Raw genomic sequence first — 144,179 nt, forward strand, 5'->3', positions numbered from 1 at the left:
CCTCTCTCTCTCTCTCTCTCTCTCTGTCTCTCTCTCTCTCTCTCTCTCTCTCTCTCTCTCTCTCTCTCTCTCTCTCTCTCTCTTCTCTCTCTCTCTCTCTCCCTCTCTTTCGTTCTCTCGGACTCTCCCTCCTAATCGTCACATCTCTCGCGCATTCTCTCGCCGTCTCTCCTCTCTCACTGTCTTTCTCTTACATCTTCTCTCCCAATGAATCTTCACATCTCTCTCTCTCTCTCTCTCTCTCTCTCTCTCTCTCTCTCTCTCTCTCTCTCTTACTCTGTTTCCCTCCCTCTCTCCACACCTGCCTTTCACAGGCTTGATTTCCCCCCTCCCAGGGCGCAGCAGCCAAATTGCCATGTAAATGACGGCCGAGTGAAGCATGCACAGGTATTTTGCTTGGTAATCAACCACAGGTGTCGAATTCACCATCAGAACAGAGGAGTCAGTCAGTCACGTTGTGGCTAGATGGTGATTTCCAAGCAGGAGCGGGATTACAACGTTGGATGGTGTTTGGCAATACTTTAAGGGAGCTATTTTTCTCTGCTGAAGGTCTTTCTGGAGATCTTTCTTAAAGTTGGGATCCGAAAGTTCTCGCGGAATTCTTTGTCCTTGGATTTTCTGTTGATGCAGTTTTGAGTTTCTCTGTTCTTTGTCTGTTCAGCCATGGTGGCTATTGCTGCTCATGCTAACTACCCAGTTCTTCTTCTTCTTAGTCTAAACAAACTGCTGTTGCTTTATATGAAATTGTTGTGGATTATTACGTTAATCTTTTGGAGATGACAAACTCTCCACCATTGCGTGAAATGGTGTGAAATGAAACTTTACTTTCAGTACAATCCACACTTTATCCGTACTTTATTTCTATTAGGGATCATTGCAGACTACAGATATGCCCGACCCATCCAGGTACTTGTGGGGTACAACTAAACTGGCTGCTGTTGCTACCGGTCTCTCTATACGCCCGACAGCATTGCGCAATTATAAATTTTTACTGCTGTACATCTGTTGACAGCAGAGAGCCAAAAGCACGGCATTTGGCTTGGCAGCAATCTAAAAATAAATGTTTTGGACGGAAATCTGCTAAGAGGGAGCAATTGTGTACCCCACTGGCGTGTTTTTCCTGCTTAAACCCCACCTTCCCGTGTGTATACCTATCGGGGCTTTGCTAAATTCAAAGGCAGAGCTCTTCTCCCGATGTAGCTCTGGGTTTTCCTAATGTACCTCTCTGGAGGCAGGCTGTTCGGGAGCCTACAGCCGTAATGACTCAGCACAAAGCAGCCGCCCCAAAGCTCCCAGTCCTGACAAACGATGCCTTTTTCCATTTTGTTTGTTTTCAAAGTATCCCGGTAGGCCTACCTCTCTCGGGGCAGGCTGATGCGGGGCAGTTTGGGGCAGCGTTTGCTCAGGGTGAACAGCTTCCTGACAATCTTCTGGGCTTTCCCCTGGACCAGGGCGGTGCTGGACTCCAGCTGGGCGTAGCGCTTCTGGAGGGGCGGGTCGGCCGACCAGAACTTGGAGATCGTGGACACATTCAGGAACCGGTCGGTGGGCAAGCGCTTCAGGAAGGCTTTGAATTCATCTGGAGGGGAGATCGACAGAGAGAGAGAGAAAGAAAAGAGCAAATTAGAAGCAAAATTAGTCTTTCTCATGTAATTATATGTTAACAATACGTTTTTTTTAAGCACTGAAAACCTATTCGCCACACTGTCTAATACCCCTTGTGGCATGCGTAGATAATGACTGACTGAGGAGGTGGTTTCAAGTGTCATTTGAATACAAAAAAAAGCTGTTATATTCTAATGAATTGCCATTACAAAGTAAACACCTGCGCCTCAATGTGCCGTTATGCTCATTCACCCCACCATTAAAAGCTCACGGTATTCACAATTACGCCATTTGCGATATTGCCATTTAGAAACACGCTAGTTATCTGGAGAGTGATAGCATGCGTCACGTTCGGGTGGGCATTTTCATTTATCTCATGGCTCGACTGCAACTCCAAACAAGGTAGGTCAAAATCGGTAATCACAAGCCGATTAGACCAACAAAAGCATGCGCTAAAATGGCAAGAGGGCATTTTCTCTCCTCTCTCTTTTGTGCGCCCCCTCAAATGCACAAAAAATAGTGATAGGCCTATTCCATGTCAAATGCGCAAAAAGGCAATATCAATTATCGTAACCTATTATGGTTTTGTTGCTAATGCACATAAATAAAAGGATTTCAACTGCTACAGGGCTATAACATTTCACCAGCCTCTGTCAAAATGTCAATCCAAAGCATATTTTATTGATTCTTATCTCATTTGAGAGTGATCCTGGGAATGAGATAAATTTGATAGATATTCTATAAGAAAAACAATCTTTCAAATCAAATTTTGAGCTAATGGCCTTTTGAAAATTGATCTCATATACTGTATCATTTCCTAGAACTAGCCATAATCCTGGGACAACTGTATTTGAGTCAAGGATTGTGGAAAGTGGAAACCAGAGGTTGTCTACATGGGTAGTTCTCAGAAAAATGAATAATAGTCTGCTGTCATAGATCAGTATTACCAAATTAAAGACCCCATGAAGTGGCATAGAGAGCATGATTTGCCTCTGATCTAGCATCATTGCGGGTTTTGGGGGGGAATAATTCCAACGGTTATAAAAAATATCATTGGATGAAATTTTTGTATATGCCCCCCGAGTGCAGGATGAATCATCAACAGAAATGTGCTGTTTACCGGAAAGAGACAATCTCTTAATTTTGATTCAAAATTTCTTGAAATCAACTTTATTTTGCCTGTATTGGTGTATAGGTATACACTAAGTCCAGCAACAATGGCAAAAAGGTACAAGAAAGAAGAAGTTATTTTTCATTCCATGGGGTCAAGTTAGCACAATGTGAGCGTATGTTTGAATGTGAGAATGTGTTTCTCGCCTCTGTCCAACCAAAAGCTCGAATATTTTCAACCTGGGACCCAAATGAGATATTGGACCCATGGCTCCTGAGCCATAGTTTGAGCAACCACAGCCTGTGTAGTACTGGCATAGCCAAATCTTGAAATGGTTTTCCCAGATGGGGAACCTTGGCCAGAATAGATAACTACTTTGTTGTCCCAGCCAAATGGACATCTATTTCACTGTCCTGGCCAAAATGGACAGATCATTTCAAATGGTGCTATCCAGTCAAACGGTCATCATTTTGAGGGGGGTCTTTGACAGAGAAAGACTAAATTACACTGAGAATAATGTCTGCACAGAAGACACGGCTCCTACCCTTTGCTGGGTTTGCCAAAAGCATTTTTCGCATTAAGATCATTTTCGTTCCATTACGAACCGATGGGCAAAAGATTATGCCAGTACTAAGCCTTTGGGAAACTTGACCCTGTTATTTCTTTTTTTCTCCCACAGCCAACTAAGTGAGACCTTCTAGGATTGTTCTGGGTCTGCTGGAGAATCATATTCCCATGTGTTGTTGTTGGCAGGGAGACAGCGAGGGAACTCGCGGCCAAGCCGACCTGAGCTGAGCCGAACTGACGAGACTCAAGCCTATTACAGTGTTCAGTGATCCCCGCTGACACCGCGGTCTCTTCTCCCTATCCTCCCCTCTCTTCTGTGTAGCTCTGCCTCTTTCTCTCCGTATGATCTTCCTCTTCTGTACAGTCGCTCGCGCTCTCTCTCCGGAGATTTCCGTCTCTGCGTCTCACTGTGTGTCTTTCTCGCTCTCTTTCTTCCTTGCATCTCTTGCTCCTCTCGACTCTCTCATCTCTTTCTGTCTCTACCCCTCTCTCTCTCTCACTGCAGCCCGACTCCCTGCTGACATGAGGCTAAATTAGTAGGGTAACATTAACTTTGGCGTTTCACTGTTTGCTTGCTACATTCCTCGGCTGGTCTGCTTTCACTGCCTGTTTCACTATTTCACCCCTACTAATCTTCCCTAAGCTGTAATAGCTGCAATGAGCCGGCTAGGTATAAATTGATCGTTGGGAAGAGATGGAAGGCAGACATCGAACCATTTATGCGGGATACAAATGCTGCCTTTTTGGAGGTCAAACTTTCCGCTGCATGCACGGCATGAGGCAGTGAAGTTGCTAGACTTTAGCTCCACCGCTGCAGGGAAGCGTCTCTTTTCAGCTATTAGGAAGCACATGGATATAAATAGGTTCTACTTTTCTTTACATTTAAGAAAGAATATGCTGAAAATGCAGGAAATGAAAAATGGAGCGCTTTTATATTGGCTACACCTGTGGCTTCATTATTTGGAGGAATTGCAGTACAGTCACAGATTGCAAATTAGTCTTATTAGATAAAGGATTGCTTTTCTGATGTCAAAGTGCTGGTAAGCAAGGGAATTGTGCCCCAATATACAGTGTATATGTGTACATATTGTCATAGCATATGAGTTAATATTTGCTAAATGCTGTGAACCACAGTATAAAACCCCACCTGAAATGATTAGATACAATAGGCATGTGGAAGAAAGCAGAAGAAGAGACCTCAAAGTGAAATGCTGTGGCTAATGTTGGATGATACACAAGTTATTTTCAGCTTTTCCAATTCCTGGGTAAATTAAGACGGTTATTTGATGGCGTGATTTAACAAATTAGTCGCAGCAATTACATTTAAATGACTTATGAATGTGATTATGAATTGAACATCATTAGCCGGTAATACAGGCTATATTACCTAGCTGAAACTGAAGGAAAGTAAATATGCAAGTGATGTCCTGTAATTAGACATATAGATGCTGTAGCTTTTGTTGCTAGGAGACTGATGATGGTGCCGTGTCTGATCAGTGCTGTGTGTGAACTGAGGATTTTTATTTTTTTTCTGTGATGTTAAAACTTCTAGTTGTGCCTTCTGGATGTGTGACCTAATTCAAACCAACCTCAATATGCATTTCAACCACTTTCTAAGCGTCCACCCTAGACTATGGCATAAGGAATAGCTACTTAAATTCCTGTGTAATGGTGTTTTTTTTTACACAATCATAACATCAACTATGAAAAAACCTGTAAATGAATAAATTGTCCACATAAGTAAAGGATAATAGTTTGTCTAGTAAGATACAGAGGAGAGAGCACAGTTGAAAAGAGCAGCTGTTATTGAGTGAGCAACATTGTTGGCTTGATTTCATGGCTAAGTGACAGCAATTAAATATTAAACGATTTATGGACATAATCAAAAAACATAATATGATTGTGATATTATCAAGATGCAACTGGATAATTACGGCACTCGACTAATTATCACAGTAGCGCTAACACAGTTCAGGGACACACATGAAAAATGTATTTTTACCCCAGGATCCAGGCTCATGAAAACATATTTATACTGTTGTCATGTACAGTAGGATCCCACCAGAAAAGAAAAAAAACGCACCCAAGCCATAGTTTGAAAGAGGTGGCATTTAGTCACACCCGAAGAACTTCAGTGAGGAAGGACACTGACTCATCCTCTCATGGTAAAACACTCTTTATTTTAGCAAAATTGCAAATAACAAAAGTTGAGACAGCTGGTTCGGTTGCCAGCCAAGCCACAAACTCAGTCTGGTATCCAGTGTAAATGAAGCGGATCCATATTTTGTTTCATCCTGATATTGCAGACGCGAGCTGTGTTTGTCTGGTGTCTGTTCTGGCAGAGCTGTTGATTTCCACAGTTACAGGCTTTGCAGTTGCATCATGAATCTCCTAGCAACCAAATCCATCAGACCCATAAGATAATTGGCTGAGCACAAAATGTCTAAATATATAATAATAACCAGGCAAAGAAAAGAGGGATACTTGAAAAATACTTTTATAGTGTGGGTGCAGGCCAATTCATTAACGTTCTAAGTAAAACCGAATATTCTGATAAGTGACACAGTAAACTGTCTTGTCTTTAGCCCTAGTCTCTACTCCAAAACACTCTGAGTTGTAGCTTGAGCTCAACAGCTCAGTTAACCTGAGCAAACAGTTGGTTTTTGGGTTTGCCAGCTAGCTAACTAGCTAACAGACAAATTAAAGGTCCCATATCGTGTAAAACAGGATTCCCCTTGCCTCTTTGATTGTAAAGGAGTTGGAACATGGTGAAAGTATCAAAACGCACGGTCGCCAACTAACTCCACACAATCCATATTCGAAAAGCCTCTAAACGAGCCGTTTGGACTTCTGTAACTTTGTGGCGTCACAAAGGTTCGCTCATTATCATTTTTGTAAGAAATTATAAACAAAGTGTTTTTTTCAAAGCGGTTGAGCGGTTGTCATTGTTTATTAGCGGAAAGTTTTCCCTACCTGTAGCTGCCGGGCCACGGTGTCTCAGAGGGGTCGTTAATATTAATGAGCCTTAAAGGCACAGCGACAGAAACAGCCTGTTCTTGGTAAGGCTCAGAGAAATGCTAGAAAATGAACGTATAAAAATGGATTGAGAGTGTTTTTGGTACATGACACCACACACACAGCTTTGAGTGGACCTCAAGATAGAAAATAAAACACTGAAAAGTGGAGAATATGGGACCTCTAAGCAAAATCAACTGATGCTAATGTTAACCTGCAACTACTAGCCACTACTAATGCTAACTACTAGATGCGTTAGCTAGTGTTCATATCAAATGCTTTCAGAAAACAAGACGGTTGGCTGACCATATAGTTAGCTAGCTACCAAGCTGAAATTATTAATACAAACAAGATGTAATAGTGGCAAAATTATCAGTTCCCAGTCAAAAACGGCACAGAAATGAACCATGGCTAAAAGCTGAGGACCTCCAATATGGCCGCCCGAGGGTGCGTTACATCAGCTGAAAGCCCCGTATTGACATAATGAGCTCATTAGAATATCCTGTGTGAGTTGTTTTTCGGGGTGGATTTTGGTCTTGATAAAAGCCACGTCTTCCTGCTTCGCCACTGGAGAGCTGGGAGCCGGCCTCCGACTGCTGCTGCTAGCCCGTCCGCTCTGCCGTGCGCGGCTCCAGCAGAGATGGCCCACAGCGAGCCTCGGCCTGACCATTAGCCGGCGGAGATCAAATGCCTCCGTACAACAATGCCTCGACACACTCCCTATCCGTTTCCCTCTGCCCTTGCGTCTCTCTCTTCCTCTCCTCCTCTTTGTCTTCCTCCCTCTATCGCTGATTAACTCGCACGTACACATTCCCCCTTTACTCCTCATCCACCAACCCCCCCCCCCATCCTCTCTTCTTCTTTCGCTCTGTCCTCAAACATCTCCCTCTCTTGCTCATTCCAGCTCGCCTTCAACTCTCCCTTAGCATCGCTCCCTCCTCCGCTTTCTCTCTCTCTCTCTCTCCCTTTCTCTTTCTCTCTCTCTTCCCCCCACACGGTCTCAGTGATCATTAGCACTGCCATCACGCTGGAGGAATTTGTCTGTCTGTTTTCCTCCCTTTTTCTGACATTTATGACTCCATGTCCCAAATTTATGGACAATTTGGCTCACTCAAAATCTATCAGATAAAGAGGCCGGGGGGGTTATTTTCCATAATGGCCGACCGCGCGGCCCCAGAATCTCAGTCTCCGGGCTGAGTTAGTGATTCATGACATCATCAGGCGGAGACGACAGCTAAGTGACTGGCTGGCTGAGGCCTGTTCATTTAACTCCCTACAAGGACGTGGGGCACTACAAAAAGTCAGAGCCCAAAAACGCTATGTGCAGCGCGGTGGAGAGTGAACTCAACTAAACTCTGCTCACCCTTTTTTTTGGTTTTTCGAATAGAGTTCACCCACCTTTGTAAGGATAATATAAATCTTTCTAAGGTGTGTCCTTTGTTAAAAACTGCCTGATGTTCATTGATCTGTGACCCCGAAACTGTGACTTATCGCAATTCTCTTGTTTCAATTCCATATTGCTTGCTGTGCTGACAGAAAACATGTACACAAATATGCCGTTTCCCCTCGAATACACTCCAGTCGCTGTCACCGCTCAAATTAGAATTGATATGTTTACAGCTGCCTGTCATGAGTGGCACACGACATGGTGTCAGGAGAAACCCCTTTCTTATGATGCGTGTCACTTCGTTCCCTCCGTCGGCTCCATCCGAGCGCAGATCGTCTCATTAAATCCCGCACGTGTCCTCTCGACAGCCACTCCGATAATCCTCCTTATTATTCTGCCGCCTTTTAATTCGGTTAACAACATGACAGACGGTGCGATCGGGGGCGTTTTTTTTAGGCGGCCGCGCGGTGCCGTTCTCCCCGTTTTTGTTTTTTTTTTCATTCCGCGGGACGCACGCCGGCTGGGAGAGACGGAGCGGAAAACAGAGGGTCCGGAGCTGTCGAGTAAGCTGCTATCTCCATCACCACAAAGTGTCTGTAGCACATTAAAGGCGCCATCCATCACGCATCTCGCACTATAGTTAGCGAGGATGGGTTTTTCACACTTGGCAGTCTCTATAGCTCCTCTGTATTAAAAAACGAGGCTCGAGTTACATTTTGAAATAAGATCGGTTGCTGTTCATTAGATTGATTGATCCTGCCAGAGATCAAGGTCCCGATATTTCATTTTACATCCCTGGAAGACTAAAATTCTCAAAGTAAATGAGAGATTTTTTACTCATGTTTTTACTGCATATACCTCTATAAGAGTTTACACTGCAAAAAAACTCAATGTAACAAGTGATTTAGTGTATTATTGAGTCCTAAACTTTTAATTTTCTTAAAATAAGTGAAGAAATCTACCACTGGGGTTCCATTATTTCACTTGTTTCCAATGCAAATCAACTTGTTTCAAGAATTTTGTAGAATCAAGTGCCATTTTCTTCATAGCAGTGCAGTGATCTGCCTTATTCTGACTTGCTTCATGATATTGACACTCATTTCTAGAAAATTCCTGAAACAAGTGAAGCTGCATTGGAAACAAGTGGAGTTATCTCACCTCATTGGTAGAATTTTTCTCTTGGTTTAAGAAAAATAAGATTTGAAGGCTGAATATGAGACTAAATGACGCAGATTGGCCACTCTGGGGAGCTGTAAAAATCATCACTATCACTTTCATTGTTAAGTGTGAAGAGCGGGGTAAAGGTCTCCCTGCTGGTGGTGACAGCACCTCCCCGGGGCAGCTGATGCTAGAGGTTGACTACTCCTGAACTTCTATGGAGGTGGATGTGCTGAAAAGTGAAAATGTTAACACCAAAGTGAAATGTCACTTTAACAGCCCCGAGATCTGATGGCTTTTTCATTGCATAGCCAGCAATAAAAAAAAAAACCCTCCTATCTGGTACTGTAACACGTTTGTATCTGTGTAAATCCAGTGGTAAAGGGATCAGGTAAAAAACAAAACAAAAAAATGTGGGGGGGGTGTCTTTGTATTCAGTAGTTTGTGATCCATAACTGATACACTCTAATTACATTTGCTTTTTAATAAAGTAAGCTTTTTGTTTTCAGATTAGCCCATAATCCCCTCAAGACTGTCAGTTTTTCCCAACCACATCTTCCATAATTAGTTGGAAATCCTTCAAGAGACCAGGAGAGCTCCCTGTACTTGAGATGACTGTACATTCTTAAGCAATCATACACACACACACCATACACTGAACTGTATATGGATAGGTTCCAGGGGTCTTATCAAAACATGTTACGGTTATGTATAATCATACGGAAGCGTAATGCATTCACTTGAGAAAAAAAAAAATTGCCCGGTTTTTCTGAATTAAAGAGATAATTATCTCAGAATTCTGAGAAAAGTTTTCATGGAAAAAAAAAATTCTGCTCTGTTTTTCTGAATTAACGAGATACCTCAAAATCCTGCGAGAAGCTCTTCCCTGCATGGAGTAGCCATACGGTTGCTGCTGCTAATCAGCCTAACCCTCCAACAGTGCTATATGATTTCAAGTACGGGATCAATACACATTTGCTTCCATGAAATCGAGCTCTCAAGTAGGAATGAGAGCTTCTCTTGGGATTGCACTTCCGTAGTATTGACCTCGTAAGGAAAACTTTTCTCAGAATTCTGAGATGATTATCTCACTAATTCAGAAAAACAGGGCAATTTTTTTTCTCAAGTGAATGCATTACGCTTCCGTATAATCATATCTATAATGAAAATTATATGGTTATCTGTGAGACGCATACAAGTTGAGAAAAAGGACTTTGACGTATGATTAATTTAACCCAATATTGCCCTGATCATATGAAAGATACAGTAGATTATACAATACAGCAAGTGATTTGAATGAATGTGAGTCTTCTGGTCCTCACTGGCCCTGAATAGGGATTGTTTACCTGACCCTGGTATGGAAAAATACCTTACTTCCATGCAGCCAACAACTCAGCATTAATAATAAAAAAGTTGTTGTTATAATTGGAGCGCCTTCTGTAGGAATCAAACACAACTCACAACTCCTGTTGATCGGTATAGGGTGGAAATAACAAATTACAATTACTCTTGTTTGTGTACTTGTACTTTTTAAGCATTTTTTGAAGTTAGCGATTTTACTTTTACCATACTTTGTTACATTTTAAATCACATCTATTACAGCGTTCACATGTAGCCTCTCCATAAAAATTATGGAACATTAAATGCTCAAATTAATCCATGAATAGTAGCTTACTTAACATTAGTTAAATAGCCATCAATCCAGTATTTGACTATTGGCTTGTCTAGCTAGTAGCCTACAGTGGCCTTGCTAGCGACGTCAATGAAGTAACACTGTTGAATAATGGGGATGAGCACTTTTTTCTGAATTTCAGAATGGAGTTAGGATACTCAACATAGACTATAAAATGTGCAATATCCACTGTTCATTTGTAGCGAGAAAACAGTTATGGAAGTTGATAGGCAGTTGTTGGAGATATTCATGCTCTCTATATATATCCTTAAAAGGATGTGCTGATTCATACATTGCTTTATTTTGTAAAGGTTTTTTCAATGAACAGAACCTAGCTTGACCTCTGTCCCCCATCCTTTTTGCATTGCATTTACTCTGAGCACATTTTCAATTAGCTACTTTTCACCTACGACTTTTATCAGTTGATTCACTTCTTGAGTATAGCCTCATTTCAGCAGAACAGTACCGCTACTCTTACTTAGCTTAGGATATTCTGGTACTATTTCCATGGTCAGTCCCCCTGATGAGCGGATAGGAGACCGAGCACCAGCAGTTCACATTCAAATTCTTCACCAGTTCATCACTGAGAATTGCAAAGCTCTGGCTTCCAGTGGAATACAAATGGGGCCCGATGATAGATAAATTCCCCCATGTTAGGCCTTGCTGCCAGGGAGGTCTGCTTTACCAGGCTGAGGAATTGTAACTCCGTGTTGTGAAACACGAGCACACACACATACACATGACGGATTTACATTTAACCTCTCACACACGTCTCTCAGACTCACAGCCTAAGTGAGAAATTGGAGTCATTTCTCCATCAGCCGCGGTACAGTTCGGCTTCCCCTCCCCGGGGTTTGGGGAAGCAATGCTATCAGGCTCGTGTGCTTATTGGACTCTTGCGGCTGATCGTAACGTGAGGGAAAAAAAAAAAAAAAAAAAAAAAAAATGCTTCAACGACATACCTTCCGCCTCTACCGTCTCGTAAAGAGGATCAATCTCAACTAGAAGCGCCGTTTTCCTCCTCATCCGAGTTTGGCGGGGAGGCATAAACGCAGACACCTCCTCCGCCTCTTGATCTATGCGGCCGAGAGGTCGAGGAAGATAAAGCGAGTTAAAAGAACGGGAGGTGTGAAGCCCGGAGAGAGAGAGAGAGAGAGAGAGAGAAAGAGAGAGCGATGACACCAGCCAGCGCGGCACGTATAACACGGCTGATTATGGACGCACTTTGCGGAGGGATGACTGATTTGCAAACATACTCGCATAAGCACCGCCGTATCTTCTGTACACACCGTCGTGCAAACACACCATTCAATAAGTCACACACACACACACACACACATACATAGAGCGCATACATAATTATTCTGCTCCTTCTGAAATGTCACCAGGTTTGTATTGCCGACGCATTGAACAGCGTCCCACGTAGAGGAGAATAGAACAAATACAACACGACAGCTCATATATACATCAAATATGTACACTGACTCTGAGGCTTATTCCACAGGCTCAACTTGATCATGCAAATGCATCTAGTGTGCCCTATATAATTATTGTCAGTGTCAGTGATTGGTGTGTGTGTGTGTGTGTGTATTTACGTGTGTGTTGCGTAGGAACACACTCGCAGGTGTGTGGTTAATGTGCCACAGATCTGCAATGCACTGTTTCCTTTGATTTGCACAATGATTTCATGGATGATTCATACCTAATGCTGGTTGCCAATCAGCAGATTAGCATAATGCGGAGATGCATTCAGGTGTATTACTGTGATATGGTTAGACTTGTGCGGATATGTGTGGATTCAGACCAGAATATGTTTGTTTTTTACATCAAAACAGGTCTGCATACTGACTGGGGGTTGTGGACATTCTGGTATACCAAAAAGAAAACCAACTTTCACTCTCTTTGTTTGCCTATTTTACAGGTGCATCGTTGAAAAGTGTATTTCATATACCACGGAAGACCCAAACCGGGTTGTGTGCTTGTTTCCCGCGTCAAAAATAAAAAAAAGTCTCTTTTAAAGCGCCGGGGCTCCAGGGAGAGACTCCCGTTTTATTAAATTTCGGACTCCCCGCGTGGGAAAAAAAAAAAAAAGTTCGACAATCGCTTAGTTCCCGTCTGCTCGAGTGGAAACAACACACTTCCTCCTCAGCGCCGTGTTCGCTGTATCATTTTATTATCCGCCGGGTCAAATTCTGCTCGCCGTACCTCGGAAACAAACACCTTAGGAGGCCGCTGTGCCTTTAGCATAGCTATTTGAAGATGAACTACCTCTCCCGCTCCCGCCGAGAGATCAGAAACGGATAATGGATTTAGGCGAACGCGTGTGTGTGTGTGTGTGTGAGAGAGAGAGAGAGAGAGAGAGGAGAGGGGGGTTCAATCTCTCTCTTGTATCCAGCCTGCTATTTTCAAGCTACTTACACCTGAGGGGAGCAGCTCTCACCCATTTTTCCTCTCTTTTTTTTGGGCAAACATCCCCAACACATTTCGGGAGCGGTCCAGGCAAAAAACGCGCGGTCTTCTTCTTCTTCTTCTTCTTCTTCTTCTTCTTCTTCTTCTTCTGCTTCTTCGCTTTCTCCCGCCGAGCGAGCCGGAGGTCGCTCAAGGACGCTTTACGCGACGACACACGGCTTGAGGAAAGGGGAGAATGTTGCCGGTTCGTTTCCTCCTGCCAAATCCCCCCCCCCCACCCCCACCCACCCACCCTCCGATTGAGATAGTGTCTGAAGATCTGTCATTGCAGGGTATTACAAGTATCGCCTGCTGACTGTAGGGAATCGCTGCAGGGGAATAAATTGGTGGTTGTTTGGATGAAGGATGGAGGGAGGAATCGCCTCTCGATTGGCTCTCGGGACAGTTTCTGTGTGTGTGTGTGTGTGTGCAGGGGATGGGGGGGGGGGGGGTTGCAATAAAGGAGTGTTGCTGTATTGTGCTGTATGTGTGTTTTCATTCAGCTACCTAAATGTCAGTGCTTTACTGCAGAAGACACGGTGGCATTTGTAAAAAAAAAAAAAAAAAAAAAGTGTTTTGTGTGCGTGGGTGTTATCTTTAATATATTGTTGCTTGTATCTTTACAGGTATCTACAAAATACAATCAATCTTGTTTTCTGAGTTTACAACCCAGAGCGGGTTTAACGTTATTGCTATCCTTGTCCGTTAGAAGAAAAACAAAAAACAGGTATGATCTTCACAGTAGGCGATGTGCAACGCGTCTGTCTTTTTCTAAACGGTGAAAGAGAAAACGGAGGGATATATTTATGTCGTTGGTCTATTCCTGATGCCTGAGTGCTACACGGAGTCCTTGTTTACCTGAACGCAAGAAAAATGGAGAACATCTGAAAATAAAAAAGCCTGAAACGTGCAGTTGTTCAAACATGAGCGATTTCAATCTCCAGATTTCCATATGATTTGCTGTATAAAATGTCAGAGTGGTATTTTTAATCAGTCCTGTTCTATGGCATGATAATGTAATGTAATGACACTTGACCTGTGCATGAGGTGTGTGTGTGTGTGTGTGTGCATTGCTGTGTATGTGTGCGATACAGCATACTGAACGTTATGCACGAATCTCATCCAGCCTGTAGAAGCGAAGCACTGAGCTGTATAACATAATAAAATAATAAAAGAAATAATAAACGCATGGAAATAAATAAAGTAATTCCCAACCCGGGTGCGATATAAACAGAGGGAACCATATTCACGTAATTAGCCTTTTGACTCCGAAATATTCATGCAGTTCCTTTATTTCTGTGAGCCGGTGTCGCCTCTATTTCAGCGAGACAGATTGCACTGTCTGGCGTGAGAGCCTGGTCTGTGTTTTCATTAACACCGGCTCCTCCACTGAGCTCCTCTTTAGTTTACTGGCTCTCTCTCCTTCCTGCTTGCTCGTACGTGCTTTCTCCATGTCTTTCTTTCTTTCTTTCTTTCTGCCATCCTCAGCTTCACACATAGCCATCATTTAAAGGATAAGTTCAGCCATTTTGGAGCTATATATAATTAGTCTCTTCCATACCTGTAGTACTTGGACCCACAGAGAGTATTGGCTCCAGACTCAGCTGTCAAAATATCTCCAAAAAAGTCATTTGCAGGCTCCGCAGGGGAGTTGAGAGTCAACATGACACAGTTCCGCTATTACACACACTTTCACTAATCTGGAAATCACAGAACTGTTTTTCTCTGCTGCAGCACGGACTGCTGTGAGGTGAAAGTGTGTTATAGGCGGAGTGATCTATTTTTGCGGACAGTCAGGTCAGATTGTAAACAGTAGAGTTTGGTAGAAGACTGTCGGTTGGACGCCATATCGTTTTCACAGACTGGCTTTTTTGGAGATATTTTGACAAACCCCATTTGGACTCACTTTAGCAGCAAGTTGAACTCCTCGCCATTTGAGAAAGCCTGCAGCCGCCGCCGCCACCGCATTATTAATTCAGGATAAATGGAGGACAGATGCATGATGGCAAACCTCTACTTAACCAGTGTAAGTCATTCGTTAACATGCAGACCTCATACATTAGGGGGGAAGCCATTCCGGGGTCTGACGGCTGTGCCTAATAAGGGGGCATTAACCTTGAATATTCCCAAGGTCTCGGATAGCAAAAGGAACCCAGATGGGCCAGCGCTGCATTTGTCTGCAGACAGATGGGTTTTAACGGCGCTCCCGCTCAAGCTGCAAACGATCCCGAGTTATGGCGCCGCTCTGTTTATGTTTTTACACCCACTGCATTATCACTGCGTTCTCTTTATGTGTGAAGGTTATGAAGCCAAATGGTAAGTGGGTTATCTGTGAAGTGGAAAGCCAGCAGTTTACGGGGGGAACGGCGCTAACCCGACATTACTTACATTGGAGCTCACTCACGTTATATTTCGCATTTTAAACGGCAATTAGAACGTTTCATATTTGAGTAACACATGCCGCGTGTTTCAGCGAGACGGCGTCATCTGGCACTCGAAGAAGGATCGTCCAATTTCTTCAGGGGGATCGTTTCGGTTTCATCTTCTCATCTTCTCATCTTTAGGGAAAATGTTTCCTTAAGGCACCAAAAGTGTTTCCCTGTGATGTTGTCTAAAAACTGGGGCATTCAGGGGCAACAGTACTGTATGTACAAACTTTTGCTGCAGGACATTTGCCATTATACTTTTGCTCCTTATAACCAGTGGTGGAAAGAGTGCTAGAATGTGCTGCTCAAGTAGAAGTACTGTTACTTTGCAGATAATTTACTTAAAGGAATAGTTCTGTATTTGAACCCTGGGCCCAAATGACATGTTTTCGGTCATGATCCGTATTAGTAGAAACCAGAACTTCACTAGCTCCCAGCACCGCTTGTCCGGTAACACCTGGATGTTCCCTCCTACTCTACTGCAATAGAAACCTGGGGGCATACATGACAATCTTTGAAAACTGATAGACGTCGTTTTGCAAAACACAACGCTGACAGTCACAGTATAATCACACTGGTGTCAGTATGCTACCTTGAAAAAATTGTAAAAAACCAAGCTTTCTGTCAATAGTTGTGTTCTATTTGGATAGGAACTATTTTTTCTCAAAGACGCATTACCTTCTAAACCGGTGTAAGCTCCACAAGAGGCAGAAGAATCCAAAAATAACTGCTGACAGAAAGCTCGTTTTTTTTAACATACTGAGCATCAAAATACCGAACTATTCCTTTGAGTAGAAGTAAAAGTACTGGTGTAAAAATCTACTTAAGTAAAAGTAAAAAGTAGTTTATTTAAAATGTACTAGAAGTAAAGGTTACTGAGTTACTTTTTAGAAAAGAGAACAATGTGAGATGTGATCTTTTCCATGCAATTCTAAAAGGACAAGAGGACAGAGTTCAAACTGGATTCTTGTAATTGGGAAATTTGGAAATGACAAAATAAAGTGCAGAAAAAGTAAAGCCAGGTTACTCTTCTCATTGTGAACGGCTCCACAATTGGCGTTGATCCAGTTTCTGTTGCTTATGGAGAGACACAAAATCTGTTCCCTGTGATGGATGGGATTTAAAATGTAGTGGAAAGGTACAATTCTTCAGTAAAAATGTACTTAAAATGAATGACTTAAGTACAAGTAGATAAAAAAGCTACTCAATTACAGTAAATGGAGTAAATGTTATTACTTCCACCCTTGCTTATGATCTATGATGTTATCCGCATTTATTTAATCCCATTTTGCCAGTTGACATCCATCTGAGAGCAGTTATGTGCCTGTTTTCATTTTCATTGTTGCAAAATGTTGCCTTGTTGTCGAGTGCATCCACAGAGGAAAAAGGAGCAGTAAAAAAAGCAGCGCTTTTATTTTTAACTAATGAACTTCAAATCCCAGAATGCACTCAAATCACTCAGGTGGACCGACATGAATCAGAGCTATCCTGCAAGAGGGCAGATCAGCCGGTTAGACCTCCAACAAAAGGGGGAAAAAAAACCATATAGAAATGTTAAAGTGGTAAATTCAATGACTATTCTCTCCCTTATTGACTTTAATGTCTCCCCACAGCGAGTCACTCATTTCCATTCCTGTCCCCTGTGTTTAGAGTTTTATCTCTGAAGTAGATAAAAAAACACATTAACACCTGATTCCTTGTCTGTCTCATTGAGGAGAGAGCTGAAGGATATTATTTTCTCCTCCTTCAGCCTAAAGAAAGCCTTTTTGTTTTCAATCCTGGGGAGCATTCGCCCCGCGCTGCTTTACAAGCTGCTTTGCTCGCGCTTTTAAATTACGATTCCTTTGAAAGCGAGAGATGACCCTTTCTCTCTCTCTCTCTCTCTCTCTCTCTCTCGCTCGAACTCCACTTGCTTATCATTCTTTTTTTGTATTAACCCCTGTCTGCCGTTTGATAGTAGCGCTTTAGAAAAGAAAACAATCGCTTTTCCAGTTTTCGCAATCCCCAACCCACTCGCCCATTCAGACGTAGACTGTGATAGCATTTAATGTACCAGTCAGAAGAGAATGGGAAGACAAAAGGGCGGAAATCTGGTGACAAAAACACACACACACACACACTGATGCACACACTTTGGCTGCATTGCTCTCTGATGTGCTGATGTAAGTATTTCCACACATAACTACGCATGTACGCGCACATAACACACACACACACACACATAACTGATAACTCTCTTCCCAGTGACATAAATCCTCCATTTTTTCTTGACGAAATGGATGCGCACATACGATCCAATCCGCGCTCCGGCTTGAAACGGCAAATTTAGCCTCCGCTTATTGATCAAAGTCCATTTATTTTCAGCGAGTGCCAGCCTTGAGGCAGCCTTGAAGCCAGTGTCCTATGGCAAGTGTGTCGGCAATTAGATGTAAAAAAAACCCGACTTCATTCCGCAACGAAGAGCGTGTAGCGCGCTATAAATCTTTGTTCTCGCAGCGTGAGAGAGCAGAGAAGTGTTTCAGCTCCCCCCCCCCCCACCCCCACCTGCAAGAGGACTGAGCTGTTCGTGGCCCACGGCAAAGTAAAGGTGGGTGATGTTTGCAAGAGGCTTATATTGCACTGAGCTCTCTGTATTGAAGCATTGGGAATTACTCTGTTCCCTGTGGGGTGTTGAGAGGCAGAGAGAGGGGGAGAGAGAGAGAGACAGATTAAAAGAGATTGGTTGAGAGAGAGAGAGAGAGAGAGAGAGAGAAGGATCCCTGTAAGGGATTTGGCAAGCATTAGCACTGATCACTTAGGAGCTAAACTTTCCAAAGTGCTGAAGAATTGAAATGGACTTTTCCCTCCCCCTCCCACGCTTAACCTTTACACAGAGTGAAATAATTAAAAATCCCAATGAAGAGCCCATTGTGAATTTATGAATAGCAAATTTGGTCCCAATTATATCCGACCAATAAGCTGTCACCGTTGAGGTGAGTAATGAGCAGCTATAAATATCTGATGTCCTCTGGCGTGAAATGAAAGGTGATCACCCCGTTGTCAGAGGATGCCTTCTGTATGCTGACTAACCAACTGACTGGATAACTAGCAGAGGTAAAGAGGTGATGAACTGTTTAATGAATCAACTACAGTCAGTCAGTGAACCGACTAACTATGCAAGCTGCTGTTACAATGGATTCAGTTCATGATGGGGTAGACAGACAATACAATGCAGGATGTATTATATTTGTGAGTTTGGCTCTTAAGTCTCCAAACTATGGCATTGACCTGAGCAACAACCCCCCAAAATCATTACAATCTGACAAGTGTTGGGCATTTGTTCCATTATTTCCATTTCGCCTTTGTCCGCCAGACACTATAGGAGATATGATACAAAGAGGGGAAGTAAGCACACGGTCGGCTGACATGTTGTTATAATAATAGGCTCGCCTATTATCCTACAATGGATGCAGCTGCAGTGCAATATTCATATTTTACATTCTCAGGTTTAGCACAACATCTCGTCCAGGCTCTTCTCGCCCTCGTCACGTCATCGCGGCTTAATGGGAAGATATCTTGGGAAGGCTCTGTCGTGCAAATAATATGCCCAATCTTTCTGCACATTGTTATGTTTGTAAATCAATGGAAGGGTGCACTCATATGTAAAGAAAACTTCTAGAATGTAGTCTCAAGCAGAGATTTAAGAGTAATAAAATCCACCTAAGAGCAGCCATTTGTATATGATCGATTTTTCTTGTAGGATGCGGATCGAAGAGGGAATTATGATACACGTGGAAGCTGCAAATGATGGACTACAATGACCGTGACTGAAGGGTGCACAAGGAGATAGTGAGGGAGGTTAAAGAGGAACTAAACCCCAAACCTAAATCTGTGTGAAGCCTGACATCTAATGGTGAAAAGTAGGGTACTGAACTGACCATCTGCTATTGGCTGATCTTTGGTGCCAGGTTGATGTCACCACCGTTTGCACTCTATAGAAGGTGATATCACCTGGCACCAAAGACCAGCCAATAGCAGAAGGCCAGTTCAGTACCCTACTTTTCACCATTAGATGTCAGGCTTCACCACAGATTTGGGTTTGGGGTTTAGTCCTTCTTTAAGTAATCTGTGCACCGAGTGAAAAAGCAGAAGCTTTCTTGAGAGGTAAAACAATGTGTACTGCAGTCAGGATGATAAACAAAACTTTTCCCTATTTTGTGCATCTGGTGGGAGTTATTATTATTGCTAGACAGATGCGCCTTGTACCCAAAATAGAAGTGATGCCTCACCAGAAGACACAGAATTGTACAAAATATGAGGGATATAAAACAAGCAGCTCAAAGCTGATCTGAGGAATTTTAGCAGCCACTTTTAGATAAGGAATTTTTTTCACTCCTTAGATTAAGTTTGAGACCAAATTTAAGTAACTTTCGGAGAAGTTTGCATCCATATGTTGTTTGTTGGATGACATTGAACATGTTATTGAACCTACACTGCCCACCCTTAGTGGATTTGCATTTAAGATTCAGAGCAGAGTGTGCAGTTTCCTCTGGTGTTTGAGGTTATTTCTTTGAGGGGAATGTTTGCGACACAATTCGATTTGCTTAAGTTCTTCAGTGAATAAGAGAGAAACTCTGTGCCTTTTAGCTGACAAAACTGAAGAACAAAATGTTTCACAGATTTCAAGAGATCGGGGCATCGTGTCATGTTAGATCCCCCGGACCAAGAAAGCAATCATGTAGATTCTTTGGCTTTGGAAGAATCATTAAATCCAGGGTCTACAAATAGCAGCGCAAACCATTACCGTGGACAAAAAATTGAACAGGCAGCTGTCTACAATTCTGTGCCCAATTTATTAAAACCTGTCATCCAAATGAGGTCGGCGCAATTTTAGAAAAGATGAGGGACAATTTTTGGCAGGGAAAGTAGTTTCATGGCACAGACCCCTCTCTCCCTCTTCCTGCAAATCTTTTTGTCAGGTCTTCTGTTTTGTTTTCTTCTTCTGAAAATTAACGCCAAGGATATTTCATGACTTACGCTGTGATATTTGTCAATGCAATAATATATGAAACGTCCTCTGTTCTCCTTGACTGTAGTTGCAAAGACGTGACATACTTAATTAGGCCAAAAAAAAAAAAAGAATTCAAGTATGGGTGTAGAATACATGATGCAGAAGAGTACCAAGCCAATACATTTCTGATGCGTGGGCATTCCTCCTTGCAATATAATGTTTTAGCATGCAGCACACAACAGGAGGCTAATTTGGCACAGGTTGAGAAGTTAAGACATGCTTTCTCTAGGCATGAAATGCCACAGGCAAAGTAACGCGTTCTGGCTTTGTAAACCACATGGAGGCATCGCCAGATAAGCCTCCTGCCTTTTTTGTGCTGCTCAACAGACACAACTCAAAATCCACAGAACTTCAAAATGTGCCCCAGTTCCTTCCATATTTTAGAAAATGCAGACAAGGATCTTCCAAGTCCAAAAAATGTTAACCTTTACTTATTCAGGGAAGGTCGCTGATCGCCTTGCTCTTTTCCAGCACCTCCCTGCATCATATTCACACCTGGGATGCTATTGAATATCACGATATCTTTGTGAGTATCGCGATATTTTCCGCGGCATTGCATATCACCCCCCCCCCCCGGGCCGCGGCAACAGCTGCTTAGATCACAACTGTACAAACCTTCAAACTTATAAACCTATAATCTACTAGTAGGATAGTATAAAAACATAAATAATCATAGTTGTAGTGACAAAGCAGGTTTCCTTTTCCACAATCAGCCCACTTTCCTGGAAATGACGGGATCCTCCAATGCTTGAATAGTAAGATCAAATCTAGGCTATTAATAATCATGACATAATACTAATTATTATGATTAATAGCCTAGCAATTTGATGTAATCTAGAAGAAATACCCCCCAAAAAATCCTGATAAAATCCCACGATAGTATCACACGCGATGATATCGTAAATCGCGATATTTTGGCAGGACCAGCATCGTGATATAACATTTTGGATATTGCCCAAGCCTAGAGGGAAGAGTGTTACTCATTCACTTTCCCCACCCAGATGTTCCCCAGCCAATCTGGGAATTCAATCCGGTCACATACAATCCAGTCACAAGCCTGCTTCCCAAACCCAAGGCTTCCGCCCCAGGGCTACAACTAGGAAACACTGAATAGATCTGAGCCTGTACATCTCAATTAATGACACACATTAGCAATGGAAGTCTAGGTGTGTGCCCACCTCTCTGCCTGCCCAGCTCTCCTCCTCGTAAAGTTCATCCTCTGCTGGTTGAACTTTACGGGGCTGTAGAAAGAAAGAAAGAAAAAAAAAAATCTGTCTTTGGCTATTGAGGCGCCGTTAATGAGCACCTCATTAACTGGAAGGTCTGTCTGCATGGCTGTATGAAGCTGTGACACACACACACACACACACACACACACGTGCAAACACATACACACACACACACACGCATAGACACACACTGTGATGACATTTGACAGGCTGTGTGTCTGTGTTCTAATTGAGTCTCCGGAGACTTGTGCTGGCACTTGGCACCAAGCGAGCTTTGGTCCAGCTAGTCAGGCCAGCTTAATGCAACTGCAGACACACAACACTAACTCATTGGTACAATACACACTCTTTAAACAATGTGTGCTGTTCAAAAGGAATCTCCTGACTGGGCCAACATACATCTACTTTCAGAGACTTTCGTGGAAGTAATTGTTTTGTTGTGTTTGCATGACTCCCACGTCTTTTATTTCATTGCTTTATTTAGTCTCTGATGCATTTACTATTTCACCTTGGATTTAGTTTTTCTAGTTACTAGTTACTTCTTCTTCTTCTGCTCGTGACCATTATGTCACCTTGACAACACCCGGACAGTTGAAGATTCCCTTGTGTTGTCGTGTTGAAATTTAGCATCTGCACACTTTGTATTTTTAAACAGTGGGTGTTGTTTCTCTAGCTGCGTTAATTGACCAATTATTGCTGTTGCAGTTGGTGTGTTGACAGGTGCTTAGCGGCATCCGCGCACGCAGTAAAGATTGATTGAAAAATGTGGAGAAAAAAACAACAACCTATAAATACCATAAAGCGATGCTGAAATTAATTATATTTACCCAATTAATCAGTATGGAAGTAATTATGTTTTTTAATGCACTCAAAAGTACTCAAGGGTCAAAAGCAAAAAGCCCAGCGGTGCTTGGAGGCACTCCGCGCTTGACACATTGTTTATGTTATGTTTAGGCCAAAATAGCATAAAAAATATAATATTTATGTAATGCAGCCAGAAACATTACAGTTCCCCCGAATCCCCTATCACCTGCTTTTCTCTTATTTGTTATCTACCTTAATCCTGGCAATGGAAAAAGCAAAAAAAAAAAAGCAAAGCAAAGTTCCCCCGGTTCCAAAGTGCGTGTTTACTAATTAGCGACGCTTTCGGCAACTCTCGCGGGATTTCGATCCTCGGGAACAGGGAACGGCTCGAGCGCTAAACGGTGTATCCAGCCCCCCCCGCCCCCCCCCGCAGCGCCGCCATCTTAGTTACGCTCGGCGGAGGTCGTCTGCAGGAAGGCGAGGCGGGCGAGGAGATAAGAGAGAGTCTTCCATTACAGCTGCCGACCCCCCGGAGGGATGGAAGACACCTCCCTCCTCCACCTCCTCCTCCTCCTGTTATCTCTATCTTCAGGAGGAGGGGGAGTCTTTTTTTTTTTTTTTTTTTTTTAACTCAGGACCGGGGAGGAGAAGAGGTTAGGGATCAAGAAACCCGAGAGAGGCTGTGTGTGTGTGTGTGTGTGTGTGTAATGTGTGTGTGAGTGCCTATCCTAGAGCAAAACTATCCTCCACCACTTTAAAAGATGATTTTTAAAACAAATGGGAAAGTACAGCCACGCCACAAAAGCTTAAATACAGGATTAGAGGGAAAGCTGTGCCTGTGTTCATAATTGATACACCGGGGGAAGAAAAGGGGAAAAACACAACTGTCACAGATTACGACTTGAAATAGCTGCTTAGGACATCCACTTTTCTTCCCCTCCACTCTTCATCCCGTCTTCTCTTTCTCCACCCTTATCCCTTCCTTTTCACTCCGTTCTATCCTCCCCATTCCTCTTGGAAATTCCACTCCACTTTTTTGGCTGAAGGATTATCTCCTCTTCTCTCTCCTCCCCGCTCATCTCATCTGCTCTCTTCGCCCTTTCTCGGCTCTCCTCCTCTCCTCTCCTCTCCTCTCCTTCCCTCTGCCCTCCTCTCTTCGTTCTTCGATTCACTCCTCCTCCCCTGTAGCGCCGCCTCCTCTCCTCGCTTCGCTCCATCCCTCCCATCTCCTCTCCTCTTTTTTTGATTTAACTCTCCTCCCCTCCCCTTCGCTGTTCCGTGATATCGTCTCCTCTCCTCCCCTCTTCTCTTCGGTTCTCCTCCGCTCTCCTTCCCTCTCCTCTCCTCCGCCCTCTTCTTTGATTTACTCTCCTCTTCTGCCCTTTCGTGTCATTCTCTCTTCTCCCCTCTCCTCCCTTCTCTTCTGATTTCCTCTCCTCTTCTCATCTCGTCTGCCTCTCTTTTCTTTGATTTACTCTCCTCTCCTCCCCTCTTCTCATCAGTTCTCTTCCTCTCCTTCCCTCTCCTCTCCTCCGCTCTCTTCTTTGATTTACTCTCCTCTCCTGCCCTTTACTGTGCTCTCATGTCATCTTCTCTCCGCCCTTCTCCTCCCATCTCCTCTCCTCCCCTCTTCTCTCTTCTCATCAGTTCTCCTCTCCTTCCCTCTCCTCTCCTCCCTTTACTGTGCTCTCATGTCATTTCCTCTCCTCCCCTCTCCTCTTCTCTCTTCTCATCAGTTCTCCTCCACTCCTTCCCTCTCCTCTCCTCTCTTCTTTGATTTACTCTCCTCTCCTCCCTTTACTGTGATCTCACGTCATTTTCTCTCCTCCCCTCTCCTCCCTTCTCTTCCGCTTTCCTCCTCTCATCTCCTCTCTTCTCCTCCTCGCTTCTCTCTTCGCATCAGTTCTCCTCCTCTCCTCTCCTCCCCTCATCTCCTCTCCTGCCCTCTCTTCTTTTCTGCTTTCCTCCCCTCCTCTCCTCTTCTTTCTTCTCATCAGTTCTCCTGCTCTTCTTCCCTCTCCTCTCCTCCCTTTGCTGTGCTCTCATGTCATTTTCTCTCCGCCCTTCTCCTCCCATCTCCTCTCCTCCCCTCTTCTCTCGTCTCATCAGTTCTCCTCTCCTTCCCTCTCCTCTCCTCCCTTTACTGTGCTCTCACGTCATTTTCTCTCCTCCCCTCTCCTCCCTTCTCCTCTCCTCTCCTCTTCTCTCCTCTCATCAGTTCTCCTCCTCTCCTTCCCTCTGCTCTCCTCTTTGATTCACTCTCCTCTCCTTCCTTTACTGTGCTCTCACGTCATTTTCTCTACTCCCCTCTCCTCCCTTCTCCTCTCCTCTCCTCTCATCAGTTCTCCTCCTCTCCTTCCCTCTGCTCTCCTCTTTGATTCACTCTCCTCTCCTTCCTTTACTGTGCTCTCACGTCATTTTCTCTCCTCCCTTCTCTTCTGCTTTCCTCCTCTCATCTCCTCTCTTCTCCTCCCTGCTTCTCTCTTCACATCAGTTCTCCTCCTCTCCTCTCCTCTCCTCTCCTCTCCTCTCCTCTCCTCTCCTCTCCTCTCCTCTCCTCTCCTCTCCTCCCCTCCGTGTTGAAGGATTCATAGCTACCTGCTTATGCCTCTCAGAGGGAGCAAACGTCCCGAGATGAACCCCGCCTGCTCGCCTCCCTATTAGTCTGCTCGGGGGCCCGGGCCCCCACGGCTATTTATAGCCCCGGATGTGTGATATAAGTAAAGGAGGAGGAAAAAGAGAATACTGAGCACCGCTGATGAGCTTCTTTCTCGCTTCCGTCGCCTTCTTCTCCTCCGCCTCGGCCCTTTTCCTGTTTCTGCCGAGAACCTGGCCGCGACACACGCACCTATCCACGCAGCTGTCTGTCAATCCGCGGTATCTCTCCACCTCCCTCTCTCTCTCTCTCTCTCTCTCTCTCTGTGTAATCCTCCAGTCCTCCGCCTCCTCCTCCTTCCTTCCCTGCCAAGGCCTCCTCCACAGACATCTGCGTCGGTTTTCGGCGGATGCCAGCGGTCAAGTCTTTCGGCGGAGGGGGCGTGGGGGGGGGGATCATGATCATCGCATCCTCCGCCGCGACGACAGAAATACAGACGGGAAGAAGTGACCGCCCCACTCCTCCGTCTCTCCCCCCCCGCCTCCTCCTCCTCTTCCCTCTCCCCTCCTTCTGTCCGCTTTTGTGTTTCTATCATACAAGATGGTCGGGGGGGGGGGGGGGCGAGGTGAGAGTTCGGCCGGGTCGACGATTACCTCCGAGGTCAGGGGAGAGAGAGAGAGAGAGAACAGGCAAAAGAGCGAGAGAGAGAGAGAGAGAGAGAGAGACGGACCTGAAGGAGAGAACGAGAGATAGAGGAGAGAATTGGAAGGAAATACGAGTCGGGGGGGGGGCGTGGCCGGATCGAAATGTTTTAGCGAGGTTAAAAAAAATATCCAAACCCGGCAGGAGGGCTGGGGGTCGTCCAGCCGGAAAGTTTTGCCCACTTAAAACCTATTTCTTGCAATTTTACAATACATGCATAATTTATATCCGTCTGAAAAAAATGACTCACTGTCCTGCAAATCCAGTAACCACAACATCCCGGTTATATGGAAACATTAATTCCCCTGTCAGCAGGTCAAGCCAATATGATCAAACTTCTATTTGCATTATGGAAAGATACACTTAGACTATACTGGCAGGGGGGGAAAAAACAGCTGGATTTTTGCATGCTATCACATACATCAAAAGAAATATCCTATATCCAGAAATGCTCTCATTCTAATCTATGCTGCTGTCTACATGCTCCGTATAGGCATTGCATAGGCTTTTACACCATTTAAGTGCATTTAAGTGTATTTTTTTGCACACTAGAAAGGCCATGGGGCTGACTTAATTGTATTAGAGATTTTTGTAACACTTTAGATTAGGGAACACATATTAACTATTAACTATGGGTTTTCCCTCAATAGTTTAATAATTTCCCTCAATAATATGTGATACTAGCACCTTATAAGCCCCAAACTGATCAAAGCAGACTAAGAGCCCAATTCATGTGCAACAACTTCCTTACTGACTGCTATAAGCACTAATTAGGATGCTATTGAGGGAAAACCCATAGTTTATGGAGTATACTTGTAGAATAAGGTACTAATAAGTGGTTTGTAATAACTAATAATGAACCAATACACTACTAATATGCAGGTTAATAAGCACCTTATTAATAGTTAATATGTGTTCCCTAATCTAAAGTGTTACTGAGATTTTTCATAAACATTCATAAACAGGCTGAAGAGTGTTGGTATGAATGTCTCTCCCTTTCCTCCTCCACCGCGATAGAAATAGACTAGAAATAGAAAAAAAAAAACACCATGGAAACAAATTTCACACCTTGCATACCTTTAGAACAATATGTGATGAGACACAGAATTGCCAGACATGAAACATGGGATGTGTATGTGGAAGAACTCAAAGCATTTACATTGTATGTATTTTTGTAGAAAATATAGCAGTAAAAACATGGATATCAAACGTATCTAACCCTTTTGAACAGCAAATCCATACTGGTTATTTCCTAATATTTCATACTATACTGTATGTTCTGAGAAGAAATGTGAGATGGGTCCATATGTAAAAAGCACATTCCAATAATTCCATGCAATAAATTCACGATGACTGAAGAAATCTGTTATGTTTCTTTTTCAATATCTTGTGCTTTGTTGCTGTTTGTCATCTAACTGCTTAGTTCTCTTTGGTGTTCTGCTCACTCAAGTGCATTTGGGCGACGTGCCTGTAATACGTTATATAATCAAGTGCTGGCTACGCCTTCATTTCCCGCCTCTACATATTGTTATATTTCAGAAATAACTGCACAGACACTGATTTGCTTGTGTTGCTTTTTATCCCGATCGGAGTCTTACAGCGTGGTGTTTTATTTCCTTTGTAAATGAGGTTATTAGCGCCGGGGATTCAAAAGTCCAGCCTTTCTAATCCAGACAATAGCTGAGAATGATCCCATCTCTCCATGGACGCCTTCTGAAAAAATGCTCTTTTCCATATTCCTTTTGGTCTCAACTACAAATATTCATCATAGGCTGAGGAGTGAAGATTCCCATTACATTTTTATATCTATTTTATTCTTAATTTTAACTTTTAATTACAAGAGCTAACTATAAACTAGAAATAACCGCCTCGCGGTTGTATGCCTCTGCCAATAAACTTTGTTTTATCACTGCAAGGACTTTAAAAGGTCTTTATTTATTGAACATATATAATTAATGTGATTATTAGTTCAACTTAAAGGATTTTGGTGTCTGTAACAGTAAGTGACAGCACTTCCACCGTTTTTGTAGAATGGCCCAAGATCGTTTTCTCAGCTACAGTGGTAAGCAACACATTATGCTGTCACAGTGAAGTTGACCTTTTGAACTTTTGGATATAAAATGTCATCACTTCATCATTTTATCCTATTAGACATTTGTGTGAAGTTTTGTCATAATTCGCGTATGAATTCTTGAGTTATGGCCAAAAACGTCTTTTGTGAGCCTTAGTGACCTTGACCTTTGACCACCAAATTCTAATCAGTTCAATCAGGAGTCCAAGTGGACGTTTGTGCCAGATGTAATGAAATTTGCCTTGCCTTTAAGCTTAATTAAGTAGGCCTATTCACTTATTATCACAAGTGTTGATAATATATACATATATCAATATTTGAAAGGAAAAATGCATAATAACCAATATCAATAATGTATTGCAAAGGTCTCACATGTGCTGCTGACGTGTCATAACCAGTGCATGCTATATATGAGTGACAATTTCCAAATATACAGGAACAAATTACTGAGGTACTGGGCCTCAGTGTCCATATGGCTATAGTGCTGAGAGAGAGTTTCAGTTTGCCTTGAGTCCAGGTGTGGAGCCGCAACTCCAGCTTTTTCTTATTTAACTTCCAAAACCTCACCATTTTAGTAGGCTTTGTCCTACACACACACACACACACACACACGCACACTCCTCAAACCCCCATTGACCAGGCCCTTCAAATGCTTTTACTCTCCTGCTGGTTCCTATCCATAACCCTCAAACAGTGTCGAGCAGCAGGCTCGCTTCTGTTTGGAGGAGGGAGAGAAGAGGGGAGGGGTTAAAACAAGCGAGGCGGAGGACGAGAGAGCGGCCGAGAGAAACCGGGGAGAAAAGGAAGTTCAGCCATGATCTTAATTGGCTCCTGGCTGGCTGCTGGCGGCTGGCTTGAGATCACAGCAATTTGAATAAATTTCAGCACCACAATAATCAACACGAAAGTCAACATGAGGAAAAAGTAAGCCACACAAAGCCATTTAAATAAAGAGATGTGGGTGTTACACAAGTGGAGAGTACAGAGTAAAAGAAAAAAAAACATACTGCAATTGTGTTGTCTCCTCAAATATGCTAGTTTTACTTGCAGACCTAATTATCTGTGGCAGGTAAACAGAGGAGCATCTGGCTATTAACTGCATAAAGAGATAGGGAAACAATATGTGCTGTGTATTGCGTGGCTGTCCTTCACTGTATATTTACTGTATATAGCCATGTGTCAGTACATCTTTTTACATCATGACAAATCGCAGGTTGTTGTGGTTTAGTTGTTAATGTAAAATGAAAGAGGCTATGCTTTCTGTTATGGAAAATATAGTTCTACAATTGCAAAAATAACACATTTTAATTTTTTAATTTTTATAATTTAATTTATGCATTTCAGCCAAGTCTGTATGGCATCTAAGAAAGACATTTACCTATGAAACCTCAATCTGGAAAAAATGGTTGTCATAATGAGGTCTATTATAATAATATGAAAAAAAAGTCTGGAAATTACAGTAAATTATGCGACCCTTTAATACACCCCTTCACTTAAATATGAAATAGCTTTTAACTCACCTGGGTCTGGTCTAGCCCCTTTCAATCAGCGATGGCAAGTATTCCATGGTGATCTATAATGTAATTCTACAGTCGCCCAAGCCTGGCAATATAAGGCACCTAATCTTTTACTACTCAGTGGCTGAATAACATCATGATGGGGTGAGGGTGACCTTCAATGAAAGCTTCATGAAATCCATTAGAACTGAATTAATGTTTGAAGTGTGTGTGTGTGTGTGTCTGTGTGCATGTGTGTGTGTTTGCGCATTTGTGGAAATTGATCAATCACAGGCTAGTAGGGCGTCCAAATTTATAACAATTAGCATCTTAATTATAATAATTAAGATTATTATCATAATTAATCTTGTAGTCCCTGATTAAAACAAGGTTGGCTGAAACACATTATTGACTGACTAGTTCACATGTATGTTGAATAATAATCCATTCAGGACTACCGCTGATGATACCCAGCTATACTTGACCGTTGACCATCTTACATTACTGTTTTCTAGATATTAAAAGTTGGATGTCACTTAATTTCTATTAATTTATTGTTAATTTCAAAATGTTTTATGTTATTTTATTTTGTTATTGGGCCTACTATGTCAATACAAAACTTGTAAAGTAATTTGTAACTATTTTAATAAGCGTTCTATAAATTTCTATAAGCTTTTCTTCTTCTTCCTCTTATTAGTAGCATCATCATCATTATTCTTCTTCTTATTGTTGTTGTTGCTGTTGTACTTGAATGATCCGGATAAAATGATCGTATACAGGTGGATTTTGTCATCTAGTTTATTTCTAACTCCACACTGATTGTGAGCGTTCAGATGCTTGGGGCATCTTGTTATACACTTTTCTCTTGTCTCTGAGAAACAGGGAAGGGAAGCGATACTGTAGGCTAAATGGCTGTTAAAGGATCTTGGGTTCCAGCCTCAGAAAGGGAAACCACATTTGCAATTCTGAGGTTTGGAATGACTCCAGCTTCCAGTACAGCTTTATGCAGGACCACCTTACCACTGTGTTGAGCCACCATCTTAAAAATCATTCTTTATGCTGTCTGCTCCCCTCTATCTACATCTCCCATTTGTGAGTAAAGTGGATTTAATAGGTGGAATTCATAAGGCATCGTACAGCTTTCACCTGGATTCACCTGATCCGTCTATTTCTTGAAAGGAACCAGTGGTCATAATATTTTGTACTATCAGTATAACCCATTTCAAATGAACTGACCATCTTCTTACAATGCGTCTTGTGCTTTCTGATGACTAAAAATACCATTCAATTTGATTTTTCCAAACATTTCTTTTGGAGGTGCAGCAGTTTGCGATGGTATGCAGTAAAAAGTGAGAAATCTACTTTTTTTTTTTTTTAAATCAGCCTGTTGTTCCTCCGCCTTTTTGCTACAGATTAGTCCAGTGTCTATATGCATGGATTTGGCCTCTGGTCAAATCTCATTGAGCTCATGAGTTTAGCGCCTTGGGGCTAAGTGCAGCGTTTCTGCTGGATTTACAGTGTGAATCTGCAATGCACAACCCTCATCCAATATAATCCTCCCCCTGTCTCCCTCTGTCTCACTGCAAAAACCCTCAAAGCGCAATCTGAATGGTTTCCAAGATAGTCTTCTTTCTGTATATAGGACAGTGCAAAACAAAAACATGTCGATGTTTTGCTATTATCAGATCAATGTGTCGATATCTTCATCATAGCCGAATGCAAAGGCATGCAGAGGGACTACCACCATTTCACATGTGATATGCAGTCTAAGCGGTTTACCCACAGAACTAAATCTGAGTGGGATTGTCATCTATGAAGTCGCACTCGGCTCGATGGCTTTCTCGACAATGTCATGTGACGCGCTGGCTGTCACGCTGCACAATTTGGCAAGAAGATTACTCTTCACTTTCTAATCTAGCTCCCAATCCAGGCTCAAGTCTAAGTACACACTTATGTTTGCTTTCACTCAAAAGAGGCAACGAGACACAATGATGACAACAACAGCTACAACAAAAGTGCGGTGCCAGAAAGGCTGCTTTTGGGATTTCTACTCTGAGAGAGAGAGAGAGAGAGAGAGAAAGAGCGAAGCACAAGACAGAGAGAGACAAAGAAAGAAAGGAAGAAAGAAAGGAAGAAAGAAAGAAAAAGGCAGCCAAGACGACTGCCTGTGCCAAACGCAAACCTCCTGCGAAATAAATGAGAAAAAGAACGACAAGGTTAGAGGAATGTGTTGCCAAAATCTCAAACAGAAAGCAAATCTCCATCTCTGGGAGTCGAAAAAAAAAAAAACCTAGTTCTTTTGTTGTTTTCACAAATCCAGGAAGTGCATGTGCTACATCCACACAGCGAGGCAGCATGCTTTATGACGGCAATAAAGGCGGAAATGGGCAGAGATTCAAAGAGGCAGGGTCCTGATATCGTTGAGTGGGAATCCATGCCAGGACTATTTGTAGGTGGTACCGAGCATCAAACAGTTCCCTGTTAGCTCGCAGGCATGCTTTTTAATTAACATAATGGAGGCACAGAGACAATTAAACGATTTGTACCGCATCGCGGGAAGGGAGGGCAACACAACGTGAAGCGGAGAGAGGCGAGAAAAACGTTCGAAGACGTGGAAAGAGAGAGAATTTAACATTTACGGCCAGGATTTATGGGCTCGTCCATGATCTGTGGCTGCCACTTGTAAAAAAGGAGATGATGAGTAAATAGTGTTCCGTCTCGGAGATCTGGAAACGCCATCCAAGCGAGGGGAACATATGCAAAGCACACTTAGCGCTTGGTACAGCTGTTAAAGTGTAAACACGCCTTTTGAACGCATTCAAAATAACGATTACTGAAGTCGTAGGAGGTTAGTTTTGCGTTCGCTGAGCTCAAAGTCAAACAAGTTCACTGAAAGCGTCATGAACTGACGAAAGGGTTCACTCAATTTACCAAAGGCATTCAAACACACCCATAGGGATTCCCATCGAAAGCTGTAAGCTGCTAAAAGGGGTTTCTGAAAGATCCCCTCCACGGGCGGCCACTCCATTTAAGCCACACATACAAGCAGTACATATCGTGTTGTGCGTACAGAAGAATCTGAACCTCAAGCTTACACAGTGACTGAAGTACACTGAAGAGGTGCAATGACAATGCTAGATCGTTTCCGATTGTTGGACATTTGGACGTTATCAGAATCTCTAATTTCATGTACACTATAATAGGAAAAAATACACAAACACCTCACAATATATGAATATCATTTAGCTAATATGGCTTCAGAACAGCTTCAACACTGTGGTCCATGTCCTGAACTGTGTGTAGTGGGATATTGAACCTTTCTTCAAGAGGGAAAGTTCTTTGAGGGATGAAGCAGGTGGAACTCTATCTCCCATAATGTTTCAGTGGTGTTTAGATCTGCTGTTTGTGGAGGCTATGGAAGGAGTTTGACTTCATCCTGCTGCTCATGAAGCCACTTTCACATTTGTTTAGCAGTGTGTATGGGGGCAATATCATCTTGTAATATGGGAACATCATGAAGGAAGAGTGTTTGCACCATAGGATGCATCTGGCCCTATAAAATGGCCTCGTATTCCTTGGCTGTTATACAGTGATGCAGAGCAATAACCAGACCTAATGACTCTAGATGGCCGCCTGTTCCATTATAGATCCACCACCATGCTTCACAGTTGACAACAGACATTGTGTGTTGAAGGTTAAGTGTCTATCTATCCCTGCCGGTGAGCTTCAGCTTGCAAACACTGTTCCTCTTTGCTGATGTAGTGTGTCCACATTTGGCGTACTGTCTATAGTCAGGATTTTCCAAACTGTTCCCCATGCCACATTAAATCATGTCCTGCAATGAGCACCAGCTATTTGCAGGAGTGGACTTAGTGATTTGGGGGCCCAAAGACAAGCATGGGGCCCCCTGAATCCCAACCCTCACCCTTTTCAATCTATCCTTTCTATGCATTTACCTTCAACTTGGGGGAGAGCAAAGTACTGGTATACATGTCTTGATGCTGGCCATCATTCTCCTCAACTTCAACATTATTATATATTTCTAATATTTCCTTGCCCTTGGCTCTGTTGGCAGGGCAGCACACTCACCATCACTGTTGCAGTGGTGCTAATGTTTGAAAAATAAGCTTATATTACTTGTTATTCTTGTGTTTTGTGGAGCCCTCTGGCCTAAGACAGTTGTCTGCCTTTGCCTAAAGGTAAGACCGCGCCTGACTATTTGGCCTCTGTAGAACTCTGTTAGTTGGCTCATGTTGCTTTGGAAACTGAAAAAGTGGTGATTGGCAGACCTCTTGTAAAGCTGACACATATTGCTAATTGGCATTCAACTTGTAATTGTGATTTAGTTGCTTTAAAGTTAAAGTGCCGAGTTCAGCACCTCAATGACTTCTTGGTCTTTGGAGACCGGCTAGCAACTAACAGCCAAGAATGGCCAATTTCTCTAGCAGACAGTCATATCTCAGAGACCGATCAGCAGAAATTTAAGAGACAATCTTATAATAAAGAGTTCTGATTGTGGTTAGGATTACCCTACCAAGAGAATGCTCCACCCAACATCCAGCACATTAGGCTGGATTACTCGATTATGATCGCAGCTGTGGGTGCCGATGTGAGGAATGAGCTTCTCGGCCGTCATACATGTTGTAGAGCGAGGGAATGGTGTTGCTAATGAGGTCAGCCATACATGAAACATGAGAGGGAGCTTCTCTGTAATTTAGATTCAATTCCCTGCTCCAAGGGTGGGCAGGAGTGAGCATTAACTCCCCGCAGAGAGAGAGAGAGAGAGAGGGTGAGAGAGAGGGGGGGAGAGAGCGAGAGAGAGAACTTGTAATTTTTTTAAAAGAGGCTTTTGTACCATCTCATGCTGCCTTTAACCCATTTTGCCATAAAGAGGGAGTGATGCATTAAATGCAAAAGAACAATGTTTGACTGATCAAGTCCCACCATAGACATGTATCTGTCTTTCAATCTAAAAGCAAAATATTCTTCTTCTTCATTATTCAAACCAATTCAGAATAGGCTTTCTATGGCACTAATAGTGATTATGAGCCAAAAAATATATTTGCTACTTTGAAGTACCTTTTACTCTTAAAGTAGACCCTTTTTATGTTGAGATCAAGGAATAGAGAGACGATGAGATACAGTGTATAATGTAAAACAAATAAATAAACAGAACTAGACATCTTTGAAGCATTCATCTCCATTGAAGTCGGACTGTGTAGCCATTAATATCATAGAAACTCCTTATCACCAGAAAAAAGAGCTACTCTGTGAAGATAAGACACTTGAAACAGACACTTTTTCACTGATTTGTTCAAGCTTTATTCAGCTGTTGTCTTGTCCAGGAATTAGGCGGGAGCGGCGGCAAACTAGCACTAAGCCCAGAGGCTAGCTGTGTTTTCCACTTTCGCAAAAATCAAAGGTGTGATGCTTCAAAGTGCATCTTATTCACACCCGCCCAGGACATCTCGCCTCTCAAACTGTACACGGGATTCATCTGTGCAGGAAGGAAAAAAAAGTATAAACGTCTCCTGTAATGCTTTATCTTGGTTCTTTAGTCGGGACATGTGTGAGTGGCTGAGGTTTGAGGCTATTATTCTCCTCTTTCCTCTCTCCCTTGTCCTCCCTCTCTCTCTCTCTCTCTCTCTCTCTCTCACTCTCTTTCTCTCACACACACACAAACACACACACAATCCTCCCCGTTGTTTTCCCCTCGCCACAATAAATTTATCAACCCATCCCAGCAGACGAGATGCAGCCCAACCTCCAAGGCACTTCCAGCCAAAAGCAGTGTGTGTGTGTGTGAGAGAGAGAAATTATGCGAGAGGGGGGGGACGGGAAAAGACGGAGAGAGTGCGAGAGAGAGCGAGAGAGAGGGGGAGAGACTGTGACTACTAATGCAGAGCTCTGAAAGTCAAAGAGTATTTGCCATGTAGATTACCCTCCTCACATCTCACTGCATTCATTTTTCATCTTAACTTGCCTTGTGTGGGGCCTGTGTGAGTGGTTTTATGTGTGTGTGTGTGTGTGTGTGCACATTCATGAGTGGGTGTGTGTGGGTACATGTGTGTATATAGGAATGTTTGTGCATCAGAAAGGGAAGGACGAAAAAATCAGTGAGCGTCTGTGTTTGTATCTGTCTTTGTCTGTGTATAGACAGAGTGTGTGTGTGTGTGTGTGTGTGTATACAGCATGCCTGTCCTTGTATTTGTGTGTGTCACTAAGTGTATAGGCCTTATGATATATTTAGCTCATTACTCAGACACAAGAGCATCCAACAGCACTAAAGGGCCTCATTTATATGACAAACAACGCAAAGTTAAGCTTCCGACAAAAAAAAACAAAAAAACGACAACGTCAGCGGAACCAGAAAAGTCTTGCAATTACGCGAGTCTTACTCCTCTCTTTTCAATACCGCCCATCAGTGAGGTTGTATCTTTATAAAGATTTAATACGCAGCGGGAAAAAAAAAACAAAAAAAGAAAAAGCCGCTCTGCGTTCACTTAGCCTCATTTTGACAGCACCTGACTTTGCAAAGAAACGGTGTTTACCTCCGTAATGTCACTCGCTAAGCACTTTCTGAATAAATGGCGCCACACACAGAATCACCATGAACTGTGTGTGTGTGTGTGTGTGTGGTGGTGGTGGCGGGGGGGGGGGGACTATACAATACACACTCGCAAAAGTTCAAGAGAAGCCTGCCAGAAAACCTGTCCCCCAATTAAATCGCACCCGCACCCTTCCAAGTCATTAAAGAGTTAGCTGGTGGTGTGTAAAAAAAACAAAAACCCGGCTCCAGCCAATTTAGGGAGTGACGCCCGAGTTGTTCCGCATCATCGCCCGCCATTACATGACACACCTGTGTCTCGCTCCCGGTGATGAATCGTTTTCATAAAGCGGCCCGGCCTGGTGGAAATGAATTTAACAAGAGTGAGATTGTACACCTGATGGGAGGGGGGAGAGGGGAGGGGGGGGGTTCCATCCCTGTGGCTCAGCAGGCTAAGGCAGAGGTTTCACACTCCTGGTTCTGAACCGGGAACGAGAACCTAGTCACACATAATGATGTGGCAATGCCAAAAAAAAAAAAAAAAAAAGTAATCTTGAGAAGAGATAACAGGCACCGCTGCCACGAAGTTAGAACGTTAAGTCATAAGTCTCCTTTTCACTCTTAAAAAGAATATTGGGGAATGAATAACTTGTGAGGATATTGAATTCCCATGCAACTTTCCTTTAATTATTAACTTTCATAAAACAGCTTAGCTTAGTAGAAATGAACCAAACTGCTGTGAAGTTGTCTCCCCTATTCCATAACCATATTAAGAGGTCTTTTCTCTTTCCCCTCATAAAAAATATATTACATATGGCATATGAAAATGATAAAATTCTGGCTATTGCCCTCAATACTACAACAACTACTAATACTGCTATTGCTATTACTACTACTGCTACAACTACTACGATTACTACTACTACTAATAATAATAAATATAGCTGCAAGCGGCCATTAGTGAAGTCCAAACCTATGGGGCAAATGATTTGACAGTGAGAATATAAGCTTGATTCATCATTTTGGAAAATTTCTACATCTCAAAGATTTTGGTGAAAGTCCTGCAACTGCAGGTTAAATGGTGCCTGACATATTACCATTTAAAACCTTTTGTGAGAGGAAACGTAATAAAAAGGTGTCTGACATACTCACAAGACAATGTCCATCAGCTTTACTTAGAAATTAAAATGCTCTGTTTTTGTCTGCCTTTACTCCTTTTCTCATCTCCTCGCATCGCAGTAAATAAAATGCCAGGAATTCTGATTCCTCTGACAAGATTTGAAACCTGTAATAAATAATAATACCTGTAGTAAAAGGCAATAGGACGACACTTTGGGAACACTTATGTATTAAGTGTCACTACAGCGTCTGAGATATCAGAAGCCTTAACAGGCTTACATGTACAATATGAACATGAACTTCATGAAGAAAATTTGAAATTGTGCTGTAACTCAGTTAGGATACAGGGCATCATGAATGATTTTACTGTACCTGTTAGAAACTATGATTGCTTCTTACAACACGTCAAAGATGCAAGCTGTAAATAAAGCGTTGCTACAAATTCCACTAACCCAAACACCCCAACCAGCTCGGGGAGCCATGAATCACCGCCGTTCCACTCGCTGCATCTCTCACCGGAGCTGAAACCATCTCATGCCAGGAAGTCATTGTCCAGTTGTCCAGGCCTCATTACTCTTATTTAATACAGTAAGTAGATCATAATATGCCAGAACCCCAGACTTCCTGAACAGTAAGCCAAAATGGCATAAGAAAGGAAATGTGTGGTCATGTAGAAAGTACTGCGCTAGTGCTTTCTAGGTGCTGGGGTGGAGGGGCGGGGTGGTGGGGGGGTGTGAGTGAAACTCTTGCTTGCCAAAGTGCTGCGGTCGCACAGTGTTGTTGGAACTAAGAGAATCACAGAACAAAATATTTAATTCATGGGCTGAGTTAGCCGCTATAGAAGGAAAATCACTGAGCTACTTCCAGGTATGAGGATGTCCGCAGGCTGCAGCGAGGACCCTGTCCATGCTGTGACTTCTACTGTACTGCTTAGTATACAAGTGCATACTGTATTTCCGGCTCTTATAGACATGCTCCTCCCAATCACCTAACAATGACATTCTATCAATTTCACCTATTTGACTAACCAACCACCTTACCTGAAATGTCTTCCACCCTTTTTGCTCTTGTTTTATACAATAACGTACTTTATTGAATCAGAAATCAGAGCATCAGTATATGACACAGTGAATTTGTGAATTCTTGGTTTAAGCTGCTCAAGACCTCTTCCCTCTTGTTCATCCAGGACACTAAAACCCCCATTCAACAGAACCTCATTACAATATATCAAGTTTTCTACCTCATTACTAACAAGTTTCATACTAACCACCATACTCATCCTATTTGATACTGTACGTTACTCCATAAAATGTTGGTTGAAGCTACTCCAGGTCGCTCTGCTCCTGTTGAAGACACTAAACTAAAACCTCATTCAACAGAACCTCATTACTAACAAATCTTCTACCTCAATACTAGCAAGTTTTATAACTGTACCAACCCATACTTTTTTGTCGAAGCTGCTCCAGGTATTTTATATTTTTATATTTTATTTTATAGACACTAAACTAAAACCTCATTCAACACAACCTCATTATCAGCAATGTTTCTACCTCATTACTATCGAGTTTTATATTGCTAACCCAGACCTAATTCCATGAATTCTTGGTTGAAGCGGCTCCAGGTCTCTTTGCTGCTCTTATAGAAACTAAACCAAAACTTCATTCGACACAACCTCGTTATTCGCGAGTTTTCTACCTCATTGCCGGCGAGTTTAATGTCAACCATGCCAGCCCATACCTGATTCCATGAATTCTTGGTTGAAGCTGCTCCAGGCCTCTTTGCTCTTCTTCAGGTTCTCCTCCATGACCTTGATGTCGGCAAAGGGACAGTTGCATTCTGGGAAGCGGGCAGAGCATCGGCACCAGCAGTCGTTGTTGCGGCAGAGCAGCTCGCCCTCCGAGTTACATGCCACATAGCTGAGAGCTGCCTCCACAAAGCGCCCACGCAGGAACTCGGGGAGGACATCTTGTAAACCTGGCAAAACACACAGCAAGGTATTTATTCATTTTTCAGCGTAAAGAGCTTTTCTGTTAAGGCGGTTCCACCTGCTTCCACACACTGACATTCTTGTAAACCTGGAAAGGGCATTATGAATGTTGAGAATGTGGCACTGCTTTTCCGACCTTTGTGTATGTCATGGAGAAAAACAGCTTGATTTATTAAAGAAAGTTCTGAAATGAAATTGTTTGCATTAAGATTACATAAAGACTAGTTTGAAGTGGTTCCACAAATTAAATCAAGGGATCTTGCAGGTCACATCATACAATTTTTAACTATTCTATCAAAACATCATGATTAATAACAACAATGCAAGTTTTGAAAATGGTTGGAACATAGACATATTTTTATCAGAATAGGCTGCATAGGGCGTTATGTTTCATTGATAGCAACAATCCTTATAGCTACTTTTATAAATAGAGACTAGGAATCATTGCTGTTGGATGAAACATTAAAGATGAATGATTACTCATTTGATGTCCATGCACTTCTGAAAATACAACATGGCTTTCAATTGGTTCCATGTATTCGTAGTTCATGACGCCTGTTCAGTGCAAAAGGGCAGTGAACATCTTTAATTCAAGCCCCAACAAACAAAGCTATGCAACAGCTGCAATATAGCCTGTGCATCAATGAGTGTTTCATTGGGATATTGATACTGACAACACGCTTTAACATGGCTGAGCCAACATAACCGACTTGTGCAGCGAGACAACAGCCCATCAGCTGGCTGTCTCTGTTGCGTGCCGGCTCTTGCCTGAGGAGAACAGTCACTTAACCACATTTCAAATGGTTGTCTGCTTGCCTTTAATTGGTAAAGAGACTTCATCTGTGTGAGTTCTATTTTCACATGGACAGGTAAGAAGCTGTTTTTTTTCCAAAGCATTGTTTTCAGTGCCAGCTCTTGCGGCAGGTAGGTGCGTACACATGGGGATGAGATAAGCTTGCCCAAGGGCGTTTTTTGCAGTTTTGGGCACTGTCAGTAGCAACTGTCACCTACTCTGCAGCCGCCCTAAACAACCCGCTGTGCCAACCTGCCATGTACAGGTTGTTTCCTATCTGCGGGTTTCATTATTTCCCCTCCCTGCTGTGTAATGGAGATCCTCAAATCATCATCAAAGCATCGAATGATCACCGGGGCCACTGTTTTGTTTTATTGTCGGGAGAGATGCCATTCAATTTTCACTATTTTTGTTTTAAAACTAGCCTAATATGATTTTGAGATGATAGATGTTGACAACCCTCTAATAAATAAATAAATAAATCCCTCAACTCATGATCAATGCATATTTAATCTTCAGAGAGAAATACTGATATTTTTTCTGCAATGCTAGTTCCTTTCTCTTTATATCCTCCGTCTCCCTTAATGCATGTCACAATGCTAATTTTAGTGCTTTCACTGTTTAACTTGTATTGAAATATAGTAGTAGCATAGTCATTAATGTGCTGAAGAAGTTTCATAACCACACAGTCTATGAAACCCATTCAAAAGCCATTGTGTGAACTTCAAAATGCGTAAATCATGAATTAGAAAACATTTTTTTTCTTTTTTTTTTCTTAGCAGCTTTCATGAGACCGCAGTATGGCGTTCACGCTGCTTCACTGAATCTATCTGTCGGTCCGTGGGTGTCTGTCTGTCTGTCTGTCTCATAATCATCAATTTGTTGTGTCAAAAGCTTCCTCTCCCCTCAGTTCACAATCTCATTTTGGATGATTTTCAACAGCCAAGTCAATCCCGCTGTGCCCCACTATGAATATGCATGTCTTTTCTTTGGTATTTACTCTTTCAATGGCTTGGAAAGAGATGTAATTAGTCGCATTTTTCCCCTTCCATGCTTTGGCAGGTGCTTTTGGGTCTCTCTGTGTGTGTGTGTGTGCGTGTGTGTGTGTGTGTGTGTGTGTGTGTGCGTGCGTGTGTGCTAGTAGCAAATCTGGCAGGGGCGGCTTCAATTTGGGAGACAGCTAAATAACACACTTCTCATCGCCGATCACAATCCAGCTTTCTCTGTCTCTCTTCCATCTCTCCGTTTGTCGAACTGTCTATCCATCCCTCCTGCAACCCCCCACCCCCCTTCTCTCTCTCTTTCCCTCTGTCTTTGAACCTCACTCGATCTTTGTCTCATTTGGAAGGCAGATGACTTGCCTTTTATTTGTTACAGTAAGGTAGGAAAGTGTACATTATGCATACACACACACACACACACACACACACACACACACACACACACAGACACATTGCAAACACACTTGTTGGAAGTTGGCAAACAGAATTCTGGGTATTGACCGACAATTCATTCTGTCTTGAAGTCTATTTTGCATTGAACCCTCTGAACTTAATATTACAAATAAAGGCAAGGTCAACTGCTGTTTTCAGCAAAAATGAAATGAACAGCCTGGATTCAGTTTTTTCCAGTCAACAATAGCTAACAGCTCTTCATAGTGGCAACATAAAAGCACAGTAGATTAACTGTTAACATTAGTAAGCAAGCCTAGAACTGACTTCCCTACATGTTTACATGTTGGTGCCACGACATTGAGGGTTTCTGGAAAAAGATTCAAGTGGGTGTGAAACATTCTGCAACACGCTTCCGGATTGGCTGCTATTTGTTTTGCTTCCCAAAGTGTGTTTCTACCTTTTCATCTGGCTTTTGAGCTTTGTTGGAACAGTACTCTCTAGCTGCAGTTGTTCTGGTAGAAAGTCTGTTCTGTGTATCCTACGCAACGCTTGATGTTACAGCACATCGTCAAATTTAGAAAGAGCCATGTTAAAAACTGACGACTGTGATTCTTATGAGGAATGTATTGAAGGAGGAAGGGAGGGAAGTGGAAATAAAATATGAAAATATATGTTTATGTTAATTCACCATTGGTGTCAAGCAGATTTTCACCTTTGACATGCCTGTTGACATCGTGACAAATTAGCATGCGGCAGAATGCCTGTCTTCTTCATCATGCAACCCACATCCGCCGATTCCAAATGAATGAAAAATGCACATTTCAATATGTCGCATCATGTTTCCGTGGTGGGTATTAACCCCCGTTTGACATTTCATATCATTCAAAAATCATACGAGGCCCAGAGATGCAATTAAGGCTTACGGATGTGGCTGAGGTGGGGAATGATCCGGCGGGCTTTTTCGGGCTGAAAGGAGCCATCAAGTAACATGACTCTCTCTGGATTGTCAGATATAGATAAGCTCTGAAAGGGGAATCAGCTAAAAAGGAGTCATATCCTTGAACATTTGAATGGAAGCTCGGAGGAAAGCCTTTTCAGCAGCCAAGCAATCAAATTAACACGTCGTCGCTGTTGGGTGAAAAGCTTGTATGTCTTAAATGTTAACTTTTCAGGAGCTTTTTTCTTGACCACTATGCATTTTTGAGTTTATCCAATGGGGTTTTGAAAGGGTTTCAGAAGCCCAAGGGTTGTAGAGGAGCATGTGATCCTTCCATTGAAGCTAAAATATGAAAATCACTAAGATTGTAGTTACCAGGTTTTCACATGGCAACAGCGATATGCAGCATTTAACTTCAAACTAATAAGGTTTTGCATTCAACCAAATTCAATCAACATGTTCTATGCTCAAGTAATGACACATTTCCACTATTTTATCAATTACAGTATGTGGTCGAAATGGTAAATCATTTCAATATTTTCAATGAAATTACATTTACTGAGATCTAAATGCATTTAAAAAAAAGAAAATAAAAAACACCTCAAAACAAAAGAACAACCCTGAGGTGATCAGAGGGCTGAATTGCTTGTGTATTGATTTATTTAGAACCCATTACTTCACACCTCCTGGGGTAGGCGAGTAAATTTAATGAGTTAATTAACGTATTTATTATTAGTGAGTATTCAAATCAAAGATGAAACCATCATTCCTGCTCTTTTCATTAATGTTTTTCATGCCTCCTTTAGTTAATTATACAGGTAGTAGATTCAATCTGCACACCTTATGTTTTGTTTGTGATCTATAGCTGAGTAGCCTTGAGGTAGACCTGTAGCTCAAACTGGAATACATGTGTTTTTTCCCTCATAATCGCCACACAACAGTCAAGCAAAATGTAGCCACAACTACAGTTTTTGTACAGTCCCACAGCTCACATGCAGAAACAGAAGGGAAAGAAGGGGAAGGCAGACAATAGACAGGTGACTCCCCATTAAAGGAATACACCAAGTTTTTAGGAGATTTTCCTGTTGGTCGTTTGATGAGAACAAAGACACCAAAATCATCCATTTGCTCCAGTGCTCCATGCTAACACTTTAGCATACATGTTGAGTGATAGTAGGCTCCACGCTAACACTTTAGCATACACTACGTTGAGTGATAGGCTCCATGCTAACACTTTACTGTTGCTGAGTGCTAGAAGGTGACTAGCATTATCTCGACAGTGAGAAATTTTGGTGTTTATGTTCTCCTCACTAAATGGATAAGTTGATCAACAGGTTAATCTCCGAACTGTCTATTCCTTTAACACCAATGTTATTTTTATTTTTTTATTTTCATTTACTGTCTCATCCTACTGATGCTGTAACTTTTGCTACATCCTGACAACAAAGTACAACATCTTTGTCATGTCCTCTGTCACATTTAGTTGTTTCTGAGAAACAAATGCACAGCCATTAAAATCTACACCACCCTCCTCCTCCCTTCCTCATCTTCTATGCAGCGATGACACGGTTTTTCGACAATAGCGGTGACACCAGTCTTTTTGAAAATGTGTACAGAGTTTTGGGAGGTGAAAATTAACGGCTAACGTGTGAAAGTCAAATTTTCACCGTAACATACTTAATTCATTTTGTTAATTAGATACTGCTCAACAAAGAACAGAGTAAATTGTGGGAAATGATTCTCTCAAGTGCTTTAAACTGTGAAGTTTGATAGTGTCTTAACGACTGACCTGAATTTGCCACTTAATGAAAAAACAGCACTAAATCTCAGATGATTTACCACAGCTACAAATTTTTGAGTAACACCCGTGCATCTTGTAATTTGTGTCTTTTTTAACATAATTATTCAGTATAGACTCATAAGCTGAAATACCAATGATCTCACAAATTCAACTTTTATTTTTCAGTTTCCTTTCTTCACGAACTCAGCTCCCTCCGTGAATTTCCGCCAAGACCTTGACGGGGGGTTCTCCTGTTGATGGGGGCTTTTAGGGTCATTACCCATAAGTCTTTGCCTCCATCCAGCCACAGATTTAGATCGCCCCAGTAGACCACAAATCACAGAGCCGCAGTTCTCCCTCTCTTTCGCTCTCTTTCTCTTTATGTCTATCTCCAGCCGAGACCAGACTTTCCATTTTGGGCAATTTGAAGCTCTTAAGCCTCCCCCATGGTCACCACCCTTCTGTTATCTGTGTGTGAGTGTGTGTGTGTGTGTCGGTGTCCAAGTGTGCTCTCTCTCTAAGCCTCTCCTTTGGTGAGTGTTCGGTCCACTCTATTGGAATGCGCTCTTGGCTGTAGAGGAGATGGTGTTTGTACCCTTGGACTGTGTCCCCACTATCAGAGAGCCTCGGTAAGCCTTGGCCGCTGCCCAGCCTCAATATACATGGACCGCTACTGAGTCTCTCTCCTCACTTCCCCTCTTTCTCTCCGTCTTCTCCGATTCCGTCCTCCTCTGCTCATCTCCGGCTGCCTCCCTCTCCCCCCGGTTCTGAGTCTCTCCGTCTTCTCCTGTGTTGTTGTCATTTTCTTCCCGTCTCTTCATGTCTGCCTTTCTGTTTCTGTCTCGCTAGCCGCGCTTCCATCCAGCTGTCAGGCGGATTTGCACGCCAAACTTTTGAAATGTTTCACAAAAAAAACCATCAAATTAGGTGCGTTTCCCATCCGCCGGGTCGAAGCGTATAAATAGGCTTCCTCGACGTCAGAAGGAAACACATCCGCCGGAAAAGTGAGGAGTGTTTCAAGAGTTGATTGGAGTCGGGCAATTTTGTTTCGTTTCCGCTCATCTCGGCCATATTTAATGCTGTCATCCGAAGACCAAAACAAAGAAATGTGCTTAGTGATATTCAAATGCACCATTCTAATGCAGCTTGCCGATATTCTAGTGACCACATAACAATATAATTGATGTGTTGTACAATGAAACTGAAGCATTCATCATGCCAATCATGCCATGCCTACCTAATGATTTATTCAAGAAATGCGTTCCACGGCTATTTATCGGCAATTTTTATATCAACAAAATCAATGATGTCCTAAGCGAACTTTTTTGGCAATATTGCAGAGATGTTATCGAACTTTCCATTTAGCTTTGATATTCGGTATACTAATTCGATACATCATAATTTGCAAAAAAGTGCAAAGGATGTAAACCCTGCTAATGTCTGTTCCTCCCTCTCTCTCTTTCTCCCTCTCTGTGTGTGCCTTTGTTTGTTGTTTTATAGATTGTTTTCCATCTCTTCTCATCTCAATTGAATTCAATCGAATCATTTAAACTCAATTCAGTTCAATTCTACATATTGCTAAAGCAGATGGTAGAGAAGCATCCAATATAGAACCAATTGTAATGTTCAAAACAAGAAAAAAATACAAAATATATTGTTCTTCATTTAGAAGTTTTTGGCATATTTATTGCATTGTGCATATTTTTGGAAAGGTAAGAGACTAGCTAGGTGTGCCTGTGATGGCCTGTTTGCATGGCCAAGTTGAATCCATTGAGCATGTAATGTCTCTCTCTCTCTCTCTCTCTCTCTCTCTCTCTCTCTCTCTCTCTCTCTCTCTCTCTCTCTCAGAAACAACAGAAACAGTGGCACATCAGGTTGTTCCATGTCCTAGGTTAGGGGGGGTTACTTCTCAGAGGATGGTTTCAGGGACTTGGACGGGGTTTTCCTCTTGAGTTGTTTATTTTTGGGCCAACATATTGCCAGAGGAGGAGGTCGGTGCAGCTCCTGGTAAACCTCCTGTCAGGACTGGCCAAACTGGCCATCTGGTAGACCAGGAAGAACCAGATCCTCTAGGGCCGCTGGTCTGCTGGCAGCTCGCCTCAGGGTGCAGCATGCCTACTATAGACTGATGGGAAACTTGGACCAGTTTGAGATCACATGGGGTGGTACTATATACAGTGGTGGATGATGTCGCCTTGTCACTGACTTTTTTACTTGTTTTTGTCTTGAATCTTTGGACTGGGGTTATGTTTTCGGCCCATTCCATCTGTCTGTTTGTCTGTTAGCAGGATATCTCAAAAAGTTACTAATGGATTTGTACAAAACTTTGTGGAAGGATTTGTCATGGGGCAAGGAAGAACTGATTAAAGAGGCCATCTGCTATAGGCTGGTCTTTGGTGTCAGGTGAGGTCACCTTCTATAGAGTACAATAAGTGGTGACATCACCTGGCACCAAAGATCAGCCAATAGCAGATGGCCAGTTCAGTACCCTACTTTTCACCATTAGGTGTCAGGCTTCACCACAGATTTGGGTTTGGGGTTTAGCTACTCTTTAAGTTGTCATACCAATTGGCCACAGGGGGTGTGGTGGTGGGGCGTGGCTGCTCACAAAAAGGCATATAACTTCTGAATGGATTCACATAACCCCATCAAACTGTTGTGTGTCTATCAGCTGACAGAAGAAGAGGCAAATCATCCATTATTGGCCCAATCAAACAACATGGGGCACTGGAGAGCTCATTTCCAGTTTAGACATAACTGTCCTGCTAATTTGGTCCAGTGGTAGAAGGGCAGCACTAATGCTGATTGGCCATGTGGTGTTTTGAACAGGCAGATCTCATGTCCCAATTCAGGCCCAGTCAAAATGCGTGGCATAGGTCGACAATTGCATCGTGTTGGCGGAGGTATTCGCTCTACTGAGGGAAATCTAGTTTTTGGATTTGTTTTGTGGTTTTCTGAATCACGGTGGAGGTGGTGGAAGCTAAATGCTGCTCATCCTGATTCATGCACTGGTTTCTGAATAGATTTATATGATGAAGAGGTCAATAAAGGAGTCTTTTAAATTCAAATAAAATTCTCCCTCTCCCTCTCTCCCTCTCTCTCTCTCTCTCTCTCTCTCATCAGTCATGTTTGGCGCTACTGGACTTGGTTTTCCTGGGGTATTGATGTGTTATTGACGCACTCACACACACACACACACACACACACACACCACACACACACATAAAGAGGTTTAATTCTGAAGCCAAAAACCCTTGCAAAAACATTCAATAAAAATAATAATGAATTCGCATCTCCACTTCAAAGCAGCGCTCTGACTCAACGCTGAACAAGGAGGCTTCTTTTTTCCGACCAGTTAATGATGAGAGAGGAGTAGCCACTGTAGACGCCAAGGCAGTGGTCTACATTTAACACAAGCACATATGCACACACACACAAACAGCCGGGCACGCCCTTGAGGTACACACACACACACACACACACACACACACACACACAAAGGCACACACTGACACATGGGCACAGATACACACACAAACTTTTTTCTCTTTTTCTCAGAAACTCTCTCTCTCTCTCTCTCTCACGCATGCACACACGCGCACACACACACACACACACGCACACACAGGCATGCAATCAGAGTCAGAGATCAGAGAGAGCGAGAACAGTGGAGTGTTGAAGCACTCAGGGAATAGAAAATACAAAGAGTTTTTTTTTGCTTTGCCTAGAGAATGTACAGCATGGAGCTTTAGAATTTCTCCCCTATCGCCACAACATGATGTAACATCTTCCTTTAACTCTGCACAGACATTGTTTTCTGTTGTCTTATGTTATTTTTTCGCTTCTTGCAGGGGGGGCAGAGGCTCAAACGCAATGAGGCTGTACTGTATTTTAGGAGTGGTGGTAGCAGCAGTACTAGCAGTTATGATTTATGTACTTTATGGATCCCACAGAATTATTCATTGCTGAAACACCTTGAGCGATACAACACACAGGGCACAGAATACATTGCCAGAATGCATTGGTAACATGTGGGTAATATTGGGTATGTCAATGGATGTTCATGATTTCACGCCTGGAACTCCCTCATTTGGTTCAAGTGTGTCACACACAGAAAGTTTCAGTAAATACCCATCAGTACAGGTGCTGCTGAGAAGCCATATGTGGATTTCTCAGGTACAGCTACATGGTGTTCATTACATTCCAAAGTCCCATTGCACTATAAACAACCACCCATTTGAACCTCCCTTAAAGTAATCATCTGTGACATTTCCATATAAATAAATGTGAGTTTTGCAAGTCTCTATCACTGACGATTCTGGGGTTTTTTTTTATAACTAGAAGAAGAACTGGGTAGTTAGCATGAACAGTGATAGCCACCATGGCTGAACAGACAAAGAAAAGAGACCAATCCAAGGAATCCAAGGAAAAAGACATCACAGTACTGGACACACTGTTTGACTGACAGGTGATCTCTGGGAGGTGCGGATTACCACTTGAAGTTTACTTGTGACTGAATTTCGGAGGTGTTATTGAAGGGGGTTAGGCTGGGGTCAGGGTGGCCAGACACGGTCCATCTACAGCCTGGTCAGATAACAGATGCCACATGAGACCGAGAAGCCGTCAAGCAGAACAGACACATAAGCTGCTGGACCGTAAAGTAAAGGGTCACCATGGCCAACTACAACACAGAGGAGGCGAGGGGAGGGGGTGGCAGGTTGGTGAGTGTAGGTGGCGATGGTGGTGGTGTGTGGGTGTGGAGTGAGTGTGGAGCCCTATAAGTGGATCTTCAGGGCTGGGATTGCAGCGGCAGAGTGTGTGCGTACATAATGGGTACGTGTGCATGAATATACAGTACTATGAATGCATTTGAAAGAACGCACACGTTCCTCTGTGTGTGTGTGTGTGTGTGAGAGTGTGTGTGTGTGCATGCGTGCAACCTTACCCTTTAGGTGGATCTTATTTTCCGGGCTGTGCACCAACACCGAGCTAACCGAATCCAAGCTGTCGTAGTTGCTGCAGCCGAGAGGGCCCGTCCTTGTTTCGGTTACCTAGGAAACAGAGGAAGGACAGATCTACTTTCTATATATATATATATATATTTTTTATAATGCCACATTAGCAGCGAATGAGACAGATGTTTGTTCCAATTTCTGGCAGTCAAGTACGCAGCTTGTGGCAGGCAAAGTGTGCGGAGGCAGGGATACGGCCGAGCCCCTCTGACAGCACAGAAAACTATCGCCCGTCTTTCCCTTTTGACTCTCCCGCACCTGCAGCCGCAGCTGCCCGCAAGCGTGCCGGCCGCCTCGCTAAATGTTAACAAGAGCAGAGAGAGAGAGAGAGAGAGAGAGAGAGATGGGGGGGGTGGGGGTAGAGAAGAGAGTAAAAGGGAGGGAGAGATGTGAAAAATGTAAGGGAGAGCGAATGAGTGTAGGTGTTTGCGAGTAAAGGGCTTTCGCTTTGAAGTAACGGGATCGCAATTACACAAAAGGGCGAGTCACATTAAGTCGAATGCTAATCAGCAGTACGCGTGCTTTACAAGACGCCGGGTAATCGCTGCTTTTATATGGGGGTTTTCAAAGCAACACGAGGCAACGAACAGAGTTGCAAAGAGGTGAACTGTAGGTGCATCAGTCACAATTACACATTATTGGTAACACTTTAGATTAGGGAACACATGTTAAATATTACCTATGGGTTTTCCCTCGATAGTTTAATAATTTCCCTCTATAATATGTGATACTAGCATCTTGTAAGCCCCAAACTGAGCAAAGCAGACTAAGAGCCCAATTCATGTGCAACAACTTCCTTACTGACTGCTATAAGCACTAATTAGGAGGGAAAACTCATACTTGTAGAATACAACAGAGCAGAATATGGTGCTAATTAAGTGGTTTGTAATGATTAATAATGAACCAATACACTACTAATATGTATGTTAATAAGCAATTTATTAATAGTTAATATGTGTTCCCTAATCCAAAGTGTTACCAAATTATTGAATGTGGGAGTCATTTGGTCTGAAGATTGTTCTGCATGGGCTTTTCACAGGCAAGGAATACGAGGCCATTTTACAGGACCAGGAGCACCCTAGAGTGCAGACACCGTTCCCTCGTGATATTCCTGCATCCCAAGACAACAGATCAAAGAGTGGGTTCATGATGTCGAACTCAATAAGCATCACTGAACCTTTATGGGAAGTAGATTTCCACCTGCTTCATCCCTTAAAGAACTGCGGGCTTTCCTTCATGAAGAAAGAACATCCACTAGACACAATTCAGGTCTTGTATGACAGCAGTCCAAGGAGGATGGAAGCTGTTGTCAAGGCAAAGGGTGACTTTACTCCTACAGCTATTTGATATCGATAAATTATTAGGTGTTTATTTCCCTTGCTCTCTTTCTCCCTCTCTCTCTCTCTATAGAGAAAGTGAATTAGAGAAAGAGAGAGCAGCGGAGTACCGACGCTTCCAGTTACGTTTGTGTCTCATCGGGGACTGAAAGAAATCATTCCTCTGCAAAGAATGAATAAAAAACCAAGTTATTCTCTTTTCTGAGGCGATGTCCCTGAAACGTTCTGCCATCGAGGTCAATGAAATATTAATTTTGTATCTAGTGCAAATGTCTGAGCTGGATATTAGCGTGGCAGAAAATGCACGGCATAGTAAATAGGATACATAAACAACATCTGACTTCACGCGTTGTGTAAGACGCCCTGCTGTGGGGCTTGTTGGAGGAAAAAGTGACAGGGGGATTGGAGGAGGAGAGACATGAAGTAGGGGAGAGAGAGAGAAGAGTCGAGTATATAGTTTCTCCCAAAAGCGTGGGAGAGACGGAAATATTCCGAGAGACAGAGACAGAATGCGAGGGATAAAGTCAGAAGACGGGGGGGGAAGAAGAAGAAGAAGGAACAGAGACAGGAGGACATTAGGAACGAATGAGGACAGAGAGAAATAAGAAAGAGCTAATTTCCCATGCCATGAGTGCTTGGGATTGTACAATTAGCGATGAGAAGATGGATGTGCCTTCGGGCGAAGCCATTCCACAGCCAAATTACGCTATTTGGCAAATGATGCAGCCTGTGTGAATTTGTCGTCCTAAGAAAAAGAAAAAAAAAAAAAAAAAAAAAGGCCTTGTTCCTCACATCTACAACGCTCTGGCTCACATTAAGATTGCATCTGTTATCAAAGGAAATGGAAGTAACCCTTCAAGGCATTACAAAAAGATACATCTTTCAAACATCTTGGATCTGGAATATCTTGGAAAAAAGTTTGACATCTCTGAAAGATTAGTGGAGATGGCAGCTCGGAGAAGAATAAAAGAAGCTGAAAGAGGCTGCTTTGGGTCGGTGTTTCAGTCGCACCTTGTGATCAGATATAATTCTTTCTTTAATTGGAAAAAAAAACATAATAATACTAATAACTCCACTCTTGCATCTTATCCCCTGTTTTATAGTCTGAAGTCTTCTCACTACCCACAAATCAATATTCCATTCCGTCTGTGTTTATGCCGTATTGCCGACGCCACGCTGTGATCACAAATAGCGAATGTGCAACATTTATGATGTGAGCTTCGAAAATATCTCATTTCAAGGCAGCAAGACATAATTTCTTTATATAAATTGTGTTTTACAAGTCCTCAACGATGTTACTCTGCAAACTTAACATCATAACGTATTTTGCCGGCTAAATTGGACTTCGTTGTGCGTTGGACACGACTATGACCATGGATTCAATTTTCTGCCAGGAAGGAACAGTTGATCCAGAGAATATATCGCACTGAAAATAGTTGTGTCCTTAAAACAAGCCTTTTTTATTACTGTTATTGACACTATTACTGTTACTATCATTTTATGAGCCCAGCGTGTAGCATCAATATTGCATTTTGAATTGTTAACAAGTACAGACTCTGTACTGTAGCACAGTGCATTCGTGGCTTATAGACCTAATTTATTGTCAATTTATGTGAATGTGAGTTTAGTTCTCCGGCTCCCTGGTTGATGAATCATCTCTCCTATGGAGAATGCAGTAACGTTAGGATACTTGGTTTGCTAGTTAGCAACTGAACCGCAAACATAGCTTATAGCATGTTACATACGTACTGTACATAGAAGCCCGGCTTGTGAAGAATTACTCGGTCTGCCTCTCCTACCTAAGGAGGAAAGAGCCTTCTTTCATGTCATCAAATCTTCCATTTAAGTACATGTAGCATGCATTGCTGTTAATGTATGTTTGCTTCAATTCTTGTTCCAAACTGTGCTAAATGTTCAAGAACACAAGCATATTTCCCACACCAAAATCCCTGTATCTCACTCTCATCTAAGGGCTGGTTCATGCTTCACGTGGAAACAGATGCAATGGAGTGCGCACAGTCAAAATGAAGTAATTGACCTTACTCACATGGTGGCCATTTTGAATACTCAGGGTAGGAAACTGTACCTGGAAGAGTCCAGTTCTGTTCCAGTCCAGCTCTGTGCTACTATTGTGAACCAAGATTCATATAGACATTTATCATTTCACAGATGCCCCACTGAAAAAATATTTTTGAAATGAATGAAGCAAGTATCCAGGGGATGTTTACATTTTAATGTATTTAGTCCATTCTTGTTAGCTACCAGAGTCTCCTAGGTAGCTAGTAGCTTACTAACTAGCTAGTAAGCTAATTAACTTCCCTGTTAAATTCAAAACGTTGTGGTTTTTCGTGTCAAGATTGCTAGCTAACGTTTTATGTTAAGTTTTACTTTTATGTCAGTCTTCCAGGTGTTTCCCAGCCCAAGTGGTCAAAATGGCCGCTGTGTGAATAAGGTCAATTGTGGCCAAAACGACTGGACACATTGGAGTCGTTCACCACCCGAAATATGCAGCAGTCCAGGATTGACTGAACAAAGAGAAACCAGGACTACAGGCCGATTCCTACTGGAATTTTCAGCGAAAGTACTGGACAGAACGTCTGCGGCTCCCATGCATCAGCTTAATGCTGCCAAAAGCATAGCTGACAATTGGATAATTGGCCTATCTCTTAAGTGAGACTATATCAATAATGCAGGCACTATATTTGTTAACCATCAATTAAGCCCTGCCTGCTAATGTTAATTATGATTGACGTGCTCGGTCCTTTGTATTAATTATGTTTATTTAATAATGAATTATCACGTTAATTACCCTGGTGGCCTGCATATTACATTTTTGTTCCTTTTTTCTTTCTAGAAGTAATACTTGACATGCTGCAGACCTGGTAGATCTCAACCGTCTTCTACTGGATACCCACCTGACTGTGGGTGACCCCATGCGAAGAACTGAAATAGTAATACACCTGTGAAGTGCCACTTCTGTCTCTGCCTTTGTTTAATATTCCCAAGAGTCCTGCAGTGAGTGGGCATTCAACCCTGCCTCGCTCTTAACAATTTTGTTCCCTGATAATTCAACAATGTGCTTTATGAGAAAATGCTAGAGTCTGTGTTGTCTTATCATTAAATTTGTTTAAATATATACTGTATATCGCTACATAGATCACAATATCGTAGAGATGGGACGATATATCAGAATTCAATATATCACGATACAAAAATGTGACAATATGTATCATGGCGCAGAAAAATGAATCGCGATATTAGCTTCATATTATTCTGCTGTAGTAATCACAAATCACAAGCTCTCTATCTAAATTATATTATTCACACTTTGTAATGACATTTTTAAATTGTTTACATTCTAGCAAGCCAATGCCATTGCAGGAAAAATGTATCGTGTATCGGATCATATCGTGAGATAAACATATCGTCCCATCCCTCCTATAGCGCAGCAGTCCATGCAAACTAACAGATGAAAAACATAATACAATGTCATGTGACATTGTTTGCATTTGCTAACAAATAGGATTATGAGACATTCAAATATCAGCTACGGTGTGAAGACTTATAGTGAAAGTTAGTTCTCATACGACTTTTACTTTAATTAGTGTACACGCCGCTCAATAAAGAACAGAGTTGATTTGTACAAAATGACTGCCACACCATGTTGAATTTTCATAGTGCCCAAATATAGAGCAGCGAGGCGTCTCACTCCCAGTTCCCCTAGCTGACTCCAGCTCCTGACAACGACAGCGCTGTGGTAAAAATACACCGCCTTCTTCACCATCAAACCCAGCCGGCTTCCTCTCTACTTCCCAAAAGCAGACTTCACAGAGACGTCAGAGAAGTTTTTTTTTTTGTTTTTTGTGGGGTTTTTTTCCCTGACACATCTATAGTCTGAAAGGGATCCGTTACTTTTCAATGTCGGGGGTGGGGGGGGGGGGGCTCTTCCGCATTCGTGCCAGAGATAAAGATAATGTATTGCGCTCCCGCCTCCCACTCCTCCTCTAACGCAGAGCCCAGAGGCGTACGCGGACACAGGTCAAGTGCATCCCACTCGCTGTCGCTTCCTCTTGGGTGATGAGCTGAGCCGGCGCAGCGGCGCGGCAGGTGGCTCGCATACAAGAGATGCTCATTTAGCACAAAACGTGTGTCAAGAGATGCTCTTCCAGAAGTGGGAGTCCGTGTGTGTGTGTGTGTGTGTGTGTGTGTGTGTGTGTGTGTCTGTGTGGGAGTGTAAGGGAGGGGGGACAAAGCCCAAGGGTGTTTGCAAATGCTGAGAAAAATGGAGATGTTTACCTGCCTGTCTGTCTTGAAGAGGACAAAGATGATGTTTTATTCCTGTCATTGTGGGCAGTTTAGATTGGTTTTAAGACGCTTCAACAGGAGAATAAGTCTAAATTACTGAATGAACGAGATTGCAAGAATATTAAAAAAATTCTAAGATTTGTGACAGAAAACACCTATTCGATATCGCGGAATACATTGCGATATTTTGTGAATATCGCGATATTTTCCGCGATAATATTGAATATCGGCCCAAGTCTAGCAGGAGGGTCATGATGCTCATCTTGGAGCTGTGCCATTGACAAGGAATGATTTTCCAGAAATATGGATACCTATTTCTAATTCATAACTGTATATACTACAGTGAAAATGTAGTTCATTTGAACGTAAAAGCTCAATTAACATTTTAGGAGCTCACAAAAATCTGTTCCCAAGTCATGCTTCTGTGATTTCTAGCTTTTGGAGGGAGTTTGTTCACGTTAACGAAAATTGATCGAGCTGTCTGAGATCACAGAGCTTTCATGTTTTCCTTTTTTTTTTTGGTTTAATACTGGGTTTACATCGTCCTTGAGCTACAGTATGAGTTTTGTGGACGGCTGCCACTGAAAATAAGACTGTTTTTCCTAATTTCAGAAAAGTTGAGAGAAAATCCTTTCACCTGACAGCAGCAACGTGTGAATTGTAATTTCGGTTGATTTTTCACTTTCACACTGAGCCTTTTTGAGCGTTTGGCCCAGCAGATGATAACTGGGTTTCTTAGTTGGCGTACCGCACCTCTGGGACCGCTTCGGTTTCCCGCCTTATGCTAAGCTGTCGCATCTGGCTCTACCCATTTTCCCGTTTCTCTTTCCCAAAGCTTTACCCATCACAAAGCTGCTAAAAATGCATGAGGTGGGTGGACGGGTGGACTTTCTACTCCTGAAGAGAGTGTGGAAGACTCGTTCCTGTGTCCTTGGTGCTGACAGCTGATGCTGCTCGTACTTTGTGGTCTAGAAGAGTCTAGGAGAAGTACAGTGGCCACTGTAGAAATCTCCCATCGTGCAGTTGGGGAGAATTTCCCTTCTCTTTTTATGTCGCCTTTTCCTGCACTGCATGACAGGAACCCGACTGAAAATTGGTGATTTTGCTGAGTGAGGCCCAAAAGTTTTTTTTCTTAATACCACATTTTTTCTCCCCGCTAAAATAAACTAAACTAAAAACTAAACTAAAGTAAACTAAACTCAACTAAACTCATTTAGAACTTCAGCAGCAGTTCAGTTATAACTGGAGCCTTTTAATATCCAAATTCAAAATTAAGCTGAATTGGCATATTGCACTGAAATACATGAGAGACAAACATGAGATTGTTTGCCAGTACATTCCTTGGCCCTTTCAATCAACCTGAAGCATTTACATTTGTAATTTAACTACATGTATTATAACACAGGACAGCCACTTTGCTGTGTGTGTAAGTGCTGTTAAGTGTAAGCAGAAATAGCAATTAGTTTGCTACGGATATTCTCACTCATTAACTACTTTCTCACTCATTAAATCTTATTGTACCAAATGTTGGAATATTTGAATTCTGATGAAAATCCATTTCATGTTACACATAATTTTGCCTAATTTTGTCTGATTAAATTTTCAATGTCCAGTTTAGTCTAATAAAATGTCAGATTGGAATAGGAAAACTTACTCTCACTATTTGGTCAAACGATATACTACAAGATAAGCATGAGAAGCATTGCACTGCACAGTCTGCATACATACAGTTTCACAAAAGGCAACAGAATGGACTAATAGGAGACTAACTGATGTGTAAAACGATGCCTCTGCAGATCTTAACGCAGACCAATTACTTGTTCATCTGTTACTGTTTGCTTTCCACGGGGTTAATGCCTCCAGATTGAAAACAACGGAGCGGATAACTTATTGTTCCAGTACAAATGTCACCAATCTTCCACTCCAAGTAATCAAATTTAACAGAATTTCAATTCATAATTAACTCGGGGCTTCGACCAGTGCACCGCCATACTTCAGTAAGCAAGCCAACTCTTCTTTGTGTTATGTTTTTTTTTTGCTCAAATGTTAAAGTGGAAGGCCGTTTTGATGGAAAGCTCGCCAATAAATATGAAAATTGTATGAATGTAAGTTTGTAGACATTCACTTTTGTTCCTTTCTGGACAAATCTGTTTGGGTGAGGGACAGTCTTCAGACAGAATCCACATACTGCAGCTCATATGTAAAGAAAACGGATGTCCAACTTTCTTTGCCATTAAAACTCAGTTGAATGGTCTCATAACTAAACTTTTCTTTCTAGGTAAAAAAACGCAATTTGGGCTGCGTCCAGGAGACCTTTGTGTTCACTGTCTCTCTCTCTCTCTCTCTCTCTCTCTCTCTCTCTTGCACAACCATTCAAGGCTTTGTGGGAGATTTATTTTTCAAGCAATCAGCGCTCCAGTGTGCCTTTTTTTTTTTTTTTTTAAAGTGTAACTTGGCAACAAAACCGGTGGAGAGACGCGTTCACCTCTGCGCACCACTACAGCGCATTTTTCAATAACAACACTTGGAAATGAGCCGACCTATTCAAGGTGCAGACAGCGTTGACACTTACCAATTACTCGTTTCAATCAGATTTTGCTATTTAAGTTGAAGTGTGAAAAGCAAAAAAAAAAAAAAAAAAACGCGGCCCGCCCGCCCACACACCTGCTGTCACCGCCTGAACGCCCACAGATCTCTTCCGATGCGGATGATGTATCGCTTGCTGTTGCTTTGCCGCAACAAAAAAAAAAAAAAAAAACATGGATTTATACAAGGTGAAGCCAGGCAGCCCAGATAATAGGATTTCTTTTTCTGTGTTCTTTTGAGTGCGTTTTCATAGCGTAATTGTTCGAAATTAGTGATCAAGGTGAGCTGGGAAAGGCCTGGCGGTGGATTTTTTTGGGGGGAAAAATGACGATTCGCCTCGTCAAGTGGAGTGCGCAGGTAAAAAAAAAAGAAAAAAAAAAGAGGCTGATTTGGGCGCTATAAAAAGATGCGTCACACCTTCCCACACAGTCTCCTCATGCTACACCCACTTTGTGCCTGGATCAGACACACACGAGGCTTTCCTGCATTCCAAAAACTAACGCTAATTTCTAGTTATTTGAACCCGTGTGTGGTACAAAGTGACTCAAAGCACATGCGCACACACACACACACACACACACACACACGCCTGAAAGCGCGCACAGGCTCGTAACCCAGCGCAGTACAGTTTCCCCAGTGGGACCGGGGAAAGCAAAGAGAATTGACATTTGCTGTGTCTTAGCGCCTCGGCGGGCCGCGGCGCATAGGTTGCACTCGCAAAAGTCATGAGTTTTAATCCGGCTTGCCATTTTTATCAAATGTCATGTCCTCTTTCCCTCGCTCCCTCCCTCCCCGTCTCCCCCCCCCCCACCCCGGCCTCCGAGTAATAAAGCACCTTGAAAATAATCTTTAAAAAAAAAAAAAAAGATTGTTTGCGCGCATACCTAGAGAGCAGAGCTATTTGTTACAGATGCCGCGTGCGGTAATATATCCCAATGGGACGGTTTTATGGGGCCGTTAATGTTGGCGTGTCTGCCTTGATGGGTGGCTGTTTGTACACTTGGTGTGTGTACTGCGGAATTGTAAACATAAGTCTACCTCTGGAGCAAAGAGTACAAATGGAAATAGACGTTTTTTTGTTTTTTTTTCCAGCACCCGCTTGAACGTCAAGAATATGGATGTTTGGGAGTTTATGTGACTAGTGGCTCCCAGTGTAGATGTAGGGTGCGGTCGTGTGTGTGTGTGTGTGTGTGTGTGTACCTTGATGGCGGAGGTGGCGATCTGCAGGTGGTGCAGTCTCCTCAGGGTGCTCTCTCGGTCGGTGAAGTAGGACGCGGCGAGCTGGTGGAGCAGCTCCAGGGAGACCACCGAGCTGTTGCTGTTGCCCTCCGACTTCTTGCTCAGCCTCTGCTTGTCCAGGAAAATGGTCAGGGACTCCTCGCCTGTGGACAGAGCAGTGGACCAATCGATCAATCGATCAATCGATCAATCGATCAATTAATCGAACAGCAAACCTACCTACCTGCCTACCTGTCAGTCTGTCTGTCTATCTATCCAGTAGGGATGGGACGTATTGTCATGTTTTTTTATTGCAATATATTGAATTTTGATATATCCTCCCAGCCCTACTATCCAGCAAATTGTTAATTATTAATCCAGTGAATTATTAATTATGAATTGAATCAATCTGAGTCCGTTTTTGTCAGTCATTAAGTCACTTAGCCAGTAATTCAATTAATAATGTAGTGTACTGAAGACTGAATTTTCAGTCAGAATTTTCTATCTATCTATCTATCTATCTATCTATCTATATTAATTCAATCAACCAGCCACAATCAGTCAGTCAGTAAGTCACGTAGCCAGTAATTAAATTAATCAATTAGTACGATTCCCTGTTAATGAATCCTGAAAACTGTCATAATTCTCACACACACACACACACACACACACACACACACACTCACGGTAACTTGACTTTCTGATTTACTGCAGTGAGCGTTGCGTGGAGACCGCCGCTAATCTCCCTCTGAGTCTCATTTAATAAAGTAGTGAATCTTGTGTGTAACGCGGTTACAGACGGAGAGAACGGGACACCTGGGTCGCTTCAATCACAACGGCGTTCCCGGGCCGGAGCGACAGGCTAGCCGATCTCCTCGGCTCGAATTGGAAGCGACGTTCCGGTTTTAGTTTGCATAAACACTTGTAGTTTTTTTTTTTTTGGGCATCTCGCTGTGGTTTTTGTGGTTTTGCCTGTCCTTGTTATCTGTGATGGATAATGTGTCCTCTGACGACGTTTTAGAACCTGTTTGTGGCTCCCTGCAATTATTGATGAGGAGAATTGGAAGATTTATTTATTTTTTGGAGCGGCTGACACGCTCACAGCATCACGTCAGGTTGAGCTTGGAGTGCAAACGAAAATGTACCAAAGGAAGAGGCTGATTTAAGTGCTACATTGAGGTAAATTACAACCCCCACAGTGTCTGGCTGGGCTCGTGTTTTGCCTAAACCAGACAGAAATGAGACTTTTCCAGGGCTTTTAACAAAGCAGGCCATAATTTTCCGAATATTTTAATCATAGTGTGAAGCAAGTGACTTAAATAACCCCCCCCCCCCTCCCTGCCACACACACACACACACACACACACGGAAACCCTAGGCTGTAGAATAATAGTACACCGCCGACAGCCAGAGAGAGACAGAAAGTGACTAAAAGAGGAACATTAGCTGGGTTTCCATCGCAAATTATGATGTAACACATTAGAAAAGCTGACTGGAAACGGCAAAATTAGATTAAAAAATGTCCCTAAAGTTTTTACGCCTACTCGAAGTGGAAAATGTTTGCGTAAAAAATGCAATAAACAGGTAGGGAAATGCATTTATCGAGCAAATAATGATGTATGTCGGCCTGGCGAAAGATTCAAAAGTTAGTTGGTACATTAGAATATTATCAAGTGCATTCCTTTGTTTTCATTCTTGGAGAAAAGTATGGAACATTACTGAGACTAGAGAACAAATTGTCCAATAATAATCAATTCTTGAACGTTTCTTTACTCTAAATTCCTAAACTTCTAAGTCCAGAAATCACTCTAATCAGACTTGAGTCATAATTTGAATTGCTTGAGACTTGACCTGATGCATGAAGAGAAGACTTGAGACTTGACTTGACTTGGGTTCTGGTGACTTGGGACTTGACTCTGACTTGTACTTTGATGACTTGAAAAGGTTTCTAAAGTCTTGACTTGAGATCTTGTGTTTGTGTAAATGACTTAGATTGAAAGTGATGAGATTTGTTCCAGCAGACGACTGAATTTAAATTCTGTTTTCTGAATTTGTATGGAACAATTTAATTTATTGAAGTTGAAACTGATTATAGAAATCAAACTCATGATGCTTTTACCAAGTTTTTACCCTATTAAAACCATATTGCATTGAAAAGTCCTAGATATTTAGTTTTCTTTAAGATATTAAATTGATACTGGACTACATCTAGACTTTAGACTTGACATTAATGACATGGATTTGACTTGATGTTCTAAATTTAGACTTGGGACTTGAGACTTATGCCTCAAGACCTGAGACAGACTTGGGACTCGAGCGAAGCTGACTTGGTCACACCTCTGCCTAATTCCCATTTTACTTTTTGCCACATTTCAAACGTTTCGCATCCAATTTGCCTCACAGTTCGACGGCGACAGAGCGAGAGACAGACATAAAAAAAAGAGAGAAAGAGAGGAGCACAGTGACACGCAGGAGAACAAGAGAGAGAGAGAGAGAGAGGGGGGGGAAGATGTAGAGAGCTGGAATGTGTGCATCGCTCTCAGCCACGGCCTCATCAGTATGCCGAGTATTGGCTCAGCCCGTTTAGTCGAGGCTGTTAATTACGTATGGAGTCTAACTATCACTCTGCCGCTGCATTCATCTCTGCTCTGCCTCCCACGCCGCCGCTCCAGTTCATACATCCAGTGTTAAGTGGCTTCCAAAATGATGTGTCTGTGGCTCCAAACCAACGCAGGACCAAAACATCACAGTGACTTGTCAAGATACCTAGGGAAACAGTCCGGATTTTTCTGTCTGGAACAGTCTTCATCATCAATCGATAGTAATTTGCCATTATGCTTATGTTCCTTATAGCCCATTACGTTACTGATAATGAATTAACAACATAGCTTTTGCACAATCCACATCTCAATTTGTCTCAAAGCTTCAACATGCTTCTCTACATCTACATCTCCTCCTTTGTGATTGGTATAGATTTAATAAGCAAAATCAATAAGGGATAATGGCTTTCACCCGCATTCACCACATCAGTGTACCAGTCAAAAGTTTGGACACATGCATTTTTCTCTATTTTTACTATTTTCCACATTTTAGAATAACGGTAAAGGCGTCAAAACTGTGAAATAACACAAATGGAATTATGCAGCGACCAAAAAAAGTGTTAAATCAAAACTATCTTATATTTTAGATTCTTTAAAGTAGCCGCCCTTTGCCTTGATGGAAAGGCAAAGGCTTTGGAAAGAAATTCATACTATTTGTCTAAGAAACACATTTCAAGCATTTAAGCATAAGCCTTTAGATCAAAATGGCTTTAAGAGGATGAGAAACATAGAATATTCAATCAGGTGGGTCCAAACTTTGACCAACGTTGTAAATTTCCTCTCGATGATACGAATGTTAAAAGGTTTCTTTACTCACTATCAATCTTCCAAAGGTCTCCATTTTTTTTTAAAAAGAGACCAAATGACTTGTATATATGTGGGCTGTGATATGGAGAGCGGGAGCAGCAGTGTATCAATATCTTGAGGTCAGCGCTCCGAATGCAACAGCGGTCTTTGGTCTTGTTTTGCGAGGCGAACACGGTCGATACCGCTGGCGATTCTGTTTTCGCGAGTTGCTCCTCTCCTCTGAGATTGAGGGTAAAAAAGAAATCCAATAAAGAGAGACTATACTAAGAAACGGGTCAATTCAATCCCTCTCCCAATGTTCTTGCAGCTGTGTGTAACGCTCATACGAGGGAAGGATTACGGTGTAAAAAAAAAAACACTAAATAAAACACGGCTGGAAGGTGCGGTATCATGGTCAAAATTTCATAATCTCATAATCCTAAATAATCATAATCCTGGTTAATAATACAGTTAATTGATGCCTCTGTGTTTTTTTTTCAATGGAACACAATGTATTCTGAATGCTTTTCCAGGCTCCTAGGTTCATGAAATCAATTCATCACCGTTTTTTTCTTACTGACTTGAAATTTGCATTGTTCTCAACCTTTTTGGCCTGTGACCCCTTAAAATGAAGTGACTGTCACTGTTTTTGTTTTGTTTGACATCAGAGGAGGCCTAGAGCAGTGGTTCTCAACGTAGGGTCCGCGGACCACCAGGGGTCCTTGAGGTGGTTCCAGGGGGTCCCGAGCATATTGATGAATTGTTAAACGTCTCCATTATTTCATTTACAAGAAGTGAACACAATTAGAGAATGTGGAAGAATGACTGTTTTGATCATAGTTTCATGGTTATCTCTCTACCTGCAATACAGACAGTGTTGGAAATCTGGACAAAATCATATCTAACAATAAAAATATTCTCAGATTTGGGTTCGAGAGACAAAATCTCCTCAAATGGCCCTAATGTGTACTAAATTAGGAGTCCTTGATATGAAAAAGGTTGAGAATCACTGGCCTACGGGCTATTTAGTATTTTACAAGAAAAAAGCAGAAATTAGAGGAAAAAACTGTAAAAAATAGATGATCTGATCTGAATTTGTATGATCGAATTATGTTTTCTTCTCATCCCATAAATAAACTTGTGACCCCCCCAAGAATTATCTCGTGACCCCCAGGTTGAGAACCACTGACGCAGAGGACCATGTAAACTTTCAATTCAATAAGAAAGAAGAAAGAAGAAGAAAACTGCAAACGCAGGTTTTGTTCTGACATTTGCAAAAACCAGGAAGTAGACTCCACACTTCTACTGTACTGGGTGGATATTAAGTGCTGGTCCTGTACTTTCAGAGAGTACCACTCCAACAACAGGCTATAACTCAGTGGATTTTACCGCTGAGACCTAAAATGGGCAGCTTCCCCCTATTTCTGGTGTGTCCCGACACTCCCTCACCCCAGAATAAAGGAGAGCTCTGTCACCCGCGGTCCTTCCTTACCTCCCAGGGTAGCGGAGACTAGGAAGTGGGTCCCGTACTTCTTGATGAGGTTCTCGTTGATCTGCTGCAGGGTCGGCCGCCGCCCCAGTAACCGCAGGTTGCGTAGGAACTCCGGCGCTAAGGGCAACGGGGCTTTGAGGAAATCTCTCTTCTCCGTCGCGAGGCTGTTCACCTTCCAATGGCTGAACTCCCTGAAATGAGGAATGCGTAAAAGAGGTGAATACACACGCAGCTCCCAGTAAGGAAGGATAGGCGAGGGAGAGAGAGAGAGAGAGAAAGAGAGAGTGTAAAAACAGCAAGACTGAGAAAGAGAAAGCTTAAAGGAGTGTTTCTCCAAAATGTTCCCATAGACAACCAGTGTATAATTGATCAATCACATAATAAATATGCAATCAAGCAAAATGCATCACATCCATTATATCAGAGGTGGACAACACTGACTGATTCTTACTGAAAGGAAAACCCATATAAGGGCCTAACCCCAATAATAACCCTATAGAACACCTAGATACAGATATCAATACACACAGGGAGAAAGGCTAAGATGTAAAAGGATTGAGAGGAGAAAGAAATCTCTCTCTCTCTGCGGCCAGACTGCTCCCTGCTCACAGTGTGTGTGAGGTGTCGGAGCAGAGAAACATTAAAATTAGTAGATTGGACTCGGCTTCCTCGGTTGTCAAGGGAAATGCCGGGCGGCGGCAACAGAGAGACCTCATTTCAGTTCAAGTGGTCAACAGTACACAGAGAGAGAGAGAGTGAGAGAGAGAGAGAGAGAGAGAGAGAGAAATTATTTTGGAGTTTGGAAATTCTTCCGTTTCAAGCGGCTGATCATCATTTCATCGGCTCATTCCTGCCGTAGGCCTATTGGAACCCCGAGATTATGCAAATATCAGCAGAAAAAGTACATCTGCATAAATTCGCCGGCGAAAAACAAGGGGTGTCGAATATTAACGCATTATGTATGCATTCTCCCAGAACAAAACACTAGCAATGACACTGTTTTCCCACGGGTACACACACACACACACACACACATACAGAAACATACCCAGAGGGAGGTCCATATACTGTTTCACAGTCTCAGCTTCCCACTGGCAGCTCTTGCAGAGCCTTTTTTGCGGTCAACAGTTTGCTATTACCGACAACACTATACTGTAATTATGCTGTTGACAGCATTGCGATTACATTAAGCTACATACAATGGACTAATTCCCTGAATAATATATGCAGTGAATACACACAGGGTCATTCAAATGTTACCGCTGTAAAGATAGCATTGGGCTGTAATTAGGTTTTTATGCACTGCGTTGCTTATTAGTCTTAAAGGGATAGTTCACATTTGTAACCATTTAACACGTACCTTGACACAGCAGGAGTGGCCCCTGGAGTATATGTTCAAACTAGTGCTTCATTAGGATGACCAGTCTCACACGATGCACCAATTAATGTCTCTGGGTTGACCACAGTCATAGTCACATTGCATTAACTCTGGCTCCATTGTTCATTCAAGAAAATAGTAGAAATTCTAGGTTGATTCACAATTTGTAGCATTAACTTTGGTTATACTGTTTCTTTTTTTTTCACAAAAGTAGGATACATTTGAGGGAAGGTAAAACCTTGAATGATGTTGAGAATGCTGTGAAACTGTGAGTAAACAATGGCAAAAAAAAAAATGCTGTGTTGGGGTGCTGCAAGCAAAATCTCTCAGAGGAATAAATAGGTTAAAAAGTCAAAAGGAGCCGGAACAACCTTCACTTCCTCAGCTCTCCCTTTCAGCTTGGTTCTCTGCAGAAAGGAGTCATTAGTTAAATCATATCACCTTCCCTGCTGTATGTATCTCTTTACAGCATTGAATAATGGAATGGATGGCCAGGTTGTTAAAGGGGCCGCCTTTGTAGCTTGTAACATATTACATACTAGAACCATCACTTATACAACAATATGCTCTATCTATTGCCATACATCACTGTGTTCCCGCAGCAACTACAAACAAATTGACAAAGAACCTATATGTATGTTCTTGCTTGTGTGAGTTTCACCTGTTTGCCGTAAATTAGAAGTCTGTCCATCTAATTGTCCTTCATGATAGCATTCTGTTTTGCAATGCAGATGTTCACAAAATGAGGAACAGCATAATAAGAAAATCTACTTAAGTAAGTATCTCATTTAAAATGTACTCAGAGTAAAAGTTATTGCGGTACTTTTTAGAATAGAGAATGTTGTTAGCTCTTTTCGTTCCTTTTCATTGGAAAATGTGTAAATGACAAAGTAAAGCCATAAGATTCTTCTCAATGTGAATGGCTCCGCAATTTGTCATTTTATGACTGTCCAGCTTCTGATGCTTATGGAGAGGCACAAAATTTTACTCTGTAATGGATGTGACTTAAAATGTAAAAGTAAAAGGACACAAAATTTTACTCTGTAATGGATGTGACTTAAAATGTAAAAGTAAAAGTACACAAAATTTTACTCTGTAATGGATGTGACGTAAAATGTAAAAGTAAAAGTACACAAAATTTTACTCTGTAATGGATGTGACTTAAAATGTAAAAGTACACAAGATTTTACTCTGTAATGGATGTGATTTCAAATGTAAAAGTACACAAAATTTTGCTCTGTAATGGATGTGATTTCAAATGTAAAAGCACAAGTAAACAAAATTTTACTCTGTAATGGATAGCAATGGAAAAGCAAAAGTACAATACTTAGTAAAACGACTGACTTAAAATAGTCAAAAAGTACAAGTAAACAAACAAAAACAAAAACGCTCCGAAATTACAGTAACTGGAGTAAATGTAATTAGTTTCTTCCACCCTTGCATAAGACTAATTGAACTAACATAACACAATCTAAATCAGCCTCGTCTCCACTGACAACTGAAATTCTCAAGTGATAAATTAAGTAAATACAAATAAACACAATTTTGCATCATGGATAAACACTGATGGCTGTATGCCCCCTCTTCTACTTCATTTTCTTCTTCTTTTATTTTATGGCAGTTGCCAAACAAGTAATTATGTGCTTGAATGTGACCCGCTCGTCTCGAAGGTGGAGAGGACAGACTGAACACCCACTGCAACATCAGTAATTACTGAATGTTTTTTTGGCAGCATCTATCTCCGTCTTTATTCTCCTTTATTCCTCTGATTTATTGCAACAAATGGTCCTGTGACCATCTTGCGTCACCCGGACAAATAACTTGATCGTCTCTCCTCTTTTACGGCCTGAGCGCACTGCACCGCCTTCCCTTTTCTCACCTTAGAAAGCTCTCTCTCCTTGATCTTTCACACGTTTCACTTTTCGCACATCTTCTCCCTTTCCCGCTCCCTGACTTTTTTTTTTGCCATTTAATTTTTCAGTTCTGCTTTCTTTTGTAAATTAGTTCCCCAGAGTTTCTCTAGTACTGAATAGGTGTGGTGGGTCACCCTGCCTTAAAGAGCTGCTAACACTAAAATAAATTTGTTAGTATTGGTTTTAGTTTAGAGTTTTTAGTGTCCCATGATGGTCTACATGCTGTTTCAGAGAGTTTTCCACCCTGACAAGAATGCAATTCCGGGGGAAACACTGAATACTTGTCATCTTTGGCAGGAAAAATAAAAACAAATCTAAGATATTGAATATTGGCACAAAATATCGAGTGGGGGGCAACTTCAGTCAAAAAATCCTGGTATCATATGAGTCTTCCATGTATTTGGTGCGGAGGTTTAGAATGAAGTGTAGAGCACAGCACCCAAGCCATACCAACGTTTCCAATCTTCTGTCCTTTAGAGACTCCACTTTTTGTTATTTTCACAACGTCTCCAATTTCATCCCAAACCGACTGTCCTAATTCACTCAGAGAAAATTCCAGAAATCGATGGCCCCAAATCACTACAGTACATGCCAACTCTCTTCCCTTTTACTCCCCATAGCCATATGCTGTGTGTGCAATGGCACTCTTTGGCTTTGGTCGGTGCAGAACACAAAGTACGGAATGAGAAACACGGCAAAAAAACAAAAAAAATCAGAATAAATGCATTTCAAAACGAGATTCACAACTTTTCGCAATTTCTAGTGCGACAAAAAGTTTTAAATGCATTATTTTGAACACAGCCGTGCCGTGACAAATCCCCCCCCCCCCCAAATCAAAGGTCACTCTCATTTGGATGCGGCAAAACATAACAATTACTTTGGCGCTATCACACGCATCAAAAAGCATTAGTTTTAGCTTAGCGGCTCAGTCGCAGGACGCCGCCCATTAGTTCTGGACCGATTTAAACGTGAGCCGATGTAGACTGATGTGTTGTCGGAGCGTCGCCACGGTGACTGAGCACAGGGGGGGGGGGGGGGACAGGGTAGCCGACGGGAAAAGAAGAAGGAGAAGAAGAAGTGGAGCGGGTGCATCATTTACTTCTCTCCTCGCTTCGCTCTCTAAGAGTTAACGGCGAGAGTGCCGGCTGACTATTTGGCTAATGATGATAGATGGAGTTAATTAAAAGGTTTTAGCACAGCGCTGATTGCACCTGCAGCTCTCCGGCTCTTGGTTTTGCTGAACCAGAGGGAATTTTTGTGGGTTTTTTTTAAAGTCCACCCCCTACTCCAAAAAAAATGCCTATGCCTACCTATGCAGAAATTTTCCCTTGGATGTTCTTCCTGGCAGCGTGTTGGAAAATAACACCTGGATATTATTATTAGCTGTCAGGTAGAGAGGGAGCAACAGCCGGCTCTCGGGGTGAACGTGTTTACCAAACGCTTCGCACCGATCCGGCGGCGGAGAGTGGGAATTCTGTACAAATGAATGGGAATTTCTTCTTCTTCGGGAGCGGAGGGGTGGGTGAAAATGAAACTGAAATGATCCGCCGTGATGTGGTGTCGTCTCTCTGGCCAAGAATAAACACCTGAACGTTCTTGTGTCCCTTTTCTTTTAATGGCATTGGCAGAGAGAGGGAGAGAGAGAGAGAGAGAATGACAGTGACAGAGACAAAAAGCAGAATGAGACAAAGAAAAAAAGTGGGAATAGAGAGAGAGAGAGAGAGAGAGATAAGTATAATATATAAGTGTAGTATAATGCACATAGTTGGTTGCAGTGTTTACCCAGTTCTCACTTATTTGTATTTATATTTTTTAACTGCAATGTCCACATTTTTCTATTTTTATTTTAAGTTTTACTTAACTTTACTTATCTGTACATATACTGTATATTTTTTTAACAATAGAAGCACAATTTTTCTTATTTTTTAAGTTAATTTTACCTACTCCTACTTATATATTTGATTGCAATGTTGCAATGTTACATTTTTTGTTTTTACTTCACACTTGCTTTGGCAATGTAAACGTATGTTTCCCATGCCAATAAAGCCCCTTTGAATTGAATTGAATTGAAATTGAATTGAGATAGAGAAGGAGAGTGAGAGAGAATGAGAACGGAGAAAACAGAATGACATCGAGAGAGACACAGAAAGCAGAATGAGACAAACAAAGAGAGAGAGAGAGAGAGAGAGAGAGAGAGAGAGAGTCATCTTTCGACGAAACAACGAAAAAATAGTGGGATAATAAAGAGAAACTGATCGAAATAGAGTAGACATAGAGAAGAGAAAGAGCCAGAGTGACACAAAGAGAGAGAGAGAGAGAGAGAGAGAGAGATCGGGTCATCTTCCGTACACTGTACCCTAAGCTCCTCAGCTCACTGTATACCGCGAGCCCATTTGTCCCGAGCCTCACATGGTGATGAGAGAGGTTTGCTGTGTTGAAACTGAACAGACCTGAAACTTTATAATGAGCAGTTTCACCTGAGTCAGGTACAATCTCACCTCTTAATAAGAAGTGACCCAAATACTATTTCTGGCTCCACACAAAAACAGGGTGGGTGTGTGTGTGTGTGTGTGTGTGTGTGTGTGTGTGTGTGTGTGGGAGGGGGGTGGTGCAACCTTCAAGTCCTGCCATGGAAATTCTGCTTAACTCCTCGCAACCGGCCCTCCATGGAAATGTGCCTCGATCCATGAGAGGAGGGTGATATTTTCAAACTGTTTTCTCCACCTGCTTTTTTCACCTACTTATTAAACCGGGGGGAGTTCAGGTTCTCGCGGCGGCGGAGGACAGGATATAAATAAGTATAAGAGAAATAGAGAGTAATGAGGATAATATAGCGCGTAATTATCCACTACCGAACAAACCGGGAAACAAAAGCAGTCGTTTTCCAGCTTTATTTTTAGAGAGCGAGTTTTTTTTTTTTTTTTTTTTGGCCGAACCTATAATTATCTTGTTAGTTCGACTGAGGCAGGATTTTGAGCACTTCATAAGACTTGACAGGCTGTGTCGTCGGGCAAAAATCAGCACACAGCCAAAAAAAAAAAAAAAGGTTATTACTCCGAAACTGCAGTAGGTTCCTCTCACTTTTTCTGCGAATCCGTTCTCTTGTCCCGGGACCCGAGTTCATTAAAACCCGCTCGCGTCACTTGGGGAGCCCGCTTCAAAAACGCCGCCCCTCCGCCCAGACCGGAGGGGGTGGAAGTCGGACCGTGATTTTTAATGACGTCTGGGTTCGCTCCCACCAGAGCCATTATGCGTCTCCCGCCATGAATTAAACCGGAGGCTCGCTGCGAGGGGGGGGCCCCGAAATGGCGTTCCCCCGAAATGAACCGTGACTTCAAGAGGGAGCGAAGGATTTTATGGAGACCAAAGATATCATTTCAGTCCTATTTTTCTGGTTTTAAGTGTATATTTCTGAGCAGGGGAGTCAAAGCAATTTGAATGTGTGGTAATGTTCAATTTGCATGGTGTGTCCTAAATCTGTACAAGGCATCACCTGCCTCCTGAGCGTCTGTGTCAGCTATTTTTTTTTTTAATTTTGTCAAGCTTCGGCTGAGTCTTGTTGGCTTAAGATGTCAAAGACACTGCAGATCAGATTTACAGATGGAGGTAACAACAACAGACTTATGTATAGAAATATGTCTTGTAAAATATACAGACAAAGGTTAAAAATATCGAGAAATAAGTGCGGGAATGCAAATATGCATTGTTAGCATTTAAGCATGTATTTATTAAGTGGCATACAGGCAGGGATGCTTGCACAAATGCATGTACAAGTCTCATATACAATGATATGTATAGGTCATGTGCATGTACACGGAACCGAATTATGCAAGCACGGCAGATGGAAGTAGCATATGTGCACAAATACGGTAACATATGCACATAATTCCCCCCCGAGTGTGCAGATGTGCATTGTTAGCTATCTCCTTGTAAAAAGATACCAACAAATTGATACCGAGTTATGTACAGGAATATCTACCTGTCACAGATCAGGAAGAATCTCAAGGAAAAGTAAATACACAATAGCCTGCATCCATCCGTTTTCCATTAGTGCTGCGCTGTCCACTGGGGACTGAAAGGTTTCACCACAGAAGAAAATAACTAAACTAACAATACAAATAACTAGCAATACTGCAACAAAGGCAGTGTCTCTCAAGCAACCTTTACCTTTCTTATGATGGCGGAAAAGGCATTTTTCTAAACAATTCCTCACTGCAACATGTGGGACTTCATCTGTAGATCCATACTGAAACCATAGACATTCTGTTGATTCAATAGTGTTTCATGTTAGGCTCCCGAAATCAAGTTTATTTCGCGTTTACGGTATTTTCACAGATGCTTTCTGAACACATTTTGCAGAGGAGGAAGTAAAAAAAAAAAAAACAATTTAACCCCGAGTCATTTTAATTTTGCATGACGCGCTCTGAATCTGCTCGCCGACCTACCTGCCTTTCTGCACGGCTGGCTCTACTGTATCTAGGTTGAGTGTTTGTGCCATATGATACTGTAGCTATTAGTAACATACTGGCAAATCAAGGGGCTGAACGCCTCACTTTCCCTGTTAAATTTCCCTCAGCTATTTTGAGAGCCGTGGCGCAGCCCATCTCCCCGTGCGCGAGTGTGTGACGGTGTGTGTGTGTGTGTGTGTGTGTGCACTGCGCGCGGAGGTTGATGTGCCCTATTTCCCTCCGAAACTGAAAAACTAGGTTTTTGGGCTTATTAATATTTGTATCCACTCCTCTCGTCCCGAAAGAGAGTGAAAGAGAGAGGCGGTCTATCACTTGAGCGCGAGGCGGCCCCTCTCTGAATTAAAATGAATCTGTTTGAAAAGAACAGGAGAAAAAGCTTCAATGTGATTGTTTCTCGGGCTGAATAATTGTTCGGAAAGAGAACGAGATTGAATATCTCGGGTGTCTTTGACGTAAAAAAGCGGCCTGCCAATGTTAATTTGTTGAGATACGGTCTGTCTGTCTCCACGCGCCGCTGCCACGACTTTCCAGTAATACATTTCTGAGATGGCGCCGCTATATAGACAATGGCATTATTCATAAAGCGTACTGCAAGAGCAAAATTACTTATTGATGCGCAGAGGTATCCCCAAATCAGATAGGTAGAGAGCTTCTAAGAGCGCATTTCTGAACTCTGTTGGTTATGGTAATAGAATTAATGTATGGATTGTGCACACTTTGATGAATAGATAGGGACTTTTAGAGAGGAAAGACACTTAGCAATTAGCAGCAGTTTTCTTTTCCCAGGTGTCTCATTTGTGCAGCAATAGTATTAACAATCAAGTGGTTAAATACTCACTGGAATATATGTGATGAGCAGCTCTCAGCTTCTTTGTCTAATCCCTCGTTCTCACCGCCTGTGTGTCACCCTGGCTCTTTTCTCCAGTCTTTTTCTCTAGCTCCTTCCCGCAGAAGGGTACCTTTAGCGTCGTTATAGCGACGCCAAGGGATTTGACAAAGAGTCAACATAGGACCGAGTTGGGAATGAGAACGTTGTTTTTTCCTGTTTGTCTCATTCTGCTTTTTGTCTCTCTATCACTGTCGTTCTGTATTTTCTCTCTGTCCCTCTCTGAGTCACTTACACACACCCTGTCAGAAGACCTGAGCTGCCTATCAGAAAATGAAATAGAAAAAAAATCAGCCGAGGGCCAAAAGCAAAACAGAGACATGTCCCTTTTTTTTTTCCCGCTATTGTAAGAGGTACATTTCAGGCATTGTTGGGAACACCGATGGATCCGAGTATTTTCCCGAGCTCGCTCCCTCAGCAGAGCTTCGGTATCGGAATTCAAGACGAATCTCGCGAAATTATGAGCGAGCGGGATCTAAACGGCCCGGTTATATTTTTCTACTGTATTGCCTCGGAGGTGCGTTGCCGCGGGGAGAGCGGGCGAAATCAGACGAGTAAATTGTTTGTGTCTTTTTCCAGCTGGGATGAAATAATTGAATCAGCGCGTGTTTATACACAGATCTTGGTGGCACTTATTATCGCAGCGAGCCATCGACAATGTCCCGGTGTCATCTCGCCGACGCGCGCGCACACACATGCGGTCCAATTACGAGCCGATCCCGCCCGCGCTAGTATGGGGTGGAGATGCAATCTGTCATCTCCTTAACAAAGTGAGAAATTTTAATAGGAAAGAGAGAAGGAAAGATGAGCGTCAGGCCGAGTTCATAGCGAGAGACCTGGGCTGCAGGACATTAAGAAATCGAATATGAAAAAAAAAAAAAAGATTAATTATCCTCCCAATAGTTGGACCCAGTTATTCCCCTGGGACCACACCGCTACCTAAGGTCTGATTATATTTACCCATTCTTGGCCCCCACATCGATAATTATGTTTTATTTCATTGTTTCATTGTTGCTATATCAACCACCAAAGTTACTATGTATTTGTGATTTAAATATTAAGATTATAAAGTATGTATCTAGGCTGATCCCTTAGAGCGACCCGCCTCGTTTCTCCAGTTTAATGATCTAAATTGACATACTATTTACTGTTTGCCAATAAGTATCCCTAATTCTGATTTCATTTTCATTCCAATATTCATTTCCTTCTCATTTTATTTTAATTTCATTCTCATTTTATTTTATTTCATTCTCATTTCATTATTCAACCTATAGTTTAGTGTTTTATTCTGGTTTATCATCTGTCCGTTTGTCACACATTTCACCCGTTTCATGTATTACATGGTTTTTTGTTTGTTTGTTTGTTTGTATAGTAGGTAGTTAATAAATATATTCATTCACTATAAAGTTGGTTGTTCTGTATTTCCTTCTCTGCAGAGAAAAGTAATCCCTGAATTGAAAAGATCACATGATCTTCAGATTGATGACTGATTAGTATAGCCAAGTAAAGGTCTGTTTTTCCTTCATCTATGAAGGTGGTGCCCCTATGAGTGTAATTTGATATCTTGATCAAAGTTTTATATTTCCATACCTTTACTAGATTCTAAATGTGATATTCTCGACTCTACACGCTACATCAGAAAGAGAAATAAAAACAAAGATTAAATGATAAAACACAGAAAGGAGAATTGTATTACTTTCAATCTGACATGTTTAGGATGTGTTAAAAGCAACGTATGCTAGCTCCAATGTAATATTAAAGTGATAAACCAAGTTTCTGGGACATCGGCCCGTTGGTCAACTTACCTGTTCAGTGATAAGAACATTCTGTAGATGACAAAATCATCCATGTGTCCCCAGTAGATCATTTGCAGTGTTCCATGCTAACACTTTAGCATACACTATGTTAAGTGATAGTAGGCGACTAGCATTATCCAAAGTAATTAAAAAGTTGTTAGTGGCTTTTATTATATGGTCTGTAGATTCATACATTTTAAAAATGAAATATTATTCACTCAATAAAACTGATGTAGCCAGGTTTGTTTTTGGAACTATTTCAGGTGAGCAACAAGGTATTGATCCACTGTGCAGTGATTGATGCAATATGTAGTGATTCATGCACTATGTAGTGATTCATGCAATATGTAGTGATTCATGCACTATGCAGTGATTCGCTATGCAGTGATTCACTTCTTGTGGAAACAGGGAAAGTAATACATGGTAGTTTAAAGCGGTATGTTGTTTTTATATCATATTTATATTGTACCAATCTCCTACACAAAACTGCCAGACTTGACCACAAATCATATAAGATAGGGTTAGGGTTAGGGTTATAAAATAGGGTTACCATTCAGCTTTAGAGCTGCTACAAGTTCTCATTTTCTCACTTTTGACATAATGCTAGTCGCTCAACATATTGTATGCTGAAGTGTTTGCATGGAGCACCGGAACCAATGATATACCGGGGGTATTTATCTATCTATTTTGGTGTTTATATTCTCATCACTTAACAGCTAAATTGACCGGCCAATCTCCCAAAAACTTGGTGTATTCCTAAATTACAGCGACATGTGTGAATGATAAAATGTATTATATGTTAAAACTATAGGGAACAGCGAACCGAACAAACGGCTGTTTTCTGGAGAGGTACAATAAGCACATTCAGCATGTGATATCGATTGAACATTTCTTAACTCAAGTTGTGTACCAAACTATTACATATTTCACAGTAAAGGAAAAGCACCAGCGCAACTCCTTCCCGCAGTGAAGCATTCTTCTACATCTGTCTGCTTTTGTATGAAGCGCCTTGAAGTGCGGCGGAAACTGCATTTCCAACCGTGCCATTTAGTTTGCCATTGACAGCTGACGATGTCTCCCACGCCCCACTCGATGTCTCGTGACCCAGAGTACCGAAGCCGAACCACGGACGATGCATCAGAAGCTGTCATCTGTCAAAAAGACCCAAGACCCATGGACATCGATGGCAAAGTCAGGCCACTTTATCCTGAGAAGTTGCTGAAGGACACCCATAACTTGCTACCCCATTGCTTTGTGGCCAAGCGGCTTCAAACTATAACTCATGACGCACTGTACATCAGATTCCGAGTGTCCCCCCCCCCCCCCCCCGGCGTACCAGAAGCTGCGCAGTGGCAGTGTGTGTGTGTGTGTGTGTGTGTGTGTGCCTCCATTAGTTTGCCAGTTCCCAGTGTGCTAAACATTAGGCGCTGTGCCAAACAACACAATGTGGTAGAACTAACTGGTTCTTAGCACAACCTGGCCACCGTCTGCTCTTATCCATATGGTCAATTTGTCTTGTGCTGTTGCAGTGGAAGTGAAGGCGCGCACACACACACACACACACACACACACACACACACACACACACACACGTTTCATTAGTTCTGTATCCTCTTTTTTGATAAACGTTGCTACCCTCCTATTTCTTCTTTCACCCGATCCCTCTGTTCTTTTGTTCTCACTGGTTTCTCTCTCTCTCTCTCTCTCGACATCCCGTCTCTCCCTCGCTTTCTTTCTAACTTTCCCAGCTTTCTCTCTCCCTCCGTCATCCCGCTCTCTCTCTCTCCATCATTCCTCTTTCTATCTCTCTCTCCCTCCATCATTCCTCTCTCTCTCTCTCCCGCCACCATTCCTGTCTCTCTATCTCTCTCTCTCCCTCCCTCATTTCTCTCTCTCTCATCATTCCACTCTCTCTCCCTCCCTCCATCATTCCTCTCTCTCCCTCCATCATTCTTCTCTCTCTCCCTCCATCATTCCTCTCTCTCTCTCTCTCCATCATTTCTCTCCCCCCCCTCCATTATTCCTCTCTCTCTCCCTCCCTCATCATTCCTCTCTCTCCCTCCATCATTCTTCTCTCTCTCCCTCCATCATTCCTCTCTCTCTCCCTCCATCATTCCTCTTCCTCTCTCATCATTCCTCTCTCTCTCCATCATTCCTCTCTATCTCCCTCCATCATTCTTCTCTCTCCCTCCATCATTCCTCTTTCTCTCTCTCTCCCTCCATCATTTCTCTCTCTCTCTCCCTCCCTCATTCCTCTCTCTCTCATCATTCCACTCTCTCTCCCTCCCTCCATCATTCCTCTCTCTCCCGCCATCATTCTTCTCTCTCTCCCTCCATCATTCCTCTCTCTCTCTCTCTCTCTCCATCATTCCCCTCTCTCTCCCTCTCCCTCTCTCTCTGTATCTCTCTCTCTCTCTCAGGTATTATTTGGACACACACACACACACACACACAGGTCCTTCGGTTGCCCCTGTTTGGAAACCCTGTCGTCTGCTGTTTCAGAATCAGCTGCTAAGTAAGCCTTTTGGCCTCGTCTATATCTCCACGACGGAGCCTTTAGTTTATTCCGCCCGGGGAGATTTTGTCCGCGCGTCGGGAGAGGGAAGGATCAGCCACAACAAAGCAAACATAATGCGGGGAAATCGCGATTTCAGCAATAAGTTATCGGCCCACACAAAAAAAAGGGGAGATGTGGAGCGTGAAAGCCACTTTGGTTGCTTCACATAAAAAGAGATGATTATTATCTATAAGCATTCTCAAAGTTCAGCTCAGGAAAGATCTAAATGTGTAGAAATCAGTATTGATATTTGGTTAACTTTGGCACACTTAAGCAACGACATGCAACAATGGACGTCACATAAATCTCAAGGTATTTGCTATTTGCTGGATCATGAGTCATCCAGACTCAAAAGACAGCAGAGCGCAAACCTGTCAGCTGTGCTTGTGTAACGCCACTGAAATAGCATGAGCTGCCACGGACTACGGCAACAATGCGAAACACTCAATTGAGGCTTGTCAGGGGTATTTCTGAGAAGAGTGGCCAGCGGTTACGAGGGTCACGCCGCCATTTTGGAAGAGTGACACCTAAAGTAAAGATTGCAATGTTTTTGCTTCTTCCATCCCGGAAAAAACCAAAGAAAACCTAAGCCTGATTAATGCTCGGGTAAAAACATTTTACATTACAATCGGTTTGTTCAAGGCCATGGCGGTCTAGCATTACAGCTGTGTGTGTGTGTGTGTGTGTGTGTGTGTAAAAATGAGGAATGGATTTACTGCAGTCGCTTGGTGGAAGTTCAAATAAATTCTAATTTGGAGAGTGTTTTTAGGAGTTTATTGCTTTTTGCAGTATAGTTAACTACAGCAACTCCCAACAAATTTTTTTGGCTATAAAAAATGAATAAGTCTGATATTACAAAGGCCTTTTTTGTTCTTTAAGTTTACATACAACAGAAAGTTCCGGGTCCAGGTGATAGTGATGAATATTACATCCAAAATATAGTTATCATTCCCTGTTTTTCTTCCTATGACAAACAGATTGTATTATTTGGAATCATTATATATACAGTGAACATTCCATACACTTTATTTCAAATTAAATATAATTTTGTTAACATCCTAATCCTAATCAATCATGTAATTTTGTATTACATGACATTGCAATGTAGATATGATCATTTTTCCAAAGTTGCCAGAACTACTTTTCTCAGCAACTTTAGTGAACAAAACTACTGTATATTTCCCTTGAGGATAGCTTTGCTGCAGTTCCACTTTGTCCAATGTAAACTAATGGGCAGCTTATAAAGCTAGACTTTCAAAATAGCTTCCCCGACACTGCATGTGATTCACGGGGAATGAGAACGTATAGGAATGATTATTGTAATCATAGGCTCCACTCTCACTGCTATTATCTCTCCTCCTGCTGTGTAGACAGTTCTACAATACAATACTAAATCAACAGCAACAAAAGTCTTCTCATATTGAGCTCCCTGGGACTAAATCTTGTCTTACACACACACACACACACACACTACATATTTCCCATCCCAGGATGTTATTTGTGCCCTATCGAGGGGAGAGTAAATTAGATCACATTTGCAACGGCAGAAAGGTCTGACTCAAACCGAATGGCTGTCGCTTACTAATCGAATTCCAACTCCAGAGATCTGATGGGTTGCCAGATTGTTTCTTATCCTCTGTGTGTGTGTGTGTGTGTGTTTGTTAGAGAAAGAGAGACAGGGTGATAGGGAAAAGGCTTGATTGTGTGATTGTGTTGGTGCAGTTATCAGAGTAAGTGAGTGAGAGACAGAGAGAGAGAGAGAGAGAGGGAAGGGTAGAGGGAGAGGGAGAGGAAAAGAGAGACAGTTTTATTCGGAAAACATCTTTTCATGATGAAAAAAGAGGAAAATATTGCCTGGATTTCCATCCCATCAGTGTTGTATCTTGCCTAATCTTCTCTGACGGAAAGTACTTTTTGATGTTTTATTGTCTTGGTCGCTCCAAGTTCTCTCTCTCTCTCTCTCTCTTTTCTCTCTCTCTCTCTCTCTCTCTCTCTCTCTCTCTCTCTCACACACACACACAGTAGGGGCCTGGAGGTGCAAATGTGCATTGGGTCTTCTGAAATTGATGTGTGTGTGTGTGTGCACTGAATGTGCTCAGTGGGACTCAGTAAGTAAGAGTGCCAGTCTCGCACTTGTACCTCCTGGGAGCTACACATCAAAACTCCAACACCCCCAATATGTTTTCAATGGAGTCCATGTGAAATATCTAAAGTAAAAAAAAAAGAAAAAGAAAAGGTTGTTTTCTACAGCTAAAATAAGCTTTTTAAATGTCATTTAGTTTGCTGTTGAAAATAAGCCACATATATTGGATTCTACATACTTCATGATGTCATTAAATATTAAATAACTATACTGCATTTAATTCACACAATTCACTAAGGAATGGTTCAACGAACTTGGGTTCAGGCTAATATGCACCATGCACAGTTTGAGTTCTCGTCTAAATGTGTCACACCATAACATGTAGAATGAAATGTATGAATGATTGAACAGTGTTTGGTTTGTTGTGCATATTTTATAATATATGCATATGTATGTTGTATGCATGACTGTACTCGTGTGTGAATGGATGTTGGAATTACTGATTATAATATATGATATGTATATTGTATGTAAGACCCAAAGCGCATGGCATGTTTCCAACAGCAAACTACTTAAAATTCTCATTTTGCGCTTCTCCAGAAGACAGTTTTCTAAAATAATGTTTAAGTTTTGTGTTATTTTGCAGTTCATTTGTGGGCATTTGTATCAAAATGATTAAATACACAAGACGTAATTAATTATTATTAAGTGGCAATACAATGTTAGGTATTTGTAATGTACATGGTTTTGTTTCGTTTACATTTTGTTATTTCAGAATACTGTTATCCTTTATGTACTTGCATTATAATTTTTTAAATATAAATTCCTGCTGACTTATTTTCTCATTTCAAATTGGATACTGATTGAATGGAAAGGCACGCAGATTCACACACACACACTTGCTGTTTCTCACTTATTACTCCCTCAGAAGCAATTCATTACACTACTGATTACTCATTACTTCATTACTTCTCCTGTGAGAGATCAGAGAAATCAAGCGAGGATTTTCAATGTTCTTGTCATCCTTTTGGCTTGATAAAATCAAAGTAGAATACTTCCGCTCAGAGATAGTCAACTTTTCTGCCGTTAACTCATGTAAACTCATTCAGTGTGAGAAGACGATGACAAAATATGCTGAAAACAAAACTGGGAATGAGGGTGGGATCTAGTTTTTCAGTAGTTCAACTTCAATCTGATATTACAACAGATAATATCAGATGTAGCAATTTCTTTTTATTGTAGCTGCAGTATTATTACTGAAACTGAAATAGTAATTTGTTGTAACACTAGTTAGGGAAAAGTAATAGCTTAGTGTTGGGTGTCTCATTTTCTCTATGCTGTTCTTCTACCTGCACCACATGGCTCAATACCAACTTAAACGTTTGGATGCCCCAGGTACTCGACTATCCTTAGCCTGCTGTCATGCAACAAAGGACTCCAGAGAAAAAAAAATCACTAACTATTCACTATCTAAATTTGCTGTTTGGAATTTGCAAAGAAATGGAAAAAATGACGACTATCAAGCCCACTGTCCTTAACAGAAGGGAATATGTGCCACCATTGAGGGCTCATTTGTTCAGCGTAATAATTGAAATAGCTTGACTCTCCAAAGCCGCACAATAGTGTCCCTGCTTCTCAAAATCAGACAATCCACTGTTTCTTCTCTTTCCTCCCAGACGTCTTCTCTGCTTTGTTGAGTCTGGCATTGCGCTGTATTAGGTATTATAGTGTGTGATAGCAGCAAATAGTAACAGAATACAGCAAAAAAAAAAAAACAGAGTAAATAAAAATATAAACCACTGACAATTTCAACACTAGGACATGTTAAGTAGAATGTTTGAATGAAAAGTGTGGGAGGATTAGGGGATGCAACATAACAGCAGTAGAACTTACTGAGACTAAGAGAGAATGAATGCACAATATAAACACTATAAAAATATACAAAAATAAGAAATATGTGCGCTTTGAAATAAATGGATAATACATGGATAATTACAAAAATAAATGCATAATTACAGAATAATTCAATATATATGTGATATATAATTCATGAGAGGGATATGGGAATATGTAGTAAACAGATATGTGACTTTGCGGCAAATATGCATGATGGGCAAAATGTGTGTCATATTCATATTGACAGGTCAACAGCGGGCCATACACACGTACAGAGTGTGCATTGTAAAAAACTGTACTCCTTGTCAATATATTCACTTGCAGAAGATATACAGTATGTACATAGAAAATAGAGATTAGGATATGTGCTTTGCTTGCTGTCCCCTTGTCAGAAAATCTGAACAGCGATACCGTGTACATAGACAAATAACAATGCGCAAAACACACATGTGCATTATTGTCATGTGCAATACACAGTGTAGAGGGACAGGAAGGACAATGTCTCTGCCTTTGTCACTTGAATTCAAATCAGTACAAAGATACTGTTTTTCTTGCTCTCTCACGATATTGCAACGTTTCTGTCTGTCTCTGTCTATTCATCTCTCTCTCTCTCTCTCTCTCTCTCATCTCTCTCTCTCTCTCTCTCTCTGTGTTTGAACCCAGTTGGCGCTTAAGACCACTGGTAATGTGCACAGCAGTTGGCGGCTCTTTCATTATATTCCTTTATGAAACAGATGGGTTAACATATCAAAAGGCCTGCAAAGACCCTCTGTGTATGGGTATGTGTGTGTGTGGTGGTGGTGGTGGTGGGAGAGAGGGGTGTGGGGACGAGAGGGGGGGTCGTACCACATTTGCTGAGTTATTTATGTCCGTTGGTGGGAGATGTGTCGGTCAGCTAACACACACACACACACACACACACACATACACACACACACACACGCAGTGTGCCTGCCGGGCAAGTCCTTCCTACTGCGCTGGCTGTTGCTCCCTGACTGTTTCCATCACAGAGCCACAGGCCTGTTTCTGCCCCGCTGCTCTGTACAAGCTCTCTGTGTCTGTGATGGTGTGGTCTACTGCAGCAGGACTAGCACAGTCCAACCCCCACCCACCCTCCAACCCCCGACCCCCCCCCCACTCCGCTCCCCAATCCTGCATCTGTCCTGCCTCCATCCTCCATTAGCACCGCAGTGGCCAATCTTTCTCAAGTGTAGCAAAGTACAAGTGAATATTGGCCAAAACCCCTGTCTGTCTCAAATAGCTGGTTGCCAGATGTGTATTTGTGATATCAGATGGCTGAAAAGAGAAAAGTGGGTGATCTTTTTTTTTTTTCTTTTGTTTTTACCACCACAGCATGGCCACAGTGCTGTGGGCTTCAAGAGCCAAATTCAGCCAGGTTTTGATTTTGATGTCTTAACAATGCAGCTAAGTTCCTGAAATTAAAAGAAGTTTTTTATGTGAAAAATGCAGCATTCGATCTGATTTACAGTACTGTGCAAAAGTCTTAGGCACCCTAGATTTTTTATATACATTTCTTAGAAGTCTTAGATGTTTATTTGTTTTCTGCATTAGTGTGTCAGTAGACTGCTGTTTATTGTAAATTTTTGATATTCAGAAACTTTTCATTTCATTAGTTTTGAAAGCATCTTCGCTTTATGGATTTCACTGACATATGCCTAAGACTTTTGCACAGTACTGTATATGCATATGGAATTTGTGTCGATGCAGATTTGATGTGTATTCATGAGTGCTTGAAATAGCGGGGGGGCCCCCCAAACAAGATTTTGCATAGGGCCCCCAACAAGCTAGAAACGGCTCTGGTCAAAAGACCAAAGAGTACTGTATAAATGTGAGTGATTCCTTTGTTCAGTGGTTCAGTTGCTAGTGTAAGGGTTAGTAGCTCATTTGCTGAATCGGACTGAATTAACCGTTCAGCCATGTGGGCAGTGCCACCTTTTGGTCGAAAGACAGCATAAATGTGAGTGATTTATTCATTCAGTGGGTTAGCACTTAATGAAGCAGTTCTGTATAGTTCTGTGTAGTCAGTGAGGGTTTAACCCATTTCCGAAAAAGAAAATTGAATGGACACAATAGCCAGTTTGCAAAGTGCTTTTGGTTACAAAATTGTCACTTTTACAAAGGTGATTCAATTGAACCGGTCCTGAATCAATTCACAGCCAAAAGAACTGAGTTAGTTAAATGAGATGGTCTTCCCACCACTACACTACACCACTATCTTTATCTCTTATGTCTCTTTTTCTGGCCTTGTTGTCATATATTTAGACATCATTTGCACACAGCTAATTTTCCAATGGACGTTCTTGATGATGCCGGCCGTGGTTGCTCGGACATTTGTAAGCTAAGCTAAACTGTAATTGTGCTTGTTGGATAGATCAGAGCATAATCGTTATCAAGGAGGGGGAAGGAGGGGGCGGCAGGGGGCTAATTGACAGAGGCAGACGGGACAACAAAGGGACGGATGAATAACTGTATGAATAAACTGATTGAAATGACTAATGAAATAGTAATGAAATAATATAAAAACAGATAAGAAAGAAGGAGGAGAAGAGGAAATGATTAGAGAAAAGTAATGTTATTATTGAGCATGAAGTACCTACTGAGAATTAACAAAATTGGAGCAATATTAGGTGGCATGTACTGCATTATTGTAGATAGTGATGTTCCGGAATACGTTTTGCTTCTTCTATTATTGGTTTGATGGCTGGGCTGTTGGTGGCTCTGTAGATGTATTTCTGTACCAGGATGATTAGTCTTTGGTGTGGTCTATAAGCCAGTCTTTTTGCGTTGTTTTGTATGATTTGTAGTGCATTTGTTGGGTTGAGAAGTCATCCAGGCCAGTGACGAATATTCGAATACTGATCAGATGTAACTGTTCTAAATTTTGTTTCCGGTGGTGCTCCTTCGTTCCATCCACAAAGAGCTCTCAGGTGGTTGAGTCCTTTGTTGCCCTCAGCTTCCACATGTTGAATGTGACTCGAGCATTTCATGTTCCTTTCAAAAAAGATGCCTAAGAGTGCTGCGTGATCCAGGGGAAATAGGAGTTGTCGCATTTGTCACACAACTGCAAAGCCTGAAAAACCTGAACACCAAGAAGCTTTGTCACAGCGTGGTATAAATCATTTTGTACAAACTGTTATTTAGTGAGCAGTATGTAATGAAAAATGTTGTATTATTGTCAAAATTTTACTTTAATTATAAATCTTTACACCTGCGTTGCCATTTTAATCTCCCCAAATCCTTTTTGTATGCAAATGAGATTTGATGTTGCACAATGGGAGAATTTACTTCCAGGTTGTGCTACAATATAGTGATTTATTTAGCAATGTACAGTATATATAGTTAAATATATTTATGATTGTAAGACAAGACATACTGTAGGATTGTATAATAAAGCAAATTGTTGTATAAGTGGTGCTTTTATAAAAGCTACTGTATGTTTGCTAATGGTTCAGCTGCTAACATTAGCTAGCAAGCCAAGTAGGCTAGCATGATAAACTGGGAGCCAGAGAGCTGAAATCACATTTGCAATAAACAGATAATTAATTTGATTTGTATGCCATTGCTATGAAAGCACTGTGGGACTGTTCAGAATCTGCACTTGCTTCCAAACAACTCCTCTTCAGCAAAATGGGATTTCTCCGAAGACTGCAGCCATAAGAGAGAAAAGAGTGAGCTCGCTGGGAAGCGTAGACATGATGATCCCTATCCATGGATATTTTTTCCAGCTCATTTAAAGTTGTAGTAGTTGATGTAACTTGTGCAATGATGAGATTTAAGGATTTAACGGATTAGGGTTAGCCCAGGAAAATGTGTCTCACATCTATTCCCATCTCCATTAGCCCTTATTAGAAGCTAACGAGAGGAGCCAATTTTGGTCCGGCTCTCTGGAAAGGCTAATGCAGAAAGTAGCCTACTGGCACTTATTTTCCTCAGTGAAAGCAATGATAATCAGAGATATGAGCATGGGTAAGGTCATAAGAGTACAATTAGTAATAGTAGAGAACTGCTATTTTCATCTGAGGCCTAGGAGGTTACATGATATAATTGATTCCTCTACAGTATTTATGGTGTGAATATAACCTCACCACACTCAGCAGAGGCCTCCATAACATATTCAGAATAATTGGATAAACTAGGTACAGTACCCACAGATATAGAAATAGTTATTAGAGTAATTATGTACAAATGGTAATGTTACGAGTTTGATCTGGATGTTATGAAATAAATAATACAGTACAGATGGGAACACTGTTAGTGTCCTGCTAAAATTTGTATTCTGCCTTTTTAGTTTTTTTTAAGTGTAACTGAAAGCTGGCATTGTCATTCACGCACACAGAATGTTTCATGTTACATAACTCACATGGAAGATTATTTTAAATAATAATACTTAAACAAAAACAAAGACAGAGACAACATTTTCATAAACTTAATTAAAAATAAAAACAAAATAGAGTTTAAAAAATGGCAATTCAACTAAAACTATATCGCCTGGATCCAAAGCTAACTAAAATAAAATGAATTCAAAATACTCATGGATTAGTTTTTGTTTTGTGCCCGAGTGTGGAGAGAACAGTAATTTCTGTCATGACGGCAAATACTTCTACATTTATATTGACGTCAGAACCATGGGAACGCTTTGAGTAGGACGCATTTGGCTGACAAATTCAAGTGCTTTGTTGCTGTGGGAAGTGGGCTATGTGGCATTCTAATGAAAAGAAGTGCATTTACAAAGCATACACACAGGAGGAGGAGAGGTGAGGGACAGAAAGCAGCAGCCAATGCCAACATAAAACATGAAAATGTTACATATGAGTGACTTGACTTGAATGACAATTACTTGCTACTTATTCAGTCAGATGACGGTAGAGGTGTCTTATCTCTATAGACTGAGCATCCCAACATACAGCAAGGTAGAGTCTGTTGTACTGGTTGCTAAGTAACTGAGGTCAGTTTTTATATGGCTCACAGCATTCTGAGCAGTGCATACTGTAAGTTTTGACATGTAAAAGGTCTGAGGCTGTGGGCGCATTTGACGACTGCAAACTGAAATGAGTGTCAGTAAATTTCACATTGGCATGGCATCAGAAGATAGGGGCTAACTGCATAAACAATAGAGAATCTTGCATGTGTTGCATGGCCAGTGTCAGTGTATATAGAGACTTTGAATTTCACAGTGATTCTTCATGCAGGACATAGAAGCATTATGGTGCAAATCACAATAAAGATGTGCGGGGGGGGGGGGGGGGGGGATAGCATGAATAGATTAAAGCAGTTCTTTTTACTAATTCTTCATGGAAGACTGCAGGGATTTGCACTCTACAGTATGCTCAGCGTTTAGTCTTGTTAGCCTATGCTAATGTTTATTAGCAGCCTGAGAATGTGGAAATCACAGCGGTGTCTCCTGCTTTGTGCAAGCTAAAACCTGTTTATAATTACAATTATTGCAATGTCGTTTGCGCCTAATATAGTATAGTACAGGGTAGTAAAACGGCCAGAATTTCCATATTCACACTGCCTGGATGCAAGATTAAGTCAGAAAAAAAAAGTCTGGAAAAGGCGACATACGGCAACCATCTGAAACGCGATGACTCATGACTCGCCATTGGAGAGAGAAACGCAGAGAGAGAGCATTATAAAGTTAAAACAGGAGAGCTACAAAGCCACAGCTCTATGACACAGATGGAAATGGCACCCTGTTAAATCTGATGAGTCACAAGCCCTCGTAGGAGACAGAGAGCGATGCTAAGATATTCCTCGGTGAATAAAATATCTCTAGCTAACTTAAAATACAGCTAGGAATTAAGCAGCGGTTTTACTTCAACACCAAGAACGACACAATTTGCCAAAACCTACAAAATCTGAAAAGCCTTCTGGAGCGAGAGAAACAGAAATCAGTGAAAGTATGCCAAGTTGCCTTCTCAGTGACTGTTGAAAGTGTCCTGCAGCATAAAAAAAAAAAAAAAGGAGAGCCGTGCCACGATCTGCCCCACTTATGTCATGGAAACTTCACCTGTCATCTCGCGTCGCACTTCCCCTTCATCTGTCACGGATGCTGTCGCTTCTGTTTGACTCGAGCCGAGACGGAGAAAGAGAGCGAAAGACGGAGGCAGACGACGGAGGGGAGAAAAAGTGAATGGGACGGGGAGCGTGAGATCGAGAAGAAAGATGACGACAGGAAAATGCTGTCATTTTTTATTTGCGCGAGGAGACGCCTCCAGTTTGAAAGAGTGAGGGGAGAAGACAGAAAGAGAGAGAGAGAGTTCCAATGTTCCTGATTCCAATCTGTAAAGGTAAAAAGGAACCAACTATGGTGGAAGTGCCCTTGAGCAAGGAAGTTAAAGTGATGTTGAACTTTGGTATTGCCTTGGGTTGTGTAGCTTCCTGGACATGATCGGCCCAAATCTGTTGCTCCGGTAGAGGAGACTGAAGAATTGCGTTTTTTCTCTCTCCGTTCACTGCCATTTTATGACGAAACAGGTCTAAAAATTCACGCAAACAAAGCAGATTCTGACAATATCTCAAAAAAAAATAGTCATGTTGCTGAATTGTGGTTAAGTGAATCGCTTTCTTTATGTTTATTAGTGAAGTATTACGCAATTTCAATCAGGAAGACTACAAATCATGCATTCATGCTTTCTCTTTACCCAATCAGAGTTGGCGAACGCTTTCCCTCTTTTTCCAGAGAACCAATCAGAGTTAGCCGTCACTTCCCTCCTCTTTTTCAGAGAGCCAATTGTCTAAGTGACGGGAGTATAAACACGTCACCTACTATGCTATTGTGCTACTCACAGAACTATGCTGACATCCTAATTCCTACGTCCATCCCGGATGTACTCCTAACTTCACGAATGGGAGGAGTTCCTTCATGGAGCTTACATCAGTTTCCATCATGTTTTGCTTCTGAATAAAGGTTAATTTGAGCATTCAACCTAGTCTCTACTTATTGAAAACCTTTCAGTTTGAACAGGTGTAACACCGAAATCCGGTCGGTGGAAATGTATGCCGATGGAACGAAGAAAATAATACCTTTACCAATAATTGTAAATAGGTGAAAAAAGTGAGAGACTCATATTTTATTTATTTGCTTCGCCTATTTACAATTATGAAACCGCAATTGTCCAATCTCACGGAGCGCTGGAGCAACAGATAACAGAGAATCAATGATTTGGGGGTTTTACCATAGCCAGGAAGCTACACAACCCAAGGTACTACCAAAGTTCAACAGCACTTTAACCCCATGCTGATCCAGTGGAGCTGCTCCTTGGCACAGCAGAAAACTGTGTTGTACTGGGCAGGTCCCAGGTGTGAATGTGTGTAACTGTATGGATGTGAAGCAGGGCGTCACTGGAGAGGACCGTAGCATGCTCAGTCGACTTAAAAAAAGATTGCAAGAGAGAGAGAGAGAGAGAGAGAAAGTGAGGCACAGGCCAGGATGATTTATTTCAAAGCGGTGCATATGTGTTCTTCACAGCTGTATAGCTTTTGAAACATGCCCGCAGTCAACTCCCATTACTGTCCAAGCTAGACAAAAACGTCTAGTAATAAGGACATGTAATTTTCTAGCGAGTCTACATTACAAACAGCTGTGACAACTTTCAAGGAGACCAGCTGAGAGAACCTATTTTTAAATTTAGTGCATAGAGAGAGGGACGGACAGGAAACGAAGGGCCAAAGTAAAAAAAAAAGACAACATATATATATCTATTCCAAGTTGAGGAAATGAAAATTCAAATTGCAGCCTTAGCGGATACAGTGTATATCCATCACACTGGATATTAAATTTGGAATGATGATAATGGTGATAGGGGCCAACATGAACTCTGGTCCTGGCAGGACTCTACTGCATCATTTATAGACCACACATCTAACACCCGCTGGACTCTGCTAATGCGCATGGTAGTCAAAAAAAACCTCTTATCTCGGCAGACATTGTCTGATTTGTAAAAAAGAAAAAATTAAGAAACACCTTTGATATCCCATTAAAAATATAAATATTAAACAAAAAATAAAGGTACAATTTATCTGTATAGTGTAGACATGACATCAACTGGCAAAGAGAGAACAATAGTCCACAAAGATAATATCAGTGAAAATCAAACACACATTAAACATTAAATAAATCTTTTAGGATTACACCAATTTTTCAGGAGATTGTCCCCTTACTCAATTTACCTGTGAAGTGATGAAATTATAGACACCAAAATCTTCCATGTGTGTAAAAATAGCATACTGCTGTGAACTACCAGGGACTACTTTCCCTGTCTCCACTGGAAGTGAAGGTAGTGGGCAATGTGAGACTGTGTACAGCTAAAGATCTCACAGCAGATGAATACGTGGTTGTTCACCTGTAATAGTTCCAAAAATAAACGTGGCTACATCAGCTATTTTGAGTTAATGATATGTCGTTTTTAAAATATATTTTTCTATATGCTAAAATGTTACCATGGGGAACCGGATGTGATCTACCAGGGGCACATGGATGATTTTGGTGTCTATGTTTGCATCACTTAACAGGTTCCCCAAAATCTTGGTGTATTCTTTAAGGGGGGAGGTGTAGGCCCTGAGGACTGATGTGAGATATGATGGAGCAGTGCAATGGAGTGTTTTGCAGGGCTGATTATCAATACGCCTTCTTGTGCGTTCTTATGTCCTCTATGACGCATTGTACATAATATCTAACCACCGAAGCACGATTCCAAACCAAAAGAACGACAGGGCGGAGGACGGATCCATCTCAAACTGCAAGGAAGCTTCTCTGTGCTCACTTTCACCAGAAGAGCGTTCTCTCCAAGACAATTTGGGAAGAACTTTCTCCACAAGGACACAAGTATCGACTTGGCGTCCTTGGATTCGATAATCAGCCTAGGTGATGAGGAGGATTTCAAAGGTGATTCTGTGTGACTAATTAACACATTGTAAAAGTAGAAACGCATCCATTTCATTTCCTCAACTGCTTAAAAGGTGATGCTTGAGAAGATGCATTTTCTCTTCAGTGCTGATATTGTGGGGCTCCCTGTATCTCAGTCAGTTAGTATGCTTGCCATATACTGTAAAATCCCAATGAATGTCCTCTTAAGGCCATAGAAAGCACTACTAGAGTACTATTATTTCTTAAATGACTGTTACTAATTCTTATTAAATCCTTATTCTGCTTTGAATTATGTGTTATGTGACTATGTTGTCTCTTATTCAAAGTGGTTAGGTGCAATGGTTTCATCCTGCTCTTTTGTTCTTGTCTGCCCTTGCACAACTGTCAACTAAATGTGAAATGGTATGATGAAAAGAGTTTCACAGAGGAGCTTGATCTATTGATCCTTCTTCATTTATGACAGGATTTTAGAGATATTGCAGCTTTTAAAGGGGGATTCCACCGGGAATAACTTTTGAGTGGTTGTTATTCTGCAGAAGCTGACATTTTCCTAAAATTTTCTAAGATTTGTGTCTGTTGTTTTATGAGTTTGAAGTTATGAGCTGTCAAAGAAAATGTAACGCTGTAACATATTTGAATTGCATTGCCTGAGATGGTTGAGAGACTGTCATGTGTCTGTGCCTATATTAAACATCTATTATCCTTTTTTTATATTTCAAGATGTTTAATATAGGTATGGGAAAATGACATGTTCATAAAATGATATTTCAGGCTTGCATTACATTTCCCTTGATCTTGCAGAGCTCATAACTCATAGAAACGCAGAAGAAATGGGAAATAGTAGAAAAATGTCTGCTTTCACCGAATCACAACCTATCAATTTCTGTGGTATTACCCTTTAAAACCTCAGCATCTGCATCTTTTAAAGTGCTGAGGGCGGTGTAAGTGACTTGACTTGAGATGCCAGCACCCATCGATCAGGGAGACCAGGCACTGACAGTCACACTCTGAACTATGCTGTAGCATATAACATGCTTTGCTCCATAGCAATCACAGACACACACCAAGGTATCTGCAGGCTTCAGAAAGCCACATGTAAGACTTTTTAAGAGTTTAAGTTTAAGTTTTCTGCATATTGTATTAACCTTAATAAGACATCTAATAACTATTTAAGACATTTTATTACTTTAATGTAGATAATTTAAGCACACAAACTTTTCCTCTCACCTGTAAATCTTGTATCTGGTAGAAAATCCCTGCTGGAACCTCTCTCTGAACTCGGTGTACTCCGGAGAGCGGTGGAAAGGCCCCTTCTCTGACAGCAGCCAGTCCAGCTGCCCTCCGCTCTGCCTCGCGCTGAACCCCCACGACGAAGAGGAGGAGGAGGAGGACGAGGAGGAGGACGAGGAAGAGGAGGACGGCGGGGAGCCGGGGAGCGCCTTCCCTCCCTGTCCCCCGCCACCGCCCAGTAGTTCAGCTCGGGTGGGCCACGGCAGCCACAGCAACGCCCACGGCAACCATAGGAGCATTAAGGAGGGCGCCGACCATCTAGCAAGGGGGGCGGAGCCATGGGAGCACCTGTCTCTTCTCATTGGCCAAGGAGTCGCCATGGTCCCGGTGGTGATGTACTAGGGCACCTGGGACCGGCATTTCTTCTGACAGTCACCTCCCACTGGCCTGGAGGTGAACAACGGGACAGAGAGAAACATTTGGTTAGCCTTACTTTTAATAAAAACAGTGATACAGTCAGAGGTTTCTGTGGAAGGCATATTGACCATTTTGAACACTCAGGGTGGGAATCTCTACCTGGAAGAGCAAGTCCAGCTCAGCTCTGTGCTACTGTTGTGTACCAAGATGCACATCATACAAGCATTCATCATTTCACAGATTCCCCACTGAAAAACATATTGAAAACAATTCCCTGCTAAATTCAAGCAGCTGTTGTGGTTGTTCTTCCCGAGATTGCGAGCTAATTTGACAAATGCTCGGTCCATCTGAAGTCCTCACTTATGTGTTGAAGTAATGCTAATTCACATATTTTCTGAATTCGTAATTTTACCATAATTGAGAGTTGACACTGCCTTCCACATCCCATGCAGTATCTCTCAATAATGAAGTCATACCAGTATGATCATTCTCATGTCTGCTCTGAATATGTACTTATATGCTCTTAAAGTCATTCTCTGCATGTTATGGACACAGAATAATTAAATAAGCCAGCGTGCGTTAATCATTATATTACATTTTTTCTATTATTAGACTTTTTCTTTTTAATCATGAATCATGGGTACATTTTTTTTATTCCTCAAAACAAAGTATGCTGCCATAAATTGGTGCATTTTGTGGGCACAGTATAGTAAACAAACTTGAGAGAGAAGTGCAGACACCTCTTAGTGCTCTCCCAAGTAGTCTGCATATCACCCTGCGTGATTCCATTTAAACATTTGGAAAGTGCACTTTCAACATGTGTACTCCTTGGACAACACGGCAAAATGTGGAGGTGCTCTCCAGAGTGCACTTTTCACATTGGATCCTGCACTCAAATGAAAGCTCTGACAAAAGTTCATGAATCAAACATAAGAGGTTTCTTACTATCAACGGAGCACTTGAGATTTGCAATGATTGGCTTCATAAAGTGTGGCCATTGACCCTGGGACCAAGCCAACCCACTGTGAAATGTCCTTGTAAAATGTCAAATATATATAGCCGTCAAAAGGAAGGTGATCACAGCTATATAAGTTTTCCACGTGGCAAGGGTCAAAATTGAAATCACTTTATTAAAACAGTTTCCGAGTGATTGAAGATCACTTGTGAGGTGCACTCGAAAGCTGTGACAACCTTGTGCCACCTTGAGTGGAGAATGTGCAAAGTGGCGCCATAGATCAGCGTCTAGGGCTTTCAGTTTCGTCCGACGCTTGGCGGCTTGCGTGTTTGGACTGGAATGTCATCACCCTCCTCCGCACAGATCGGGGGTGTTAGCAGGGCAAACCGAAGCACATCAGCGCAACCACAGTATTGTTGGAGTGTGACTTCTCGATCTCTGACTCACACCAAACATCCTCCTTCGACGCTTGCTTTTATTTAGTCAGAGCGCAAGGACACATCATGTTTTCACGACTTTGAGGTGACACTTTGAAAAGCCTTTGCAGCGCCCTTCAGAGAAGCAGAGGCTCGCTGTTCATTTCGCTGCTAATGACTAGTTGTATCGTTGGGTGGAGTCTTCAGGGACGAATCAACATTTCAGAATGGATATGTAAAGTAGTAGCGAAGATGCTATAAGTGGATTGGGATCCAGAGTATTCCCTGTTTATCTTACAAACAAATTGATAATTAATTTCAGGTGGATAAATGCAGGCTCAGACATGAAAAAACAATACTCAGGGTGATGCATTTTTAATTTTCGCTTGCTGTACCTAGAGATTACTGCAGAGTTTGAAAAGGCAATTAGCAAAGTCATCTGTCAAACGAATGTATTTATGCATCTAAACGGGATGAAAACTTGATGAATGGGATGGTATGCAGATGCTGTTTCATGTATTGCATGGCCCCAAGGTAAACCTAGTGCAAATTAAAAATGTGGCACCTTGTGTATATGTCATTTCTCTTTTTGTTCTGTTATGCAAAGGGCCAAAATCAAGCTATGTAATCAGATAGCTACACAACAAGACTAAGAGGCTCACAGCCCCACAGGTGTCACAGGTTTCACAAAGCTAGGGTCGTCAGTCTGAACACAAGTCTCTTCTCTTTAATTCCTTGTTGATATTGGTTTTCAGCCAACATTAATGATATGCAATATCTCTATATTATATTACAAGAACATCCGATCATACATTATTTTTATGGTTCAGTCGCCACACCATGGTAAGTGGTTTCAATTCCGCTTTATTTTTCCATTTTATGTGATTGTACTTATGAGACCATACATTATTCCTAGGAAATTGACCCATAATGAATGGACTAGAATTCAATCAAACAAAATAGCTATGTAGCTTTTTAAGGAGATGGAATGAAAAGGGGACATGATTGGATGTGACAGGCTTTGAAAAGACGAGGGATGGGAGGGTGAGAGGAACGGAGAGATGGGATGGGAAGATGTGCGAGACAGAGGACGAGAGGAAGCATGGGAAGGGAAGGTGAGAGGTGCCAAGGAGGGATGGTGGAGAGGAAAGGAATGATGGGATGGAAAAATGAGAGGAGGAGCGGGAAGAGAGGAAGGATGCTGTGGAGTGGAACATGAGAGGAGGAGAGAGGATGGACGGGAAGATGAGAGGAGGAATGTGTGTAGGGAAGACCTCCGATGTCTCCTGCTACCGTATCTTCACTTCTCCTTTCATCTCACCTTATCGCTCTCTCTTTCCTCTTCTCTATCTCCCTTTCCCTACCCCTCGGTCTTCTCACTGCCCTATTTCTTCCTTTATTGAATGTGACTGAATAACACAGCACTACCTTCCAAATCTGGAAAATATAAATATAATTGAAATTGTCATGTATATGTAAAGCTGGAGCTGCTCCATAGACAAGTGAATGAGCCTTTGTGGGTCCATAAAATGTTCTTTTCAAATGTACGTTTTTTATTAATGTTTTTTTTTTCTAAGTGCTACCATTCCAAGAATGTAAATCATATTTGGTAGTAGGAGCCAAATATTTTCAAGGTCCATAGCAGTGTTTCCCCTATATGATTTTTTTTCAGCTAGTGGAAGGAAGCACCAACCCATATCATGTAGTTATTTGTGTGGTCCAGGAGCATCGTCCACCAGGAAGAAAATTTAAAAACCAAAGAAAGAGAGATTTAGTTTGCATGCCCCGCTAATATCTGATGCCCACTGTTAATGCTGACATAGACCTGCATTGAACTATTCGAGTTCTGAACAAAGCTCAATTGGGTAAATGCTTAAAGTATGTGTCCAAAGTTGTTGCACAATTATTATGAATGGGACAGCTCCAGGCTTTACATAGCGATGTCAAAATAGTTGAAACACTATTTAGTGTATAGTTCTGTAAGTAATTCAGCAATGTGGACTGAACATTTGATGTTTACGTGATCAGCATTTGTGAACACTTAAAATGAGAGCCATTTTCTGTACTTTCTCATAGCTCTAAATCATAATGTATTGTGTTGTAGAGGGAAAGAGTAGACCAGTGACTTAAATCTATTATTTATTTGCCCTTGTCAGGACATCACCACCACGTCATGTCAGAGAGATGTACGCTTGAGGAATAGTTTCTATGTTCCCTTACCTCCAGGACCCATTTTCCAAAAATGGATATGTAAGAACATAAGTGTCGTTGTAACTATGCCTATACCTTAAGCCTGAACAGTAAAACCTTGGTTTTATGTGAACCTCAGATATCCAAGCTAATCCATCAACTGCACAACCATAACAATATATGAAATATATTTTATTTTACCAAACCATAATTGCGCTGAGTTGCTGAATGTCATTGTTGACACAAGCATTTGAAAGAAGGTCCCATCCCTTGTAAAGATGGATCATTTGGGATTGCTTGGGTATCATACTATTAAACTTTGAATTTTAAAGTATTTTAATTTATAAGGTTTTCACATCAACAAGGTTATCCTGTTTCAATAACATTTATTCACACTTGATTGCAGTACTTTGTGAATTATGAGTTAAAGCACTTTGGCTTGTTACTTTTTGCTAACATGAATTTACCTGTTTTACTTACAGGAACATTACTACGATGCGGAAAGTGGCACCGGTTACTTGGGCTGGAGACTCAAAACAATACAGAGGAAAAGGGCTCCGTCATCAAGCCAGTCTTTTGGAGGAGGACCAATAGCTAAAAGAGATTCTGCATTTCATCTTGAGATGAGTGAAGAGCAGTGCAGGGAGGCCATTTCTTTGATAAAACATTGTTCAGATGATGCCACTATCAAGCAGAAGATGAAAATGACATTTGCATACCAACGCAACATGATCCTTGACCCTGAAAAATCCTGTGATGTCCTCCGTGATTTTCCTCAGTTCAAAGATGTGAAATGCCTGGTAATTGATATTTTCCTTGAATTCTAGGTCCTAACGTAACTTTGCTGGTCTTTTCTGATGTGTACTGTTGAGTTACCTTGCGTGAACTTGATGAAGCATTTCCTGAAACAATTGCCTTCCTATGTCATTTATGTTTAAATAGCGAGACTTGTCATGCTATTTGGAGATGATGTAGCTGCCAAGTTTTTGGAGAGGTGGCCTACTGCCTTCAAGCAAAAGATTATTGACCAAAGCAAGGGACTCCAGCCTCACCAGACCTGGAAGATCTGATTCATGCAGCAGAATCTGCTTCGAATGAAGAGGGAATGGATGACACTCTTTCTTCTGGTAGGTTTATACTAATGTTACTTCTGTATCTGAATTTTAGATAATCAAACTGACTGGTCCATCGCACCTTTTTAATTGCATGCAAAATGCAAGATTTTACAGCCATTGTATAACATTATGGACTTTTTTGTGTCTGTTCGTAGGTTGGGACAGTGATCTTGCTTCCATCTGACTCCTCCTACATCCGATTCCGCCTTCTGCCCAAGGTCGAAAATGACCAGGAAGGATGTCCGCATCCCAAGCCAAGAAGCATCTTGTGGTGTTTAAGAAGGTTTGTGTTGGTCCTGTGATTAGATGTCAAGGACTTTGTGCCACTTAACTGTTAAAACCCCACGATTCCACTGGCGGGACCATCATTACATATGCATGTTGCGCACCCAAGCTTTGTTCAAACCCACAGAACTTTATTTTAAATTCTAGTCAAGATCCCAAGGTTTCCAAAGATACCAAATATGTTGCTGAATTACAGGGAAACGTGTATAAAATGATCCACAAACATCTAGATGATTTCCATTTGATGTAAAGGTACAGCCATAAAAACACTGCATCTTGTATTTGAATATTTCACTCAACATAAGCAGCTACATGGTGTCAGCTACATGCAGACTTGGTGTCAAATCTGACACCAAGTCACATCATAGTCACATCTATCTAAAACACTTAAATGATGAGCATCATCGGCTCTTCAAATCTTTGTTTCCAAACAAGAATCTCTTGCCCAAACATAATTTCATGATGCATTATCCCAGATGCATTAAGGATGTTGGACCAGTTCTGCATATGTGGTGTATGCGTGACGGAGCAAAACACAATTTTTTCAAGACGCAACTGAAGAGTTTAAACAATATCACCAAGACATTGGCCAAAAAGCACCAAAATTACATGGCTTACTATTGGGAATCTTTCAGCCATGACAGATTAGGCATTGGTCCAGGAAAGACTGTACAGCTTTGTGACCTGAGCGAATGGTCTGAGATTGCTGCCAAACTGAATGCTGCAGTAGCTACCAATGCGCTCTCAGTGAAGTGGGTAAAGCACCATGGTACATGGTGCTTTACCCACAGAGACACTATCGAATTGGCTTAGTTGTATATGTTGAAGTAGTTGATGAGATGCCATTGTTTTGTAAGATAAAGACTATTGTTGTGAAAGATGAGCAAGTTATACTGATTGGCTCAGTTGTTGAAACCATTTGTTTTGGCATATGGAGCAACTGATTCCTCACTGTTCATATTGTCATCTAATGCAGCACTGAGCAGTGTTGGAAATGTTAAATCTCCCCTCCATAATTTACTGGCAGTTTTCACGGTTAAATGATTTCACTTTTTCACTCACTCAGTTGAACACTCACACAAACACACTACAGTTTTCATTAAAGACATTCTAAAAAATGCCCAGTTTTTACTTTATTTTAATTATTGAAGGCATTGTATAGCCCAGGGTTTTGTTTTTTTCCTCTTGAGTTGGCCTTATATGGCTGACATGTATTGGTTTTGGACCTGTGAAATGAACTGAATGTGAAAATAGATAGATAAATAGATATATTTTTTATGGCTGTCATGTGTTTTGAACCTTTTGAACCTGTAAAACAAACTGAATATGTATTTTATTTTTGTGATATATTGTTTTTAATAAATGTTTCTGGGCAAGGACATACTGATTTAGTGGTTTATGTTCTTTTATGATTGTTGTACTGTAAATGGAGTTTTTAACACTGAGCGGTAAATGTGGCTTAACACTGAGAAGTGTGTAGTAGTGTAGACTAAATTCTGTTTTACACTGCAAAGGTTAAAATAGTGCACTATGTAAGAGTACATTGTGATTTACACTTAATGGAGTTGGCTTAAAAATCAACACTAAGTGTTAGGTATGGATAACACTAATAAAGATTCAAAAACAAATCGAAAGAGTAAATATTTAGTAGGAGTAAACTTGAAGTTAACACTGAGCGTTACTTTGAATCAACACTTGAGATGTTATTTTGTTCAAAATGTAAAATTGTATTTACACTACAGAGTGTAGTGTAGTGTAAAATGTTTACTCTAGTGAGAGTTTAATTAACACTGAAATTTTAACACTGGGAGCAGAGTAATTTTACCACCCTACCGAGTGGGACCATATGTTCACTGATACAGTGTCAATATCAACTCTTTAAGTGTTAATTTAACACTGCAATTTTTACTGTGTAGTGGAGTGGAAAATGAGAGGAGGAGAGAGGATGGACGGGAAGATGAGAGGAGGAATGTGTGTAGGGAAAACCTCCGATGTCTCCTGCTACCGTATCTTCACTTCTCCTTTCATCTCACCTCATCGCTCTCTCTTTTCTCTTCTCCATCTGCCTTTCCCTACCCCTCGGTCTTCTCACTGCCCTATTTCTTCCTTTATCTCTCTCTCTCCGGCATTTCACCCTCTCAATCATTCTCTTTCTGCCATCTTCTCCCGCTTCCTCTCACCTTTCCCTTTCTTCTCTCTTCTATCAACCTTTCACTCTCTCTCTCTCTACCAGGAACCCCGGCCGTTGGCTCCCGAGAGCCCAAATTCCATCACATCGTATGTTTTTGACAATTGCTTTGCAACAGTAAGCACGAGATGAGATTTGAGATTGTGACGCTTTTTCTGCCAATTGTTAACTCCGCCATAAATATAACACAACCCTCAATGGATTTTGTTCCCCCTTATATGAATAGAAGTGAGCCGGCTCCCTTATATTAGCATATATGTTGGTAGTAATATCGATTCATAGAAATCCCACAATGACTTTCCAGTCTAAGGGGCCGTGAGATTTGCCTTTCAAATGAAGTTCTTGAAAGTTCTTAAAGCGCCACCTCTCACGGAAATAAGCGATACCCGTACCTGCTAAGCCTCGCTTTTTGCTCCTCCCCGGAGACTCTCCCGCTAATTATGAAATGCATAAAACATGCCGCGAACGCCAGCGAGACAATGGGTGGAAATTGTGAATTTTTAGCCTTGACATTTAATGTTCGCCTTGAATTATTCAGACACCCTTTTTCGTATTTACCCTTCTCTCTCCCGACTTGGGGAGCGAGCCGCGAAGGAAAAAGGCACGAACATCTCAAATCCATATCGGAGGTGGGGGGGGGGGGGGGGTGAAGGCGCCCAGGTGGAATGGAAAAATCGACCACGTGTCGCGCTTAAATAACATCTCAGAGGCGACGGAGGAGTCAGTCGTAGTACCGTGTTTGCACAAAGAGGCAGAAGGCAAGGGGGAAAAGAAAGGAGACGAGAAACATGGGAAACAAAGCTGGGAGGAGTGACGGAGGAGAGGAAAGAGGGAGACGGGGGGGAACGAGAAAAGCAGACTGACAGACAGCCGGGAGAGAGCTGAAAGACGGGGAGAAAGTCGAGTATAGGCAAAAACGAGGCTCTCGAAAAAATCAAGCTGTGTCATTCCCTACCGCAACTCCTTCCCTAAACTCACCACCCAGCCACCGAGCGACCGAGATGAAGGCTAAGGTGAAAGCAGTTAGACCCCTTGACTCTATTATGTAATTCGTGCTCCACTTTAGAAGGCAAAGAATTATGTGGGGAAGCCGGTGTCCTAGCTTTCTCCTTTCCGAGTCAGGCAAAATTACAACCTCCATCTCTCTCTCTCTCTCTCTCTCTCTCACCACAGTCAGCAGAGAACATGAACCTGCAGCAGAATTCATCAGCTCGCTATCTGTGTGTACTGCAATTACTGCAGCTGGGAATCCCTATTGAGTCTGACTTAATAAGGCTTGCGAGTGTGTGTGTGTGTGTGTGTGTGTGTGTGTGTGTGTGTGCACCCGTAGGTATATGTGTGTGTGTGTGCATTTGTACCGGCACACCCGTCTTTCATGGCTGCAGATGTGCGCGTTTGTGCTTACTCTGTGTACGTTATGTAGGTGCGTATTTGTGTAAATGTTTGCGATGCGGTAGTGGGTGTTTGTGTGATCATGTGTGTGCGCGTGCGTGCTCGAAGCACCTGGCCGGGCCCCTGGCAAACATTAGAGCAGGTGTAGGTCCATCAGCATTAGAGGCCAGCTGTACTCCTGAACCCCAGCAGCTCACTACTCACCTCTCAGTGTTTATGCGAGTCAGCAGCAATAGCTGGCCAGCTGCACACCTGCTCTACCCCCCTGTAATTCTGGCTCGCCGCACACCGAGGGTGAAAAGGGAGGGAGGGGAGGAGAGAGAGGGAGGGAGGGGAGGGGAGGGGGGGGTGTGGGGGGGCTTGGGTACACAGAGAGAAAACGGAAAAAAAACAGAGAATGACGGAGGGAAAGAGGAAAGAGCGAGAGCCGGACACGAGCCACGGAAGGGATTTCGATACTCGAGTGGAAGATGAAGAAGCTGGATGACAGCCGAAGAGAGACAAACAGAGAGGTTAAGAGAGACAGACAGTTAATACAGAGGAAGGAGAGAGGGGGGGGGGGGGGGGGGGGGGGGGGGGAGAGTGACAGAGACAGAGAGAGATTTACATGTTGATGTGGGCTCGGTTCGGGGTGTGAATAGCAAATAGCCGGCCGGAGGAAGGGCAGGTTGATGTTGGATTTGTCGAAAGCCTTGATTTGGTGAAACGGATAGCAGCAAATACAGGTTCCATGTGCTATCAGCTGCAATGTATATCCAGTTTGCATAGGCATGTGTATGCAAACTGTCGAGCATTATAGCATCACTACACTGCAAGAAATGACATGCTCGCCAACTGGTTTTGTCTTGTATATAATATAACATTATGAAGCTTATTTCAGGTTGCAAAATGTTAGTCGTATTGTCTTATTGCAGGTAATTTTGCTGCTTCTAAGAAATTTCAATATGACATGGAATAACATCTTGAATAACAAGAATCTTTTGGCACAATTTCATGTCAATTTCATTTCACATTTACCATTATCATGAAAATAGACAAACATATTGAAAACAGTGAAATTATCTCCCAGTGCAGGAAGATAATTTGATATTATTCTGGAATAAGCTCGATAAGTTTGAATACTTGTAATTATTTTCTAGTGTATGATACCAAATCACAGTCGAAAGCCCTCCCACCCAAACAGAGACTAACACCGCTCAGCTTCTCTTTAAAGAAAATCTCTGCAATCTGCCTGCATGAAATTAAGCAACTTCGATTGATCTCAATCTGTAATTCAATCTTGATTTTTTTGGGGGAGACAGGGTTGATGGGTTTCAAAGCAGGTTTTGACAAACTAAAAAAAGAGAAAAACTTCATGATTAAAGTAGGAAAAGGTCGATCATCGTGCTCGAACTAACTCCCGCCTGTCAATATTTTATGAGGCCTTTTCAAAACCCTCAGAGATAATTAGGAAACCTTGTCTCCCCCCACTGAGCTCGCCTCAGGTAACTGCTTTGTTAGATGTGCGGTAAAAAAAAAAAAGAAATCTTGTTAACAATCCTGGAGAGGCAGAGAAGAAAGATTAGGGAGAAAAAAGGGGTTCGTAATTAAAAAGTGTGACCGAATTAATCAGCTGAGGACAATTAAAAGGGGGCGTGAAAGGGCATCTGATAGAAAAAAAACAAAAAAAACAGACAAAATGTAATCGGCTTTTCTCAAACTCACGGCACTTAAAAGCTGTATCCGTTTTTGAACAAGCAAGGTGGCAACACACCCCCTGAAAATGCACAAACACGCACACACACACACAAGCATGAACGATGGATTAACAAGGAGCAGAACCAGCAATAATGTCAGCGTACAGCATAAGGCCGATAATGTTGGGAGACACACACTGATGAGCAGTGGCTGGAAACTGGAACCCATACAAATGATATGCTGTGCTGGCTGGCTGTGTGTGTGTGTGTGAGTGTGTATGTGTGTGCGTACATATTACACCCATGTGTGTTAGTGTGTGTATGTGTGTGAGTGTCTTGTCAGTGCATTCTTTGGCCAATCTCCAGCTTTACAAACAAACAGCCATATGGTCAATTAAGGCCCATCAATACCTCTGTTAGCATCTTTACCAGCTGATAATTAAGAAAACAACAGCCTGTCAGCATTGTTTGCTGAAAGTCATATTTCCCCCCCGCTGTTTGATGTGAGGAAGAAAAAAAGACTGGATATGGTGTTACTTGAATTGAATTAGAGCACAATAATAATAAGTCATCATGTGTGCATCTTAAGCACATTATAATTACATCAAGACTGTATCAGAAAATGTCATAATATACTATAATGCATCATGAATCTGGCATGAGCAGGATATAACTGATAACATCATTTGATGTCACTGTACTTACATACTAGATAATATGAGTTCATTAATTACTTGTTAGACATTGTGGCACACTAAGCTCATGATACATTTGATGTCTTATAAACAGAAGAAATATATAGGCTCCAGTGGTACATACATTACATAGCCTTATAACCTGGTTATGCCGGAAGTATAATGCATTATGCGCCATGCGCTACGCTCCCTCAACAAACACCACCAAGCATGATCTCAATCATCTAGTTGATGGCGTGTTATAGCCTCAATTGTTTGTCCTTTGGAACTTGGTTGACAAGTATTGAAGTAGAGCTTCAATAAATAACGACACGCTGGTGGGTTGGGAGCTTTGAAAATGCAAATGCAGTTGCAGGTTACTGATTACCTGCTTAAAATCAGTACTCCGAATCAGCAATACAATCTGATTTCTGTCAGTTGCATCCAGAATAATTGCCTCCTAAATCTATTGGTAAAGGCATAAAAAGACCCACAGCTTATTCCAACTGATCATTTATGTAACGCTGCTATTTCAGATTGTGTAAAATAACTTTTGTGTCCAGAGGCTTAATGAATCCCAATTTTTTGATTCAGCATCAACATTACAAATTATTAGACTTGCTTTGTCGAATACTCTGCCTTACTGCTCTCCAGTGAAGAAGTCCGGTGGATTTTTATGATTTCTAATCAGATTAACGAGCAAAACCTGTGAATTCGAAGACGATACTCCTCGCCTCAGTTACACCAGACAAACACTCGGCTAGCCAAGTTTAGAAAACATCAAAGATTTTCCCAGCATTACTTTTAAGTTGTTCAGAGAGGAACAAAACCGTTCATCACAGTCTTACCAGATTAGTAGACATTGCCATGGTTGCAGATTCTTTTAAAATAATTGGAGTTGCAGGATTCTTTTTGGGGGTTTTCTCTAGTAACTACAATGGATTTTCGTACTCAGATTATAATTACATTATATAATATAGCACTCCTCAAACACTTCATAAAATGTAACGGGCAATAGACAACCGAAACTGACACAAGCTGCTCACTAGATATGACTCTGCTCCATAAAGCCCCATATGTTTACCACCATATCCTTTGGCTTTTCATCTCTATCCTCCTCCTCCATCGCAGCCTTTTGCTCACTCCCTCATTAGCTCCCCTCCCTTCTCCCCTTTCCATTTCTCTGCTCCTCCTCCTTCCCCTGGCCCCCCTCCCTCTTCATTTCCTTCCATCTATGGGTCTGATAATTACACAAGCTGCTCACTACAGAATCAACCAGCCCCATAAAGCCCCCATATGCATACTGTAACAACTCCTTTATTAGTTGGTAGCTAGTTTAATCCCCTCTAAATAGGTCCACACAGAGTCAGTTGGGCGTCAGTTGATATTCTGCCAGCAGCAGCAGAAAGCAAATTGTAGTAATTGAAAGGACCGTAGGGGAAGGGAAACTCAAATTGCATTGGTGTACTATACAGTAATATAGGTGTACCTGAGGCCGTTTGGAATATACATGAGATTCGCTCATGCCAGTATACCTGAAACTATCTGCATGAACAGTCTGGAGATATTAATATTATGTTAATGATGCTTAGAGAAGGTCAATTGTGAAACATCTTAGAAACCCCTTTAGGCAAGGCCTTAGAGAAAAATTGTACAACGATAAAAAAAAATGCGAGAGACATAGTCCTAGTTATTTTCTCAAAACACAAGCAAAGAACAGAGATCATCCTTTTGAACAGTCCGAAACACTGTGAGATCAATCCAGTAACATTAAGCTATCATCATTAATAAGAGAGGCCAAAAGAGCCTTACCATTTTGTGTTGTTTCTTTTTTGTTGTTTTTTTTAATCAGGCATTTGTTAACCGAAAATGGCTTGTTAACCTTGTTACCAGTGTTTCCATGCCTCATTGAAACAACTGAAACTAGAAGTAAGCTAGCAAGCTACCTTGCTAGCTTAATGATGTATGCTAAAAATGCTAATTATCTGGGTAAGTTAGGGGGAAAATTCCTAAACTTTTCCCCCCATATTACATGCTTAGAGAAGAAAAACAACAGACTAAAATCCAAATGTCATGGCATGCATGACAATATCATATCTGGTAATTGCTGAATCGCCCCGAGCTAATGCTAAATATAATCAATGCTGCCTGCATCCAAATAACAGAACAGTGAACTCACAAACAATGCTAATTAGCTCCTAGCAGAATTATCCACCACAGTTGCAGTAAAATCTTTACATATACAAACAGTTGGCTGATAATTGAGCCAGCACTGGGCCCCTTGTGGGCTGTCAGATGCTTACCAGTCTGGCCATGTAGGGTAATGGGCCAGCCATGCAATTAGTATGAGTCCAATGGTAGCTGTAATGATCATTCCCACTATTACACAGACAAAAGAGCGTTGACCGAAAAAACTAACTAGCCACAGTGTCACTGATAATGGTTGGACTGACACACGCTACGCCGGACAAGCAGATTCCCCACATATTCATTGCTGCCAGTAAGACCCAAAGAAGCCACAATTGCTAACCAAACACGTCTATTAATGAGCTTATGGTAGAATCAGCTTTTGGAGGCCCACAAAGGTTTCAAATAATTGTTGGGTCAGTGTATTCTTACCCAGCAGCCACCACATAATTGAATAACAATGATAGCTGATGTCCCAAGGTCAATTTTTCATGTCTAGATTCATTTTCTGATCGATTGATTTTGTGCAATTATTTGCTTATGATATTGTGGTTACTGTTTTCCTTGGTCTAAGGGTTTAGAATTAAACTGATTCATTTCAAAGGCGGTTGTGCTGAAAGATATAAGATTCATTTATCTAATGTCCAGTGTCTACTTCAAAAAGCCACAGTGATGGTGTCACTCTAATAATGTTTGAACTGCCTCTTAATACTCTCAATCATGAGAGCGGCCAAGCAGCAGTGGCCACATTGTTGACCGGCAGCATCCATTAATGAGCAATGTAGTCAGCGCTGCCAGCTGCCAATACTGCAAAGTTAACAATAATAACCATTAATGAGTAGCATTAGCGATAGCCGTGGGCCCATCACATTTAAAAGAAAATCTATAGATAAACAAACAGCTGGTCATTAACCAAGCTGGCCAGGGCCACATGTGGCCATTGGATGCTTCCTAGGACAGCCAGTGAGGACAAGCCGAACCCAAAACCAATGGGAAGTGTGCTAGAAATTCCAATATTCTGATAAATCCTATGCTCTATTACACACATGCAGTCATGTCAGTCCATAAAAATAATGCAAAGTGTCTCTGGCAGTCAGTTACCCACAAAATTACTGTGACACTCATAGACAATTGCTCTCCTTTCTAGTTCATTTCCAACCACACCAAATGAACGTGCAGAATCAACACTGCTTATCAACAAAACCATTATGTTATTAATAGGAGTAACTATTGCCTTGGTTCAGTTCAAAGAAATACTCTAGACAAACAGTTGGCTGTTAATTGAGCCGGCACATAAGCACTTACGGGCCATGGAAGGCTTGCCAGACAGGGCCATATGTAGGCTAATGGGCCAGTCATGGTGTTAGAATAAGTCCAATGATAGTGGTGCTGAACGTTCCCACTTGCCAAGTTCTCTGCTCTGATAGGCAACCATTGACCTGGAAATTGAGGGGAACTCATCCTAATTCTATACACATACCAACACTACTTTCCGTGGTGTTAACAACATTTTGTGGCAAGCAGCCATTTTGGGCTGCACCACACAGATGAACTTGGTGCTCTGGCCCAGGCGCTGGACACATTTACCCCCAACAGTCCTTACTATGAATAATCAGATTAAGGTACTAATTAAGAGCGTTTACATGGTTCAAAGTGATGTGATTTCCCCCCAGTCACATGGGTTTACATGGATTTATTTGATAGTCTCTGTTTTCTCAGAGAAGGATGTGATGCAATAAGACGCAGCCTACAGACATCTCAATATCAGATGAAAAATGTCAAAACATTTTGTCTGTTTTTTATGGGAATTGTTTGTTGTTTGCATTGATGCATCTTGAGAACACCTTGATGCAAGAGCTGTTTTCTCGACGCAATGGCCTTACTCTGATTAATATAATCAGACTGAGTAGTTTACATGATAATTGCTATCTATATTCAGAGAATTGCCTTAATCATATTAAAACTGAATTATGAATGTTGTTGTTGGAAGAGTTTTACATGGTAAATGCATTCGGTAAAGCTGGCAATAAAATGCCATTTTGACACTAGCAAGTTTCAGAAACATAGATATGTTCAATTAATATAGATTACATCTTGATAATGTGTACAAGCAGTTGTTAATTTCATCTCAAATCTAACATGGAGGATGATGGGGGGTGATGATGATGGGGTCATTGTTTTCTTTTTCTTTTTATTCTGAGATAATTAACATGGTAAACAGCACATTGTGTGAGGTAGTTGAGGGTTTTGTTTTTGTTATTCTTAGATTATTTGTATTCAGTGCTTTAAATTTTAATTACTCTCAATATTATATATTAGGGGTCTTTTTTTATTATTCATTATTAATTCAAAAAAGTGCATTTTAATCCAATTTTTTCTTCCGCATAATGGATGTCCTGTTAAATGAGCCTGAGTTTATGGCGTTTGGTCACATTTGTGCTGACAAGGGTTATGCCATCCCCTTTAAGGCCGTTTTCACAAGGTAAGTAATCGCTGCCCAGAAGTCATTCATCTTCAATAAGTGGTGAGCAGGCAGGTGGAGAGCCATGGGCCGTCTGGCAGGCGGGCAGAGTGGGAAGCAAGTTCGTTCTGAAACTGTCGTGTTTATGCTCGGTCGGCTCGCACACACCCGCCCACACATTTGCTCAGCCAGAGTTGAATCATGCTGAAGTTCCTTTGCTTGACCTAAGGAATGGCAATTCTCATTTCTCAATCAGTTGTCATTTCTTTGAATTGGTTAAGCTTAATTGTTATCTGAATGACATACAGATGAAGAGCGTGGTAGAGCATGCATGCAAGATTGGGTGTATCAGATGCATGATGTGCACCTTATAAAGTAATTAGAATTGCATACTTGAGTTAATTACATTTGTCATGCATTTAAAGCTGCACTAGGCAAGATTTCTATGTAAAAATACACCTGTCTTATCAGCCTAAATCACCAAGTGGGGCTGCAATAGAGGAGAGTGTCCCATCAATCCGAGTTGAGATGCCGTAGATTTGCCCAAATTAAATTCCGGTGTCGGGTATGGTCACTGGTGGGGAATCCTGAGCGCTCCATCCAAACAGACAGCTGGACTCACCAACAATGGCTGAGCCTCTTCACCTCCTCCATCCCCACCAGACGCCAAGAAGAAGAAGACATTTAAGTCCGAGGAATGCACAGTTTACTGACGTAACGTTAGATGTCTGGGTAATGAAATCCTCAAATTTCAAGCAGTTACCTCTCGCTGCCATTTTGCGACCACCAACCACATTGTCTAGTACAGCTTTAACAATATATATAACTATAGATATGAGATATACAGTATATGCTTATAAATGGGGATATAAAATATGTCATCTTGAAAATGGGGCATTTTTCCACCAGGCGGCATGCTGTTGGCCACTTCTATGGTAACCAAACTTGTGTGTCTGTTCACACAGGGAGTGGGAAGTGCTGCAGAAAGGCCACATGGGTCGACAGATGGCATATTGCTTACCATCTGAAAACAGCTTTATCCCTCCTCAAATTGCAAGCAATATAGAGGGATAACTCTTACTTGCTTTGACAATAAGAGATATCTTCTGTATTCATTTTAATTCTAAGGTCAAAGACAGTGTCCCATCTACTCTTTCAGGCACCAGAGGCACCAGCAGCAACCATCTCATCTTGCTTTCATTACCATGGCATCTTGACTAGGCAATTCTCATTTTGTTTATTCCCATTCCATGCAGCCAGACAATCTATGTTCTATTCATTGCGGTCCTATATGGCCAGATAGTATTCATTCTTCTGCTTCTAGTTCCTTTATCATTTCGAATAAGGTTTGATGTGGAATCTCAATACGTTTCTTTGTTGTGAACATTTCATCCTCTCAAATAACCTCCATATCGGAGGGGTTCTGATAAACACGGCCACATCTGCTGCATAATTCAGAGGTTCTAAAACTTTTTCAGCGCCAGACCAAAATGAGAAATGTAATCCCTTCCCTTGGGACCCGTGCAGGCTCGTTATTCATTGCCCTGTCATGTGGGAACCCCACCAGAACTAGCCCCGTGAAATATTGTGGGTCACGGCACATAGTTTAAGAAAGAATAGGGCATAATCTATGGTGTTGGGCAGTTTGCTCTATTTGTTTTAGCTCTGTGTGTGAGGCCATGCCAGTCACCAAGGGCAAATATTGTCCTTTTGTTTCATTACCGTGGGGACTGGGTGTGGAGGGGCAGAGGCGCTGCAGCCCTGTCATCACAGAAATATGTTCCACATTGTTACTGTATTGCCTCTGGTGGCAATCCTTAATCAAGGCCAATTGCAAGGCCATCCTCTCATCTCTCCGGCAGGCAGGCAGACAGCCGTTGCTGACACATGTGTCACTCACACTTTACTCTGAGCACCTCAACCGTAATGAGATCAGCTGGTGTTTGCATGATGGGCGGAGATGGTGATATACATGGAGGGACAAAATCACAACCTTGGACCGTTTTCAAAGAAGGAAATCTGGCGGGAATTTCTCAGGGGAGCGTATGTTTCTATTTGAACCTTATTAAGACCCGGGCAAATTGAATATAGCCAGCCACAAGCAGCGAATTTGAATTTCTGAGATTAGCATTTGGGTGAATCAATAAAAGGAGCGACTCAAGGCCTTTTACAGGGTGGATTAATCTGTAGAAGATTCATCAGAGTTGCCTTCGGGGATGGAAGGAGCCCCCCCCCCTCCCTCCATCCGCCTCACGTTTTCCAAAAGAGAGAGAGACACTCTTGGCCCACGCTGAAAGGGAAGGCATGATTGAAGGCTTATTTCCCCTTCCAACATCATCAGCAGCAACCTGCCTCCATTACAGAAGCGCATTAGCACCTTATAGTCAGTTCATTGAAATGTGTTTAAGAAGTCTCCTCATCCGTAACAGATGTACTCCAGTTTCCTGGGTCTCAATGGGTATGGGTACCTCCCACACTCCTGCATGCGCGCACACATCCACGCATGCACATGTACACACACATACACACACACTGCGAGTATATCTCCCAGCGCATCACAGATCGAGAGCTATTTCTTAATGATCTTTTCCCCCGGGATTCCTATAGAAAATCATTTAGTTAGCAGCGCCGCTCCTCAATAAAAACCTGAAGAGGTCTTGTAATTGCTACACCGGGCCACAGCGGCGGCGCTTCATCTCGCAGAGCAGAAACTGCGGCAGTAGCGTCGTAAAAGTGCCCCATCATGCATCTGTGCTGTGTTTAACCTCCGCCGGCGCTACAGTGGCCGTTTCCAGCTCTCCTCTCTCGAATCTCCTAAAGTACAGCTGAGTTTGACCTTCTCTAAAAAATCCAACTGCCACAGTGATTCATTTGGTAAAAAGTCGAGCAACGGCGGCGACGGATTTCTGCGTATTAAAAACAACCGTGGCAAAATGGCAGGATAATGTGTGAGGTCACTATTAACAATGACAAAGATGTTTAGTCACATGTAATTCTATAGCCCTATATTGTGCTGAAGCCTACTGAGCCTTTCCTTGTTTGATTTGTCACACTATTCATTTCTTTATCACTCTTTGCAGACAATCATTTGGCTCTGCCCTAGTACTTCTGTAGCCCTATCTCTCAGTGATCTTCACCTTGGGGGATATCTACAGTAAACCATTTAGCAGCACTGCTCTCTTCTATAAGCATGGGTGGATTAGCACTGGAGCCTAACAGGGACCCCCCTCTCGAGCCCCAGTGACAAGAATGCCCCCAGGAGACCCTAATTATCATAGGAAGGGCAAGTTAAATGAATGCATATTGCAAGTGCATGATCGGAAACAGCGGCAAATCCTGCCAAACAGACACTGGCAGCGCGTTTTATGATTCATTTTGACAACTCCACCCTACAGAATTCACGTTATCCCTATGATCTCGGCCCGTTCAGTCAAGATCTGTGATTAGAACCAACTCTCTCCCAAAGCCACTGCAGAGAAGAAGACATGAATCCTGGGGCTTCTTCGCTGACACTGTGCGAGTTGGTGAATTATTTTTACAGTACCCATGGTGATGCCTGGCAACATGGGCATATTTTCTGGTTCAAAACTGTTGGCACTGCAATTACATCACGCTTTCAATGAAAAAATGCAAACAAATAGTGTGCGGATCCAAAAAGTCAGTCTCCCATGGGCAGTCGGTGCCGCAGCGCTACATTTTGTCTTTTAATGACATCGGTTTTCAAAGCCGAGGTTCCCTGACTTCTGCTTCAGGCTTTGGGGAGGGAGTTACTGACATCATAGGAATATCACATGTGAATTCTGTTTAAAGGTAGGCATCCAATCACTGTTTTGAGACATCGTCAAGCACAGTGTATTAGATCAGTGGTTCTCAACGTGGGGTCCGCGGACCACCAGGGGTCCTTGAAGGGGTTCCAGGGGGTCCCCAGCAAACTGATGAATTGTTTAACTTTATTTCAGCATTTCAAGCATTATTTCATTTACAAGAAGTTAACACAATTAGAGAATGTTGAAGAAAAGACTTCTGATCATAGTTTCAGTTATCTCTCTAACTATAATACATATAGTCATGGAATGGAACAATAAAAATATTCTCAGCTTTGGGCCTGAGAGACAAAATCTCATGAAATGGGGGTCCGTGGCCTTAATGTGGACTACATTTGGGGTCCTTGATATGAAAAAGGTTGAGAATCACTGTATTAGATGAGGGCTTCCCTAAGATGTTTGTGTCAACCTGTATGGAAGTAACAATGTCCCTTTACATAAAAGCATATAAGCACAAGCTTGACATATACGCATCTGCACACTATTCCTACATCACAAACAAGTTAAATACATCCTAATTCATATTGATGTGTTGATATGCTATGATACCATGAATCTGATTGGACTGTTGGTAGTTATACAATTGCTCCAAGTATTCAAACTTTGGTATTTCTTTGCACAATAAACCTTTGTGCATTAGTAGAGCGATAATACCCAAGAGAGTGTTCTCTGTGATTTACTATTTTACTGTGATTATAGGTACGACAGTGATGCAGCACCAAAGTACCCATAATGACAAGTAAGGCACATCCTCAAGGGTATTATGGCTTTTATACAATGGTTTTCAAAGTGTGTGTAGGCTCCTAAGTGAGAAGTTATCTTTTAAAAGATTGTAGACATGACAGAATAAAAAACAGAAAAGATCCCCCCTGGTTTCTACAAGAGCCAGCATAGCAACCGAAGAAGCCGAGTTGCCGTGCTTTGTGGAAATGATCAGCATGGTAGTTTGACCAGTCAGGCTGAGACTACATGCTGTATAAAGCATATTACCGTATATCCTGTTTGGACTAGGCTGCACTTACAATGCGCATATCTTTTGATGCCGTGCTGTTACCTGCGTGACCCCGCAGAACTATAATTAGCGCGCTGAGGATAAGTGTTCGCGAGAAATCTCATAAATCTCTGTCGCGTCCCGGAGAGACGCCGGAGCTCCGAACTGTGTCAAGTCGAGCAGAAAGTTCTGATTGTTAATTAACTGCAACAAAGCTAATTCCTATATCGGTTCAAAATTAACACACTGGGTTTTTCCTCTGAGGTGGTGACGACCGCATAAACAGTACATGAGATGCGAGGCCTGCACAGTGATTCCAAACAGACTCGCTATATGTTGTTCAAGCCATGCAACATGTTGACAATTGGCTACTGTAGCCTTATAAATGCCGTTTTGCAGCTAAGTGATTTATTTTGTGTCCTTCACTTGTGACGCATAAAGAAGACCGTTGGACCATTCACTGAATAATCAAGCGAGCGTAAGACTCTAGTCTCGTCTTAAACTGAGCGTTGCATGAAGGTTAAAACATATATTCCATACCGTTTGCTGTTGCGAGAGGCATATATTCCAGACAACCTTGCCTGTCAACATAATTTCACCTTTCATGTGCACCAGGCTGTCATTGCTTTGTGTCGTCGTATTGGAACTTTTAATATAATAGCACCCGAGAGACATAATGATACCTAAGGTGTTCTTTGCTTTGATTATGGGTATGACAGTGACAAGGTTAGACAAGAAAATTGCGCAGAACAGTGGCATCAAAGTAGCAACCACTGTAAAGAGCAGATTTTGTATCTTTTAAGCATTGGTTACTAATGCAGCTGAGACGTTTTTGTTTGGTTTTTCATTGCAGGATACAAGCATGAGAATAAAAAAATACACTAACTAGTTCGCTCATCAGCCAGTGCATGAAACATCGTTAAACAATTTAAAAGGGGTCTACGGTGAAACACTGGTTTTTGCTCAAACACCCACACACACACCCATACTGTATGAGTACACACTTTCAGCGACTCTTTAGGACTCTCATCTATGAGATTTCGATGGGAGCGAGGTGGGAGGATGGGTGGGAGAGAGGTAAAGGTTAACAGAGGGGATCAATAGCAGTGTGTCTGCTGACGTATCTCAAAATGACTCCAACCACTGTTTTAAAAATCACTCACAACGTGTTCAAAGGCCAACACTCATTGACTTTCTACTAGTATGTAGGGGGGGTGTGTGTGTGTGCACGCGTGTGCATGCATTTTTAATTGCTTCTGCCTGTCCTTTGAGTGTTCTCCACCACTTTGTAAACAATTAGTTTAATGGAGCATTACGCCGGTATCTGGGTTAGCAAAGTCAATACATTGACATCCAATCGACAAAAAGTGTCAGTGCAGCCACTCATACAGCCATGGAAACTCTGTCACACACACTTCAAATTACACAAAGACTAAACAAAAACTGCTCTCTGTTTGTAAGCAAGTGGTGTTATTCATAGGAACTTGGATATTTTAGACAAAGACTCAAGTCTCTCCCTATGCAGAAAAACAAGACTCTACAAACCAAGAAGCGAGCCACTGTTTTGTCACAGCAAACGCTGGAAGTGCGCCATTGACAGTAAATAGGACACCACACACACACACACACACACACACACACACATACGCACACTTGTACATATACACAACTCCCTGCATTCTTGGGAACGAAACCCTCCAGTTGGTGAGCACTGATCGCCTATCCAGAAGGAAATAAATCTCTTGCTGTTCTTTCCATTTTTTCCATTATGAAAAGTGCCAAAACATCCGGTCCACACAAATGAATGTTAGGCCTCAACTAGCTAATGTACCTCAATTTCTAGTCAGGCTGTGGCACAAAAGGCCATTACAAAGGGGATGAAAAAAAAAAAAAAAAAATCAGCTACTGTTGTTGAACCGGAGGCCCCTGTATTATTCAGTTTTCATGATTACGTTCTCAAATATACTACTGTATGGCTGAGGATAATAATAATGTTCTTCATGATGTTTTGCATATGAATGTAGTGAAAAGCTGAATTGAATTAGTTGAATTACAAGCTTCAGTCCTGACAGGCAGAACAGTCACAATACTGGACCCTGATTGGCCGACGAGAAGCGGCTCCCTCTAATTAAAATGGGGTAAACCTGCTGAGTGGAGGCTTTCCAGTTCAAATGCTGCAAACTGGCCTGATTGGAAGGATTTCACTAATTATTTATTGAGGGAGCCAATCAGGACACGATGTGATGCGTTTCCTGAGTTAGTCTGAAACTGCTTAACCACTCAAACAAAACCAAATTTGAACGATGTCTTCATAAACATCTTTGATCATATATGTATATAAATAATAAATAAAACTTGAATTTCCATAGACCAATCAGCTGGCAGTATTTTTTAATGCCCTTTGTCATTAACACAGCAAACAGTCTGATTCAAACTTCAAAGTTACTTCACTCCACAGTATGCATCACAAATATTTCGACATCCGAATGCTCTCAAGACATTTCAAGCTTGAAAATCAGCCCGAAGCAACCGAAGATACTGTCAACAGAAGACATCTGTAAGAGTACACCTTATCTTACCTGATCCCCATTGACACTAGTGCATCGCAAAGTACTTCCTGACCATATTCCTGTCACGTCTCACCGATAATAAAGGCAGAGTTTGGAACCTCGGCCCTTTTCCTCCGATCCGAGAGCCAAACGCTGAAGAAAACAGCATTTAGTTTTCCTTTAATCTCACCACTCAAATTGTGCTCTCTTATTCCTGGTAGCAAGTTCTCCTTTATCCACTGAGCACGGCTGCCTCGCTGCGCGTCTGAAGTGCGAGTTCACATGAGGTGTGTGTACAAGCTATTGTGGTCTTATTCCTCTTAGCCCTGAGGTTGCAACGCGCATCCACTCGCTCTCTGCCGCTGCTGATGTTTCTAACAACATTTGTGACGTCTACTCAAGGTCTTTGCACTCCACATCTGTCTCTTTCTGACTGTCTGTCTGCCTCTTTCATGGGCCACTTAGGCTGTGGATAAACCAGAAGACTTTAAAATTCCTAACCCATTTTGAAAATGCTTTGCATAACAGCAGATTTAACTGATTTTTCGAGGGTTTTTTTAGTCGTAAATATGCTCACGTCTTTCATTGGCGGTCTCTACTCTTGGAATAAATCTGTGATCCTTACACACCGCAGGACATTTCAGGACCCCATGTCGTAAATATCCAACATGTTCGATATTATCGGGCGCCTCACGCCAGTCTGGGACTTGATTGGTGTGGTTAAGATTGAATCTGTAAACACCTCACACTGCCAGATCTTTGTCCCTTCGATAGGCGAAACCAAATCGGCTAATGTCTGTAGATACTCTATCTTTCTCCAATTGAAGAGGTCCAATATTGCCATACTTTCAGTGCATAATAAAGAAGCATGCATGATATCTTCATTTTCTATATGCTAGATTATATTATAATGTAGAAAATAATTGCTGATATTGTTCCTGATGTAATGAAATGTCTAAAGCTGCACTTGGCAACTTTGCACTTTGGCGACCGCAAGTGGCAGCTTGAGTTAACAGTTTGAATTTTTGAGAGTTTGGAGGACTTCATTACCCAGAAATCATGCAACATGACACCAGTAAACTGCACTCCCCATACCAAAACTTGTGGGTGGAGGTGGTAGTTTTAAACCACCAGTGGTGAGTCCAGCTTTCTCTAGAAAGTTTTGTATTTTGCTCTTAAGTTTTGATTCATCATTGCCTGTATAATTCCTGCCAGTGACCATACCCGACACCAGAACTTCATTTGGGCAAATAGGGAGAATCCTACAGCATCTCAATTAGTGGAGATGGGACACTCTTCTCTGCTGCAGCCCCAATTTGTGGTTTAGACTGATGAAGTCTGTTTTTACATAAAACTCTTGCCTTGTGCAGCTTTAAATGTAAAATACAATAGTAATTATTCCTGAGCTTGTAGCGTGGTGAGACAAAATTTTACAGCAACAAAATCCTTTCCTCTCCTTGCCAAGCACTGCTGGGAATTTCAGGACATCAGAGAGAAAGAAAGAAAAATCTGGAATATATTATTCAAATTCAGTTTTGAGTATTTGTCCCTTATTTCCATGTTTTCGTCAAATTAAAAATTGTAATTCCGTGTCTGTCGCTTGACGTTCACGCTACTGTCACAAGTTCGATTCCCTGGATAACCATGACTTTTGATATCTCCTGCTTCAGTTTCAAAGGTGTGATTTTGATAAGACTCTTTGCTTTTGTAACCTTTTGTATAATTCCCAAAATAAATTGCTGTCAGCAGCCTCTTCGAGTTTGCACGGCATTCGTATGTGCCTTGGAGTTCCTTGTATGCATTTTGAAAGTGAATGAATTCTCATAACACAGTTTCTAGTTGGGTTCTGTTTTTTTTTTTTATTTGAGAGCAACCTCAACACCTTTTGAGCGAATCACATATTGGTCAGGCCACGTGTAGACTTTCGTGTCTTTTTTTCCTTCTGTGTTAGATTTGATAATGAAACCAATTTGTCAAACACATTACTTGCACGTTATTGCCCTGTTGCCGATTTTATTCCCGCCGAGACAAAGAGAAAAATTGTATCTTGGAAAATGTTTAAAATTCCTTTAATGATCCACATTAGCTGCAAATTGCTCCAATTTAGCCTCAGACCGTTTCTACCTGAGAGGGAGAAGGTAGTAGTCTGTGGGTAGGAAGGGTTTTCAAACCGAGATTTCCATATCAGAGGTAGCATTACTTCTACAACACGGTGTCAATTGTTTTGCTGTGATCTAAGTGGATATATAAGAAAGTGGTCATTCCTCACATTAAATATTTAATCCCACATTATCTTTGTTCTGTGAATGATTCATCTAGCAGAATGATTAAATTGCAAATGTGAACAATTCACCAGTCTAACTAGTCCTTATAACTGGTGATAGCACTTTATCATCGTATTCCTCATACCAGTCAGTTGTGTTCATGTTGTGTTCTACGGCGCAACAAAAAATCAGCAGTACTGGTTTTGTTTCATTCACCGGCATTAAGGAGCAGGGAGAGTCACTAATGGAGATATCTTCCTATCTGCCTGTCTCTTTAGCTTTAGGAATGGGTACCAGCCTCGCAATAAGAGGAGAGCTGAGTCCCACTGCTATTTTTACATCAATAACACTTGTATTGGTTTTTCTACTGGGGTTGCACTTTGTCGATCAATACAACAATAGACCTGCATGGTGCTGTGAATTAATTACACACGCAGACTCGCATGCATGACTCAACTGATTCCAACAGTAAAGATTCATAGCTGGAAATGTTTCTTTAGGGAAGCAATTTATTTCTGTGGTCTGTCTGTAAAAGTTGCTCAATATTGCTTCTCGGGACTGTGTGTGTGTGTGGGTGCACAGTGCTGGCCTACGGTCTATAGTGCAGCAGAAACTTTTGAAAAATACCTTTTAGTCTCAGAAAAACTATTGCGTAGCTGCTCATGGGGCCTTATCAGAAATCGGTGAGATGCTGTTTTTCCGCATCGCAGACAAGAGGAAGGGAGAAATTGATCACGCAAACTATTCCCATGCAGCGCCTCGCGTTGGAGCAGCTTTTAAGAGGCGCTTTGTATCGTCGTCGCTTGTTTCCCACTATGCAAACACCTAAACTTGTCCCCAGGCTCATTAGAATTGCCGGAGCCATTTGACGAATCATTTTCTCCGAGTGATGTGGTTGTAAAGTGGCTGTGTGCTCGGGCTCTCATTCCACTTTAATAACGCGGGGCTGAGCTGAACTGAGCGGAGATGAGATGAGAAAATAGATCGCGCTACATTCAGCTCTGTGATGGCCTCAGATAAATGGATGCACGATCGAAGAGGGGGAAGACTCGGTGAGTCAGGTCAGTCGCGTACTGTAATGGATGGAAAACAAAACTGTTAAAAGCTCAGTTATGGAACTGCCAATTGTACCTACTGTACTGTGCGATTGTTTGCTCTCATCAAATGTGTCAGCTCCTATGCACCGAGTACAGAAAATTATTTATGCTGATAATTTAACTGGGTTTAACTGGTTTTGATTTAAGCTTATGATTTCACCAAATAGGTTCCAAAGTGATTTTTAAGCAATGGGACAACTTTAGGAAGGTTGTTCTAATATTTTGTAGGCCTACACTCATCGCATGTGTTAACTTAATGCAGCCATTTTGCATCCCTCTTGGTCCACATTTTGTGTATTTAATCTGGGATTCAAAATGGGCCATTGCAGACCAGAAGGCGCATTATCTGGTCATGTCATTTTGAGTTCCCCGGTTGAGCTAGGCTGATAGCTTGCTAGAAAGGACACAAAATTGCTGTCTTAAGAGACCAAAATGACATTTTATCTCTAGTTTCTCCGAAAAAAACAAAACACTGATACTGCAGTAACACCGAAGTGCACCCCATCCATTCCACAGAACAAACAGACTTACAGAAGTAGAGAAGAAAGACCGCCACTGCAATTTGTCCATCTCTATTTTTCTTTGACAACCTTTCTCTTGTGTCGGAGCCCTTTGTGAATATATAGGCTGCACTTCTATCAGCTCTTACAGTAGCGTTCTGCTTCAAGGACCCAACACAACTACAAAGACTTGTGCCCATTTTTCCTCCCAAAAACCAAAGCCTCGCCTCTTTACATAACCGCTCAAACTCCCTTGAACCGTTCGGCGGTCCTTTTATGTTTAATTGTTTCGAGCGAATTCAAGGAGTTGGGACGCATGGACTGCAGTCCTTCCAACTTCTCCCCAATCCACCCCAAGCTATACCTCTTCTCTCTGGTGCTGTGATCTCTCTCTCTCTCGCTCTCTCTCTCTCTCTTTCTCTCTCTCTGGCTCTCTCTTGCCTTGCTCTGTTTTCCCTCTCTCTCTCTCTCTGGCTCTAAGCGAGTATCTCATCCCCATCTCTCTCCCTGTACCCTCTCTCCTGCTCTTTGCTTCTTTCTCTCCCCTCTCCAAATATGTCTCCCTCTGCTATCTCTCCCTCTCTCTCCTCTCCTCCCCTCCCTTTCTCCCTTCTCTGTGACTGTGGTAACAACAAAGTAGGCCTGCCTGCTACATACACTATCTTCCGCTTCCCCTCCCACTTCAATACCAACTCTTGGGGAAGAGGCTGGAGACCTTTAAAACCCCTTAAGGTAGACAGATCAATAGTGGGAGAGAGCTCCTGTGGCGCTTTGCCCCAAAGGGGAGAGAGAGTAAAGGTGGCTAGGAGAAGCAGGGAAGGTAACAGGGTGTAGTGGTTGCGAGGCAAGGGTTGCTTTCGGATTTTAAAAAAAATAGTTTTACCACAAAGGGAGGAGAGAGTAAAGGTGCGAAGGGAAGGTTAGAGGGTTTGTTGGTTGGGAGAAAAAAGTTGCTTCCGAAAAAAAAAAAAAAAAAAGTTTTAGATCCAGATGTTACGGGTTTTCGATTGGTTTCATCATGTGCAATGGGGTAATTAAACTTATTCAGCACATACTTGACCATGTAAATTTAGATTAAAGTAAATGACGACAACAGCGATAGGAACAGAAGAGGACGAAGACGTCCGTGGAGCTCAAGAGCGGCACTCATGTTCCTCCTTTCATTTCATTCAGGCGGAAACACAGGGACAGATGTTTTCTCGCTGGGCTATTCATCAGTCTCATCGCACCGAGAAGGTGCTTAATAACAACAAAAAATAATGATGTTGATTTGAATGCGGCCGAGCTGAAAGAACTGAAAAGAGTCCAGAGTCGTTACCCTGGGCCGTTTCTCAGTGTTCTATTCTCAGACTAAGTGCAGGGTCTGAGCACATGACGCATTTCAAATTAAAAGCATTTCTCAAGTGGCAGAGGCATCGGATATACAGAATAAAGCGATTCCGTCTTACTGTATGTACAATAGCATTACTTGTGTGCATGTGAATTCCACTTGTCATTCCCTTTGTCATTTGTATTTCCTTCATCCATTTGACTGATTTATCCTGCTTCGCATTTTCTCTGCACAGTGCATCTATTATGCAACTGAGTGTGTTCTGGTATAATTCAAAGCTGCACTAGGCATCTTTGCACATTGGTGGCTGCAAATGGCAGCGAGAGGTAACTGTTGGAGGTGGTGAAGAGGTTCAGCCATTGACTCACCAATTTCGTTTCACCACTTCACATGCACCGAGGGGATTTCTCCCCAGTCCATACCAGAAACCTGCAATTCATTATGGCAATCAGCTGCATTTCAATTAGTGAGGATGGGATGCCCTTCTCTGTTGCAGCTCCACTTTGTGATGTAGGCTGATAAGACAGGTGCATTTTTACATAAGAATCTCGCCTAGTGCAGCTTTAAATCTAAACCCTAGTCACGACCATTAACCTTTAAGAGACACAAAAAGTAAGTATTGTCTTTGCAAAGTTGGGCGCATTCATGTCTAAGGTTGGAGCTTGGCATTATATAACCATAAAAGCATTTTAAAGTCTTTTGGGGCTTAGGTACGCACTATTTTCAGCCTTGCCAAACTGCGGTGTTAAATAATTATGGGCAGGTGGAGTGGGTGCTGAACCTTGGAGCACAGTGGGTGCTGAGCAGCATTGTCATGCCAACTCCTGGCCCTCGGGGTAAGAGAGGAGAAAAAAAGGCAATAAAGAGGAGGAGGACACAGGGTAGACACACTGTAAGAAGAGAGGTGCGCTGCTTGAAAAATATTGAGAACTTTTTAGGTAAACCTAAGATAATATGATGTGTGTAATATATTTTGTACCTTGCATGATGATTACACAAAATATCGGGATATATATGCAACATACCGTGTTGGACAGACTTCAGAAGAGGTGTTTATTCAAATATCGCCTGAAAAAAACATTGCTTTTTTTGGCTACCATCACTTCCCTCAGTGTAGGAATGGGGCTGTGATGCTGGAGGCACTGTGCCCCTGGCAACGCTGCCATGCCAACTCCAATCATGTGTCCTGCATTGCTACAAAACAGCCCCGTCCCCCGGGAGGATGCAGCCAACAGCTAACGAAAAACAAACACCTCTCTGTTCTTGATGCTCAATGAGAGATGGCCGGGGAGAGAGGGAGAGGGGGTCAGAGGGAGAGGGGGAGATGACTGAGATAAAGGCAGAGGGAGAGAGAGAGAGAGAGCAAACAGAAGTGAGGGAGCTTCAATTTGCTGGCTGCTGGCTCTGAAAAGCAATAGGCCACAGCTCCAGCTTGCCCACTGTAGCCTCAGTAGTGTAGCTGCAGTGTACTTTTATGACAAAGACAAAAAGGATCTGGTGTGCTTTGTATGTGCGGTGGATGTGTGTGAACTGGACTGTGAACAAGTTGCTCTCAAAATGTGAAAGGAGGTGGAAAAGGAAGCCACAGCATCTGAAACAAATGAGCTTTTTCCAGGAACGAAGGGGTGTATGGGGAGCAGAAACCCAAACTTCATCAACAGAAAATCCAAGGAAAAAGACGTCACTGTACTGGACACACTGTTTGATTGATCTCTGGAAAGACCAGTGCAGAAACACCACAGCAATGAGCGCTGAGCAACAAAGATGGAGACACAATAAAACAAAGAGAAAGAGGGACCAAAATGGCTTTCAATCACATTTCCACCAATGGCATCCATAATCTGCAATGTAATATGTGACTCTATGAGTGTGAGTCCAAGTCACAACCTTTGTCAATGTAATCAGTGATGTAGTGGTAAATTAGACTGTGATCATCATGAGGTAAACACCCCCAACATGAGCAAAATTATGACCCTACAATATACATCAGTTTGCTACTACTCACTATGATAGACTATACTATGAATTTGTGACAGAAAGATTTGTGAAAGGTAGAGAAGCCTATTCCGCAAATAAAAAAGTGGGTTAACTGAGTTGTAATGACTGCAGTGGGACTGCTGCTACTGCCCTTTTATGTGTGCTGTTACTCTGCAGCTCCACAGTACAGAGACCATGATTGCTTTGGACTTAAGCTAGACATGGATGTTAGGAAAGAAGAATCGCCGCGCTCCTTCTTCTGTGGCTGAAGCGCCGCTTAGCACGGCCCCCGTGGGGTGGGAGTTTGAAATTAATTTCCCCAAATTCCAAAAAGTTTATAAAAAATGTATCAGAAGATAACGGAAGCCGCGCCCGCGCCTCGTCTCCGCCGTATCTGTCGGCCGCCTCGCTCGCTCTCTCTTCCTGTCTCTTCTGTGCCTCTTCATCTCTCTCCCTCCCTTTTGTCTCGCTCTGGCCATCTCTCTCCCTCCCTCTTTTCTCCCTCGTTTGCGCTTTCTCTCTCTCCCTCTGCCTCCGAATCTATATCCACGGGCGGTTTTTTTGAACCTCTTTCAGCTTCGCGGCAACGGAGGAGCAACATAATTTCAGGCTTCTATTCAGCCTCCCGGCTTCATCTCCCTCTCTTTCTGGATGAAAAAAAAAGAAGAAAAAAAAGGGGAGAGGAAGTGGAAACGCTGCGCAGAGGACATTGAATATGCCGCCTACGCGTTTAAATGGGCCGTACACGAGTGTGCGGCATGAGTCTTAATGCAGCTTAATGTAATGACTAGTTCACTGGAAATAGTCTTAACCCCTTCACCTTCCCACCTCACTGATAGGAGAAAGGCTGTTCGCTGCTGCCAAGAGAGGGTTCCCAAGGTTAAAGCTGGAGTTTTAGATCGACCGCAACAAACTTACTTGAACGTTACCAGTTAAAAAATACAGCCAGAAGGCTCTGTATGAATCTGCAATGGGTTGAAAGGGTTATCCATTTTAATATCAAATGCTGCCTCTGCTATCATAGTGGTCAGCATCTCACAGTAATGTTTTTTGACAAGATGAGCTAAAACAAGCACATCCTAAAGGTTGTGGAATATACAGTACCTGAGGAAGAGGCAGGCATATTGTGACCATGCTATCCGATGCACTTCGGTGATATTTAAGCCGATGGGGGAATGCATTCTGAAAGGACGCTGAATATTTCAGGCCGCCTTTAGCGCCGCGGTGGAATTATTAAATTGGATAGTGATTTCCAGCGGAGATGGGCATCAGCAATATAACCTGGCTCATCAGGGAGCGTTTCCTGCGCAGGACTGCTGACAAAGCTTCCGCCCGAAATAGCCCGTGACTTGCAATTTAGCCCGGACGGGACCAGAGATCATTTTTTAGAATAACAGTGTATGTGACTCTCTCGCAAATGTCTGATGGTATCACCTTGCTTTTTGTTTCGGCAGCGAAGAAAGGATACATCGACTTTTGTGAGATATTTCAGACAATACTGCCTTGAGCAAAGATGCCAAATTAGGATGAGGACTAAATCAGCCAGGATAGTGGGCTATGGGGAATAATAGTAATGAATAAACACCGCTAATTATATGGTATTTTTTGGCAAAATTAGACAACAGTCTTGTGTGAAAATGTATCAAGGCCTTCATAGCAGTTGGAGATCTCCATAATTAATTTGTCATGGTGTTTAGTGTTAAACAGAGTGTGTCATTGCTGTCAAATCTTATTAATAGTATGCTACAATGTCAGGAGATCGCAATTAAAACATTTGGTGTATTCTTTATTACCTCCGAGCATGTCGATATGCACATTCTCAGTAATATAAACAGGTATCACTTATTCACAGCGGTACTGTATAGGCCGTGCCAATATTCTGCCGAGGCAAAAGTTGCACTTCTTTCATTCTTCCCACACAGCTGCTGTCTCTCCAGTCACCGGAGGAATTATTTGCAAACACAATAGGAAAGAGGCCGGGTGAGGGGAATTCTATAATACCTACCGCGGTCTTCATTTTGCATGCCAATTTTGCAAAGTACCAGCGCCAGCAGGAAGGTCTAGTGCAATCTGTTGTCAGGGTGAAATAAAAGCATAAAAAAAAAAGATCCAGAGAGTGTTTGTTCAGCCCAGTCCCATTTATTAAGGGTGGTGCTCAAAACCGGGGGGGGCGTTGATGGGTCCCCCGTTATCCATCTATCCTACATGAGACCTGGAGCCGCCGCCGTGTGCCCTATCGTTCCCGAACGGCCAATGCGGCAGGTAATTCTCAGGTATTTGGATTTCTTTCGCCTCTGGAAGCACAATTCTGCTACAAGAGCGTAGGAGTTTCCAGGTCTCAGGCAGGACGACCCTATTACCGTCTTAAAAAGGATGTCTTGTTTCTGGAACACGTTCACATGTCTAGGTAGAAATAACTCATCATACATTTAGCTTTTTGACACGTTAAATTAATAGCGAAGAATATTGTGTTGATACAGTGCATGCAGAAAGCGACTTTTTAAATTTATAGATATATTCATGTGCTGGAATATCCACTTTTTGGAACTCAAAATTCAAAATATAGGCCTAGCGCTGTTTATTCCATTATTCCATCTACTTTACACGGAAACAATCCAAAACAGTCCTTGTATCAAAAGCCCAGACTGAATGAATTTTTGAAAAGAATGTCTGAGAATACACATTGTTTTCTGCAGTGCCCTTCCCCTGCACCAAGGCTGACCAGACTGACAACGTATTGTAGAAGTCATTAAAAGACTACTACGACTTTTTGGGAGTTTGTTCCATGGGTCAACTTACCCAATATGTGTTGAGAGGATTGGCACCAAAATCATCTTTGTGCCTCCAGTAGATAGCTCTGTCCGGAGCGCATGCTAACACTTTAACATGCAATCTTTGGCAACTAGCATTATCCTAAAAGTGAGAAAATGAGAACTTGTAGCAGTCTAAGGCTAGATGGTTAGTTATTTTTTAATGACACGTCTAAACCTGTCAGGCTTGTCAATAGGAGTTGGTAAAATAGAGATAAAATTCGACAAAAACAATGCACTTTCAATAGCAGAAGATCTCTCTTCCTGCAAGACGTGACAGGTGTTACTAACGAGCATAGCTTGTTTTGTTTACACAGGGAGTGAGCGAAGTTAGCCAGACAGCTAACAGCTAGCAGTTTGTGCGCTGTTGATTTGTAATGGACTTCAATAATGATGAAGACTGAGATTTTGTTTTCAGAAGATATGGATCTACAGACCATAGAATTAAAAACCCAACACCAACTTTGGGTTACCACAGTAACTTCATTTTTCATACTTTGGATAATGCAAGCTGCCTATGATTACTTGTATGCTAAAGCGTTAGCATGCACACCGGACAGAGCTAACTACCACAGAGACACAGATAAATAAGTAAGTAGCCTACATAAAGCATATAAATAAGTATAAGGTGACCAAATGGTGTAGTCCTTTAACTGCTGGATGTTTACACTATGTTGCTCAATGTTGTGTATGATGTGTTTTCTGTGCTGGCTTTTGCAAACTGAATTTTCTTTAGGACAACAAATAGCTGCAACAAAGCCAGCAGTGGGACAATATTGTTTCAATAGAAGATACTACACTGGAATTATGTTTTCGGGCCTTTAAAGATATAAAGATATAAAAGATATAAAACTCTCCTCTTATCTGATGTTTTGGGTTGCAAGGTTTCAGGCGGTCTTTCTTCGCTACATATAATACTAGAATATGTAGGATGCATATGGCCATGGCTTTAAGGTAGAGTGGAAATGTGTAGACTGTACATTATAAAGCTGTCTCATCCCTCCCTTATCTCAAGATGCAGCTCTGAAAGGAGCTTTTTACATTTAGCCTCTAGGTGTTATCTTACATCTCTCTGTCTCATCTTAGGAGGAGATATGCACACAGATTTATTCAGTCTCACACACACACACACACACACACACACACACATACGTCTCAACTTAAAACAGACAAAATCTACTGCACACGTGTCCACACCGTCTTTCATTAAGACGCACACGCTTCATCTTAAACCTGACAGGCAGGGCGTGCATAAAACATGACATCTCTGAAGATTTGGGATCTCGCAGTACAACCATGGGAAATATGATAGATGGCAGCCGTCGCGATGCATGATGGGGGAAATATGATGAATGACTACAGTGATGCCAACCATGCCTTTTTGGTTGTTGCCTGAGAAAAACACAATTGTGATAAATGATTTGACTCTATGGAACCTGATGAGGCCCTATAGAGTTGAAATGTGTCATAGGGGAAAAATAGCTTAATGTCATTCTATTCTGAAGAACTGAGGAATACTGACTGTTTTTCTCATTGACTCCCATATACTGTATGTAGGGCCATTTGCAATGTGTTTGAATGGCTCGCCTTGGTCTCAGGGTCACGAAGCATATTCAAAGAAAAGGGAGAGAATATCAGCTGGGGATTCTAGTGAAGAAAGCAGCAGCGTTGGGAGGTTTACAATAGGACAGTCTGCTGCATCTTGAGTACGCTACGTTCACTCTTGGCCCGAGTGTCTGCCATCCTTGAAGCGCACTCTCATCCATTGTAGCCATTCTTCTGCAAACAGACCGTCTCGTACGATACACACATGCCAGAGTTTGCTCGCGGCCAAAAAATGACACATACAAAAAAAAAAAAAAAAACTCGATGCGCAAAACAATACGTTCTTCCATCTTCCTCACTCTCTCTTCACACTCTCTCCATCTGTTCCTCCATCTTCCCTTTCCCTAGAACTCACTCCTGCTGCTCCATGCGCGTCCTCGCCCCGATAAGCAGCCCCTAAAAACGACCCGTAAGAAGCACAGCGTCTTAGTGAATGACACACACGGACACACACACACACACACTCCCGCACGTACGCAAACCACATACATGCTTACACATCACTACCACCCCGTCTGATTTATTCATAGGGGTTGATTAGGCTGCGAGGGGGCCGGTGCAGGCGAGAGCCAGCGAGCTCCGTTCTGCGGGTAAATTGCTGTTGGTGGGAAGCCTACTCGCTGGATTTACAGCTCCTTAATGGGGGGAAATTGGAGGAGGGATGGTCGGTTTTAATTATGGAGGGTAAAAGAGCTGAAGAGCAGCTTCGAGGGCACTGGTGTGTGTACGTGCCGGGCGGGGGGGCTGGGGGGATGACCGAGGGTGGGGAGGGGGTGTTTGCAATACCGACATATTCCCATATAACCACGGTCAGTGGAGAAATCGGGGGTTCATGGGACTACTTTCCCCACCCGCATTTTTCCAGTTGGCACAGGGATTCATTATGTGTGTCTGTGTGTGTGTGTGTGTAAGAGGCTTGCTGTACCCAAGAGCAAGAAAGGAATCCATCCCATAATACTGCCAAATCGAATCCAACAGACGATGAAGACGTTTGTACGTACATCACTGATTGCCTATTCGACAATCAAAACCCAACTAATGAGGAGAAATTATTAAAGGGTGCAATCTCTCTCTCTCTCTCTCTCTCTCTCCCTCTCTGTGCTTGCTTAGGGTGTGTATGCGCAGTGTTTGTCCATTCGTGTAGCATTGTGCTTAAAAAGCCAGTGTGTGTACGTGTGTGTATTTCAACCCAGGCGTTATATAATCCCCCGTGGACGAACTCCTTTTGCTTTTATTTTCCTGGAAGTTTCCGGAAGCCTCCCGCTGAGAGATTTCTGCGAAAAGCAGAGGGCTGAAACACCCCGAGGAGCCGCTCAGCTGCTCGCAGGTTCCTATAAAAAAAAAAAACACACGCTGACGCCGGGACACTGGTAAGAAGTATATCGGGCACTTGTGACGTCTAAATATTGCTCATGACCTTTGTCACATGTCAGCTCCTGTTTTTCCCCCTGTCACTCTGCACTCGACATTGTTTAAAGGGGCGTCAAGTCATCTAGGACCTTTATCGGCCTCTATTGGCCACAAGTAGGAATTGCAACAACATTGACAAGAAGTATCCCCACCCCCCTCCTGTCCCCTTGAGCTACAGAAGCCTGTAACTGACAAAAATAAGAAAGTCACTTTTTCATAATAGAGAAGAGATTTTTTTTTGGGAGTGTTGAAACTCCAGTAGGTGGGGAGTTTTTGTTCCAAGACAGAGTACGGGTCAGAAAGTGAATTTTGAAAGCCGGAAATCTCAGCAGCCGGTGAAGCAATCGTTGTGTCATTGGTATTGATCAACAACCCTATCAACCCTTGTAGATATATTATGCTCATTTTGTGCTCTGAGGCAGTAAAAATTGTATTGCCCTTTAAAGAAGCAGAAAAAAAACATTTATTACATTTGAATTCATGCAGCTTCATTCAGCTTTTTGATTTTGGATTGCTCAATTCTAAGCAGCAAGATTTGCCAAAATGGAAAGTACATTAGCAATATTTTCCACACAAAAGAACAGTAGGAGTTACTTTTATAGCCGAGGCAAACGCATTTATTTCAATCGCTAATGGAGCTTGCGACCCCCCTTTTTAGTGAAAATAGCACCATCGCTAACTCAGTTTGCCTCGGCATTGTTGAGAGGCCGTTCTTGTGATATGATAACAGCAGGTGAAAGTCGTTTCCACTGTGTAAAATAGTGTTCCTTCTTTTCCAAAAAGCTGCTGAAAGCCGGGGTCTGCTCCGGATATTGTTGTAACAACTGATCTGGGTCCACTTCCCACAGTCTTTTCTATCTAATTGCTTCCATAGTGGTGGAAGAGGGGGGCATACTGCCGAGGAGGAGGTATACTGGGATGCCACCACCCATCATGCTTATAGTGTTTAGTAATAGAAATCAGGCTTACCAGTAATTGCATACACATACACAATATGCCTCCTGCATTTTAAACTGAGGCATTAAAGTCACACTCAAATAGAAAAACGGTCATTCAAACTATCATACCATAGATTTATTGGACATTTTATGCCCCAAAAATGACGCAAAATTTAGTTTCCTCTATTTTTATAACAAAACCTCATTACTTTTACTTGCTGGAAAACTGGAAAATCTTTACTGGTGACTTCACCGGGTAGCAGGTGGCGTACATAAAAATTTCAATCAATAAAAACATCACAGATGTTTTAACAATCTTGCCCCTCCGCCCGTCCCATCAAATAAAACGTCCTTTCTCTCCCTGACGGATATCCCATTGGTTTACACTTTTGAATGATATTTCCCGCATTATTACATCACATGCTCTGTGAAAAATGCTCTCAAAATGCTGTTTCTTTGTGGCTTTAATACCTTTCTCATAGGTGGATCACATTGAAAACTAAGGAAAACAATAAATAAATAATTTCCAAATGACTAATCACCAAATTAGACTGCATTACATCTCATTTGACATGCATATTTTGTGCTTGTCTTTAAAAGTATTTCACGCGTATATTGTGTTTTTGAATCATTCTGAATATGTCTCCTTCACGTTACTAAATGCAGCTGATGACGCCGCGCATCCCACAAAACCACCTGACACATTGTTTTGTCCCGGGAAAGCAAGAACCCAAAATGCGAACTCTTCTGACAAACAAACATTATTTCAACACTTTGCAATCAATGTTAAGCCTTTCACACAATAGATAAAATAGCAGTCATTGGCAACAGCTAGAGGCGAACGCTCAAAAGAAACAATTAAAGGAGAATACAATAAAAGTTACACAATGTGGGCTGAAGCAGCTCCAAAACCAGCACAAAGGAAAAGTTAAGTCTAGAGAAGTAACTTAAAACTGCTTGCTTCATGTGCTCAGGCAGGTCGATCGAGGAGGAAAGAAAAAAAAAAAAAAAAAAAAAAAAGCCTGGCGATCCTGATGGAAGCGACTCAATCCCCCCCCCTTTCATTTTGCAGACTCCATTTGAAAATTCATTTGCATTTACTTTTATAGTTTTCTATGTGAAGTTACAACAGACATGGCGGATTAGTCTGACATGCACCCAGGTTGATTTAGGACTCAGCGCGGCTTTCTGAACACACTCCTTTCATCCTCCGCTGCTCAAAGCGAAAGAAATGGTGAAATGGTGATCAGAGACACACGCGCGCGCACACACACACACACACACACACACACACATCTGCAAAAGCACAGCTGAGACGCAATAATTCACATTTCATCTCTTATTCATTAACTTACTTAACCTCGGTCTCGTCACCTCCTCACTCCGGTTTTTACACAGCTCGCATGCGACCGGCTGGTTACGCGTTCATGTTTTTTTGTGTGCATCTGTGTGTGTATGTGTGTGTGTGTGTGTGTGTGTGCAGAAGGTGCAAGGGGGAAAACAAAAGGGCCAGCCAGTGTGCATTATCCTCCCTTGATAAAAAGGGAAAAAACATGAACCCATTAAGGCCCCGGGGCTTATCTATTAGCCGGAGAACAATCTCAGTGACCTTTCTGTCTTTGCTAATTTCACACAATGGCCCGACCTTTAAGCGAGCCCCCCCCCCCCCCCCCCCGCCGCAGACGCGCGGCCAGTTAAGGATCTCGCCGCGACAATGCCGCCATCGCCGCGACAAAAGGCAGCCGTAATTATCCGCTCTTTTAATACCGAGGCTCTCTATCTCTCTCTCTCTCTGTCTCTCTTTTTTTTTATACTCTCTCGCCATTCACGATGATTCATTTTTCGCTCATTGTGATTCCAAATTCATGCCCGTTTTTGTAAATATTCCGTATTGAATCCCCGCCGCCGATGAATAACCACATTTCAAACTTGCCCTCTCATCTCAGTTGTATTGAAGCATTGCGTTTTTTTTTTTTTTTATCAGTATCAAAGGGAATTCGCTCAAAGGGGAGGGCGGGTGGAGGGTTTCACTCCTCGTCAGTCGAATGTAAAAGTTTCTTTCGGGGTGTTTTGATCACTTCTGCTTTGTATGGTTTGTTTTTTTACAAACTGTTGTTGTTTTCTTCGGGTTCGGATTTGCGCGGCGTTAAGAGAGTTCGCTCGAGCATGTACTCGTGCTCACTCGCCTGCGTTTGTCTTCTTCACTGTTCCTGACAATCTGGTCATTTGATTTCCCCCACTGGCTTCTTTAGAGCTACAGAATAGGAGCTTAAGGACGACTATAAACTGAGCCCCTTTTCCACCATGGCTTCATTTAATTGACTAATCTCCTCTGCCCTGCCCATGAGCGCAGTAAGCCAGTTGTCGACTCAAAAGGGCCCCTCACTTCGGATAAATGAAAGGGAAAAAAAAAAACCACATCCGCCAAGACTGGAGCCGGATTTTGCCCTAAACGAAGAGAGAGAGAGCGAGACAGAGAGAGAGAGAGACTTGTGAATTCTATTAAGATGTATGAGAAGACAGTTGCCAAAGCCATTTAATCGCGCTCCCATTCTGCTTAATCCTAGCCTGGCAGATGTATGCCTGTAGGTGAAGCAGGAGAGGGAGATGATGAGTCATGTAGCCAGCCAGTGCACGCAGCACCGGGAAGAATAGAAAACAGCCGAGGAAAAAAACAAAACAAAACAACAACACACACTGCCACATATCCTCCTCCTCCTCCTCCTCCTCCTCTCACTTCCCCAGCGGATGAAAAACTAGCTCAGGTGACAAGAGGATGAGTCAATTCTCACGTAAAAACGCTTTTCTCTTTTCGCCGGGGCCTGCCGGGGCGTGAAATATGTGCGGAAAAGACGACAGAGGTTTTGCCTCGCGTGGGCGCCGGGGATACGGGGTCGGGCCCTAAATTTAGACGCTGAACCTCTCTGTCACCTCCCTCCCCTCTCTCTCTCTCTCTCTCTCTCTCTCTCTTGTCTGTCTCTCTTTCTCTCGCTCGCTCGTTTTCTGAGGCCTATTTGTCTTCCCTCCCGTCACTTACTATCATTGGCAACATAAAAACGGGGGCCGTATAAATCGTGCGGCGGCGGCGGCGGCGACTTTTAGGAGAGCCGGCCATAAATTTGCATGACGGACAAGTAAGTAAAGGAGCGCCAACGGGAACGAGGGCAGAGAGCGGACACCTGTGGAGAAAGCCCCCCCCTCGACGCGCCGTTAACATTTTGATGTAGTGCGAATGGTCAGTTTAAGAAACAACTACAGCCAGCAGCGATTTTTTCACGATTCTTTTTGTTCTTTACGCCCCGCCGCGCGATCCATATTGATTCTGACCCCCGTAACCCCGCTTCCGACCCCCGCTGAAAGCCGCGCAGCCCTTCTCAATTGCATCAAAATGTTGCCCATGCATCACGGCCCCCCCCCCGAGCACCGCGGGGGGTAAAAAATGTCCGCTCGTACATCTTCTCCAGCAGTCATAAAGCTTTTTTCCTTTCACCTAAGCAATACCGACATAATGCCATTTCCAGCCCTAAAATCACAAAAGGCAAAAAGTAACTACCTAAAATTTGCCAGCAGGGCAATAGCATGGTTTAGACTAGTGGTTTCCAGCACATCAATGATAACAATTGTGCCCCCGACCACCCACCGACACAATACAATAATACAATACAATACCATTTGTTGTCCTGAGGGAAAATCACTTGGCAGGTGTGTCTTTCCAACATTTCTTGCTTGCCATTCAGGCCAGCTACGCTTTGGTTATTCCATTACCAATAGGCTGCGTTCTCTCTCCCCTCTCTCTCCCTCCAACATGATAATTTATGACATGGGACTACAATAAGCATGCTCACTGAGTATTTGTTACATGGACTAAAACTGATTGCTGTAACTATGCCTCAGTTGTGCTCTGCCAGGCAACTGTGAGACAGCCTGGACACAATGAGGCATACAGGATGGCGGGGGGGCAGTAAGTCATACGCTCAGATGAAATGGCTACTCAATAACATAGGCAAGAGTTAATTTCCCAGTGTCACTGTAAGTAAGAACTTGTTATTAATAGCTAATAACCGTCCGGCCTTGTTATAATCAGGTAAGTAAGTTAGTAAGTAGGTGGGTAGGTAAGTGATTTAAAGGAGAAATCCACCCTAAAACACTTTAACTGTTAAAAACACCTTTTGGCGATGTACCTTGCATTTCTGAACACATTTTGTTGTTTGGTGGTGTATTTCTCTTATTCCAAGAGATAACTGGCAGGACATAGATGATGTTTCAGCTATCTAAACATCAGTGGTAATTCTCAGGTTTTGTCAGTCCCTCGGAATCAAAGACCAAGAGCTTCTTTCTAGAGTGGCCATTTTGCACCGATGTTCAACAACCATACAGGGAGAAAAGTACAGGAACCATGTCTCAACAAACTTTTAGCTCATTTTAAGCCTGAATAGAGGTAAGCGTTAACCTCTGGGGTCTAAAAAACACTCAAAAAGATTGTCCAAAAAAGTCCTCCCAGGCAGAGAGGACTTTATTCATGACATTTATATGAAAAAAAAAATACTCTGCTCCAATTCAACATTTGAGAACATTTATATAACAAGGTGATGAATTCATACTGTACGGTACTGTATAACCCGATAACAAAGGGTGGTCCACTTTCAGAGAGAAAGAAAGAGAGAGGGGGAGAGAGAGAGAAAAAACAAAGTCCCAGCCTTGTTGATGCAGATTTCTCTCCTTCCACTTTATTTTGTTATGGTGCTTTTGTTTCATCCGACAATGGCGCTTTCCATGTTCGTCAATGCCAATACTTGCTGATGCCTTACATTATGAGAGTTGTCTTTTAAGTCTTTTAGATTTTTGTCTCATCAACAATGTGATATGAAATCCATATTAAAAGATGAATTGACCTTATTCACACAGTGGCCATTTAGAACACTGCAGGTGGGAAACTCTACCCAGATGATTACTACAATGAGGACTTCAGAGAGACCTAACAGTTCAATCAAATTAGCTAGCGATCTTGGAAGAACCACAATGACAGCTTGAATTTACCAGGGAAGTTAGCTAGCTAGTAGCTTACTAACCAGTAAGCGAAATAGCTAGGCTACATTCTGGTAGCTAGCGATAATGGGTCAAATACAGTATATTAGGCTATATGGGGTTCCTGAGATGGTGATTCCTGAGATCCATTATTGTTTCTAATATTGTTGCTGTTGGGTGAAAACCTTGTAGGCAATCTCCAAAACTGTAACTTTTTGGGAACTAAGAAAAACCTTGTTTTTAGCTTGACCACCATGTGTTTGGGTTTATCCAATGAGGTTTTGAAAGGGTTTCATAAACCCAAGTTATAGAATTTTCTCAAACCATAGAGACACATTTAATCCTTGAAGTGAAGTTAAAACATGATAAATGATAAATGATGTGCATCTTGGCACACAGCAGTAGCACATAGCTGGGCTGTACTTGATCTTCCAGATAGGTGTTCTGGCCACCATGTGAATAAGACCAAAGAATAGACTGCCAGCTTTTGATGATGGGTCTTTATTGATGTCCATTTTCAAGGACAACAGCTAAAAAGAAAAAAACAACAACAACACAGACTTCACCTCACCTTCCCAGGACTTGGGATTTTGACCGTATCTCTCTAAGATGCCTTGGCAGCAGTCTGCGCACATCTCCCTCAGACTGAGGAAGGGCATCTAATCGGTCGAGGATTTCCATACCTGGCTCCCGCCTCCGGTAATCTGAAGTACATCACACGTCTGGCCAAGCTTTATTTCAAGAGTCAAGAAAATAGATAAGCAAGTGACAGAGATGGAGATAGCGCTAATCCCAAAGTGGAGCCGGGTCGAAAGGAGTGGCCGCTGCACGACGACAAAGTAATGAAGCGCCCGGGGGCTAAAGCGAAGACGCACTGAAATTGGGGGAGGAGAAAGAGAGAGAGAGAGGGGATGTAGAGGAGTGAGGGAGGAAGGGATGGGGAGAGGAGATAACGTGAGGGAGGAGGTTGGGAAAGAAATCAAGACCAAGCAAGATAAGAGACATGGGGGGAGAGACAGAAAGAGAAGGAATAGAAAGGGAGAGAGTGGGTGCGAGAGATGTGAGGAGGGAGGGCAAGTGGGGTGAAGGAGAAGGAGAAGAAAGACAAGAGGAGATAGTGAAGGGGACGAAGAGAGGAGTGGACTGTAGGCATGTCCACTGGAGGGGTCTGAGCCGCATTATTGGATCCATATATAATACACTGCCAGATACGACCGCGCACCTGTGGAAATCCTCCACACCGCCCCAAGCCTCAGGCTAGAAAAACGACAAGAAAATTTAATTAAAAGAAAAATACAAAACACTATTTGCCAGCTGACTAAAGCCACAGCGCACTGTTACCCACCCATCATCTGTGACTGCACCCCCAGTCGCGGCAGTCTGAAACCGGGCGGCGAATGACAAATCTCTCCAGAGCGACAACGCTGTGACAGACCTGAATAAAATGTTTGACTAGGGTGTCAAATATTTGAACTCCTTCAACGGCTCGACGTGCTCTTGATCTATCTCGCCAGACACAGCCTCAAAAGTGGACACGCTGTTTGCAAGATAAGAGGAAATCAGGCACTAGTGGTTTTTTATTATGGACTTCGCTGCTCTTTTGTCATGGCCACGGTTTCTTTGAATCCGAATCAGACTCAAAACAGCCTTATTGGCCAAGTTATGTTTGCACTTACAAGGGAACTGACTTGGTGGGTTGCTCACGTAGGTCAGATTAAAGGAATAAGTAGATCATGACAGAATAGTAGATAATGACAGAATTGTCATTTTTGGGTGAACTATACCTTTAAACACAACACAACACAAAAATCATATAAAGTGGTAAATAACAATGCTAAAAGTAGAAATTTAAAGAGTAACTACACCCCAAACCACCTGTCACCACCTGTTGTACTCTATAGCAGTGGTTCTCAACGTGGGGTCTGGGGACCTCCAGGGGTCCTTGAGGGGGTTCCAGGGGGTCCCCAGCAAATTGATGAATTCTTAAACTTCACCATTATTTCATTTACAAGAAGTTAACAGAATTGAATGTAGAAGAATGACTGTTTTGATCATAGTTTCACTGTTATGTCTCTACCTACAATACAGATAGTCATGGAATTCTGGACAAAATCATATCTAACAATAGAAATATTCTCAGATTTGGGTCTGAGAGACAAAATCTCATCAAATGGGGGTCCCTGGCCCTAATGTGGACTAAATTTGGGGTCCTTGATATGAAAAAGGTTGAGAATCACTGCTCTATAGAAGGTGACATCACTTGGCACCAAAGATCAGCCAATAGCAGATGGCCAGTTCAGTCCCCTACTTTTCACCATTAGATGTCAGGCTTCACCACAAATTTAGGTTTGGGGCTTAGTTACTCTTTAAGGGATATATAGGTGTAAGGGGTATATAAAACAAGTGAGACATGTCGGCACCCCTTGGGCCAATCAGGAACAAGATGCATCTTCCCTCCAAGTTTCATCAAAATCGGACCAGTGGTGTAGCAATTATGGCCTTTTAAAGTTTGAAATTTTGACCATTGATTATAGCCCCCCCCCCCTTAGGCAAATCAGTGTATTTTTTTCTAAACACTGGAACACAGTGTGAAGATGCATCATCCCTCCAGGTTCCATCAAAATCACACAATAACCATGAGTATATATTGAACAAAAAAGAGATCTTGCAAAGCTGACATATAGAAACACTCCCTGTGGTCACATCTCAAGAGAAGCTATGGAAGTCATTAATATAAAGAAAGAAAAAAAAGGCAGAAATATATACAGAATACCTTGGTGTAACATATTCCAAGAAATTTTTGGCCCTCATTGAGAAACTAGAGCCGGAGCGCCGTCTCCTTGAGCATTACTAATATGATGAATCCATCAATTTTCGCCAGTTATTTATGATGCCCTAACAATATCGCATAACCACATACATCACAACTCATTTTTTAATTAGGGCTGAATGCCTTATGTCACAGTGATGGAGAAGGGGATGGGATGGGAATATTAATGTGCGGTGGTAGCCGTTGTCATCATGCATCAATTCTGCATCTGTCCTCCGTTCGCAATGCAGCAGCGACTGCGGCCTATTCTTTCTCAAACGTAGTAAAGAAGAAGTGTATAGGAAGAGCTGTCACAGTAAACTTGTGTCTCTCTATTAACTGGCTGGCAGATCATAATGGCCGAAAAGGAGGGGAAAAAAACTGAATTTTCCCAGCAATTCTTCTAAGATGCAGAGCAATAGCGTGTTTAATTAAAGCAGTAAAAAGTGCGACTAATATGATGGCTACATCTGTTGGAGCAAAAAGGGACACCTGCTAAAATTACTTGAGCACAAAATCTCTCCACAGCTGTCATGGTGTTGCTCATGTCCTGTAAAAGCCTTGTATTTCCATTTTTTTTCCCCCTCACTCTATTTGGCAGTTGACATTGTCCCCCAGGTACTATTTTATGACCCTGGGACCGAGCCAAAACACTGAATATGTATTAGAAACTGTCAAAAATGCAACCAGTTTTTTTTTTTCTTTCCCCCGAACGGTTGAAAAGTTGACTTTTTGGAGATGCGAGGATTCTGCAGGGTATTCATGTTATATTTATGGGAGAGAGAAAGCCAGATTTACAGAGGTGTCAACAGCTAAGCCGCCTGTTGCATAAGCCTATATGTACACACATCAAAGTACAACATGATAGCTCAATTATCAAGCCAGGCGCACTTCCGACTGCCACTCATTCAGCAGTATCCACGCTTAGAAACGCATACGTGTGGGAGAAAAGACGGCAAATATGAATGAAAATGACCCCCTCCATATCAAAAGCAGGTTTTTCTTTTTCAAGTACATTAAAAAAAACAGCAATTAAGTAATTGAAGCTAGGGTACTTGTGTATAATGATGTTCAGCACTCCCCTCGCCTCCTTTCTGCCTATTCTGAAAAGTGTGTCATCACTGCTGCATCAGCTCAATACCGAGGGGAGTCTCTTCTTTTCTCTTATTTTTTTCCCCCACTACCCCTCTCGACGCTCCAATTTTCCAAGAACATCAGAATGCTAATCTAATTACCTTGTGGGCATGTGTGTGTGTGCGTGTGTGTGTGTGTGAGAGAAAGAGAGAGAGAGAGAGAGAAAATATGTGTTTGCGTGTGTGCAGTATATGCTCCTACGCTCATGTGTATGAGTGTATCTGCTTGTGTGTGTGAGCGTGCAAAACAGAGGGATGAATGCGCTTGCTTGTGTGGGCATGTGTGTGTGTGTGCTGTTACACAATATTCAAACGCTCCCATGGCGCTTATACATGAGGGAAATATTAAAAGCCCTTCCATAACCGCTTCTTCCTGCCTCGCCAACTGTTCAGGCTTACAGAGACTGAGAACTAGGCTTAATAATCAGACAGGAGAGATTCCCCTCGGACCTGCCAAGCGAACCAAAACCGAGGATCATATTCTACGACTTTTTCTTTCCACGAGGGTTGATATTTAATGAATAGGTGCCGCGGCACTGATGGACGCGAGGGAAAGTCGAAGTTGACGTCTCGCTCGCCGAATACAAAGCCGTCAAAGCAGACACGCTCTCGGTGAGACGTACCGCATCGGAGGAGACGGAGATGGAGGGAGAAAGGTGAGAAGGCTGAAAAAGATGGAGAGGGAAGAGGTGAGGAAGAAAACGACAGGGATGCGAAGGTGACAGGAAGAGGGACAGACGGGGCGAGAGGAAGAGAAGGAATTCGGGAATTTCTGATTTTATCAGGTCATTTGTAGTGGAAGACGACAGGAGAGACGGGGGAGAATGAGAGATGATAGGGTGACATGGGACAGAGGTCTGAGATGGATTCAAATCCACATCATGACACAAACATGGGACGCATCCCGACCTGCCAAACCTCCGGGACAAAAGTCACACAAGATCACACCAAGCATGTTCTAGAATCTTCTAGTTCGATTCATTTGGCCAGGTGCGAACATTGCCATCTGAACTAAGGTGGCACCAGAGATGCCTGTAAATTCGGGTCTCGGTCCTCTTCCAAGAGAACTGAGGTAGTCCGAACCAACTACAAGAAACAACCCAACAATGGGTATAGGGAGGCGGATGTTGACATCTGATAGCCAGCTTTTCCTCATGCTTGGAAAGTCTAGCAGAACAAAACAAAACGAGGGCAAACCGCAGCCTGGACTGATGCTCATTATGCAGCTATTTCATGTGTTCTTACCTGGTATGAACATCACAGAAGGTAAATTACAGCAAAAAGGTGCAGTCAAGCCCATCATGCTTAGGTAAAGTTACAAGGACTGGAATCAGACTTGACTCCACCTTCTGCCAAACGCTCTAATCTGGTGGGACAACAGTTTACCAGAACTCTGTCCAATAAATGAGCTACCTGTGAGCCCATGTGACTTTTACAAGCCCTGGTTTACATGTATTCAGACAGTATGAACCTAAACGGACCAAATACAAAAATGCTGCCAACTTTTCCACTCTGGTTCGGACCAAAGAAAGCAAACTGTAGGTGTGATCGCCCTCTAAATCTCATTCTTTTCATACTCCCTGCAAAGTCAATGGACCTGGCACAGCACATTTCCATTTACTAGCAGTGCAGGAATGGTAATGACTGCCACAGCCATGATTAACAGGCAGCCTCTTGAGACGATGTGGACGGTAGGGTGATATTTACCCTCAGCAGGAATGGCAATTGCACATTAGGCTATAAGAAACAAACGCATTGTCAAAACTGGCCATCTATAATTGCCGCTAAATGTCATCCATGTGTCACTGCCTTTATATCGGAGTATATGCTAAGTGGGCTATTCATCATTTTTATAAATTATGTTGTTGAAGGATCTCTATATATATGTGTCACTCTCTGCCTAACAAGCAATGCCGCAGTGATGGCCCATCTGCCAATCAACAGACATGCAGTATTTGCTCGGTTTTGCCCGACCAGCAACATTCGTGAAATTATCTTATGTCACGGCATATTTTATCTGAATGTAGCTGTTGAAAAGGGTCATGCTGTAATGCTCGCAGCATACAGCAGCTGTTTCAAAAGCTCATGGTGCAATATTCTGCATTTTGCTGCGCTTCAGGGAATCAGTATACTGACTCATGGTGCAATCCCGCCTCAAAGCCCTTACCCAGATTTTTTGGAGCAAATAAAACTCAGGATACATTCAACAACGTTTTCTCAAGAGTACCAGTCAAGTGTTTGACTTGAAGATGAAAAAAACAACTTTTTGGCAACTTTCTTAACCCGTTGCAACTCAGAGTTTAGGTGTGTGTTTTTTAGCTTTTGCTTCCATCTAAATTATTCATCAGGCCTTTGATGATTCTAATAAGCAAAGCGAACCTGATCCAAGGAACGTTCACAGGGCCATGCACTTGTTTGAAGCCGGTGTGTACAGCAACACAGATTTCCAGCCCACTGTTTCTCTCTAATCTTCTCCAGGTAGCTGTACCACAATGCTGACTAGCAGGGGAAAACACATACTGGAATTCGAGCCAAAGGAAACAAACACCGGGCGATCCCACAAAAACCTGACGAAGACATCTATGTTGTCAAAAGGTATTAATGATTAAATGTCTCGGTAAATGAATTTGCATTGGAACCAGGAGTGTGCCGCCACTTCTCCGCTTTTGCCCAGTACAACAAAATCAAGCGGTGGCACATCCAGCAGAAGAGATGAGAGCTGCGGACAGGAGATTAGATAGTTGCAGGCCTTCACTGACGGAATGGAAACGGGCTTGCACTGCAGGGATATCGATGTTTGAAGTCAGTCGATTCACAATGTACATTTTCAATAGGTTGGATATAATAACCTGCTCAGTAGATTTTCAGTATTTTGAATTTTGAAGCAAATCCGCTGCTCAAATTGATCACATTGAAAGTCAATTTTGCCCAGTGAGCCTTGAGGAACACTTCAGCAGGAATGGGATGTACGAATTCGACCTCATATGCTGCCAGATTCGGGCAATCCAGAAATCAATTAGACTGCGACCACGTGAATAAAGAGTAAACTGAGATAGGAGAGGGAAGCAGCAACCTCCACTGCTACATTATCGGTGTCCTACAAAAGCTTCACATTCTCATATTCTTCAATTTTATGTGGTAAATTGACATCCGACTGGATCTCCCTACACTCTTAGCAAAAAATATGTTTTTTTTTTTGGTCTTGAACCTTAGCAGAACCCTTTTTGGTGCTATAGAGAACCACCTAAGAACGCATCAAATGTTCCCAATCAGCCTTTTTTTATGTAATTTTAACAAATCAAGGGTTCTGTGAATTATTACAGTTCTACATACAGTATATGCACTACAATAACCATATCTTTCTGTTTTCTGTGTGTACCTTAGAAAATGTCCATGCATGTGGAACTGAGTCCAATCATTGAACATCCATCGTACAATGATAAAATTGCATGAAAATAACCACTTTTTTTCTCTTCTTACTGCTTTAACAGCTGAATAGTGGCTGCGGGAAACAAGATCTTCACATGACACCGACGCTACCGCACTATGAATTGCTGTGGCATTATCATATAACTCCCATATTTCACCGGGATGTTTCGGGTGGGAGGATTTGTGTTCGGATGCGGCCCGTCGCAGGAGCCCCCCCACCTCCTTCTTCCGCGCTCGCCGCACCGCTGCTTAACTCCTTGACGAACAGCATATTGCGATCATCATTCATCATTCGGCGTATTATCGAGTTCTCTGAATGATGCTGCCGGAGAGGAACCTGAGATTGACCCCGGGGGAGATAAAATTACAGCTCAATAGAGACGATAGAGTAACAGCCCGATCCAGTGCGTGCGTCAGAAATGGGGGCTACGTTTCCCATCAATCACAGCTCTACGGCATCATTAAGAGCCTCGTTGTTTGTGTGTATGCGTGTGTGTGTGTGTGTGTGTTTGTGTGCGTGTGTCCTCTGAGGCCCCGCTCTTCAGCCCATTGGTGATATTGCTCACTTTAAATCACCTCATCAACTTTAATACCTTCCGCGAGTTGATACACCCATCACCCTGGTCAAGGAGACGCGCACGCACACTTTTGATGCGCTCATTACTCCGGTCAAGGAGATAACGCGCGCCTTCGTCTTCGCGGTCTTCCTCCCACCCTCGCCGTGTCGGCAACACACTCATCATACGCATCTCTTCTGTACGTCGGTAGCGGTACGGCGCGCGATGCGGCGTCGGAGCGCTTGATCGATAGGTAATCCCCGATGGCGGCGGGAAAAGGTCATCGGACCCCAGCGGGACACCAGGGGAGGGCAGATAATGACAAACATCCATCTTGGAGCGCAGGGGGGCAAATTGGGGGTGGAGGAGGAGGAGGAGGAGGAGGGGGGCGAAACCACCAGGGTCTATGATACGGTGTGATGTGATGTGTGTGAGCGTGTGTGTCATAAGGGGCCGGACCGATTCTCATTACCCTCTCAGACTCCTGGAACAGCTGCGCTCAGTTCGGAGGATTTTCTCTCTGTTCGGAGGATTGTAATTTCCCCGGAATTGCGAGTTCTCAGTGTGAGTTAAAGTGTGTTAAAGGTGCTATGAGTAACAATTATTAAACATCAAGATATCATTGTCAAATTAATTGTGATACCTTGGTATAACTACCGTAAACAAATGAGACCATGGTGGAGACGATTGGTAGCCTCTATCTCACACCAGTGGTATTTTTAGTGTGAGTATTTCTCAAAATGAAGACTACATTTCCCATAAACCCTGTCGCAAAGAGGACGTAACATCTTTGGTCAAAGGTTTTCTCTTTGGCTTTAGTGACATTTCCATCAGTTTTCACTCCTTCCACCATCTACCATTACTAGAAACTCTTCAGCTTTAGCTCTGTTTGCTCTGGAAGAACAGCACCCTCTTCCTGTTCTGTGCCGTAAAGCAATCCAGCAGATTTCCCTCCAAATCCAACTCAGTGGTTCACAATGTAAAATGCAGCGTAGAGGCCGGTAAAGGCTCACAATCTTCTCAGTGATGGTCTCATTTTTTTTATGGCAATTATACTAATGTCTCAACATTAATGCGGCAATGATTTATTCATGTTAAAATGCGACACCGAGCACCTTTACATAGTTCTGTTATTTCATTTCGCTAACTGTTCCGTTCATTTAGATGATTCAAAAGCCATTACGCTCACATTGACACTTGATCTATCAACCGCTGCCATAAATTCGTAATGTTAATCAGTCGCACTGCACAACCCTACTTGTCCCATGAATTTTACAGATGGAGTTATGACACGGTTTGACCTCTAATCGTTGTAGTGGAAATTGGATTTACAAAGGGACAATAAATCTGACTTTTAACCTGACGTGGGACACACATTTTTCAGTAACATGTTAGAGTAATGGTATTACCTAACAGGTAGTGTAGCATTTTTTTTTCAGAATCATTTTAAAGTTTCAGTAATAATATTAGTTAGCAATCCTAAGTATCAGTCATTACTTTTATCACTCCCTCTAAATATCAGAGTGAAATTGAATTATCCAAAAACGACATCCCACCACCATCCCCTGATTCGTTTTCATCAACATTAGGCTAGCCTTAATGAGAATGGCAGAAAAGTTTTCTTTCTCTGGGTGTGGTGATATGCCTACAACTGTATTTTTTCAAGCAAGAGGATGACAAGAGCATTGGATATCAAATGTATCTTGTTTCCATGATCATTCACGGGATAAATAAGTGAGTAATTGCGATGTTTGAAGTAAGAAAGGATGCAATCGCTGATGTTGGGCATGTAAAGTAATAGAACGAGTAGTATAACAAATTGCGAGTAAGTTAATTTTTGAGTAACATGCCCAACTGGATCACTCAGGATTAGCGTTCTATCTCTCAGTCAGTGGTGGAGAGTGTTAGTGGTTGACAACCAGTGGCCCGCTCCCAGTTTCCAATTACATGTAAGAAACTCCATTACACATAGCAGAGATCAGGAGATGGTCACACTCCGCTTCACTGCGCCATGAAACTAGAAGCACTGGGAAATTGAATCTATAACGAACATTTCAATTTTCCCACCATTAGCTCACGGAGATTTTAATTAAGCATAAGCCATACATCTCAATTTCTTTTTTTTTTTTAGTCTTTCATTTCTCTGCTGTCCCTCTTTCCACATTAAAGAGCTGTGTCTGAAAACCCAGCCACTGCTGCTGTCAATGCAGAAGTTTCGAAACTAGTGTATTCAATATGCCTGCTGTAGGCCATATAAGTTTCCAGATACATTCTTTTACTCTGTATTCAGTTGAAAATAGACATAGATCAATAATGTTGCACATCTGCACCATCTTCAAATCAAAATATGTCAATATAACTGGGGATGGAGGGGAGGATGAACCCACGTAAGCTCAGTTTACCCAGTTTAATATCTTTATAAATAATACATTTACATGTTTAATAATAAACATTAAAATGAATGAATGATAATTTAAAAAAAGAGTAGTTTATTCACCTTTTCAGCGTGACAGAAATCTTTATTGCCTAAATTCATAGTACACATTATAGTTAGCAGTATGAAACTGATGCAAATTACATGGATAGGGTGTTTGAGGATAAAAACAAACACATTTCTGGTGTTGTTTTGGGTTATGATGATCACTGACAGGAGGTCAGGGCTTTTGGACACCTGTGAAAGGCAGCTCATGAATAATGCGCTGTTTCTCCACTAACCGCGCATTTGCATGCCACTGTAAAAACTCATAGTGCAATTCAGTGAAATCAACTCATCTTTATCCATTAACACAAAAATTTCAACTTAAAAATGCTAGTTATGAGCTTCATGACTTAAAATCATGAGTTCACATCTTGTGACTTAAAATTATGAGTTGATAGAACACCTTATAAAGCATTCACTAAACTCAACACTATTAGTTTATTAGCAGACTTCCCACTGCATTCGGTTTAACTCTCCAGAAACTCCTCCTCCTTTTGGTTTGAATGAAGTTACAGATAGAGACTTGTTATGTATGTATGTTTGGTGAATAATAGGTCAATTTCTGATTTAAAAAAAACAAAACATGATAAAATCTACTATCTATCTTATCTATGTATCAATTCACAATCAAGTAAGTTTCTCTCTGATGCACATGGCAAGTACAATCCACTACAAGTAAGAGTATTGTAGCTGTATACTATATGCTGAACTGTGTATTAATCATGTGATACAAGACAAACTTGAACTTAAACCTAGCAAACCTTGTGAAAAAATAAATAACACTGGATTTCAGTTCATCAATCAATGCAACTTGGAAACACAAATCCGCATGACTAGACATTTGTTGATTGAACTTATTGTCTTAAGTTCACTCAGTTAGCTTTTTTACATTAGAACAACTAACTAATGATCTTTGACCTAACTGTTCAGTACTACTCCAGTCAACTCACAATTTTAAGGCAGCAAGGAAACTTATGTTATGTTGAACTGCCTTAATATATTTTGCAGTGTGCTGATGCGTTTCCAATAATCTTCCAAGTTGTAATTTTCCTGCCCTGCTGCAATTCAGACTGGAAGTTATTAAAAAAATCTAAAAGGAGAGGGGGGGGGGGGTCATGATTCACAAGCTTTATTTTCTCATTCTGGGGCCGGCGACTGAAAATGCCGT

General features: G+C 42.2%; 1 protein-coding gene across 1 annotated transcript; it reads right to left on the reverse strand.

Moving 5' to 3' along the window:
* Positions 1 to 1,352: 1,352 nt before the first annotated feature.
* Positions 1,353 to 90,708, reverse strand: LOC139656705 (BMP/retinoic acid-inducible neural-specific protein 3-like). Its single transcript, XM_071534322.1, has 6 exons — positions 90,326 to 90,708; positions 63,231 to 63,421; positions 58,335 to 58,516; positions 48,840 to 48,945; positions 38,741 to 38,977; positions 1,353 to 1,579 (listed from the first exon to the last, which is right to left on the reverse strand). The coding sequence occupies exons 1-6, from the start codon at positions 90,706 to 90,708 to the stop codon at positions 1,353 to 1,355; spliced, it is 1,326 nt and encodes a 441-aa protein (XP_071390423.1).
* Between the last annotated feature and the right edge of the window lie 53,471 nt (positions 90,709 to 144,179).

This window comes from Centroberyx affinis, unplaced genomic scaffold (genome assembly GCF_046629955.1).
Source record: "Centroberyx affinis isolate AG114_WGS23_722 - 3 ecotype Tasmania unplaced genomic scaffold, CSIRO-AGI_Caff_v1 ptg002518l_1, whole genome shotgun sequence".
Classification (NCBI taxonomy): domain Eukaryota; kingdom Metazoa; phylum Chordata; class Actinopteri; order Beryciformes; family Berycidae; genus Centroberyx; species Centroberyx affinis.

Coding starts and splice junctions, on each gene's coding strand:
- LOC139656705 (XM_071534322.1), bottom strand. CDS start 90,708: ATGGCGACTCCTTGGCCAATGAGAAGAGACAGGTGCTCCCATGGCTCC. Junction 63,422..90,325: donor ACCAGATACAAGATTTACAG/GTGAGAGGAAAA, acceptor TCCTCATTTCAG/GGAGTTCAGCCATTGGAAGG. Junction 58,517..63,230: donor AGTCTCCGCTACCCTGGGAG/GTAAGGAAGGAC, acceptor CTCTGTCCACAG/GCGAGGAGTCCCTGACCATT.